The following is a 141,968-nucleotide window of genomic DNA, read 5'->3' on the forward strand; positions in this document are numbered from 1 at the left end:
GTATTTTTATAATTATTTTGTCATTTAATAGCCAAGTTTTGTATTCATTGAAACGTCAAATTATTTTTTCCTTTTTTCTCTCTGTTTTTCCAAGACCCGTAAATGTTTTGTTTGATTTAAAATTTTATGAAATACTCTTATAACTCTTGTCTTTGAGGCGATACTTAACCCAAACCTTCAAAGAACACGTGTCTTGATTAATGAGATGCTCTATAACACTTATTTTAGATGCAATAGTTTCAAAACAATAAGTTACGCCTCGTGGGAAAGACTTGACACTACCAAATTGTGTCTTGATTTATAAGATATTCTATAACTCTTGCCTTAGAGGTAATATTTAGTCCAAAGGCTTGCAAAGAACAAGTTTACATTTCATGGTAAGAGTTACCACTACCTTATTGTGTTTTGATTTATGAAATGCTCTATATCTCTTTTCTCTAAGGCAAGAGCTAGACCAAAAACTTCAAAACAACAAGTTACACATCACGAGCAAGATTTGACAGCTTAAATTTGTTATTAATTTATTCATGTACAAATAATCAATTAGCAAACACAAGTAATTTGAAGATTGATAAATACAAGCTACTCCTAACTCGCTTATCAATGTTTCTCATGGCGTTTGGAGAGGAGACATATAGTGCATTTGCATTGCTAGCCAAAGCGATCCTAAGTTTTGTTTATATGTTGTAAAGATCATAAATTGCAATGTGTAAATGTATTATCAAATTCTCGAGATTTTCTTACGCCAAATGACATTTGTGTTGTTATAAAAATCAAGTGAAAAAGCTAAGGCTTGCGTTGGGAATCTGACTAGTGATTCAGTCAAACTTGATTGCGATGTCCTCAATTTGGTGTACACATAATTTTGTTAAACATCTAAAACATGCGGTTGATACGCCTGACAGGTGGTGTTAACAGGTGCCAGTCACGTCTGGGGGTATTTTGGAATGTGACATTTTCTTGCATTCATCATGTCATATTTTAAATCCTCCTGGATGTCAAAGCCATGCCAAGTCTGCTGATTGTTTTTCTATCTTGTAAATCTGCAGGGAAGAAGTGCAGACTCCCTATCCCTATATTTTGGCGAGGATTTAGCTCGATGCCCCTTTGAACAAGGTTAGAGATACATATGTTATAATATCTCTTGCTGTATTATCACTTATCAGTCATCTGGTAAGATCTTTGCAAAAGAAAAAGGCATAATACATTAACATGCCCTTTAACTTGGCTTCAAATCACATTTATGCCCTTCAACTTTGGATGTGCACAAGCAGACACTTAAACTTGTATAAAGTTGAAAAAATAGACACACATGTCCTACATGGCATCCTACATGTCATTTTTTGTCCTACATGGTGTCCTACGTGTATTGTGCCACGTAGGACTCAGGGGCGGCTCAATGTAATTGGAGGCCTAAAACGAATTTTAAATTTGAGGCCTAAAATATAAACAAATTTATATACATATTTATTCAAAATTTATTTTTCTTACACTATTTAGATGAAAATTATTAGTATTTAATATTGTTTTTCAGTTATTGATTTTAGGTAAGATTTTATTAACTCAACATTGAAAACATCCTTTTAGTGAGACAATTATTATATGAATTGTTAACATAATTTTATAAGTGATAAGTTGACAAATTTTAAATAAAGATAAGAGTTAGAAGCATAGAATTTGATTCAAGTAGTTGATGACTTGGTATACACCATTTTAATATGTTTGTTGTAATGCTTGAAACTATAATTTAAAAAGAAATATAAAAGAATTTGTAATTCACTTTGTTCAACACTTTTCACTATTAATTCTTATTTTTAATAAAGTATAAAAAACATTAAAGTGGGTAAAATAATATATTTTTTATCATAATTAATCAATTTTTTCTATAAAAATTTAACACATAATTTATTCTTGATAAAAATTTGGGGGCCTAAGGCATATGCCTTATTTTACAAAAAAGACATACGGCTGACCTAGGGTTTTAAGCCAGCAGCTGCGCAGCTCTCATGGCTGCTACGACCACTGGACGGCCTCCTTTCGAGGCTGTCCAGCCCGCCCCACCACCCCAAACCACCACATACGCCACTCTTTTCAATTCCAATACTATAAATCCTAAACAATCTGCCCTAATTAACTCAAAAACAATCGCAAAACCAATCGAAATAATTCATGGAGAACCTACTATCACGTTTTCAATGGAGGAAAGGCAAGACTTTATGATTGAAGAGGGATTGCATCAAGCAGTGGTGTTTAAATTATCCCATGGTGCGCCATATTTGAAGGTATTAAGGTCAATTTTACCGAAACATCTTGGTACCAAGGGCAACTGTTTAACTGGCTTACTTGCTCCGAGACAAGTTTTGTTGAGATTTGATCAATATGAAGATTATGTACTAGCATTATCTCGCTCAGTTAATTATCTTCTCTACAATGGAGAGGAGCACCAATGTAGGGTTTTTCCATGGTCCATTGGATATAATCCTAAGGAGGAAACGACGTTAGCTGTGGTTTGGATTTCTTTACCAAACTTATCTCCAGATTTGTTTGCAAAGAAGTCTTTGTTGTCTATAGCATCGGCAGTTGGGAAACCAATAGCTATAGATAAAGCTACTCAAATCAAGTCAAGACCTAGCACAGCTAGGGTCAAGGTTATACTTGATCTAATGGAAAAGCTTCCAAATCGTATAAGGTTGCAGTTTGTGGATGGAAAATCTGGTAAGTTGATCGAGGTTTTTCAGGAGATTGTATATGATAATCTACCTTTGTATTGCAATTATTGTAAGCACCAAGGTCATGATGAAGATAGTTGTCGTTTGATTTCAAAAAGAAATCAAAATAACAAACAAATTGATGATACCATTGAAGTTGCTACAAAAGGTACTATTGATAGTGAAAAGTATCAAGGTGATGCGAGAGAAATACTAAATGAAAAAAGAAAGGTTGTAGATATCAATCAAAGTAAAGCTACTTTGTTAGATCGGCAGTTGGTTGATGTCCCATCTGAGCAAAATCGTGCACACTCAATGGATGTTGTTACAAGTAATATTGGTGTTCAAAAAACGACCGAAAACAAAAGGGGAACGCCAAGAGTTGGGGTTGATGCGCCGCGAGTTGGTTCAGGCAAAAAAATAATGGATTCAGGACACAAACTAATGGATACATCTGATGTTGAAGATGCTGAAAATTCTGGGCAGCATGTTTTGCAAGTTGAAACCAAGAATGCAACTAAAAATTGGACACTGGTTGCACACAAAAATTCAACTAGTAATCGGAGCCTTTCCCCGACTAGTCAAAATAATTCTCCATGTAGTGAAAAGGGTGCGACTGGAAATTTTTATGACAGTGAGAAGAGGCAAGATATTAGTAATGCCTCAAGAGACCTATTATGTCCGAATAGCTTTGATGCTTTATCGAAGACTACTGGACAACAAGTAAAGTTAACAGAGAATGACAACGATTTGATCAAAGAAAAGCAGGTCTCACCACCTACTTTGAATAGCAAATTAAGTCCAGAAGCTCCCGTATTTGTGCCTAAATGTGTGATTGCAAAGAAAAATGAGTCAAGGGTCTTAGTGTCAAATACAATTGATTTGGGCGAGGATTTTCTTGATGAAAATGAGGAAGACAATATGCTTGATTTTGGCGAGGATTCTCTTGATGAAGATGAGGAAGATATGCTAGACATGTGCTTTGATAGAGTGGCTAGGGAAGGAGATATATCACCTAGGCAACAAAGAAGTAGAAGCAACAGAAGCAAAAAGAAGACACATGGAAGGCAACATAGTTGGGACGGTAAAATGACTGAGGAGTTTGTTCCAAGGCACCTACCGATGCGACAGGCAAAGCAGAACCATTTGACAGTATCAATAGGTTCAACAAGGTCCAATAAATCCATAAAGAAAGTATGAATTATCAAGTGTTGTTGGATAGGTTTGAAGAAGAAGACAAGAGAAAAATACTTCAAGTTACTTTTGATGGGCAATCAATCTTTTTTAATTCATGCGTTTGCAATAGAAAGTTTGAGGCTGATAACTCAACTTTCTTCTTGATTGGCATATTTTTACATTATTTAAGCATCCTCATTTGTAATATCATCATGGAGTGTATTACAAACTCTGTGGTGATCAGAAAATACTTAGTTCTCTCTAGCTCTTATTTTCTTCATGCTTGTTAGGTAGTAGACACTTCATTAGGATTAGTAAGGTAAGGCCTAGCCCCCCTTGCTTGCACTTATCCCTATTGATATTTTTTATGTTTAATAAAAGGCTACTAGACACTATCTAGTGGTAAATTTGTGGAAAAAAAAAAAAAAAAAATTATTTTACAAAGGCAAGAGCCGGCCCTGGTAGGACTCATGTGTCTACTTGTTCAAGTTTATACAAGTTTAAGTGTCTACTTGTGCATATCCAAAGTTGAAGGGCATAAATGTGAAATGAGGTCAAGTTAAAGGACACATTTATATATTATGCCAAAGAAAAAAACTACAGTAGTTTGGCTGTTTAACAAACACTCTTGGTAATATAGCTATTCCAGTAGTGTTTATCAGTGATACAATCTTTTGTGTTGTACTTAGTAGTTCAACTTTGTACATAAATAATAGTTTTGGGAATTTGTACTTTCTAGGATGAAATATTTTTTGTTTGACACTCCAGCTAAATACTAGTTTCCTTTTATCCACAATGAAGTCACTTGTACAATTTGCATCACCTGGCAGGAATGTTACCTGTGTGGGAGACTCACAAGTCACAAACAAAGAAACAATTACAAATACTAATTGTTACGAATATCCAGATACAGAATGTGAGCAATTTTGTGCTAGTCTTCTCCTATTCCCTTCTCACACCGCTTGATCAGTGTTGGACATCCCCCAACTGTTAAACTTGTGAGGGCTGTTAGGTGCTGCAATCCGTCCGGTAAACATTTTAGCATCTCACAGTCATAAACAGATAACAGAGTGAGTGAAGTTAAACCTTTAACCCCTTCCTCGGGGAGAATCTCTAGTGCGCTGCAGCTATGAATTTCCAGTCTCTCTTCAAAGCATTGAGACAAGCCAGGCTGCAAGGTAGCTCTTTGAGATAGTAAAATAAAGAGATTTTCAAGTATTTGAGATTTGGAAAGCTTTTGAAAATCTCTTCTGCGAGCGAAGTTACTTCATTGTTATGGATAATATGGAGGGAAGTAAGATCCGTAAAGTAAGAAGAAAGGGTCGCATAAACAAACATATGGCAGTCAAAAATCGTCATCTGTTCAAGCACAGGGAATTGCTCTTCTCCTTCCTTTTTCAGCAATCCTTTATGAAATTCGCCTATAAAAAGTTTTCTCAGAGATGGAAACCTTCTTCTTGTAGGGAATCCAGAATGAACATCATCACCCTCTTCAACATACTCCAAAGACCCCATTAATAACTCTAGACTTTCTAGACAAGGCAGCTCCCCAAACGGAGGTAAGCCAGAGCAGTTTGCACAACTTCTAATTGTAGTAGAGACAACATTTCTCAAAACTGAGTGATTCATCCAATCAGGGAAACGGAATCCTCTGAAGCCACTGATTGTTAAACAAGTCAGATTGGGATGTGGTTTGAGGGCTTCAGTTACTCTAACTTCCTCTGATTCATATCTATGTGGTCCTTTCCAACTCCAATTTATGATTAAAGAGTGCAGATTCCCCTTTGTAGATAAATTGGCTTCTTTTGCCTCTGTATCATTCTTCACTCTCTCAAGATGTCTGATTTCAATTGAGCCATAGAGATTTACATCTCGTAGTTTACCAAGTTGATAACCTTTCTTCTGAATCCCCACAGCAAATCCACTTAGAGTCTTAAGGCATGTCAAAGATCCTACTTGGGGGCATAGAATTCAATTCATCATCGCAACCATGAAGTAAAAGATTTCGAGGAGTACCAAGTTTACTTGTTTCTTTTGGCAAACAACAAAGTTGACGGCAATTATGTAGATCAAGAGTCTGCAGATTTTGAAGCTTGCATTCAGCAACTCCTGAAGCTTCTTTTGAAGCGGAGCCAAGTCCATCTCACCAAGTAGTGGCCTTCCTTCAAACAAGGGTTAAATTTGGAACCGCTATCCATAATACTAAAGGTATTTTGGATTATGTTCATTCAGATGTTTGGGGTGCTTCCAAAACACCTTCATTAGGTGGGAAACACTATTTTGTAACCTTTGTTGATGACTTTTCCCGAAGACTGTGGGTGTATACGATGAAAACAAAAGATGAAGTATTGGGAATTTTTCTCAAATGGAAGGCGATGATAGAAACTCAAAGTAGCAAAAGGATGAAGTGTCTTCGCACAGACAATGGTGGAGAATACAAAAATGATCTTTTTCAGAAAATTTGTGAGGAAAATGGCATCGTCAGACATTTCATTGTCAGAAATACACCACAACAGAATAAAGTGGCAGAACGCATGAACCGAACTTTGCTGGAGAAGGTTCGGTGTATGTTGTCCAATGCTGGCTTAGGCAAAGAATTTTGGGCTGAGGCAATAACATATGCATGTCACCTCATTAATCGTCTACCATCTGCTGCTATAGGTGGGAAAACACCATTAGAAAAATGGTATGGAAAACCTGCTGAAGATTATGGTTCTTTATATGTATTTGGCTCAATTGCATATTATCATGTAAGAGAATCAAAATTGGACCCAAGAGCAAAGAAAGCTTTATTCATGGGAATTACTTCTGGAGTCAAAGGATATCGTTTATGGTGTCCAGAGACAAGAAAAATCATTTTCAGCACGGATGTTACCTTTGATAAATGTGCCTTGACAAATAAGGTAACGGTTGAAGAAGTCAAACAAACTGATGGTGCTTCAAAGGAGGTGGAGTTTGAGGGAAAGATAATTTTCCCAACACATGGATCAAATGAGGAAACAACAGAAGTTTTTCCTCCGGAAGAAGAGCCAGTCGAAGGGGAGGTTCCATCTCAAGAACCTCAACCACAACTTGAATAAATAGCAACCAGCAAGCCAAAAAGGACAATAAGAAACCCTGCTCGACTCATAGATGTGGTGGCTTGTGCGGACTCAATTGCAGCAGATGACATTCCTACCACTTATAAAGATGCAGTCCAAAGTTCAGATGAAGATAAGTGGAGGTTTGCCATGGATGAAGAAATGCAGTCCCTTCATCAGAATCATACATGGAAATTGGCCAATCTCCCGGATGGCAAGAAAGTAATTTGGTGCAAATGGGTATTTGCAAAAAAAGAAGGATTTCCTAACCAAGAAGATGTTCGCTACAAAGCAAGATTGGTGGCCAAAGGATACGCTCAAAAGGAGGGAATTAACTATAATGAGGTATTTTCTCCAGTTGTGAAACACTCCTCCATTAGAGTTTTGTTGGCTTTGGTAGCACAGTTGAATTTGGAACTAGTTCAGTTGGATGTAAAAACTGCATTTTTATATGAAGACTTGGAAGAGGAAATCTACATGACTCAGCCAGAAGGATTCAAAGTTGATGGAAAAGAAAATATGGTGTGCAAACTTGAAAAATCGTTGTATGGATTGAAACAATTTTTTAGACAATGGTACAAACGATTTGACAAGTTTATGTTACAACAAAGGTACATAAGAAGCAAATACGATCATTGTGTGTATTTGCGCAAGCTTGAAGACGATTCCTTTATATATCTTCTCCTATATGTTGATGATATGTTGATAGCTTCTAAAAGTCAAGAGGAAATTGAGAAGCTCAAGATTCAACTAAAAAAAGGAGTTTGAGATGAAGGATTTGGGTGAGGCAAAGAGGATTCTTGGCATGGAGATAAAAAGATATCGACATTCAAAGAAGCTTTTTCATCTCAGAAAGAATATTTGAAGAGGGTACTAAATCGATTTGGCATGAATGAGAAAACGAAGTCGGTTAGCACTCCACTTGCTTCTCATTTTAAGCTTAGTGATGCTATGTCGCCACAGAATGAAGTTGCACGAGAATATATGTCAAGAGTACCATATGCGAATGTTGTTGGTAGCTTGATGTATGCAATGGTTTGCACAAGGCCAGATATTTCACACGATGTTAGAGTTGTAAGCATGTACATGCATAATCCTGGAAAGGATCATTGGCAGGCTGTAAAATGGATTCTACGGTATATTCATAATACTGTAGATATTGGATTGGTTTATGAGCATAAAGATAGTCAACATCTTGTTGGATATTGTGACTCAGATCATGCAGGTGATTTGGACAAACGAAGATCAACTACTGGTTATGTTTTCACTATTGCAAACGCACCAGTCAGTTGGAAGTCTACTTTGCAGTCAACAGTTGCTTTGTCTACCACTGAGGTAGAGTATATGGCAATAATAGAGGCTGCGAAGGAGGCAATTTGGCTTCAAGGATTGCTTAGAGAGCTTGGTATTGGACAAGAAGGAATCACAATATTTTGTGATAGTCAAAGTGCTATTCAATTAGCAAAGAACCAAGTTTATCATGCAAGGACGAAGCACATTGATGTCCGATATCATTTCATACGAGACATCATAGAAGAAGGTGGAGTCACAGTGTAGAAAATTCATACTACGGATAATCCTGCCGATATGCTGACAAAGGTGGTGACTGCGGTCAAGTTTCAACATTGTTTGAACTTGATCAACATTGTTGAACATTGAAGATTGAGGTTGAAGACACAATCAAAAGTTGTTGAGAGAAAGTTGAAAATGGAGAATCTTGCCAAGGTGGAGATTTGTTAAATTTGACAAGATTCAAAGATGAATTAATGTGAAGATTTGGTAGTTAGGAAGATAATTCTTCATTGGTACAAAAGTCAAGATAACATCTTTTGTAGGTGAAATTTAGGTGAACCATAAAATGGTTTCACAAGGTAAATCTTGACATTTTGACACATTGTGATGTCATGGATGACATCAATAGGAAGAATTCACTCCTATAAATAGGTAGTTCCTAATTCATTTGTAACACACCTCTCACTTGCCTTCTCATCTTCAAAGGCATTTGATCTTCTTTCTCTCTTGTAGTATTTCACTTGTACTCTTTTGGAGTGAAATAAATATTGGTTGGTTCTGTCCGAGGAGTAGGCAAAAGAAAACAAAAGTTTGCCGAACCTCGTTAATTCCTGGTGTTCCTTTTATTGTTGTCTCATCTACTACTTATTAGCTACCTTTAGATATAGCAGTTGTGATTTCATCACTTTCTATATATTCGGCTTCCGCAACAGAATCGTGTGGCCTTAGTTTTATATTCATCGAAGATGTCATCGACTTCATATGTAGCAGCGTTGAGTTTTTGCAACCAATTTTCTAGTGGCTTGTCGTTGAGTTGCTTCTCCTGAGCATCTTCAAGGACGGCTTGGATTGTAGAGAAGATGTTTGAAAGCCTTTGGAAGTCGTTTTGAAAACCAAAAAGCAATCCAAGTTCCCCTTTGAGGAAAGAAGTAAGATTGTCTATCAGAACTTTAACGAAAGCTTCAGCCATATCAGATATGTGGAGTATCTATAATTGTAAACAATGAATAGCTAGAATGGGAATTGTAAACAATGAATGTGTAATTGGTAATTGGTATGCATATTCTGGAAACTGCTAGCTAGTTTCATATCTGTCTTTTCTTGCGGGGTTGGTTTGTCAATAAAAGTAAGAAGCACACTTTGTTTTTTTCAATTCAATATTCAATCATTTAGCTTTTATCTGCAGAATTTTTTTTCAAAAGAACACCACTTTTTATCTTGCCAATTTCTCAATTAGTCCAACTTATTGAATGTGTAAATTTGGTGGTGGTACCTAAATTAATGTTTTGCTGTATAAAATGTTTACAATGCTTAAGAACGTAAAGTGTATTGAATGTGAATTAAAGTCATGATAAAGGAATTAACTCTAACACAAAGTTAAGTTGAAAGCTTGTATTAAGTTTTCGCATTAGTTTATACAAGTGTCAAATTCAAACAAGCATATCTCTTAGACTATGAAGAATTACGTGGACCATAATCTCTCAAATGAAAGCCCTTGTCAACCATCCAACTCTTATTCAATTCGAATCTAGATCAAGAAGTTATGATCATTTTAGTGAAGCACTATCAAACAGCCAAAGTCCCGATCGAATCACTTAAGTGGATTTTACGGACTGCTGAAAGTAAGAAGCACAAAGGTTAAGCTGATGGAGTTGTAATAATTACAAACTCAATTATTCCACCACGGGGCCTCCATGTTTCTCAATTATTTGATTTTGTTTTTCAATCCAATAACTAACGGTTGCTTTTGATTTCAAACATTTTTTTGGCATCTCTTTTATTCTGGCGTAATGTTTCCACAAAAACGTTTTTCAAAAAAAAGAAAACACTGCTTTTTTATCTTGTCAATCTCTCACTCAATCTTTTACCAAATAAGTATTACCAAATTTATCTTCTTCGACCTCTTGGAAGAAGGACCTCAAAAATATAAAATTCTTTCCATACTTCATTACCGACCAAATTTTCTTATGATAAAAGAAAACCGTGTTCCATCCAGAGAGTGGTGAGATATTTCTTTTTCCATTTTTTGGTCTTTTAGGAATCAAGTGGACGGTGATGATAATATACTCCGTCTCAAAAGCACACAGTTTCTCTAGTTGTCAACTTGGTGCTTCCTTTGCCATTCCTTTGAGTATATGCTTTTGAAAAATGAAACAAAAATCTTTCTTGATACGTGGTACGCCAAACAAGAAGCTAAATAGCTAAGCCAGTCACCGATGTGATTTGGCGTCTTTTCCATGTGACACAACATTTATTCAGGAAGTGATGATAATCAACAACATTACTGTTTGCCAAACATTAACAAGTATAATACAAATGGATCTTACAAATCATTGATTTGTTTTCAAAATAAAATCAGAAAATTACATACAAATAAGAAGTAATAGATTCTCAAAGCGTATAATACAAATAGATTGTTGATTTGTTTCCAAAAGGAAATTACATCCAATGAGAGAGACTCACAAACAAACATCCCTACAAACAATTACAAATAACACTTAGGAATGTGTGCAATTTTGTGCCAGTCTTGTCCTATTCCCTTCTCGCACCGCTTTTCCACTCTTGGACAACGAGTAATTGTTAAAGTTGTGAGGGCTGTTAGGTGCTGCAATCCCTCCGGTAAACATTTTAGCATCTTGCAGTACTCGACAGATAACTTTGTGAGTGAAGTTAAACCTTTCACTCCTTCTTCGGGGATACTCTCTAGTGCATCACAATGGTCAATCGTCAGACTCTGCAAAGCATTGAGACTAGCCAGGCTGGTAGGCAGCTCCGTGAGATTCTTAAAGAAAGAGATTTCCAAGTATTTGAGATTTGCAAGGCTTTTGAACATCTCTTCTGGGAGTGAAGTGGCTTCTTTGTTATCCCTAATGTTGAGGGAAGTAAGAGCCCTAAGATTAGATATGGACCTGAAACCTGTTGCATCTTCCTCGCACACAAGTTCCAATTTCTTGACAGAAGAAAGGGTAGGAATAACAAACACAGGGCACTTCTCAATCTTCATCTGTTTAAGCACAGGGAATTGCTCTTCTCCTTCCTTTTTCAGCAATCCTTTCAGATTATGAAATTCACCTATAAAAAGTTTTCTCAGAGATGGAAACCTTCTTCTTGTGGGGAATCCAGAAACTTCAGCATACTCCACCTCCACAGACCCGTCTTGTAACTCTAGACTTTCTAGACAAGGCAGCTCACCAAATGGTGGCAAGCACGAGCAGTTTTCGCAACCGTTAATTAGAATAGAGACAACATTTCTCAAAGTTGAGTGATTTATCCAGTCTGGGAGACAGAATCCTTTGAAGCCACTGATTGTTAAAGATTTCAAATTGGGGTGTGGTTTGAGGGCTTCAAGCACTTTAACTTCTTCTGATTCATACCTATGCGTTCCATTCCAAATCATGCTTAATGAATGCAGATTCAATTTTGTAGATAAGTTGGCTTCTTTTGCCTCCGTATCCCTCTTAACTCTCTCAAGATGTGTGATTGAAATTGCACCACGGAGGTTTAAATTTCTTAGTTCACCAAGTTGATAACCTTTCCTCTCGCCCACTACAAAGCAATCTAGAGTCTTAAGGCATGTCAAAGATCCTATCCTTGGTGGCGTACAAGTCCATTTATTGCAACCATTAAGTAAAAGATTTCGGAGACTACCAAGTTTACTTGTTTCTTTTGGCAAACAACAAAGTGACCTGCAGCCCTGTAGATCAAGAGTCTGCAGATTCTGAAGCTTGCATAACTGCTTTGGAAGACTACGAATTATAAGATTGCCAGACAAGTCCAGGTATCTTAAATGTCCTAGATCTCCAATGGAAGAGGGTAACGACTCAAAGTGTAATTTACTTAGATTAAGCACCCTGAACGAGACAAACTTTTTCAAGAGATAAGGAGGTTTAAAAGGCACCAATTCAGCAAAACCAATAGGCATTCTATGTGGGTATCTTTCAATTAATTCGCGGATATTGCTGCTTGATGCGCTTGCCGAAAACAGAGATGTAGCCAAATCATGGATGAGATCATGCATCTTGAAATAAGTATTACCATATCTAACATCAATCTCTTGGAAAAAAGACCTCAAGTATAATTCATTCCATACTTCATTACCCACATCCTCTAGCTCCAAGTTTCTTCTCGATAAAAGAAAGCCATGTGCCATCCAGAGAGAGATTACCTTCGTTTTTTCCATTTTGGTGTCCTTTGGGAATACTGCACAATACGCAAAGCATTGTCTCAAATCAAGTGGAAGATGATGATAACTAAGCCTTAAGATAGGCAAAATAGACGTTTCCTCTTGAGGTAAATTCCAAATATCGTTGTCTCTCACATGTTCCCATTCTCTTTCTTCTCTCTTGAAGCGCAAAATACCTCCAAGAGTCTTGGCTGCTAGAGGCACACCACCACTTTTTTTTACAATCTCCTTTCCGATAGCCACAAGGTTGGGATTTATTCCTTGGTGTCCAAATGCACGTTGCATGAACAACAACCAACAATCTGCTTGAGACAAATTTGACAATCGGAATGGTTGCAAAGTTCCCATAATTGATCCAACCTTTTCAAGACGAGTAGTGGTTAAAACAGAAGAACCACTAGCTCCAACCTTCAAGACTTGTCTTAAATTAGCCCACTTACCTTGATCTTCATTCCAAACATCATCTAAGACAAGCAAGTATCTTTTTCCATTCAGTAACTCTTGAAGCTTCATTTGAAGTGGAGCCAAGCTCATGTCACCAAGTGACATTCTTTCAATAAATTCTACAATTTCCTTTATCAACATCTTCTCATCAAAATCATCGGAGACACAAATCCATATTTTGGGATGGAAATGCTCAGTTACTCTCTTATCGTTGAAGACCATTTGTGCAAGAGTCGTCTTTCCTAGTCCCCCCATACCAACTATTGGGAGGACTGAAAGTCGTTGGGTATCACTAACATTGTTTATCAGGATTTTCACTATCACATCTTCCTCTTTTTCTCTTCCATAAACTTGTGGTTCAGTTAAAACAGAACCTGGTCAAAGGTAATTACAAGATTTTAATTTTTTATGTTGTATGTTAAAAGTAATTTACAAAATATGCACATGAGGAAATGGGGAGAAGGCGTAATGAAGATGAGCCAAGTCTGTAAAGGAATTATAAGGATAACAAAGAGTAATAAACTTTTTTTTCCCTTTCTACCATAATGTGTGAATATATGATTAATGTTTATTAAATTTTGGAAAAATGCATAAGTACCCCCAATCTATGCTTGAATCCCACAGACACACTTATACTATACTAAGGTCCTATTACCTCTCGAACTTATTTTATAAATAATTTTCTACCCCTTTTCGGCCAATGTGGAAATATCAGGCAGATAGCTTGAAAAAATTGTCAACACACGTTGGGCCTAGAAGATAGTGTCACGTAGGCCGAAAAGGGGTAGAAAATTATTTATAAAATAAGTTCGGGGGTAATAGGACCTTAGTAAGTATAAGTGTGTCTCTGGAATTTCGGGCATAGGTTGGGGGTATTTATGCATTTTCCCTTAAATTTAGGTAAAATGGTCTGATATACTCTTCAATTTTGTCATATAGAGTTGATATGCCCTCGTTATAAAGTAAATCACATATATTTCTACCGTTATAACAGTGATTCACTTATGTCTTTACCGTTATAAAAGTGGCTCACACATACCTTTTTATCTAATAGAAGTGAAAAATTAATTTAAATTTACTTTTGTGATTTTTAATTTTAAGAAAATTCATGTAGGGTGTATATGATCCTTTTCGCACAAGTTTTTTTTTTTGACTTTTTTTATTATCATGAGTTTCTTATTCTCTTTTTTTTCCTTTCATTCTTTAAGAAGTAAAAATATTAGAAATAAAAAAAAACGTGTGAATTGAAAAAAAGAAAAAAGTTGCAAAATATTGTTAAAAAATTGGGACATGTACAATAAATTTGACAAGAAAGTTTCTGAATTCAATTTCAAGTTGTATCTCAAAATTTTCAAGAATTTGAAAAACAACAAGTTCAATTTGTATTTATAGCCAAATGCAATCCCTATTTTCAAGTATTATTCCACTTTGAAAACAAAAGTTACCAACGCCTATAATACAAAGTAGGTTTTATTGTAAAATTTGAAAAAGTCATTTCAGCCATATTTCATTGTGAAGTTTGAAAAAGTTAGTTTTTATTTTTAAAGTGCAAAATGATATTCGAAAATTGGAGTTATTTTTCTACCAAGAATACAAATAGGAGTTTGACTTTTTGTGATTAGTTGGAGTGAAAACACATTTTATTACTTTCCAAATTCTTGAAAATTATGCAACTCCAAAATTTTATGACCAGACATATTTTTCAAAGTTCAACTCTCCCAAAAGTAAAAATATTTCATGAACAAACTCTCCTTAATAACATCAAGAGATGGTGAGGGTGGGGAAGTTAATTAATCTCTATTGAATATATATTTAAGGGAAAAGATTTATCCAACTCTTGGTACATTTTCTACATGTTCAATGTTGCAGGCATATATTCATTTTAAAAATTAATTCATTGTCACTCTCTGATAATCTTTATAGGATGTGAGTAGGTTATGAATATCACATCAAGTCACTAAATAATCATGACTTATCTTTTACATTTAATTTTATGTTAGGTGCTTTGATTTTTTTAATTTTCTATTGCAAAAGTATAACCTCCAAAGTAATATATCACAACTTAAATTTCTCTTCTCCCAATGTCTTCTATAAAAATATGAGATTCTTAATATTAATGGATCTTACACGACACAAATATACATTAGGTGAGTGGCAGTACGGGCACCAAATACCAAAAAAAAAAAACTCTAACTTCTATATTTCGTGCATAATTATGTTAGAATATAATTTAAGTATTTTTTCAGCCTGATTTACAACAAATATATCTTTATTTATTTATTTTTACTGCAACATTATTTATACATAAAGAAAGTCACATAGTTTATGATCAAGTAAACTTAATATTGTTGGTTGAACCAAGAGTTATTGCTATAAAAGTAATTGAATTTAGTATGAAGCTATGATAATTCGATTGTCAATTAATTGACAATATTCACATCAACTTTTATGTTCCTCCTTTTTCATTAACTGTTTTAAATTTTAATTGTAGATTGAGACCGACTCTTTAGCAATTTTTCTAAGTAGGCAATCTAAGATCGTAACTTAATTTGTGATTCTCTCTTTTATTACATTATTTATTAGAATATTTATCAAATAATATAGGGAAAAGGAACAAGTACCCCCCTAGACTATAACCGAAATCTCAGAGACACACCTTAACTAAACTAAGGTCTTATTACCCCCTGAATTTATTTATTTTGTAATTTTGTGCACCTTTTTGGCTTACGTGGCATCCAAATATCTCCCACGCGCCTCAATTGCATGGAGTCACGGAGTGTGCCACGTAAGACAAAAGGTGTACAAAATTACAAAAAAAATAAGTCCAGGGGGTAATAGGACCTTAGTTTAGTTAAAGTGTGTCTCTGGGATTTCGGTCATAGTCTAGGAGAATACTTGTGTCTTATCCCAATAATATATTAATTATTCAAAAATATATTTAATCTTCTCTTATAACCACGGGAACAAGTACACTAAGCAGGATTCCCAAGCTTTTCACATTTATGAAATTACTTAGTAATCATTGAGTAGCCCTGTATTGAATTCACAATTTTGTTTGTCATTTTTAAATGGCATAATACATAAATATGCCCTTTTAACTTGTTTTCAATTTATATTTATGTCCTCAAACTTTGAGTTTGCACAAGTAGACAATTAAACTTTTATAAAGTTGAACAAATAGACACACGCGTTCTACGTGGCATCCTACTTGACAATTTGGGTTCTATATGGTGTCCTATGTGTACTATGTCACGTAGGACTCATGTGTCTATTTGTTCAAGTTTATACAAGTTCAAGCGTTTACTTGTTCACACCCAAAGTTGAAAGTCATAATAAATATGAAATGAGGTTAAGTTAAAAGACAAGATGTCCACAGTGGATGCTTAAACATTTAGGGGAAATCTTTCAAACTCCCCCCCCCCCCCCCCCCGCCCCCAACCCAAACATACACATGAATTTGATAATTGCCAAAAAATGAATTGTAATACTAATTTAAGATGAGCACCTGTTTCCCGTATAGCTGTTTGTCTCTCTATAATCATTTCTTGCAAATGAAAATCCATTCTTTCCTTAGCAATTGCATCTAGTTTCTCCGTCATCTCTTTCATCCTTTTCCCAATCTTATGGCGGAAGGTGATAATCCCGGGATGATAACGTCCTATTCGAGACTGCCTGAATCTTGCTGCCTCATATTTACATTCGTCCAATATGTCATCAACTTTATATGCAGCAGCATTGAGTTTCTGTAACCAGTTTTTAATCGCCTTGTCCTTTAGTTGCTTCATCTGAGCATCTTCAAGCACAGCTTGGATTGTAGAAAACCTGCTCGAAAGATTTTCAAACTCATTTTCAAAACCGAAAAGCAATGAAAGTTCCCCTTCAAGAAAAGAAGTGATATTTTCAATCACAATTTGAAGGAAAGCTTCTGCCATAGGTGTAGAGTGAAATTAAATTGTAACACAAATAAACAATGAGTTCAAAATTATTGCTTTGTGTGTCATCAATAATTACTTGTTATAAATACACTAATGGAGATCAATAAATATATACTTTTCGTGTCTGCATATGGAATCTCAATATACTTTACTTTCCTTTTAATTTGTAGGAAAAAAGGATAAATATATCCCCAAACTACGTAAATGGTATGCAGATATCCTTCGTCATACTTTTGGGACATCAGTGCTTCTGTCATCCAAAAACTAGAGCATATATTGCCCTTCACTCAGACTAAATAGGGACACGTGGCTCAATCTTATCCGTCAATCTAATATTTAATAAATGTCGGGTCGGTGGATATGATTATGACACGTGTATGTCTGTTAGTATAAAAGGGTATATATGATCTAGTTTTTGGACGGCATGGGCACCAATGTCCCAAAAGTATGACGAATGGTATCTGCATACCATTTACGATAGTTGGGGGTGCATATTTGTCCTTTTTCCCTAATTTGTATGCCAAAATCTTCTACACGCAGCTTTTACTTTGTAAGTAGATACTCCCTATATTCTAATTTATATGATTTAATTTCCTTTTTAGTCAGTTCCAAAAAGAATGACACATTTTTATATTAAGTAACAATTAACTTTAAATTGTCCATTTTATCCTTAATGAAATAATGTATAGTCACACAAATTCTTATCATTCATTTTAGATCACATGTTTAAAAAGTCTTCATTTCTTTCTTAAATTGTATGTCGAATCAAACTACCTCACATAAAATGGGACAGACGGAGTATATGGAATCTATTCCTAGTGTGCATAAAAAAAAAAGGATGCCTCAGAATATTAGAAAGCAAATTTGGAAAACCTCATTGCATCTTTGGTTGGAAAGGAATATAAGTTACTTTGAGAATTGGAAGAATCATTTAGTTCGTTAAGAGTAGATCTCTTCAAAATCTTTACTTTTGGAGTAGGACAAGTATAATAATCCTTTTATAATTTTCTTGCAATATGACCCGTTTAGCCATAAGAATTATTCACTTTTTTTACAAATATAACTTGACGTTGTATTTGAAATATGAAAATCACCCAAATCCTTGTTTTTTCTTTATTGTTATTACATATTTTTAATTTGAAGCCGCCTTGTAGTGGTGGAGGTTTGGCTAACTTGGTTGATTAGATCTTAATAATTGATTTGTTTCCAAAATAATAAGTTATATATACAAATAGACTATGATCTTAACAGTAACATAGTCTATTAGATTTCACATAATAAGTTAATATACAATTAAATCTTAATAATTGATTTGTTTCCAAAATAAAATCACAAAACTACATCCAATGGGAGGAGCATAAATAGTGGTGGAACCGCAGAAAGAAAAAAAAAACAGATCAAGACTAACCAATATACACATTTGGTATGTGAGCAATTTTGTGCCAGTCCTCTCCAATTCCCCTCTCACACCGCTTTGCCACTTCTGGACAGCCAGTAACTCTTAAACTTGTGAGGTTTGTTAGGTGCTGCAATCCCTCCGGTAAACATTTTAGCATGTTACAATGTTCAACAAATAACTCCGTGAGTGAAGTTAAACCTTCCAGCCCTTCCTCGGGGAGACTCTCTAGTGCGTAACAATAACGAATATCTAGACACTTCAAATTACTGAGACTAGCCAGGCTGGTAGGCAGCTCTTTGAGATTCTCCAAGTAAGAGACACTCAAGTATTTGAGATTTTCAAGGCTTTGGAACATCCCTTCTAGGAGTGAAGTCACTGTGTGGTTACTGAAAATTTTGAGGGATATAAGAGTGCTAAGATTAGATATGGAGCTCAAACCTCTTGCATCTGCCTCCCCCCAAATTTCTAATTTCTTCACAGAAGAAAGGGTTGGAAAAACAAACATAGGGCAATCCGAAATCTTCATCTCTTCAAGCACGGGGAATTGCTCTTCTCCTTCCATTCTCTGCAATCCTTTCAGATTACAAAAGCCACCTATATGAAGTTTTCTCAGGGATGGAAACCTTCTTCTTGTGGGGAATCCAGAATCTTCAACATACTCCACCTCCACAGACCCGTCTTGTAACTCTAGACTTTCTAGACAAGGCAGCTCACCAAAGGGTCGTAAGCACGAGCAGTTTTCACAACCGTTAATTAGAATAGAGACAACATTTTTCAAAACTGAGTGATTCATCCAGTCTGGGAGACAGAATCCACAGAAGTCAATGATTTCTAAATATTTCAGATTGGAATGTGGTTTGAGGGCTTCAAGCACTTTAACTTCTTCGGATTCATATCTGTGTGGTCCATCCCAACTCATGCTTAATGAGTGCAGATTTGCTTTTGCAGATAAATTGGCTTCTTTTGCCTCCATATCGTTTTTCACTCTCTCAAGATATGTGATTGAAATTGCACCACGGAGGTTTAAATTTTGTAGTTCACCAAGTTGATAACCTTTCCTCTCGCCAACAAGAAAGTAACTTAGTGTCTTAAGGCATGTCAACAATCCTATTCTTGGTGGCATAGAAGTCAATGGACAGTGATCAAATACAAGATTCCGGAGACTACCAAGCTTGCTTATTTGTTTCGGCAAACAAGAAAGTGACTGGCAATTATGTAGATCAAGAGTCTGCAGATTTTGAAGCTTGCACAACCTCTTTGGAAGACTACAAATTTTATTACCAGACAGGTCAAGGTATCTTAAATGTACTAGATCTCCAACGGAAGATGATAACTGTTTAAATTCTGAGTTACTTAGATAAAGCACCCTTAAGGAGACAAACCTTTTAAAGAGCGAAGGAGAGTAAGAAGACACCACTTCGGAGAAACCAATGGACATCATATCTTTATAATCTGTTACAATGAACATCATATCTTCATCATCTTTTACATTTATTTGGCGGATACTTCTGCTTGATGCGCTTGCTGAAAAGATAGATGTAGCCAAATCATGGATGAGATCATGCATCTTGAAATAAGTTTTACCAGATTTAACTTCAATCTCTTGGAAAAAAGACCTCAAGTATAATTCATTCCATACTTCATTGCCCACATCCTCTAGCTCCATGTTTCCTTTTGATAAAAGAAAACTGTGTGCCATCCAGAGAGTGATGATATATTCCTTTTCTATTTTGGTGTCCTTTGGGAATACCGCGCAATATGCAAAACATTGTCTCAAATCAAGTGGAAGATGATGATAACTCAGCCTCAGGGCAGGCAAAACAGAATTTTCATCTTGAGGTAAATTCCAAATCTCACTATCTCTCACATGTTCCCATTCACTTTCTTCCCTCTTGAAGCGTAAAAGACCTCCAAGAGTCTTGGCTGCTAGAGGCACACCCCCACATTTCTTCACAATCTCCTTTCCGATTTCCATAAGTTTAGGACTTGTTTCGGTTTGGTGGCCAAATGCACGTTGCTTGAACAACAACCAACAATCTTCTTGAGACAAATTTGATAACTGATATAGTTGCAAAGTTCCCATAATTGATCCAATTTTTTCAAGACGAGTAGTAATTAGAATTGAAGCACCACTAGCTCCAATCTTCAATACTGCTCTAAGATTAGCCCACTTTTCTTGATCTTCATTCCAAACATCATCCAAAACAAGAAAGTATCTTTTTCCATTCAACAACTCCTGAAGCTTTTTCTGGAGGGGAGCCAAGTCCATGTCACCCAGTGACTTTCCTTCAATAGATTCTACAATTGCCTTAATCAACCTCTTCTCATCAAAATCATCTGAGACACAAACCCATATCTTTAGATTGAAATGCTCAGTAATTCTCTGATCATTGAAGACCATTTGGGCTAGAGTCGTCTTTCCTAGTCCCCCCATACCAAGTATTGGGAGTACTGGAACTTCTTCAGAATCACTAACATTGTTTATCAAGATTTTCACTATCTCATCCTCCTCTTTTTCCCTTCCATAAACTTTTGGCTCAGTTAAAACAAAACCTGCTCCAAACAAGAATGCTGTTACATTCAAGCTCATTAGGAGTCAACAGAAAATAGAGAAGATATTTGCACAGTAGGGGGGAGTTGAAGTAAAGGATTGAGAAAATCATGCTGAGTGAGTGAGACAAACATTAAGATTAGAGTAAATCTTTGAAACTTCCCCTCAGCTTAAAAACACACATGACTTTGATGATTGCCAAAAATAAAAATGAATATAAATTCCTTCATTTCTCTGCAATTTGTAATACTTATTTGTTTTAAAATAAAATTAAGATGAGCACCTGTTTGCCGTCTAGCAGCTTGTCTCTCTATAATCCTTTCATCCAAATGAAAATCCCTCCGTTCCTCTGCAATTGCATCTAGTTTTTCCATCATTTCTTTCATTCTTCTTCCCACCTTGTAACAGAAAGTGATGGTCCGTGGATGATAACGCCCCAATACAGCCTGCTTGAATCTTGCTGCCTCAGTTTTACAGTCATCCAAGATGTCATCAACTTCATATGCAGCAATGTTGAGTTTCTGTAACCAGTTCTTTATTGCCTTGTACTTCAGTTGCTTCTCTTGAGCATCTTCTAGCACAGCTTGGATCATTGAAAACATACTTGAAAGTTTTTTAAACTCCTTCTCGAAACCAAAAACCAATCCAAGTTCCCCTTGGATGAAAAGAGTGAGATTATCTAGCAGAACTTGAAGGAAAGCTTCAGCCATATGTTGAATTCACTATAAAATATACTAGATTACTGGAACTGTAACACAAAATTATGCGAGTAAACAATGAATCTATATTCTTGAAACAAAGTAAGATGTTGGAATGAAATATGGACAGTTCAAAGTTGACTTGAGCAGGGCATGGACTTGTAATAATTAATATATTATCTTTTCTTGTGGTTGGTGATCAACTTTGTGCATTTTGATTAATCTACCAATAACTTAATGCCTTCAACTAGTTATTTTGGACCCATTCAAATAGTCATCCATTCAACTACTTGTACCAAAAAGGACTCAAGTCCCTTCATATACACAAGGACAGTAGCCTTCTCTGATTAGCTATTTTCCTGGAGGATCAAGAACCGTTTGAACGGCGTTGGAATTCCTTATATACAGACAGCTTTCCGACGGAAAGGGACATCAGAAATTGGTAAGTTTCTGATAGTAAGGTGTTCAACAACTTGATTTTGAAGGTTAATATACATATGTATTACAAGTGTAACGAAATCAACATATTCACACTGTTAAAGGGAGCATGAATTAAGAATTCTGCAATAACATAGGTCACAAAAGAACACAGATATGAAAAGTTTTTCTTCCTTCAAATTACAGGAGAAAGAAGGCAAACTGAACAATTTCACCGTGTAATTTATAAACAAAACAATCAAGCTGATGGAAGGATGTCCAAAGCAACTTCTTTCAAGGATGGCATTGATTCCTGCTGATGCAAGCAGATGTAGGTACTTCCTACTCTTCGGAAAACTTTCCAAGGACCAGGGTAACACCTAGTTTTCAAAAGACAGTCAAAGTAAAAAAGAAAACGAGCAACATTCAAGTGATAACGAAACAATCTAACAAATAGTTCAGTCATTTGAAGCTTTGGTAAAAGAGATTACCTAAACAGGACTCCTCCATTTCGTCCTTTAAAATTGTGAATATAATATACCGTCTCCATCTTAGGAAAAAGAGTCTTGGATAGTGCAGCCAGCTTCGGATAGAAGAATGGTGGATAATCTTATTTTTGTCAAAGATAGCAGGGAATACAGTAACTTAACATGGAACAATTGTTAAGAAGATCTCATTTCTTCTCTGTAATTCTTAAAAGGCAGAAATATATATATATAGTACGATGTCCATCCTATTTCCGGTGCAACAAGTTACTCATTGCCACAATATGCAGACAATCATGCAGAGCAATAAGGAATATTTATTCGTTGATCAGATTAAAGGAAAAAAAATTGGTGGTAAGAAAGGATACAACCAGATCTTATTCGATCAAGCTCTCCGTTGAATATAATCAGTTTCCTGGAAGTGTTCGACACTTCTTCTTTGTATAGCTCTTCCACGACAAGCATCTCTACATTGCAGAAATAAATTATGCCATCATAACATTTCTATGAAATTAATCACTTGATGTACTCTAAGTTGCAAGAGTTAGATGTTACCATTGACATTAAAATATGGATAGGCAACTATAAAGAGTTCATCTTCTGGCTTGACACGGTCAGCCATCTTGACCTTTTCGGTGAAACCGAAATCCTCGAAAAAAGAAGGCTTTGTCAAATAGTCCAATTTAAAAGATGCTCCTCCAAAAATTGATTGTCTTGCAAATTTCACTTCATTAGCCTCCGGGAAAAACTGAAAGGTTTAATGCAAGTTTGATACATCGCACCTGGTAGAGTAAAAGAGCTTAATGGGAAAAGAGGTGATCACAAACATTAACAGGGAACACTAATTTTGAAGAACAACAAGATGAAACTATTACGGAGCAATATGATAAGAGGAAAAAGCACCACCGCTAGTTTTGTAGCACCATTCGTTTAACATAAACATGAAACATCTTCAGCTTCTTGTCTTAGTTGTAATGACAGCTTACATGCGAAACAAGAAATCAAGGTAGATTGATGCTGCGATATAGAGAAATAATTAACAACGGCAAAACTCATGCATGGACACAACAGAGATGGACTCTGCAAATAGCCGAAATTTGGTTTATTTTGTATAATGTGGCAAATAGAAGAATTAAGCCCACACTCTATGCAGTACAGTACAACAGTTAAAGATTAAGTAACAGCTTTTCCCCGCTAATTTTCTGAGTACTTCTTTTATGGTTAAAATTTTCCTTATTTATTTTCCGAACTGCCAGATGATTGTTTCCTCCAATAGAATGTATATTTGTCTCTAAGTGGAGTAAGCCAAATGAAAAGAGCAATAACCAGCAAGAGAGCCTTTTCGAGACTCACAGTGCATATTATAAAATTCATTCGGAAACAGAGACTTACAATTCTGGTTTTTGTGGCTTTCTCCGGTATAACCAAGAGATCACAGAACTCACGTATTAGTTGTATACTTCCAGTCATTTCTATTCCACCCTCACCGTCACCTGTTGATAGTTAACACGAGATTAAAATCACCTGACATGAATGGGAAATCAGTGAGCTAGTGTAGATTATACCGATCTTCACATGCCCAAATCAGGAGAAACTGCCAAGTAAGGAGGACAATTAGGCATAACCTGGTACAGAACCTAACCCAGCAGTTGGAAATTCAATTTCCTGGTACAAGAAAGTTTTAGCCCTTTAAGTCCACGGAATGTATGGATACTGTATTATTTCTTTTAAGTGTTGTTATCACTTGAAGACATACAGGGAAATTTGACTGACCATCAGTTGTCTGTTGTCCTTCAATGCCAATTCAGTTGCTTCTTTAGCCTGTTAATCATGAAATTCCGGAATTATGATTGAAGAACTGCAGCACAGACTTAAGAAAGTGAAGTGAATAAAATGAGTATGCAATGAGCAACAAGATAAGCATTATTCATAAAATGGACATTTGAAATAGAAAAAGTTTAGAGTGGTAGTGTACATACATTTCAAGAATTTTAGAACCAAAAAAATATCATATAATGGACATGAACTGTTATGTTTTTTAGTGAGTGTTTAATCATGTTTTCACTTATTGTCTACATTCCGATTTTAAGCCCCAAAAGTGGACAGATTTGGCAGTTGATAAGAGCCGCATAAAAGTTTCAGCTGCACATTTACAAACATAAATCTTGATGTGCATAAAAAGGTACAAACGGTAGCTTGACATTTCCAGATGTAATATATGAATTTGCAGTAAGAGGGATAAGAGCCTTCAATTATGAGAAATTTACAGTTAGTAAGAACCAGTTAGGTCAAGAAGACTAAGTACATCAGCTTATATTCAGGAATTCAAGCAAGTATTGGTTTGTCAGTCTTGTAGGCGCACAACAACGCCTGTTCATAAGGGCTTTGAGATAAGAATCCACACAAAAAATAGTCTTCTCAAGGCAGCATGAGAGTTGCATGGTATGGATAGACACACTTTTTGTCAAGTCGGGATGGAATTCCCATTTCTGAAGGCAATCAAAGTGATATAGCAGAAACCACGGCAAACATTCGAAAGACAAAAAGTAGTTTATACTTTTATCTAGAGAAAGATAGCAACAACTAAAACAGGTGGAGCCAAGATTTGAATTTTACGGGCTCATAACTTGCCACCAAATTCATAGCCTGTCTTAGTTACTGGGTTTGTAATTAAGTATGTATCCATATTAAATGGACCTCCCAATACAAATATAGAGTCTAAGCAAAAGCTATTGGGTTTGTCCGAACCCATAAGTAATACTCTATCTCCGCCCTTGGCAAATAATTACCTTAATCTCCCTGCAATAGTTAAGGAAATATGAAATGGTAACCTAGTATGGTTAACAGTAACTTGGTGGAAAAGGGGGTTTTTTTATAATAAAAAACTTTTCGTTGTAATGTGAGTGTAAAAAGTGGAGAATCTTAGTAGCTCAGTCAGTCCGAGGGTTCAATTCCCCCACCTTGTAATCCCTTCTCCCATTTCCCCTACCCACAATTTTAAGGGGAGAAAAAGCAAATAGAATGAATACTTGTTGAAGTAATTCAGTGTAGTCCTTAGGGAATGGCACATCAAACCCAATTGAAACAGCTTTATCACCAGAACAACTGATAGCAAATTCAAAATTTCTTGAAATCTTCACATTTCTCTTCAATTTAAACTTTCTCCAGCTGAAATCCTACAACATAATCCACAAAAATCAATAGAAATCGAAATCGAAAAAACAAAAAGTTGTGTAGAAAGCATAATTGTGATTTTCTTTTTAACAGTAAAACAACATATACAAAGTAATCAACTTATCAAATGAAAATATTCTAAATTCCCAACAAAATTAGAGAAAAGTTACCTGTGGAGTAAGAGAGGAAGGAACTGAAACAGCAACTGTCAATGCAGTTGGGGAAGTGGATAACCACATTTTGAATTCTAACCACAAGGTGAGAGAAAAAAAGGACCCAAAAGATTTAACAATAAAGTTTTATTCCCCTCTTTATAAGCCATGAAAAAAAGTTTATATCCATTAGCTAATATACATAATTATTGTATTTTTTTTAGAAATTTTAGTAGCTTAGTTAGTTGGTCGGTTTAAATTTTCACTTTATCGATTAGGTTTGATTGTCCACCTTATAATCTCCTTTCCTATTTTGAAAGATATATATTTGATTTTTTAGTACATTACAAAAAAAAATGTTTGTTTCACTTTTTTTTTAAGCTTTTTGATTTAAATTTTCACATGAAATATTTAAGACCGCAATAACAATAACATACTCAGTAAAATCTCATAAGTATGGTCTGAGAAGGTAAAGTGTACGCAGATCTTACCACTAGGGGTGTACAAGCCAAACCGTAAAGTCATACCGAACCGACGAACCAAATCAAACGGAAAAAAAATGATTTGTGGTTTGGTTTGGTTGGTTTGGCATTGGAAAAAAAACCGATCACTCTTGGTTTGGTTTGGTATTCAAAGAAAAAAGTCAAATTGAACCAAAACCAAACCGACATAATATAAATATATAATTTTATTTTATTTATCGATAAAAAATATTATTTATAATCTACTTTGTTAATATATTTTTAGTTAGTTTATAGTTTTCAATATTTATATATATTATTTCAAATTTGGGCTTGTAAAACTTTGTAAATATTTTATTTTGTACTAAGATCAGAAATTACAATAATATTATTATAGTTTTTTAAATTCGTAGTTAACAATTTACTTTGTAAATATTTCTTTTTGTATTCAGTTTGATTGTAGCCTTTGATCTTATTAATTTAACATATTGAACTTTGATATTTCAAAAAGAAAAATTGTACTCATGTGAATTTTATCGTCTTTTCAAAGATTTCTATTTGTTTAACATTTTTTAAGTTTAACTTATCACACAAGTAAGTGAAAATATATTTGATCTCTTTTTCAAACACCGTATAGTTGGAAAAAACCAAAAAAATGAAAGAACCGACTAAAGCCGAAACCGAAAAACGTAACTTTATGTGGTTTGATATGGTTATTAGATTTAATAAACCAACATAATTGATTTAAGTTTTTTTTAATAAAAAAACAAACTAAACCGACCTATGTACACCCCTTCTTACCTCTATCTCATGGAGGTAAAGATGTTGTTTCTGAAAGACACTCATGTACAAAGAAGAAAACAGTTTAGAAAACATAGCAACTAACATCATGAACTAACAAAATAGTACGATAATCAAAATAAAGTATACAATTGATGATGTGCGAGATATCAAAAGTAAAAACTACAATAACATTCGATTTATATCAAGTACCAAAAGTCAATGACTACATGACATGCTAATACGAAAAAATCTTGATATATTCTTTTTATATATATAAAAAAAAACATTGATTTTTTCAAAGGAAGAGGAGACCTAGTAAAAAAAGAAAAAGAAAAAAACATGGCCGACAAGTTCAGCCAGTCAACCAGAGGTACGGAGAATTGTTGGTATGTGCAGTTATCATGAAATATATAAAGTCCACACACTGCTCAGCTGAGCAAACCAGACACTTTGAATTGGTCAATATTTCTTTACTGGATTCAATACATGGCGGAAGCTTTTCTTCAAGTTCTGCTAAAAAATCTCAATTCTTTCATAGGAGGGAAACTTGTATTGCTTTTCGGTTTCGAAAAGGAATTTGAAAAGCTGTCGAGTGTGTTTTCCACAATTCAAGCTGTGCTTCAAGATGCTCAAGAGAAGCAATTGAAGGACAAGGCAATTGAGAATTGGTTGCAGAAACTCAATTCTGCTGCCTATGAAGTTGATGACTTATTGGGCGAATGTAAAAATGAGGCAATAAGATTCAAGCAGTCTCGATTAGGGTTTTATCATCCAGGAATTATCAATTTCCGTCACAAAATTGGGAAAAAGATGAAAGAGATAATGGAGAAACTAGATGCAATTGCTGAGGAAAGAAGGAAGTTTCATTTCCTTGAAAAAATTACAGAGAGACAAGCTGCCGCTGCTACGCGTGAAACAGGTGTGAGTACTGAGTAATAGTAACTTAGTTTATGTTCAATTTGTTGCCACATCGTGTGCTCATCCTGATATCTACAGTAGGATGGCAATGGGGCGGGGTTGGAGGTGTGCAGGTGACAGGTGTGGGGCGCAACTTCAACTTTGAGTCTGCACAAGTAGGTACTTAAATTTGTATAGAGTTGAACAGGTACACACGCGTCCTACTTGGTGTTCTACATGGCTATGTCGTGCAGGACACATATGTCTACTTGCTCAACTTTATACGAGTTTAAGTATTTACGTGTGCACAATTAGAGGGAATAGATGTCAGCTGATGTCAATTTAAAAGGCATATTTATGAACTATGCCCTTTAAATTATGATCCAATTCTATATCAGTCTGTCCAAAAAATGTTCTAGTGAAAGTTTAAAACTTGGTCTGGATCTGCTTTTGCAAGTTTGAATTTGTGTGGCACTAAACAATGTAAGGGGTCTGGATTCATTTTTGCATTAATATTTGTTTAAACTATTTTCTTTATCAAATTTTACAGTCTAAAAAGGAAAAAGCAAAGAAATAAGAAGTATACTGAGGCTGACTTCTTCATAGTATTTCTCATATGAGGAAAAAAAAAGTTTGTTTTTTAGGATATGGGTCTATTTTAGATTACCATTTGTGAGTTATGAAACTTCAGTCTAAACTGTAAAAACAATTGTTATGAAGAAAGTAGGGGAAAATAGTTCTGCTGGGAAGGATTTCAATATGCGTGGATAGTATCCAGGATTTTTTCCATTAAAAAAAAAAGCAAATTATGTGTGTTGGGGTGGGTTTGTGTGGGTTTGCCCTGCACCACCCCATCTGTCATTCCTGTCTAAATGTTTGTTTTGTCTATAATTCTTGCTGACTCATTCTAATGAGCTCAATTGTAACAAATTCTTTGTATCCACACTACTTGGAACAGGTTTTGTTTTAACTGAACCAAAAGTTTACGGAAGGGACAAAGAGGAGGATGAGATAGTGAAAATCCTGATAAACAATATTAATATTGCCGAAGAACTTCCAGTCTTCCCTATAATTGGTATGGGGGGACTAGGAAAGACAACATTTGCCCAAATGATCTTCAATGATGAGAGAGTGACTAAGCATTTCAATCCAAAAATATGGGTTTGTGTCTCAGATAATTTTGATGAGAAGAGGTTAATTAAGACAATTGTAGGAAATATTGAAAGAAGTTCTCCTGATGTCGAGGACTTGGCTTCATATCAGAAGAAGCTCCAGGAGTTATTGAATGGAAAACGATACTTGCTTGTCTTAGATGATGTTTGGAATGATGATCTAGAGAAGTGGGCTAAGTTAAGAGCAGTCTTAAATGTTGGAGCAAGAGGTGCTTCTATTCTAGCTACTACTCGTCTTGAAAAGGTTGGATCAATTATGGGAACATTGCAACCATATCATTTGTCAAATTTGTCTCCACATGATAGTTTACTGTTATTTATGCAACGCGCATTTGGGCAACAAAGAGAAGCAAATCCTAATCTAGTGGCCATTGGAAAGGAGATTGTGAAGAAATGTGGTGGTGTGCCTTTAGCGGCCAAGACTCTTGGTGGTCTTTTACGCTTCAAGAGAGAAGAGAGTGAATGGGAACATGTGAGAGATAATGAGATTTGGAGTCTGCCTCAAGATGAAAGTTCTATTTTGCCTGCTCTAAGACTGAGTTATCATCACCTTCCACTTGATTTGAGGCAATGCTTTGCGTATTGTGCAGTATTCCCAAAGGACACCAAAATGATAAAGGAAAATCTCATCACTCTCTGGATGGCCCATGGTTTTCTTTTATCAAAGGGAAACTTGGAGCTAGAGTATGTGGGTAATGAAGTATGGAATGAATTATACTTGAGGTCTTTCTTCCAAGAGATTGAAGTTAAATCCGGTAATACTTATTTCAAGATACATGATCTCATCCATGATTTGGCTACATCTCTGTTTTTGGCAAGCACATCAAGCAGCAATATCCGCGAAATAAATGTCAAAGATTATAAGCAAACAATGTCCATTGGTTTCGCTGAAGTGGTGTCTTCTTACTCTCCTTCGCTCTTGAAAAAGTTTGTCTCGTTAAGGGTGCTTAATCTAAGCTACTCAAAACTTGAGCAATTACCCTCTTCCATTGGAGATTTATTACATTTAAGATACCTGGACCTGTCTCGCAATAATTTCCGAAGTCTTCCAGAGAGGTTGTGCGAGCTTCAAAATCTTCAGACTCTTGATGTACATAATTGCTACTCACTTAATTGTTTGCCAAAACAAACAAGTAAACTTAGTAGTCTCCGAAATCTTGTTCTTGATGGCTGTCCATTGACTTCTACTCCACCAAGGATAGGATTGTTGACATGCCTTAAGACTCTAGGTTTCTTTATTGTGGGAAGCAAGAAAGGTTATCAACTTGGTGAACTAAAAAAACTAAATCTCTGCGGCTCAATTTCAATCACACACCTTGAGAGAGCGAAGAACGATACGGATGCAGAAGCCAATTTATCTGCAAAAGCAAATCTGCAATCTTTAAGCATGAGTTGGGATAACGATGGACCAAACAGATATGAATCCGAAGAAGTTAAAGTGCTTGAAGCCCTCAAACCACACCCCAATCTGAAATATTTAGAGATCATTGCCTTCGGAGGATTCCGTTTTCCAAGCTGGATAAATCACTCAGTTTTGGAGAAGGTCATCTCTATTAGAATTAAAAGCTGCAAAAACTGCTTGTGCTTACCACCCTTTGGGGAGCTGCCTTGTCTAGAAAGTCTAGAGTTACAAAACGGGTCTGCGGAGGTGGAGTATGTTGACGAGGATGATGTCCATTCTAGATTCTCCACAAGAAGAAGGTTTCCATCCCTGAAAAAACTTCGTATATGGTTCTTCCGTAATCTGAAAGGATTGGTGAAAGAGGAAGGAGAAAACAAATTCCCCATGCTCGAAGAGATGGCGATTTTACATTGCCCTCTGTTTGTTTTTCCAACCCTTTCTTCTGTCAAGAAATTAGAAGTTCACGGCAACACAAAAGCAAGAGGTTTGAGATCCATATCTAATCTTAGCACTCTTACTTCCCTCCGCATTGGTGCTAACTACAGAGCGACTTCACTCCCAGAAGAGATGTTCACAAGTCTTACAAATCTCGAATACTTGAGCCTCTTTGACTTCAAGAATCTCAAAGAGCTGCCTACCAGCCTGACTAGTCTCAATGCTTTGAAGCGTCTCCAAATTGAAAGTTGTGACTCACTAGAGAGCCTCCCTGAACAAGGGCTCGAAGGTTTAACTTCACTCACACAGTTATTCGTTAAATACTGTAAGATGCTAGAATGTTTACCCGAGGGATTGCAGCACCTAACAGCCCTCACAAATTTTGGAGTAACCGGTTGTCCAGAAGTGGAAAAGCGCTGTGATAAGGAAATAGGAGAAGACTGGCACAAAATTGCTCACATTCCTAATTTGAGTATATATTAGTGAGTTATTTGTAATTGTTTCTTGGGTTATTTTTTTGTCAGTCTCCCACACAGGTTACAATTCCTGCCATTGGATTATTATAGCAAAGTTTGACTGTGTGAGGAAACATTTTTAAAAAAAAAAAAGGTAAATCCGTTTAACATGACTTTTTTTTACTGTTTAATTTAATATAAAAGGATTGTACTAATTTTCTATTTGAAAACTCTAATTTTAACCGTCCTAAATTGAAAGACTCTAGAATGTGTTGTTGGTACTTAATTTATGTGTTAAATGTCCTTATCTTAAACTTTATTTTGAGTCTAAATGTTTAATTTTAGCAAATGAAATGGAGGGACCTACCCACACGCAAATAGGTAGTAACTGTAGTATGATAAAAAGTCACAACAATATGAAACTGATGGTCCAAGTGTGTGACGTGACGGAACTATAGGCCACCACTTTGACACCATATTTATGTCCTATGGGGTGTGTTCGGTAGGAGGGTAGGACGGTATGACGGTCATGAATAAGCTTAGAAAATTAGGAGGTAGTTGAGAGTTGTCCTTTTACTAATCTAATCATGTATTTGGCATGGTGAATGGTGATAGTATTTAGAATCGTATCGGTCGTAGTAGTATTTAGATTTTGGTATCTGATACTATATGTGGTGCTCTTTGTTTAGGTGATCACACTTTCTTCTTATTGTTGTTATGGTTCCTTGTATAATGCTCTGTATTGTTTTACTATTAGTTGTCATGTTTTTTTTCACTGTCTTTTTTTTTTTAATTACTGTTGTGATTTATTTGAGCCGGAGGTCTTTAGGAAATAATCTCTCTACTTCGGAGAGGTAATAGTAAGGCATATTTTATGGGATTTTACTGGTATGTTGTTATTGTTGTGTACGGGAGGGAGGAAAATATTTTTCACGAAAAATATTTTATAAGAAGATTACTATAAAATAAATTATCATCCTAAAAGCATTTATATATAATTTAGATAACTGATATAGGAGGTGGGAGTAGTAGGGAGGTAGGGGTGTGGGATGATGGGGATGAAGGCCATTGAGTTGGGGTTGAAGATGAGGTATGTTGGAGGGTGGGCAAGACAGACAATCAATGTGAAATATTATCACTAGTAGAACTTATATTGTCTACTTTTATTAGAAAAATCACTTTTTATTTTCAAAATATTTAACCAACCGAACATGAGAAATAGAAATTCTTACCGAACACACCCTATTAGTTTTATGTTGTAGTTAGACATACTTTTATCCAAATATTATTTCCGTTTTAAATATGACTATTTTTTAGTTAGATTTCAAACGGTGGCTAATAAATATTAATTAACAAGCAATAAAAAAAATTGGTGTCAAATTAAAACCAGACAAATAAATTGAAACAAGGGATAGAAGTAATTAAAAAAGATGTTATAGACAAACATCTTTACTAAAACATTTCTTCAATAAGAGCTTCACCAATTCCATGTACTACAAATTATCCCTTCCTTGCAACAAATGAAATAATTACATAGATAGAGAGAGGGAAATAAAATCTAGAACAAGAGCTTCATGTAACAAGTTAAACTCTGGGTTCCTAGTACACTTAAGAGTAAAATACATAATCTTGACCTTGTATGATTATATTTCCAATCTTCCATTTGAAAATTGTTTGGCTTCCAATGCAGCTGAGTTCATGCCAATAAAGTCATAGCTACTTCTGGAGTTCAAATCGAAGTTAACGGAAGTTTCTTCAAGCTTAATATTCATAATCTTCTTTTGTTCTCCCTCCGTTAAGTATGTAGACCTTTGTAGATCCTTGTTAGTATCATCTTGTGTCCTTTTACCTGCAGAAGTTTCATCCCCGTTGTTTCCGTGCATGTAGTCCATTAAATTTGAGAGAGCTATATTGAAATCTGTAAGCTGAGCTCTTGTTTCGTCTACAGCACTAGGAGAGTTCATATCAGTGGACAGGCTCTTCTGAGCTTTATCTAGTATTGCTTGCAAGTACTTTCCCTGTGCCTCTATTCTCATTTGCAGCTTCTGTTGAACCTTTTAGAACAAGAAACAAAATAAACGAGGTCTAATAAATACGATATCAAGGAACTAAAGTTGAATGATATGGTGGTGTAAGACCAAGTTTGGACAATTACTTCACAAATCATTGCGGTTTTGCTCGTTAGGACTAGGAATTCTTCTAGAGAAAAGGTTTAATGTGTACCTCAAGCTGCTCATGTAATCTTTTCTGGACGTCAATCTGACGCCTCAGCGCCTCACTAATTGGAGCTTCTCTGTTAAGAGATAAGCATCTATTAGCAACAACACAATGCGTTTTAATGTAATACCAGTGTAGGCAACTGCACTTGAACCAATTTTCAAGATTCAACAGAGAAAATGCAGCTCAAATATAAATCTATAAACTACTGAAGTTCGAGACACTATTGCTCTCACGGAAATTTTTAGAGGCAAGTAATTAAGATAGTTTCAACGCTCATGGAGAGATACTAGATAACTGGAAAGACGGTATAAGTATAACCAACAGTTGAATTTCCTGGCACCTACCCTTGCATACCATCCATGCTTGATGAAGTGATACTCCGTCCTGAGGAAAGCAAACTGAATTGTCCGAAGGACTCCCCTGCTACAGTGAAAAACATAAGGAGTAATACAAGATCTACAAAATAAAATGTAAGGATCATGAAAAACTCTAGTTACCTATGGGAGAAGCATTACAAAATTTACTATTTTTGGGGCTCTGATAGATCATTTATATGTTAAATATAGCACTTAATACAACTATCAAGCATTACAATACAAATTTAAGAAAGAAGGTCAATGTCCACTTTGTTTTCCAGTTAAGCATTCAATTATCTTTCAAAATCATCCAGAACTTACCTATATTCTCTCTGTTTCGATCTGCTGCATTTTGTTTCTTGGTCTGCTGTCCAAGTCTATACTTCTGCAGGATGAAAAAGGGAGAAAACCGCCTAATGAGTTTTCGACAGGGCAAAAACATCAATGAATAGAGATGCAGAAGCGTGACTCTACCTGCAAATGACTCTTCAAATGATACAATGTCAAGCCCTTCAATCCCATTAACCTTAGTACTGACTTGGGAGTTGCTTCTGCAAATTCAAGGCCTTTAATAAACATCGCAGACTCTTAAACAGAAACCACAAATCCAACACATTGTTAACTCATCAGTACAAGCGAGAAAGTACACCAAAAAGCCCTGTTCCCGTGAGAATCATGGGGAGGACGTAATCTAACCTCTTCGCTTTAGCATTGACCTCATTTCTAAGTTGTATTTAGTTACCAGATTACTAATTCTATGGCAAAAATATGCATAATAAATCCATGCCTATTGACAACCACATACAACTAAATCTTATAATGACACTCCACAATGTAAAAAGTTTATCACCCATTAAAAGAAACAATTACATTACATCAATCCCAAGTCAGCTTGCGCACAACTTGACTAATTCCACATGTACATGCTACCCCACCACCACCACCACATATACCGAACAACTTTCTTTATTAACCACTACGCTACACCCTTAGGTGCCATTACTGATTTAACACTATAACAAATGTAAGAAAACAGAACAAAAGAAAAACAGCAACTCACTATCAGGTCCACCAAGCTTAGCTACAGCATCAACAAAACGATCATGTAAATCAGCAGTCCACCTCAATCTTGGCTTTGGGTCCCTTGTCATCACCACCCCATTTTCATACCCATACCCCATATCTCCTCCACCATTATACATCCTATCCATGAACCACCACCACCCCCAAAATCCTCAAAACTCCTACACAAGTCACTAAAAACACTAAATTTAAACACCCAAAAAGCTTATCAAGTAAAATAAACAGTTTCAACAACTCCAAAGTGGAAAAAGAACCAAATGATCAACTAAAAATTGAATCTTTTTTCTTTGGTTTGGGGGTCGATAAAAAGAGTCAAAGAAACCAAATACAGAAGAATTTGCTTTAAAACTTTGTATAATAGTAATCCGTACATGCAGACGTGATTAAAAATTAATTAAATTTTGCAGAGAAAAGGGAATCTATAATTTTTGATAAAATAAAAAGAACACGGAGAGGAAAGATCGGCGTGGAATCTGAAGAAACATATGAGCGCCGAAACTATATTTATTTTTTATTTTTATTAATAAAGCAAATGTCGGAACTCGATTCCATGTTGCTCAGCTATATGTATTTTTATTTTCCTTTCACATTCATGTTAGAGTCCAATTAAATTTGGATAATGTCAAAAAATTCTATATTGGACTGAAGTATCCCTACAAAAGACAACTTCACATTCAATTCTATATTGGACTAAAGCGTCCTAAACAAAAGATGATTTCGTATTCAAGATACTCAATTTCAAGATCCTAAAATAAATGAAGAAAGAAGAAATATTTATAACTCCGCCACAAAATATTAGGTAACTAAATGAATTTATTACTCAACAGTGGTAGTCGGTGATGGGAATTTTGGGAGGTGTGGGCCCGATGGGAGCGAATGGAGAAGTGACACGTAGGTGACAGCGTGGAATATTCGGCGAAGAATGAGGAAAAGAGAATATTAGTACAATCACGTGCCACGTACTCCCAAATACTACTAACCAATAGTTGGTGATAGTCCTCTAGACGTGGAAATAATAGGGATTTTAATAAATTTTTATCAGGGTGGACATTCAGTTCTTCGGTTAAATTTTTTCAATTTTCAATTTTAAAAATGTGTGCAGCGAATACCAAATCAAACTAATTCAATGTGGTTGGATTCCATTTTTTAACTTCGGACAGTTTAATTTGGTGTTTTACAATGATTTTTCGACATAGATGAAAAATAAAATGAGAAAAAAATCGAAGTATAAGATACAAAAAAAATTAAAATCATGCAAAGTGATGATGTGTCTCACCATAGAATACTTAATTGTACTTAAAAGACCATATTTGTTTTGTCAAGTCAAGACAAGAACATTGTGCATTCAACTACTGCTCGAGGAAAACAAGGATAAGACGATTTCCTTTACATAATGTATGTCGACAAAAACCCGTTTGAATTCCTTCTTGGAAATTAATAGCTGAAGTTAGCAATCTAAATTATAAATATGTTGCTACTTTAATTTGTTCATGAATGATTTATTTACTAGTTGACTTTTGTTTTTCTAGTTAAGAAAATGTCCATATATATATTATTTTTATTTTTGTTATGAATTCACCTGAATTTAGTAACCTTAGTTTACTAACAAATGAAATGTTGATAAATATTTATCGTAAACTCAATTATTGTTATTATATATTGATTTAAAGTCATCGTACAAATTTGTAGACTTAGAATTCTAAATTCATCTTTCGTAAAAAAAAAATTCCGATATTCTCATTTTCAAAGTCATTTGGTGTAGTTTCGTAGTAGGATTTACCCTTAATAAAACTATATTACATTAAATCATATATATATAAAAGAGAACTTTACGCCCGCCTACGTGGCGCCACCACAAACAAGAATTCACTTTTAATTTATTTATTTCCAAAACTAGCTTTCCTTTTTCATGAAAAATTGTGACATTTATGAAAAGTTGCGACTTTTATGAAGAGTTGCGACTTTTATGAAGAGTTGCGACTTTTATGAAAACTTGTGCCTTTTATGAAAAGTTGTGACTTTTATGAAGAGTTGCGACTTTAATGAAGAGTTGTGACCTTTTCGAAGGGTTGCAACTTTTCCAAATAGTTATAACATTTCCGATAAGGCACAATAAACAGTTGTTCACACTACCCTTTGTTGTCTATAAATAGAGGGATTTCCTCTCATTTAAAAACAACGAAAATTCTGAACCTACTCTTCTTCTTCTTCTTCTTCTTCTTCTTCACAATTAAATATTTGTGTACAGATCCTAGTATGTATTTTTACAGTCATTAATTTATGCTTATGTTATTAAGGATAAATGATAAGATGTAATAATTTTTATTTTCCTTTACAGTATTAATGTTTGTTACTACATAATCTTGTATGTAAGACAATATAGTGTTTTAATTTTAATGACGGGTAGGTTTTAAGTATTATTTTATAAATTCCGTGATATTAAATTCCCACACGAAAGTGCGGGTAATTTTACTAGTGTTAAAAATAAAAAGAAACCACGTACGTTTATTCAACAACCTATACTCTATTGTATTTAATTAATAATCAGATCATCTTTAAATGAGTCCGAAATCAAAAGGGCAACAAACTTTTTCGAAAATTCTAAAAGGGCAACTCAATTAATTATGAAACCAAAAGGGTAACAATTTTTAACACCATTTAAAGTAGGTTTTTTAAAACGAGGCTCAAATTTCAATGAGCCTTACAAGGCTCAAATTCCAATGAGCCTTGTAAGGCTCAGCCGCCAATGAGCCTTGCAGGGTTTTTTTAAAAAAATATTCTCATTTTATTTTCTTGTTTGTTAAAAGTCTAATAATAATAATAATAATAATACATAGTTGTTGATATGATGCATAAAGATAGTTTAGACCTTATTGCTAGCCATTACTTTGTGGCTTTTCAAACGAACTAAATCCAATAGTTTAGACCTTATTTACTACTTAGTTGATATTTTTTTTCTTCAACTTTTTTTATGTGAAATTATAATTTGGTTTATTCACTTGCAGAATGATAAAATTCAGCCTTCTTTAGTCATACTTTATTTTGAAGTTTTCGAACTCCAACATATATGCACGGTTCATGTTTACTATAAATTGTTTAAAGAGTATATTGTATTTTTACCTTGCTATGAAGTATAATTTTTCTCATGTTTTCAACATATTCATCAATAGGGCATTTCCACCAAAATAAAGTATGACTAAAGAAGGCTGAATTTTATTATTCTGCAAGTGAATAAACCAAATTATAATTTCACATAAAAAAAAGTTGAAGAGAAAAAATATCAACTAAGTAGTAAATAAGGTCTAAACTATTGGACTTAGTTCGTTTGAAAAGCCACAAAGTAATGGCTAGCAATAAGGTCTAAACTATCTTTATACATCATATCAACAACTACGTATTATTATTATTATTATTATTAGACTTTTAACAAACAAGAAAATAAAACGAAAATATTTTTATATAAAAAAAAACCCTGCAAGGCTCATTGGCGGCTGAGCCTTACAAGGCTCATTGAAATTTGAGCCTCGTTTTAAAAAATCTAATTTAAACAGTGTTAAAAATTGTTACCCTTTTGATTTCATAATTAATTGAGTTGCCCTTTTGAAATTTTCAAAAAAGTTTGTTGCCCTTTTGATTTCAGACTCATCTTTAAATCTACCTACTCCACGTTAGATTTCTCTATTTACATATAAATATAAATTTGTCTTATGTATCTTTTGGCTTTTTATGAGTTAAAGGCTAAGAAACAAACACAATTACATATTCTCTTTTGTATAAATTTCAGCCAGCTTGCCCATGTTCTCCCTAAAAACAAATTGTACTAGTTCTCTTTTTTCTTTTTAATAATTGTGATATTTGAGCTAGTTTTTTTTTTTCACCTCAACTAATTCTACTGAATACTAATTTTTAGTGAATGTAAGATTTATTGGAACTTCTGAAATGAGAAAAAATGTGTGCAGTCTATAATCATGATTTAAAAATAATACTTCATTCATTTCAATATAAGTGTCACTTCAATAGAAAAACGTTTGATAGTGTCGCTTTAATGATTCAAGATAAAAATAGTAGTAATTGTTTTGAATTCTCAAAAAATACCTAATAAATAGGGTTAACTTAGTAAACTACACCTGACATTTATTATTTTTCTTGGTAAACATGAATGAGCTAAAGCAATACTTATTTTGGGACGGGGGAGATTGAATGTCAACACCTTTTTCAAGAAGAATGGAGTATCTAATTCTATGAAAAGTAAATTTTTATCAAACAATAGATATTAGAGTAGCATACTGTTCTCTTTATTTTACTCTATAAAGAATCTCAATATTATTATCTTTCTATGGAAGAACAAAAATGCAAAGCTCAGAAATCAGACTGAAAATGGCACTTTTAATAAGAATATTGCAGCTAAAAGAGAAGGGAACAGGAACAAAAGGGGAAGGATGACAGAAGAATATTCTTGCAAGAAAAAAATACACAAGACAACTAGAAGAAAATGCCTTGTTAGAATATTATTGACAGCAATGAGACCAATTACAATGTTTCTTTGACCTGAATAGGAATGCGAGAATTCATGGTTCTTAACCTACTTTATTGACCACCCGACCTTTACCCTTTGATCTTCCCATATCCTTTATTGCTACTAGTACCTTCTCTCTCTTTCTTTTTACTGCATTGATCACATCAGTGTCATCCAAATAGGATTTTTATCTATGTTACAAAGACAGTCTAACACACGAAGCATCCCGAGTTCCTATAGAGTGCAGGAATAGGATTTTTATCTATGCTATGAAGACTAAATCCAGGTAATCTAAAGATGACATTTGTATGACTTACAGCAAAAAGCACTATGCAGGCTCAAAATAACACCTTTTTTACTTGCTAACAAATGTTGAACTATTTGAGGGGGAAAGCATGTATAGCACAAACTGAACACAAACAGAGAATGATGGAGAAAACATGAAGGAAGAATAAATTAACTTGAATGTACATTTCAAACGAGACAGTACATGATTCATCGCAACCGTTTTTTTACATGATACAGGACCCCGAAAGAGGAAAATGGAGATGGGGCGAGGCAGAAATTGGCAAACGGAACCAAGATACAAGAGGACAGTATCACATGAGATCATATTCTATATCGATCACAGAATGAACTCTCACAGTTTCATAGGGTTCGTGTTATGGCTATCAGTATGCATTTATGCTCAATCTGAACTATAGCTTGCCGGTGGATAACATGCGTCCATCATCTATTCCTCACATAAGCAGCCTTTGAAACCTTTTCTTAGTGCAGTTTCATCTAGGTTTCTGCCTATGAATACTAACTTGTTTATTCTCTTCTCATTTGGTTCCCATGTCTTGCCTGGGCATCCATCTAAAATGGAATGTACCCCCTTTCCAAAAGTTCAAAGAAAGAAAAGCAAGAAAAAGGATCAAAATCAGAATCAAGAATGACCGAGCATCAAGATCAAGAATACCACAAAGACGAAATTGATGAGAACCTGGAAAACATAGCGTTGTTCAGAATCGCTCACAGATAAAACCCCTTTCATCCTGTACAGGTCATCCCCATTCTCTTCAATCAGTCTTTCAAGCCAATCATCAACCTGGATCGCATACCCAGTAAAATGTTGTTCATACAAAATATTAAAAAAATTGGGCAAAACATAGACAAGGAAGTATTTTCAACTATAAAGTGAAAGTAGAGCAAGCCTTGTTAAAATATCAACAAGTGTTGCATTAGGCCAGAGCCGCAGGACTTTAACCTTGCGGTGGCCGGTTAAATTGGTAACTCAACAATAATCAGATAATGATACGAAAAAATAAGAAGCTAACTAGAAAGAAAGAAAGAGCACATACCTCATCTAAATCTAAGGTTCCCTCAGACACAATACTAACACTGGATACAGCAGAATCATGTACATGATCATGATGGTGGCCCTTGTGATGTTCTGCAAACAATGAGGCATGTTATCAAAAACCTGAAGGAGCTTATGTTTATGTTCTGATAAGATGAAAAGTCAGAGCAGTAATAAAAAAGAATCGAACAACTCATGCACATAAAAATCTTTCTTTTAAAAAAAAAAGAAAGGAAAACAGAGAGAGTCGGGGAGACGTTGGAAAGAACAGGGAGAACAAAGAAGAAATGTTACGAAAAGTTAATCACTATTCACTACCATGCCCATCTTCATGTTTGTGCCCACAGTGGGAGCCCTCTGATTGAACTTCAGAATCAACTCTGCAAAGCAAGCATACTTGTAATCTCAGAAACAATAACTCAAAATAGCATTCTGAGCCAAGGAAAGGGAACAGTTTAAGGAAAAGTTCTTTAAGCAGAATCACCTGTCAAGATCATAGCCACCAACTCCCAAAACAAAGTCCATATCAACCACCCCATGCTTTGCTCTCTTTATTTGTGCCATTCCATTGATATGCTGGAAGGTCACGGCAATCAAGACTTTGTATTCAAAAATGGAGTCATAAATATAATCGAAAAAAGGGGAAAATATAACTAGCTACAGGGTCAAGGAGTAGACATTGCATATCCACCAGAAATGGCTATACAGATGTTTACCTAGCTGACAAAACTATTAGAAACAATAAACAGATGCCACATAAATTATTATTTTTAAAAAAAAGTTTGAGGTTGCAGCAGCTCAAAATGCATTACCAAGTCATATTGGAACAAACATAACGGAAGAAATTAAGGCAATACAATAAGAATGCAGTGGGAAGAGCCTAACAAAGAAATTCTTCCTTCACATTAAGTAAATTAGTTCTTAAAACACCATAAGCAAGAGGGCAATTTCCAAGCTTAACAACAACAACAAACCCAGTGTAATCCCACAAGTGGTCTGGGAGGATAGGGTGTACGCAGACCTTACCCCTACCTTGGAAGGTAATTCCAAGCTTAATATCATTGAATCATTCATACATAAACATATTGCAACAATGTAAGTCATGTTTATATTAGAGCAACTACCTGCACTGCGATTGTAGAAGAAAGACAACTAAGACCAAAAAAGAAGAGACTCTACCTTGATTCTCTTTGTTAACACTTCGAGCTCAGATTCTGTAGCCAAGTCTATCTGTCAACATAATCAGAAGAACATAAGCTGACATATAGGCTTCCAAAGATTGGTTAAACCTACAGCAGGCAAGGAAAAGAGTAACCAAGTAAAAGCTAGAAGCTTCCTTACCTTGTTCAAGATAATACGATCTGCATAAGCCACTTGTTCAACAGCCTCATTCGACACAAATCTGGGTTTTACCTTATTTAAATGTTGCAAGGCGTGCTTGCAATCAACCAATGTAACGACTCCATCAAGTTTGACATGTCTTGAAACCAATTCATCAGAACAAAATGTTTCAATAACTGGACCAGGCTTTGCAAGACCTGGAAAACAAGTAGCAACTCAAAGGAGCAGTTAGGAAGATGATTAACACTCACTAAAGATGAGTTATGAATTTCAATTTCTAAAGAAAAACATGCTGCCATGATTTAGTCAGACCAAGATGCATAATTAGTATTTAGTCTGCATTTTACAGGGGCCTCATGATGGGCTAAACTACAGAAACCCACCTTTCGTGGTTCTGTTTTTTCTTTGCCCTGCTTCTCTCCGTGAGGAAGAGGGTCTACAAAGGATTGTTCATTTCGGAAAGCTAGTAAGCAACATTTGGCAAAATTGAAAAACTTTTCTGTCAGGAATGCTAGCGGACATTAACTTTCCCAGACCACTTAGAGTGCTATTGAAGTTATCCATGAAGTTACAACAAACCTAATAAGGCTTCATGCAATACAGTGAAAGACCAGAGGGATAATAGAAATAAACGAAATTGCAGTAGTCATTGCAAATTAAATGAAGTTACATGCTTCCAAGTCCCAGGCATCTGAATTTCATTTGAATCACCATCAGGAACAGACAATATATCAAAACATAAGACCAACACTACATATGCATATGTTTCCCTCTTTTTTCCCACTCTTATCACTGCATCAACATTGTTTGAAGGAGAAGGAAGCAATTCAGTACAAGCTACCAGTTGGATTAATGCAAATCTACTTCTACGTGGATTTGCTTAAGGCACATAAATTTAATCCATCCAAGTCAATAAAAGAGATTAAGAAAGAACCCTCCATTAAAATGCTTTGAGAAAGGTAACATAACCCTCTATTAAAATGTTTTCACATACTTTATAGAAGAACCTTAGCTATTTCTCATAAGATGACCTGCTTATACCAGGCAAAGTTATCTATTTAAGTATTGAAGTGACTTGCAAGTGCTAAACTACATAATCAGATTTTTTCCCCTTTTGATAAGTACTTTGTAATCAGATGTTCTTGAAGTTTTATTAACAAAATTGAGCCCACAAGTACACTTGAGAACATTTGAGAACAAAGTTAATTACATTTTATTAAATAGTTTCACATACCTGTTGTCTCTATAACTATGTGATCAAATTTGTCTCTCCTATTCTTAACGAGTTCCAAAAGCATCTTAACAAGGTCACCACGTACAGTACAGCATAGACAACCATTATTAACCATGAGAATTTCCTCGTTAGATGAAGAATGACTAGCAACCAATGAGCCATCAATGTCCACCTCACCAAACTGCATTGGATCAGCCATAAAAAAATCTGAGTGAATGCAGATAATCCAAAATTTACTAGTCATAACATAATTAAATGCAAAATGGGAAGTCAAAGGGCATGGGCATCCATTAAATGCTAAAAGAACCATCTTAGGTTATAAAAGTTTTAACAATAATAACTGGATAAGACAAGACCCCGGAATACCTCATTTTCAATCACAGCAATCCGCTTTCCATGCTGAGATGTCAGTATATGATTCAACAAAGTAGTCTGCCAGGGTATCCATAAAAGGAAAAGAAAGAGACATTTCTCATAAGTAAACTAATCACGACATCTTCTATATCCAAAGTAATTCAGATATCTCAATTCAACATAGAGATTCACTACGTTCCTGGTAATTATAAGTTCAAAAAGAAACCGGAAAGGAAAAACAGGGTGTGATATTAACAAAACAAATCATTTAGTTCTAATTTTGCGTTGGGCATAATTTCATTAACCTTTGACTTTTCACTTAATGTATTTCATTATCTGAAACTTATAGCAAACATGGGATTGAAGACACATCTGTGGTAACTGGATTACAATGTCTACTCATACATGATAAACTTTTCCAGCATTTGTAGTCAGCAAAGTGCCATAATTTCTTCAAACCATAACACAACAACCACTAGCACAAACAAAGAAAAGGAGGAAAACATTTCCATAACTGACCATTGAATACAATTAGTTTTAAAAGCAAGTTCAGATGAGAATGTGAAAACCTCAAGAGCATGAGAGATTTTACTTCCTGAACCGAAATGAACTACCCTCCTTCGCCAAATTCACAAAATGACGGATTCAGAGCACGAATCAACTTATATAATTCTCGCTGTGAATAAAATTTACATGTTTTGAAAACTATATAAAAACATACTACAAAAGAACCTTTTTAGATAAACTATTTCATTCTAATATTCAATAATTTGCTAAACAATAAACTACGCCCCAATTCCGAGCTACCTGAGCTCAGCTACATGAATCCTCCTCCCTATCCATATTCCTTCATTTAATCTGTTTCATTCTACTATTCAATAACTTAAGTCACCATAACTAAAGTTAAAAAAATGTGAGAAAAATGTAGTCTTGATTCCCCGAACCTTTCCAGAGCCAAGAAAACCAGTAATAACAGTCGCCGGAACCCGACTATCAAGACTCAAAGCGGCTGCAATGGAAGAATCAGAGTCTTGGGCGACGTACTCAGGAGAAGTGGAGAAACTTCTAGAATTAGGTGAATGGCAATGGAATTCTCTAGAAACAAAAGAGTTAAGAGCTCTTAGGAATTGGGAAATGTGAGGGAAGTTGTTAGAACGATGAAGATGGAAAGGATTGCTGAGTTCTAGAGGCATTGATGATTTGGAGAGCAAGTATCTGAGAGTAGCCATTGTTGAGTAACTGTGAAAATTTTGGAACCAAACAAAGCTTTAACCCTTAAACCCTAGCTGGGGTTTTTGGTGAATTTTTTGAGTTGAAAGTTTATTTATACCAACTTTGGAGCTGAAAAGAGAAACGGGTAGTTTGGATTATGGAAATTTTAAGTACGGAAAAGGATTAAAATTATCTTTAAATTATTCGAAATAGCTTAAACATACCCTTAAATTATATTTCGGCTCAAAAATATCATTTCCGTCAACGTATTGGGCCACACCTACCCTTATTTAACAGAAGCATCCATGTGTGTGTTAAATGTCATATGGATGCCACATGGACACGCCAAACACACTCCACTGTCACATAGATGAATTAAATCCCTAATTTCACTTTTTCCCCCTCATTTCATCCTTTCCCTTAGAAACAATTTCACTCTTTCCCCCAAATTTCAAAATCCTCTATCAATTCACTTGAAACATCGTATGCAAGAAGATGTCAGATGTCATTGGAGTGAAATTGTTTCCAAGGGAAAGAATGAGATGAGGGGGGAAGTGAAATTGTTTCTAAGGGAAAGGATGAAATGAGGGGGGGAAGAGTGAAATTAGGGATTTAATTTGTCTATGTGGCAGTGGGGTGTGTTTGGCGTGTCCATGTGGCATTTTACACACACATGGATACTTCTGTTAAATAGAAGGGTAGGTGTGGCCCAATAGTTTGATGGGAAGGGTATTTTTGAGTCGAAATATAGTTTAAGGATATATTTAAGCTATTTCGAATAGTTTAAGGGTAGTTTTGACTCTTTTCCGTTTTAAGTATTCCCACTCCTCACCATAGTTGTTGTGCTTTTTATTTACATGTCTTTTAAGAAAAATATTTTACATTTGAAGATATAATCTCTTTTCATTGAATATTTAATCTATTTCATGAATAACATGACTTTTTCCAATCTATCAATTAAGTAGGCGATCAAGGGAATAACATAGCTACGAGTGAATGTGTTCTGTTCAAACCCATGTAACTATCATGAAAAAAAATGAGTATTTAGGGGGTGAAGGAATTTTTTTTTTTTAAAAAAGTAAGTTATTTCTTATTTATAACCTAGTATTTTAACGAACATTATATGGAATGAGATAGGGTAGGGGGTGTGGATGATGAGGGGCTATGGGGAGTGGGGTGAGGGGTGGATGTGTTGGAGAGCGGCTAGAGGCAATTAATGTGAAATGTGGAATTTGTTTTTCCTACTAAATCCCAACCTCAAATTCTATTCAAGTCCATATCATTCCAATACTGAATTAAACATTCAAAAGATACATCAGAAATTAAATTATTTCTACACTAACCACTATGCTATCACAACTCTCTTTCCTTTATCCAAATTTAAAAATGATTAAGACTATGCAAAAGGAACATAAACAAAGTTAACTGTAAAGTAATTAAAGTACTTGAAGAAATATACTAGTAAAAGGCAACTCAATCTTACTACAACAGGACTATTAGATAGGTTTCATATTGGAAGAACAAAAGACTGAGCAATCATCTTGCTAATTTTTTGTAAGTTAAAGGATACTTACAGAGGAGACATTAACCTACTTAAGTATGTCAATATACAGTTCTCAAAATGTCAGCAGTTAGAACGAAAAAACTAAGCAAACTGTAATATCTATAGAAAGCTTCTCCTACTTAAAAAGTCATAAAGGGTAATAAATACACCATATATATGAACACCTCTTGCTTAAGATCATACATTTCCAAGTGCCCCTATTAACTTGATGAATATGTCTTTCACAGGGACACATGTATCTTTTACAGTATTCTTGATTCTGGAATCAGCAAGGTAGAGTGATCTTGGTTTATTCTTTGACATGTTTGGCTTCTTCGATAACTTCCCACGAGACTTAGTATTAAAGGGACTATTTTTCCTAGCTTGGGAACTTAAATCTCCAAGTTTCTTGCTGCTGTGCTGAAGGTTCTCATACTTAGTTGCAGAAGAGGTAGAACTTGTGTAACAGACGGGAGTTCTCTTTGAAGTTCTCCAAACAAGTTGAGGCATTCTGCATTTGTTTTGCAGTTGATCAGAGCTCTCCTTTTCAACAGGAAGCATTGAGCTATCATACAATACTTCTATGTTGATGGGGTGCCCGACGATTGCCTTTCCATTTAATCTACTCATTAAGGAAACAAGGGGAGTATGCTCTCCTCTATAAGTGCTTTGAACTGTCATATGCACATCTATTAATGTCTTGGTACTATTCTTCTGCGTGGTGAACTTTGAACTAAGGCTTTGGATGCTGGTGTCCTCTGTGAAACTGTTTCCTGGACTAAGCTGAGACTTCTGATTGACATCCCTTGACATGATTTCAAATGATTCAGTCTTAGATCCAAATTCAGTACTTCTTTCATTAGTTGAAACAACTGATCTGCTCTTAAAATGTTGATTATGCACTTTCCCATTGTGCTTCCATTTGTTGACTGCTGGACGACTGATGACTTTGAAGTTCATCTTCGTTGGTTGCAATGCATTGTTACCTGAATTTTCAGAACAGATCAAAACAGCACAGCAAACAGTATCCAATCAATTGCTTGGTCCTGAAACTACTCTAGACATTTGCAGTGCTCTTTCTATTAAGCAGCATCATTCTGAGGGAAAGAAAAGGAAAAAATTTCCATCTTTCATCAAGTGATTTACTCCTATGATTGGTAAACTTAAATCATATGATGTAAGGTATATTCTTTGATGTAAATTTTCTAAAGTTGAAGTCACTGGCAATGCCGTTTCTATGACATTACAGTAGCACACTGATGTAATAACTCGAAGAAACTGAAAGCAATGAAGAAAAGTGTGCTACAGTGCTAGTGCTTTAGGTATCATTGCTCATAAATATAAGGCGGAGATCATTATGTAACATCTGCTCAAATATGAGAAAGGCAACACTTGAAAAAACAACCAGTTCGAATTATGCTAATTAAGGAAAGATGAGGATTTAATTCGCAAACACACGACTTTCTCAAAGAAGATGGAATCGAAAGGAGATGTACATGTATCAAAACAATTAACAAAAGGATTAAAAAAAGAAGCAGAGGATAAACATTAACCTGCAGTTGTCTCTCTCTTTTTATGGGAGCTCTGTGATTCACTCTTCAAGGAACTCATCGACTTGGAAGAAGAAATTTCTGTAGCATGAATAGAGGTGGCAACCATATTTGATGATTGAGAATGAACTGATTTCTCCAAGAAAGATATCGAGTCGATAGGGGAGTAAAAACATCTGCTTCTCTTTGCTCTTTGATTACTTTCTCCATGAGTCTCACCCTCTTTGAATCCAGAAAAAAATACTGTAATGTACAAACAAAATTTACGAACAGATTCCTTAGTTGATTTTATTTAAGAAGCTTTCAAGATTACAATGATGAGACACTTTTTTCCTTAATGTGGAATCATGAACATTATATTTAGCAGTCATCTTGATTGAGGTCAAATTCCCTCCTAATCACTTTTCTATGAGCTAAAACATCATTTTATGCTCGAATAAGCATCGATATCCTCATCAATTTTCAGTCTAATACAACAAAGATGCAACAGCTAATCTGAGTCTAACAGCTAAAATACCTGGCCTTTCCAGTTTCTCTTGGTCTTGCTTCTCAAGTTCAAGAGCATGAAGAATTGCATCTTCTCTATGTGCATATTTCAGGCTTTTAGTATAGGTAAAATTCTTGGATGATTCAGCTTTTTTGATACAACCATCGAACTCACCACATCGAAATGCCTTTACGCGGCTAGACTTCTCCAAATTGTACCAATACCTGATAATTTCGTTATACAATTGCACACAAACATGATTTCACATCGTCATTTACTGATCTTAAGAACCACAAAAGCTATCAAGAAACACACTAAAGGAACAAGGCAGCAACATATATGACACAGTTTTATCCTGCTTCACTGTTTCCTCTGTGATCAAGAAGCTCTCTAGAGGTACACAGGTTAAACTTACCAACAGCATCAAGAGAAAAAAACACAAATGAAACTGAGAAAAACAAACTATAGTGCTCAACCTAAGCTGTGAAACCAGCAAAAGAGACAGCTCCTATGGTAATGACAGAAAGGGTCTTAAGTCAAAAGTTTGATTTTAAAACATATTTAACTTCTTTTCTCACATGCAAAACAAAATAAACAATAACCAACCTTCATTTCTATGAGTATAACAACATTCAACAAAATTCTGCTATATTTTGTTCTTACTACTTGGCAGCAAAAGACGGTAGAAAAAAACCCATCTTTTCTTGTTCTTACCAAAAAAAATCCACCAAATCTTAACTCCCTACCAAGAAAAAACAAAAGGGGTCCTCAAGAATCCCATGTTCTAACTCCTAACAACACAAAAACCACAAAATAAGCATAAAAAAAGAAGAGCTAAGAAGCATACACAGAAGCATCATCTCTCCCAAGAAGCTTAATTGGAAATCTTGAACTGAAATCAGTACGAGAAAGAATCCCAGAAGTTGGGATTTCATTGCTACACAATATTCTCCCAGGCCACCATGTTCCATTTTGTCTCAGCACCCAAACTACACTACCTCCTCTTCTTTCTATAACAGGTCCTCCCATTTTTTTCTTACTGAAAACAAAGAAAATCTTCAGATTCAGCTCCTTAGAGAAGAAATTTAAAAAGGGGTTTTAGCAAAGTTTAGTACTTTCATCATTATCATCATCCAGCACACGCTAAAACTATAAAAAAAAAGTTGCAGAGCCAAGAATAAAGCATCCAATGGCACTCTGCTACCTGTTCTTTTTTTTTTTTCTCTTTTTGAATGTACGATTAGCGTACGTTGGCTCTCTTTTTTGTTTGTCTTTTTGTTAGGATTTAGGAGCATGGAGGGAAGCTGTTTGTGTGATTATTATCATAGTGTCCAAAATTAAGTTCAAAATATTTGTGCTCCTAATTATCTACCCTATGGGTCAAGTTGAAGATACTTCTATTATAAAAGTAATTTTTTCTAGAGAAAATGTTTTTCATATCTTTTGACCAATCGAACATGAAAAAAATTAGAAAATATTTGTTGGAAATTATTTTTCTCCTACTTAACATACCCTTAGTCTTTTTCAAAATAGATGTCACATTTTTTAATTTGGAAACAAATTACTACTATACAATTTTCATTTACCTTACCTGAGAAAGCTTTTGTAATCACATAAAAATTATGACATGTTTGAGGTTACAAGTTTGGTATGTTTTAGTTGCAGAACCTACAAGTTTCAAAATTATTTCTTTTTTCCCACTTTATGTGTTGTAATTACTCTTTGGAGAGCCAAAGATGTTTTTCATTGATCAAAACTTTTTTATGTCTTGTAATTGTGACTTGAAGTATTTTATTATGTAAAATTATGTGATCTCAATTTAAAAAAATTAGAAAATTCTATGTTCAAATTCTCACAGAAAATTAGATAATTTAACACTAATAAAATAATACATTATTTATATAACTCACAAAACTATGTTCATTATATACATTATAATAATTGTTTTTTTTTCTGGTCACTTTGACATGATTATGGTAAAAAAAGTTTACATGTTGAAGTTAACTCCTCTATAATAAGTGTAAATAGAAGAAACTTTTTCGGTTGGTGAATTGGTGATCACACTAACAAATGAAAAAATTGGATCATTTAAATTGAATTTTATATTAACAAAATTATTTCTGGTGCCATTTGCTTCTACATCTGCAATTATGGGTTTACATTTCTCATTAATAAATGATTTCAAAGGGGATGAGAATGTGGATTAATTAACTATGTCCAACGACAACAGCATGTTTGAAGACATCATGTATTCATCGACTTGACTTGATATAAACATCAAATACAGGTAAGAAAACAGAAAGACACTGCAGATGCATAAAAACAAGTTATCAAATGATTCAGAACTTAGCAGAAGAAAACAAGATGGAAGAAATCAATGAAACATTTGAGAAACAGAATTTTTTTTTAAAAATGGCTTGGCTACAAATGCTGCTGATCAAAGATGTACAATGACTTCTATCCAAAAGAATAGTCAAAATAGATAGAAAAGAATAAGCTATTTTTAGAACTTTACAATATTAGGATCTAAAAAGAACAGTGTGAGCACCATAATCTTTCTATCATGTTGAATGTATCATCACCTTGAAGGTGTTTCTGATGGCTGACTATTCAATGCAGAACTTGAGGGAATAGAAGGCATAGCTCCATTATCTTGAGACGATGAACCACCCCACTTGGGCTCTGCATCTGATGGCTCGATCACATGCACTGTGCCATCACTCATACCAAGAGCGAATTGATGGGAATCAGATGGATGTGCTGCTATCACTACAGGAAATGCAGCGCCGCTGCTTAAACAAGTGAAATTCAGATTAGTTGGCAACAGTTACGAAACGTTAACTCTGAATTCAGATAGCGTAATGAGCATGTCATTATTTCATGTCACTATGTAGAGAGGCTCGTGCCCCTCTTCACCAAATATAAGCAGAAATCCAAGTGCCAACTTTGTGCAACGTATTGTGTATTCAGTCAAGAACTTTCTTGCAAGTTTATTTCCCTCAAAATTGTCCTCCAGATAATGCAAAGTTTTACGGGGAAAATGATCATTTTTTCTTTTAGAATTTCATTTTCCTTTTGAACAAACACATGTATGCAAGAAAATCACTTTCCTTAACACTCACATACCACTCTAGAGTAATATATTTTCCAGCAGCTAAGTTGGTGTCCAAACAAAGGCAAGTTTCCAAGAGATCACTTAAGATCTGGCATCAGCATATAGCATCATAAAGTATAGTACTTTGTTTGCTTGGAATAGTTCAGGTACTATTCAGGGTCTGTTTTACACGTTTGATTAATCTTGCTATAGGAAACTATCCAAGGACTATAGTTATCTGTTGATCTCTTTGCTCCTCTATTGAACTTTTGTGTTCTTCAGATATTCTGTTTTCAGGGAGGGAATGGTTAAGATTGGACCTAGGCTTGGCAAAAGTCAAACTCAGGATCTCCGAGCTGGGTTACAGTTAGAATGGGTGACCTAGCGGCCTTTTAAATTTGTCCTTCCATTTACGCAAATTCATTTCAATCCACTAATGGAAGCCTGCAGTACTACTGTGGAAGAGGAGAGAGGTATAGTCACCACAGCCCATGAACTCTCTAGGACATGGCAACACATCAAGCTTCATTTTGAAGCATTTTGAGCAAATCAAAGCCCACTAGACAGACACTCCAACTCCCATATTTGGCACAATTGCACAAAACATGTGCAATACATCATTTATATGCATCAAAACAATGAATCTATCCAAGGAAAGCATGACTACCTGCCAATTGAAGATAAGTAAGCTGAGGGTGCAATTCTACATCGAAGTCTGAGACTGTCTGCATCAAATATTCCGATTGCACCATCACAGAATCCAGTAAAGATCAGCAGACCATCACATGAGTATATAGCACTTGAAATGGGAGCAGAAAGTGAATCTCTTGGATACCACTGCAACATATTAATGCTTAAATCATTTAATATTTGGACTGGGAAAAGTAAGGAATTAAAGAGTCGAACTTTGGAGCCATGATAATGAATGTAGCGTGTTCATAATAAAATATGCAACATGAAAGTTCTCTATTGTTGGGCCATGCCAAGCAATATATATGCAGCTACACTACCAAAGTATGCAAATCAAGTAAGGAAAGTAGAAACTAGGAAGAGCAAAGAATGTCAACACGGTAAAAGAATTAACTAATTTTTATAATGGGAACACAAAGAACAGAGACAATTGCATTGGTTCCCAGCAATTCTGGTTTAGCATTGCCATAATGTTGCTTGGACTCTTCAAAAATGTCAATAGGTGCGTGTCGGATTCGCCAAAAGTAGTGTATTTATGGAGAATCTGACAGGGGTGTGGCATCAAAGTGAAGTATCTGTGCAACTAAGCATAATAGATCCTAAGTACTTAATGATTATTTTCTATCGTATCTTGAAATACAGCATACCTTTGTAACACAGGAAACTTACCCCAAACAAACAAGAAACGTGCAATCAGTACAATCACAATTGAAGAGATGAGAATGTTATATACTGATAAGTGGAGTAAACCTAAATCACCTGCTTTCTGTGCAATCGATACAAATTCTATGTGCGCATCTAACAATAAACTAGTGTGAAGACTTACTGAACGTTGACATTCAAGCTGGGTATCATAGATTCCAATTTGGCTTTCATGAACTACTAGTATATGAGATTGGTCATTATGGAATTGGACTCTAGTTTCTCCAACTAAGGGAGCTTGGTGACCTGGCGGCACTTGTATAGGCCTTGCTTTTTTCTTTTCCCAGCCATCAACACTCCAGATACATAGCTGCATCACAGAACAAGCACCAAATATTCTGTTATTAGCATGTCATTAAAATTATACAACATTACTACTACAGCATCGACATGGCTAAATTGCGAAGGAAGCACAATTTCCCTCCGTATAAAGATGACAACTAAGATTCATGCATAAATGCAATCCACAAAATCCACAGGTACCAACAGTGCTGTCCCTTGAAAAAGGAAATAAATACAAGAGACGCAAAATTCAAAGAGGAGAAAAAACATCAACTTGCCTGTGCATCTGCACCTGAAGATACCAGTACATTCAAGCTCTGTGAAAATGCAAGGCCTGTGATTCGTTTCTGGTGACCCTTGAGCTTGATTTTGACCTATGACAGTGAAATCATAAAGAAGAAAACAGAAAAGATCCATCACCACAAAATTCTAAAGGACAGGCGGGAATAAGGAAAATAAAAAACAAAACTGATAAGCATAAGGCTTGGAAGAAATGTATTTAAATAAGCCTCTTGCGCTTGATATCGATGGTTCTATATATTCCTGACCTTAAAAGTATGTTTACTTTGAGGCAAGGAGTAAAAGCATGGTTGGTTACTGTGAAATGTTATGATTAACATCCATTTGTCTAAGAATAAAGGATAAGTAAAGGTTTTATATTTTCACGCTTCCGTCCAGTTTTAATTAATTGATAATGCTAGACAAGCATGCATGATCATATTCCCAACACACATGGCTAATGAGCAATGTAAACGAACAGGAGGATAAAGAGGAGAACATAGAAGCTACAAAATTAAGTTTCAGTACCAGAATAAACAGTGACAATCCAAATAAGCAATAGTGCAATACTGTTCCTTCGGAATGTCATGTACAATCTAGGACCAACACATAAAATAGGAAAAAGTACCTCATCAACCCTAACATTATATATCTGGATAGTGGAGTCCTCCATTCCTACAGCGATAACATTGTTATCTTGAGGATGAAATGCCAAATAGGTGGCTGCAGGGGGTGGTGGCATGAAAGTTGTCATCACCTAACCAGAGTTCATGTGTCAGTTTAGATGCACCAATTTATCATTGTCAAAGAAGGGACAAGTCAACTTTGTACATAATGATAAAAATGTTGACAAACTTCAAGATTAAGAACTAGACGAGATCATTGTCCACTCCTTTTTCCCGGAGAGGGTCAACAAACCTTGAAGGTCATCATGTTAAACAAGGAGACCTTCCCACCAGAAGCAGACATGACATAAGAATCATTTTTAGATAAAGCAATACATGCAGCTGCATCTTCAGCTGATTTCGCATCACCGACATCATTAGACATGAGTGCTCCATTTGTCGGTTGCCACAGTTGTGGAACAACTGCAGCGGAGGACTGAAAGAAAGAATTAAGTAAAGCAAACCAGTCAGAATTTTCTGACAAGAAAAACTAGTGAGAATTTGATGTGAGCCATATCGATACTCCAACTTAACCTTTCCAGATGGATTTCGCTCATTTCTCTGCCATTTCCAGAGCTTATGAATGGCATTAGAGCCCAGTGCCAGCACAGAAAGACCAGAATTAGTATAGAGCAGCCGCAGTACCTGCCATCATTACAATTCAGATGTCTTTAGGTTGCTGACAAAGACTATCAATCGAAGAAGCATTTTGTGCCTCAATGATACTAATAGCAACAATTCATATCCAACAAAGAAAGACACAAACATGCAGAAGGGGATTCTACACTAGTCTCCAGGAATAATTAAGAGTTGTTAAAGATCTAATCAAGCAAATAAAGAGTTTCCAAGGTTTCCTGTCACCCTTCATCAAAAACAGAGTTTCCGCATACTTGGCCACAAAAAAGAATCAAAGCCCCACATGAGAGAGTGGATTCGAGATATAATCAAGCAAATAGAATCGTCTTTTCTAAACCTTTTATATGATGTAGTCACACAATTCAATTCAACAAGGATTATAACAAAAGATGCCACCAACTTTAGTCTTCAAAAGAGAACCTTCCACAAGCAAGTGAATCTAAAAATGTAGATGAAGTTTTATAACAACCTTGCTGGCTGACAGAGGGTCTGGCAACTTTAGCGTTTTAAGTTGAGATGAGTCAGCAATGTCGGAGAATTTCCAGCTTTTAATCTTGTCCATATTTTCTGCAATTCTAGGTTTTACATCGGGAACTCTGCTGCTTTCCATGGCGGCCTATTGATATGACAAGCATGATAATTCAAATATAATAGTATCATACTTCAAACGACAAGATCAAGAAGCACCATGCATTTCCCTGTCAAAGGTAATAAAGAGGGGGAGGGGGAGATCATGGCAGATAATTACCAGATTGCCAATAGACATTGATTGCTGAGTTCTATCACTACGTTCAATGATTTGAGGTGCCGACCCAGATATATTAGGAATTGGACCTAAGGAACCAGCAATTGGTGGCTGCAAAGTGCATCAAGATTAAAGACAGCCATTATACTGGTAGTATGAATATGACAATTTACAAGTTAAGGGCCCTTTTTTTTCTTTTTTTTAATGACGAGGGAACCTGCAGCCGCTACCCATTGGGTGCGCACTGGGTAAAACCCCCGCTTCTATGCAATAGCTCGCAAACCACACAAGAGAGGTAACCCGCACTAGGCAATCCCGGTGCAACGAGCTCGACCTAGAAGGCAAACCCCTTGCTTTTGCTAGCAAGGGGTTTCGAACTTGAGACCCTCCAACATGGAAGTCCCAAGCCCAAACCACTGGGCAACCCCGAAGGGTATTCGTTAAGGGCCTTGTATAGCAATGAAACCATAACTCACCAAATGAGGATCAATATTACCTTAACATTGACATCAGAAAGCGCACGAGAACCCTCAAATGCCCTGCTCTCCAGCATCCTCAGCATTCGCTGTCCATCAGTGTTTGCCAGAACCTTGATTCCGTTATCACTCGTCGTGACAGCCAGCAATGAGCCTTCCTTATTGAATCTTAGTCTAGGACTGGCCTGAAAAGAAAAAATGGCGTTCAAGAATTCTCAGTTTCAATAATGTCAATCAAACAAATGAATTCAAGTAACAGCAATACTAACAGGCAATCCACCATCGCCATCAGTAGCTGTAAGCATGTTGGTATTATCCATTTCCCAAAACTTTATCTGGAACTCATCACCCGCAGCTAAGAAACGATTTCTCGTTGTGTCAAACTGCACAACACCTAATGAACGCTTTCTAAAGCCAGAGAATGTCCTCTTGATTGCTCCTTCACTCTCATTCCACTCTACGAGGTGGGATTCACCTTCTTTACTTGTCCCACAAGAGAAAAGTCTGAAAGAAGGTGGAAAAGTTAAGAGTGACTATAAAATATCAAACGCAAACAAGTTTCTCTTGTTTCAGAGATCTTTCTCAAAAAAGTGTCTCATTTCAGACATTTATCATAAAATCATGAAGGCCTCTTTACAATTCATTTTTCTAACTTCAATAAGCATCATTCACTCATTCACTGTTGCAGTCATATCTTCTACCATGACACCTTTGAGTATAAAACTCACCCTAATGAGTCCTCCAATGGCTTCATGTTTTGCCTTGGGGGTGCCCATAACTTTAGCCCTGCTTCATTTTTTGCGCAGTGGAATGTTTGATAAGAGTACTGAAGAAGGGACTTCTTAAAATTCTTAGGAATTTGAAAAAACCTCTGGAAAATCTACTACACGGAGCACTCTACCAGGAGTATGTATGAATTCAGAAAATAATATGATATTGAAGTGTGTGACCATCTCATTCAAAAGCTTAAATTATTAGAGAAAGCACACTTAATTTATTGAATAATGTCTTTCAACGCACCATCTTAAGTGCGGCTTATTCTTTTTCACGAGTCAAGCACGTGGAGATTCTCTTTGATAATGAGTGGCATGAGATCTCTACTACCATGTTGAAGTGTGTGACCATATCCACCAACTTAAGCTAGAGAGATACTTTTATATATTTAATCATGTCTTTCAATAAAGAAACCAAAATTATAGATAAAAGGAGGAAAACCAATGAAATCACAAACAGCAAAGGAATCAAAGATGATTGAGTTCAATACGAATTATGGCAGGTAAAGGCAATTTTTTGTTAACATCTGCCAAAAGAAGCTATGTTTTATTAGTTGGAGTGCACGCAGACGGCAGACTTAACAGCTCTAAAAAAAAATGGACAAGTGTTGAACTATTGACTCAAACATAGAGAGCTGACATTTACTGTTTGCAAAAGACTAAGATAGACTGCTGGGACATATCCTCAGTTCAAAAAATCTGGGCAAGATGGTTAGATTATGCCGACTTTTTGGACACAAAATGAATTGAACTTGACCAACAAGGCAGGTCACAGCCAGTAGTAAGGTCTGGATAAACAATACTATATATGGCTTAGCTGGATCGAAGGACTTTCAGCCGGCACTGATAGCAACAAGTCTCTACATATTTTTCTCATGCTTTATGCTGATGACTCATATTTTCTGATGTTTTTCTTGATGAAGTCAACCTAGAGTAGGCATTAGGCAATTAAGCATCTAAGCATTGTACTATTGGTTTATTTGAGGAAAATTCTAGGTAGACTATAAATCTCACATGAGCTATCTTTATCCCCATAAATGACGAACAGAACAGTTTTTTTGTAAAGGTGGTGTCCAGGCCAGCTTGTGCACACCTCGACTATTCAACGGGTACCTATTACCTCCCACCAAGTCTAAGTAGGTAGGGAGAAATCACCTAATGTTTTTTGTCTATGCCAGGTGCAAAACATTCATTAGTTAGCAGCAATTAAAGGTTGCGCAGTTGGTTCCTTCCCTACCACTTATCATGGCATCCCCTTTGGCTAAACACAAGGATGGGATTATATGGCAGGGGGGACTTGATAGGGTGGAAAAATATTTTCAAGGCGAACGAGACAATATCACTCATTTTGGGGAAGAATTGTCCACATTGGGTTCTAGATAGCAACCAACATATGTCATGTCTCTTTGCCCATTACTTGTTGAATTTAAGAGGAGACGTAAAAAGTTTAGAAGGAACAGGGACAAAGATACATTTCCATTAAACAAGAGAGTCCAGCAATACTACCAAAGAAAGTGGGAGGTTTTGGTATACAAATGTCAAAAACAGGATAATAAGATCCTTTTATTTACGTGACACCAGATATTTGGTGGAGTCTAAAAATATCACACTGCTGATTATTGGAATTCTTAAACCTTGGTGCTGTGGTTTGGAAGAGTATTAGGAACCTATGGAAGGATGTTCTTAAACTTCCAATTCTCAGCACGAAAAGTAGATGAAATTGAGATTTTGGCATGATGCTTGGGTTGGTCATACCTTGCTAAACTGTTCAGTTTTGCTCTAGTACTGAAGGGAAAGTGGCCAATTCAGTCTCAATCTGGATGAAACCTATCTTTCAGTGGGAACTTTGAAAATTGAGATATACACAGATCAGCCCAATTGTTAAAATAGCTAGCAGCTCTGCATATCAAATGGGAAATGAAAGACTAGATAAGATGGAATCACCTGGAGGATGGAAAATATTATTGTAAACTGGTTGTAAATTGTTGTCCTCCTCTATTTAACAACCTATATAATGACCTTATAAGTTGGAAATCTATCTAGGATAGTAGATCACCTTCTACAGTTGTTGGTCTTGGTCGATTGGGTCTCATAAAATCCCAATTGACACAAGTTAATCAACAGAAAAGAGGCACCAGCATATTCTAAGGTGATTTATGTGTGAAACGGAATGGGAAGACTTAAACCATCAATTAATTCAGCATCAAATTTCTGGACGATCCAGAGTATGTAACTCAACTCAAGGAGTTCATTGAGTTGGACTAGACGCAAGCTGAGCACACAAGACGGGAGGATATTGTTCACTACTCCAGCAAGTATTTTTTGGGTGACTGGCTAAAAAGAATCATAGGTGCTCCAATGGCAGGAGAAACCTGTCCATAGACCTTTTTTATAAGATGGGGTAGAAAACTTGTCCAGACTAGTTAATATTTTTGTGCTTTTGGGTTTTTGGAATGACATGCTGAATGCATATGATATACACAATCCGCTTGAAAGAAAGTGCAGAAAGATAACACAAAAAAACAAGAATAGAATGCGTTGTCTGAAATTTGAAGATAAAGAAGCTAGTAGATTTAGAATCATTATACTACTTTAGCTTGATATAAGGATGGAGAAAAAATGTAGAACCAAATTTGCATCACAAGGATAAGATCTTATTGAAGAAAGAAAAGTAAGATTACACGCATTGCATAAAAATAGTCAACGCTTCCTTGTTTGAAACAAATAAGGTCACTTACTAAACAAAGATCGAATTGTATGGACTTTTGGACCAACCTGGTTCCATCAGCACTATATGCCATTGTTGTGCACCAAAGACCAGGAGCATCATAATCTACTCTTGATCCCATGCCATCATACAGCCAAGCTTTAATTTTACCATCAATGGCCGTAGAGAAAATAAACTGCAAAATACAAATTCAGAAAATATTCTTCTTTTTCAAACACAAAATAATAAAATTAGAAGATGGTTTTCTTGCCCCTCAAAGAAGCCCCGTGAAAAAAGTTCAGCAGCCCAAGAGTCGATATTGTGAGAAAAGTAACCACAGAATGCAATTGGTTTACCTGGATACTCTCTTTGTAGTGAGGGCAGACAGAATATACAGGAGCTTCATGCCCCTCAAACATATGTTGCCTACGACCACTTACTGCATCCCAGACCTGTTACAAGAAAGCAAATAATGAAGAAAATAAATCCTACCATACGCCCATACCAACAGCTTTCTTCTGTTTTTTAACTAAAGGAAAGCATTACACCAATATTATGTTATCATGTCAAAGAGATTACCTTGATTGTCTTGTCATCCCCACACGTCACTATGCAGAGTTGCTTATTAGGGTGGGAAAATGCAATATCATTAACACCACCAGCATGAGCATCAATCTATAACATGAAAGAATATGAAGAGTTAATAAGTTATGTAATTATTGATATGAGGGTGTGAGATACAGAGAGAGTTTCTTTGCATGGCTTACTTCTAGATGCTGTCTCAATTCTCCCGCTGGGCTGTATGTGTAGATTTGAACAATGTGCTTCGAAAAGGCAACACCTACAAAAAGCAAAATGACAAAATCATGGGTACAATTGAGTTCCTAAAGCTGCAAAAACTTATCACAGAAAATAAAAAGTGAACCAATAAAAGACCATCTTACCAAGTATAGAACCATCTGGACCCCACACGCATCGATTGACTGATATAGTGGCATCTTTGACCAAAGCTGACTGAATGATAAGCAACCAAAGCATGTTAATTAGGGAGGCAAAAGTGAATCTTACAGGTTACAACCCAAAGAAGAAAAGGGAGAAATTAGAAATATGCTAAATTGAGGAAATATGTCTTACTCCCACCGTTCACTTTTACTTGTCACTTATTCCTAAAATAGATATTCATTTTTACTTGCCACTTTTGACATAACAAGAAAAGGCAATTCTTTTTTTTCCATGTTTTACCCTCAACATTAAATACTTGTTCTTCAAATCATTTTTCAAGACTTAATACAAAACATCATTTAATAGGGATATGTACCAATAATTGTTTTCTCAATGGTTGTGCCAAAACAGTGACAAGTAAAAAATGAACGGAGGGAGTAATATAGACACACTCTTTCCAATCCTGAATATAGTGAAACCTATTAACAAACTGAAAAAAATAAGAAAAAAGAGTTTTTGGAGCTTGTTTATTGGGGTTGGGGTGTATTCTGATTTGTGCTAAAAAGATGTTAATATGTGAACTGTGAAGTAAGGTGGTTCACACTTCACTGAACGATAGTATGCCAAGATCAAATAATATGCAGTACAATACTGAATTGTTTGGCATCTCATTATGGGACAAGATTCACACTTAAGTGCCCATTTGGCCATGACTATTTTCCACTTTTTTTCCAGAAAACTGTTTGGACATAGAATAGTTACAATTTTTCTGAATTCGAAAATCTCCCAAATGTTGTTTTCACAATTTTCACTCCAAATCACTCACATAAATTCAAAAACAATTCCGATTAGTATTCATGTTGAAACAACTCCAATTTCCAACTTCCAAATTCCATTTTCAACTTATTCCAAATTTCACAATTTTTATGTCCAAACGTCCACTTAATGATGGACTGGAAACAAAAGTTGTTTCACTAATTGGGGGGATCAAAGAAGCAATATTAGAATTCAAAAACCGGAAGAAATTCTCACCTGGAATGGCATTGAGCATGCAGATATATCCCAAACCTTGAAGGACTTGTGCGCTAACCGTTCTCGAGATCCAACTTCCCAAATGCTAATGTCACCAACATTGGTACCCACTACATGGTGATACAAGGAAAAGGTGGAAATTAGGACCAACAGAAATTCAAAACCACACAATGCCCCCTTCCCGTCCATGGGTCTATCTTACAAAATACTCAAATGATATATCTCAATTTTGAATAGGAATATGCACATAAACACCCAATCATAATTAACTAACTATAGAGGGGCCAATCAGAATCAACCTAGAAGAACAGTCTGTTGTTGTGGATGGAAATCCATGCTCATAACGTTAGATCCTTGGCTAAGATTCCGCACAACAGTTTTGGGAAGGTCATCCGGTGAATACATATTGGGAGGATGAGTTGAACCAGAAAAGGATACCTGGAGAATTAAAAAAAAAATGTGTTTGCTTGTCTTGTTAATCAATTCGGTTAAGTAATCTCGCAAACTTGCTATTTCCATCTTACTTCAATCTCACCTCATCAGATTGACCAGCACGCATTCGTTTCATCAAATGCTCTGATTCGGCCATTTGAAAGTCCATTCCAGGACCGCCTGGGTTAGCTCTTGGATGTTTTAGAAAGCCAGCTGATGACATTACAGTAGACAACTTTAGTTCAAGAAAAATGCTAACTTTCTGGAAATGCAACCACAATTTCCTCCAAACCAATAATAATATAACAGACCAGCGCCAGGAGCCTGCACGAGTCCAGGGGGACCAGGAGCAACAGCAGTGTGAGACATAGAAGGGTTTGCACTTGACATCCACCCTGCGATGGCACTTGGTGAAGGTGAAACAACTGGTTGGAATGGCTGTAATAAGAAAACTAAAATAACTGAGATACCACATGGAACATAGCAAATGGTTTAGCAGATAAGTAAGAGGTATCGTTCTTAAGGGAAAAAAATGTTTAATGAACTCTACTCACACTGTGTGCTCCAAGTGGAGGAAATGCCCCAGGCTTTGGAACTGGTCCAGCAAGAGGCGTATTTACAGGAGGAGGAGGCCGAGTTCCATTGCTAGAAGCACAAGTATGATCAGTAAAAAGTGTTTTAATATCAGGATTTGGACGTGGATTCTTGCATAGCTGATGCTGCCAGTTAAGACTGAAATCCAAATGACACAAAACTTAACAATGTAGTCTCAACAAGAAAATCAGATTATCACAGAAGGGGGTTGATCTCATCATTAAAAATATCAACAGCTAACAGCAATAAATATTATCATTAGTAGTAGCGGAATAATAGGCCCCCCAGGCATTGCTTCGCTAGGAATTGAAACAAACTTGATCGGCACTTCTAATTGAGGTAATCTTTAAATGGTTGATGGTAGATAATATCATGCCGAATCTCTTTTGCATATTATGGAAGTATAAGACGCATCAAACATCCCCAGATAGATAACCTCAGTGGATTAAATACAAGATATGAAGCACGCTTTAGCATAGAACCTTTGATTAATCAATGTCCGCAGTCGTGAAGCTTTGAAAGAGGGAAAAGCTAACTTGTCACGGAACAGAGGGTTTGCCTCGATAAGCTTTTTTAGTTCTACCAGCATAATATTTCTTGCCGACTTTGTATCCCCATATTTGGAGAGCTGCTCGTTCTGCCTAGGGATACAACAAAAGATTTTCATTTAATCATCACAAAAGGAAAGAGAGTACACATCACACTTCAAGCCAAAATTTAATACCTAAAATTGTCAAGAGTCAATAACTGGGTGATCTCCTTGAAGAGATCTTCATTAAAAGAAGCAAAAACCTTAAGGTCCTTCACAAGAATCTCAACTGCTTTTACTCGATCATGCCTGGCAGATATATTTCAGAAACCAACCAAATAATTAGAGGTGCTGCTGAAACTTATGGAACGATTTAATGGCGAATGACATTTGAACTCACTTGTCAAGAGCTTCAAGATATTTTTGCTTTCTTATTTCAAAGAAGATCTTCATTGAATAGCGGTTGTCTTCAACCTTTGTGAACCCACTAAGGTATCGCTCAACTTCATCCCATTCACCAGCTTGCACTTGTTCCTCAAAGTATTTCATGTTGAAGAAGAAACCAGATTCTTGCTCCAACCTAAAGTTAATATTCATGCAATTTTATGGTATAATGAACATGAGAAGAGAACTAGAGAATTAACATTACACCACCTTAAGAGTTAAAGAGTCATATCATCTAATTTGCTCTCTAGACTCTAGTTGAATGATGAAATAAGAGAGAGAACAATCAAAAAACCCAAAAGGAAACAATCATAAGATTTCAGCATTATGCTGAAAATTCCTTAAACAAAGAAAATCTAAATCTGACTCAAGGTGATCAGTTTGCTACATCACTCATCGAGTCTAATCGAAATGAGATAGGAAAGGAAAAAATCAATTTAGAATACTAAATCACATTTCATTCACTAAATTATATTGGCATTTGATTTTAATGATAAAAAGCTTAATAGAGAGAAACTTACTTATGAACTGTTTCTTTGAACTTCTCCTCATCCAAAAACTGGAGGATTAAGAAAACCAGTTCCCTACTCAAGGAAGACATGGTGACAGCTCCAGGAACTCCTAGCCACTCCAGTGCAAATATTTGGATGTTAATTAGCAAAAGCAGAGAAAAAGTGACCAAATTTTCCACCAATGGAGCTCCTTTGCTCCAAGTAATCAACTACTTAATCTAGATCACTTCCCCAACAACTAAGAAAATGCTCAAACTTTTCACAATGTTCCAGAAACAATAACTGTTATTAGCTGAAAACACAATGTAACAACACCAGGGATTCCAACAAAAATCACTTCAATCCTTGCTCTTTCAACTTCCAGACCATACACATCAAACAGAAAAGCCAGTACTTCCTGCCTTCACCACCAAAATGCAATGCAAAAAAAAAGAACCTCCCAAATCAATGCATCCAATTCAAATCCCAAGAAGATGCCACCCCCAAACCCCAATCAAACCACCACAAAAACAAACCCCCAAAACTTTCTTGGAAAATGAGCTCCTCCAAATAACCCCCAAAACCTCAAATTCCTAACACAAAGTCATAAAAATCCAATCTTTAAGCTACACAAACATTAAAAAACAACCCCACTTCAGTTTTCCTTTAAAGAACTCATTTTTTCTCAAAATCCAACAATAATGAGAGCAAAAAGGGACTCTTTTCAGATCTGGGAACATAAAATATCTTAACAAGAATGCATATGTTGAAGAGTTAGAAGCTACTTTACTTGTTTATGACAACCCCCACATGATGTTTAAGCAAAAGCTAGGGTTTTTTTTTCCTTTTTTTTTGTTTCCTCTGTAGAAGAGAGGACTAAATACTGAAAGGGACTTCCTTTTTTACTCTTTTTTCTTCTGCAGACAACCACCCACTACTCCTACTTCTCTTTCTTTCCCTTCTTTGTATTCACTCTTTTTCTTTCTCTTTCTATATATATTTATAGCATGTGTTCCATTTTTTTGTGCTCATTCTTGCTTTTTATACAAGGGGTGGGTGGGTTTTTGTTGGGTTTATGACTTTTTTTTTTTCTGAAAAAACACATGAGTGATCTCAAATTCTTTGCAGATTGATAAAATGACAGTATGGTGAGTATAAGAGAATGTGACAGTATGTTGTGTTGAAGTTTTTGCTATATATTTGTCTGATTTTAATTGGTTAGTGGTTGGATATAATTGAAAAAGTTGGTAAACTAAGCATGGTTTATTTCATTCGTCTTAATTTATATGATGTAATTTGACTTGATACGTAGTTTAAGAAAAAAATAAAATTAAGCATTGTTTCTATCCCAATTTCTATATGATTGTGATTCAACTGAAACTAAGGACCTGAATGGAATGAAATTTTAGAGCTCCCGCGCGGCAATCTAAAGAACGAAGAATCGCTATTAAATGAGAACGAGTGAAGTGAGTAAGTACGGAATAAGTTAAATAAAAGTTATAGCAACAAGCTACTATGAAATGATTGTGTTGAAGTTTCAAACGTTGAGCTCGCTAGTTTTTTTTCCAAATGAATTGCTTAATTCTACTTCTTTCACTTTCTTTAGTTATTGATCACTAATCTAAATAAATAATAGTTATATATATTTGTATGGTTATAAATTATTTTAAAATTCTAAAATTGATTTAAAAAATTAATCTAAGTTGGGATTGAGTATTATTTTTTTCTCTGGACAGCTAAAGCAAACACCACAAAAAATAATAATATTGTTTTAACTTTTTCAATCAAACTGCCCTCATAATTAAGTCATGTCCTTTTGATGTGATAATTGTTTAATCCTTTCATTTTACGATGATTATACATTTATCAATAATTGAAAAATAATGTTTTATATATATTTTTCATAAATTTGTTTTAGTGAAAATCTTATTAAATTCTCCATGAAGTAATCTACTTATAGAATGATATGAAAAAAAAGAAGTGGTTGCACTTTTCAAAGTATAGAGTCAGAATTAAACCTTTAACATGTCATTTAGGGTTAGTGATTGATGAATAAGTTATATCAAAATTTATAATGGTAAATTATAATACAAAATTAAAAATGAGATATTTGTGGATAACTAGATATATTTTATTAGTAGACGTTTGATTCAATTTAAAACTTATAGAGTATAGTAAGTAGACGTTTGATTCAATTTAAAATTTATAGAGTATAGTATATATAAAATATGTGAATGATTTTACTAGATAAATTGAGATACACTTTAAATTTTATTTTTATTTCTATTTAAAGAAAATTAGAGAAGGACAATTTTATTATTATAATATTTTATTTTTTAATTTATCTGATATTTTTATAATCCTATTAAATTTGAATATGCAATTTAATATAATCACTCGTTATTTCTTAGGGATCCAATATTGCACTTTCATCTAGGGTGTGTTTGGTATGAAGGAAAACATTTTCCGGAAAATGTTTTTCCAATTTTCTCATGTTTGGTTGGGCTAAATCTTTTGGAAAATGTTTTCCAAATCAACTTATTTTCCTCAAATTTGAGGAAAATGACTTTCCTTCTAAACTTAAGGAAAACATTTTCCAAAACTCTCTTCCAACTTCAAATTACAATTATTTTTTTGTTGAAAAAATCAATTTATTTTGTCCCAACCCTCAAACCACGCCCAACCAACCCCCCCCCCCCCAAAAAAAATAATAAAAATTTAAAGCTTGTTTTTAAATTCAATTTTTTTTACCCCACCCTCACTCCTACCCCCACCCCCTCCCAAAAAAATATTAAAAATTGTTTTTAAAAGATATTTCTAATTTCAATTTTTTAATATTTTATCCCCCACCCCATCAACCCCCCTATCAGCCCCCAACCCCCTTCAAAAAGAAAAAAAATTTAAGTTTGTTTTTAAAAAATCTTTTCAACTTCAAATTTTTATTTTTTCATCCCGATCCTCAATCACTCACCCCCCTCTCCGATCACCCCCCCACCCCCAAAAAAAATTGAGTTTATATTTAAAAAATATTTACAAATTCAAAATTTCATTTTTTCATCCTACCCTTGACCCCCCCCCCCCCCCACAAAAAATTTAAGTTTGTTTTTAAAAAATATTTTTAATTTCAAAATTTCATTTTTTTCACCCCTAGAACCCCCACCCACCCACCCCCTACCAGCCCCCCACCCCCCCTCCCCAAAAGAAAAATAAAAAATTTCAAGTTTGTTTTTAAAAAATATTTTCAATTTCAAAATTTCATTTTTTCACCCCTACCTTCAACCCCCACCCACCCCCTACCAGCCCCCCCCCCCACCCCCAAAAAATAATTTTAAGTTTGTTTTTCAAAAATATTTTCAACTTCAAAATTTCAATTTTTCAGCCCTACCCTCGACCCCCCCCCCTTCACCCACCCCCTACCACCCCCCACCCCCCCACCCCCCACCCCCCAAAAAAAAATTAATTTTGTTTTTTAAAAACTATTTTCAATTTCAAAAATTATTTTCTACTCTAGTAAAAATAAAAGATATTTCTCAAAAATATTTTTCATTCATAAATCAAACACTAAAAATCTTTTCTATTCACCAACCAAACATGAGAAAATAAGTCAAAAATCAACTTGTTTTCCAGGAAAACATTTTCTAGGAAAACATTTTACATGGAAAACATTTTCCTTCATACCAAACACACCCCTAATGATTCATTATTTCTTAGGGATCCAATATTGCACTTCTATAGTTCTATAGTAAATATGAATTTAATTCCTTTCACCACTATAGTAATTTTATATTTATATTAGATATAAATTTTGTTGAAGTTAAACTAGGAAGAAAAATCAAAAGTGGAAAGTGGCAAAATTTATCTCCTTTTTGCACTTTCCTTGCCTTTTCCTTATTCCAACTTTTTCATTAAGTGGGAATCAAAGGATAAAAAATAAAAAATAAAAAGTTTTTCCTAGTGGAGTAACAAAATTAAATGGCGTCTCAACAATGCACCTGGCCCTATATTTATGTTGCTTACTCAAAAAAATTAGATTTTTTTTTTTTTTGCTTTTTACCCATGCTAGGGATTTGTATTGATCATCCATTAAATTTGAATTTGTATATTGCATGACCTAATTCTGAGGTCAACGCTTTAAACAAAAACATGTTCATTCATATATATGAGTAGATAAACTAGAATTTTCACTAAAAAAATTCAAAATATAAAAAAGTAAACACATAAACTAGTCGAAGAAAATTTCAACATCTATTATATACATATATAAACAAAAAAAAATTGTATAATAGTGTATTTCCGCAGAAGGAATGAATTTCCTAGTCCCAAGATAGCTCCATCCCTATTCACATATATTTAAATGTGAAATCTCTGATTGAGAGAGAAAATATTTCAATCATTTTACAACAATTTTTGTTATTCTCAAAATTTTATAATTAAGATTCAAGTAGAACTCTTCTAGTTTTGAGGCATTAACTTGTTTGAGATTAATCACTTATTTACATAATTAAAACAGAATAGCTGTTGCTTAGAAGAAAAATTAAAGTAATTTGTTCTTGTCCTATATCCTCCTCTTGAAGCTTTTTATTATTCTTTGAGCTTTTTCTTTTAGCAAAAGATTGTTTGAAAAGAAGAAACATAAGTACAAGATATTTCTTTTATACTAGATATAGGACCCCGTGCCAGCACGGGGCCCAATATATATTATTTTTTTATTTTAATTTATGTCATATTATGGAATTTGAGAAGTTATTAAAATTTTTATATGATTTTAAAAATATTTTAAATTTTTAGCTATTGTGATTTGTAGTACTTTTTTTTAACATAATTTTGAAAATATTATTTATTACTCTGTTTGTTCTAATTTATGTGGCACAGGCAGAATTTCAAATATTAACCATTTTTATATGTCTCTTTAATATATTAAGTTGTTAATTATTGTATTTTTTAGTACATTTTGAACCTAATGTTTTAATAATATATGTTATTTGCCATGTCCCAATTTATGTGGCATTAATTGATAGATTTGTTGGAGTCGAGAGATTTATTTTGTTAATTATTGTAATTTATTGTTTTTTTTTTTGTCAATTTCAAACAATATATGTTGTTAATTAATAGAATATTTTTAATGTAATTTAAAAAAAATATATATGTGTGACTCTCCATGTCCCAATTTATGTGGCACATGTAAAGTTTTGACAATTAACCAAAATTATAATACATTTTAAAAAATATTTTTAAGTCGTTAAATTTTAAGTAATTTAAATTGTTGTATTATTTATTACAATTTATAATACTTTTAAAGTAGTTGAAAGATTGTACTATTTATTATGATTTATAACACTTTTTTTTAATTTATGTCATATTATGGAATTTGAGAAGTTATTGAAATTTTTATATGATTTTAAAAATATTTTAAATTGTTAGCTATTGTGATTTGTAGTACTTTTTTTTAACATAATTTTGAAAATAATATTTATTACTCTATTTATTCTAATTTATGTGGCAGATGCAGAATTTCAAATATTAACCCTTTTTTATATGTCTCTTTAATATATTAAGTTGTTAATTATTGTATTTATAGTACATTTTGAACTATATGTTATTTGTCATGTCCCAATTTATGTGGCATTAATTGATAGATTTGTTGGAGTCGAGAGATTTATTTTGTTAATTATTGTAATTTATAATTTGTTTTTCATCAATTTCGTCGACTATTTTCTTATTAATTATTGTAATTTATTGTTTCTTTTTTGTCAATTTCAAACAATATTTGTTTATCATATAATCCATTTTATGTGGTACCAATAGAATTTAGAGAGTCAATTAAATTTTTTATATAAGTTTTAAATAATTAAGTTGCTAATTATTGTAATGTATAGTATTACTTATATTGTTTTTAAATATGTTTAAATATTATATGTTAGGTTTTTTATCCTAATTTATATGGCATTGATAGAATTTAAAGTGTCAAATAATTGTCAATTATTGTAATAGATAATATGGAGTATTTAAATCATTTATAGTATAGTAATTAATATATAATATGTAGTATTTAAGTGTTATATTATGGAATTTGAGAAGTTATTGAAATTTTTATATGATTTTAAAAATATTTTAAATTTTTAGCTATTGTGATTTGTAGTACTTTTTTTTACATAATTTTGAAAATAATATTTATTACTCTGTTTGTTCTAATTTATGTGGCACAGGCAGAATTTCAAATATTAACCATTTTTTATATGTCTCTTTAATATATTAAGTTGTTAATTATTGTATTTTATAGTACATTTGAACCTAATTTTTTAATAATATATGTTATTTTCCATGTCCCAATTTATGTGGCATTAATTGATAGATTTGTTGGAGTCGAGAGATTTATTTTGTTAATTATTGTAATTTATAGTTTCTTTTTCGTCAATTTCAAACAATATATTTTGTTAATTGATAGAATACTTTTAATGTAATTTTTTTAAAAAAATATGTGTGACTGTCCATGTCCCAATTTATGTGGCACATGTAAAGTTTTGACAATTAACCAAAATTTTAATACATTTTAAAAAAAAAATTTAAGTCGTTAAATTTTAAGTAATTTAAATTGTTGTATTATTTATTACAATTTATAATGCTTTTAAAGTAGTTTAAATATTGTACTATTTATTATGATTTATAACACTTTTTTTTAAATTTATGTCATATTATGGAATTTGAGAAGTTATTGAAATTTTTATATGATTTTAAAAATATTTTAATTGTTAGCTATTGTGATTTGTAGTACTTTTTTTTAACATAATTTTGAAAATAGTATTTATTACTCTCTTTGTTCTAATTTATGTGGCAGATGCAGAATTTCAAATATTAACCCTTTTTTATATGTCTCTTTAATATATTAAGTTGTTAATTATTGTATTTTTTAGTACATTTTGAACCTAATTTTTTAATAATATATGTTATTTGCCATGTCTCAATTTATGTGGCATTAATTGATAGATTTGTTGGAGTCGAGAGATTTATTTTGTTAATTATTGTAATTTATAGTTTCTTTTCGTCAATTTCAAACAATATATGTTGTTAATTGATAGATTTTTTGGAGTGGACTATTTTTTATTATTAATTATTGTAATTTATTGTTTCTTTTTCGTCAATTTCAAACAATATATGTTTATTATATAATCCATTTTATGTGGTACCAATAGAATTTAGAGAGTCAATTAAATTTTTTATATAAGTTTTAAATAATTAAGCTATTAATTATTGTAATGTATAGTATTACTTATATTATTTTTAAATATATTTAAATATTATATGTTAGGTTTTTTATCCTAATTTATATGGCATTGATAGAATTTAAAGTGTCAAATAATTGTTAATTATTGTAATAGATAATATGGAGTATTTAAGTCATTTATAGTATAGTAATTAATATATAATATGTAGTATTTAAGTGGAAGGTGGTGGGGCCCACTTATATAGTTTGATAAATATATTGGATATTAATTGTGATTTATAGTATAGTAATTAATAATATGTAGTATTTAAGTGGAAGGTGGTGGGGCCCACTTATATATTTTATAAATATATTGGACATTAGTAGTGATCTTATTGAACCATTGGTAGTCATTCCTAGACTCTTCTATAATATAGTAATATATATATGAGATAACATATTTTATTATTATAATATAACTAATAGAATAAATAAGTTTGAAACTAACTAATATTTTTAATAGACAACCAGATAAAATAATTATGCATTTTATTTGTAATTAATGATATAAAACTTATTAAAACGTAGAGTGCTCAAATTACACTTAAATATATATTTCCATTTCCATTTTTGAAACTTAATTTAATTTGCTGCTTCCTATTGACTTTAAGCTAGTGTTTGCTATAGTTTAGAATTTTGAATCAGATTTTTAAATTTTATGTTAAAATGTTTATTTGATATAAAATTAGATCTTCAAATATTTTTTAGTTCAAAATAGTTGTTTTGAATCAATTTTTGATAGAAATTTTTCTACGTAAAATTTGCATGTCCAACACAATATCATGTTTCAAAAACTCAGTTTTATAAGTTTTGGCTTCAAAATCTATATATGGCCAAATGGGGTCTAAATATTTTCCATTTTAATTGAATTTTTAAGAATTAGAGTTAAAATTGAAGTTATGTTTGATTATACTTGTTGCAAATAATTACTATAAAAATGGAGTTGTTTTAATAATAATTTTAAAAATTAGGGAAACATTTGAGGATAAAAATTAATTCTAAAAATAAAAAATAAATTGGAAAACATGATACTCCATATTATGTTTTAATTTGAGATACAATTTTAAATTGAATTTGGAATTTTTATAGCTAAAAATTTGTTTTCAAATAAAATGAATTATTTTAAAATACATAAATATTTCTTTAATGGCAAACGGTCTTTAATTTGTCCTGCTGGTATGTGGTATTAATTAAGTGGTACTTCTTGATTATGACTTTGGACCAAACATTACTCGTGCTTCCAAAAATGTAGACCAATTAATTATTGTCTCTATTTTTTATTTATTTTTTATTTTGCATGGTGGAAAAAATAATAATTTTATTCTCCAGGGACCAATGTCATTTCTTATATGACTTATATCAAGGAGAATACTTTTAGGTATGGTTCAATCATTGATTTTTATATCTTTTAAATAATATTTATATATTTAAAAATTACATAAAAATCAACTCACAAAACCTTGCTTTCATAGTGAGAGCGACTTGTTCAACTGGCTAGATAATAATAGTATCATTCTTCTGAATTAAATATAATAACATTAGACTTTCAAGTTTCAACAACGATAAGATAAGTATTCCTTTCGTCCTAAATTAGTTACCATATTTTATTTTTCAAAAATTAATTGGACAAATTTTTGAGTTAAGGGTAAAAATAAATATTTTTTCCCTCCTTTTCTTTTCCCTTTTCAGATTTGCATGGCTAATAAAAATTCTAACAAAACAAATATGATGCTCACATAATTAATTTAGTTTTATATTGAATGGTAAACAATAGTTTAATAGGCTCTTATAATGTTTCTATTATTTATCTTTAATATACACTTCAAAAACATGAGACAAAAAATAATTTTGATTTTCTTTTATATGATTGAAAGATAACTACTTTAGCAGATCATTAATATTAATGATTTTGCGTGAATAAATACTTGATGATAGAAAAATAAAAAAACTATACCTAAGAGTGTTGATTAAATTACCCTTGTATTTTGAGAAAGTAGTCAAAATTATCTTTATATTTTGTTTGTATCCTTATTTTCGTTGGGGCAAATGGTATATTATTTTGAATAAAATATAACTATAAGGGGATATATGACCTAAAAACATAACAAGTGTTAATATAACTAAAAAAATATTCCCTCTCCAACAGTAGTTGTCCAGACTTGACACACCCTTTAAGAAATAATAAAATAATAAGAGTAATATTACTATGTTATCCTTTGACTTTATTAAATTTAATATTTAATAGCAAGGGTAAAATAGACATAAAAGGTAAATTATCGCTTAATTTTTTAAACTGAACAAATATTAGACAATTATTTTTAATATAATGGACAACTATTGTTGGACAGAGAGTAGTATAACAAAGGAATTCAAAGTAGAAAGCACTTACGACTTTTTTTCGTAATTTAAATGCTAACAAAAAAAATTGATTAAAAAAAAGAGACGATAGCTACCCCTAAAACACAGGACACAGATTTAAGTGACTTATTAATTGAAGAAAAACAAAGCAATATGATTTCACAAAGTAATTTTCTTAACTCGAAAGTTCTTAATTTGACAAAATAAACTAAAATGACTTTACTGCATAATTTCCTCAACTTTGATTGAGGAATTTACTCCTTAATAATGACACGTCCTATTAATAGACAAAAAACAGGTCAACTTCATAAAGCTCTTTTTTAAAATAAATAAAAAGTGGGCCAAAGATGGCTATTTATTAAAATTTAGTGTCAGAAGTTAGAAGTAAAACAAAAACATATTTTGAGTGAAATCCAAAAAAAAAAAAGTGTATGCAGAATTTTATTCTTATATATATGAGGTAAAAAAAGTTATTTCACATAAACTCTCGAATCAAGAATATTATTTTTTAGAACATGCTTAAAAGAAATGTTAGAATAAAAAATTATGAAAATATTGAAGAAAGGAAAGTACTCACACTAAAAATAATAAAGATGATCAAAGTAAATGACACAACAACCACAAAAAATGTGAAAAAAATATTTTTTATTTTCAAAGTGAAAAATGACAATTGAAAATTAGAGTTGTTTTTGGTAATGAATATTGAATACAACTTGTAGTTGTTTTTAATTATTTGCGAGTGATTTGGGATGGAGAAAGTAAAAACTTGTTCGTATTTTTCAAAGGCATATTACATAAATATGCTCTTTAACGTGACATTAGTTTATATTTATACCCTCTAACTTTGGGTGCAGCACAAATAGACACTTAAACTTGTACTCCCTCTGTCCCTAATTACTTGTACACACACTTTTGAATTGACACACCTATTAAGAAATCAATTATTGGCATAGTGAATTTATCATTTTACCACTATTAATTATGAAGTGGATGAATTAAAAACTTAAGATTTTCAAGAAATTTTACCTTTTTCAAAGTAATTCATTGAGGGTATAATAGGTAAAAATATTTTATCCTTTCTTGATTTGTCAAAATAGACAAGTAATTAGGGACAGAGAGAGTATAAAGTTGAATAAGTAGACACAAACGTTCTACGTGGCATCCTACACGACAATTTGAGTCCTATGTTGTGTCACGCAAGACTCATGTGTCTACTTGTTCAACTTTATACAAGTTTAAGTATCTACTTGCAGTGGCGGAGCCACCTTACGATGAACCCCCCTTCGACGGAAAATTATATGAATTTACATGGTTAAAATAATTTTTTAGGTATATATAGTAGATTCGAACCCCCCTTCGGCTACTTCGTGTGTCTATTTTTTCAGATTTTGAACCCCTTTATTGAAAATCCTGGCTTCGCCACTGTCTACTTGTGCACATCCAAAGTTGAAGGACATAAATGTGAAACGAGGCTAAATTAAACGGCATATTTATGTATTATGTCTTTTTCAAATTCCCAAATTCAAGTTGACCATACATGATTTCCGGAATTCAACAGATTGCCAGATAAAATCAACGATACATACATTAAGAAGATATTACATACACTTTGTTCATGCACCAATGTAAGTAAAAATATTCTTTTGAAGCAACCATGAAAACAGATCAAGCCAAAAGACAAAAAAAATGGCAAAACAACACACAAAAAAATATTAGTAGTAACATTAAAATACATCACTAGATTTGAACTTTTACTTCTTCTTGAACTTCTGTTGACACTGTCTCCTTGATTTCAGCACCAATATCTAAGCCAGTAGGCACTGGTGAACCTCTTTCACTATCTTTAACATGTCCTGCAGCTTTTGCACCTCCAAAGTTACTAATATTCCCAAAGATTAGAATGATTTTTCCAAGAATTGCAGCACAAAATGCAACACCAAATGACATTTCAATGTTTTGAGGTGAAGTTGATGCAAGTGCAAAACCAGCACAAGCCCCTAAGGCTCTTATCCAAGAGAACCAAACTGAGAAAGCACCTTCTTTACCTGATGGTGAGCAATCTAGCCAAAGGACTCTACCAAATGCATGTAAAATCCCTGTGGCAGTTGTTTGTATTGCAGTAAAGATGAATATGTGAACTTTGTTCCAGTTGTCGTGGCGATAGTAGAATCCGAATCCTGAGACTATTGCTGATAGTATGAATCCAAGAAGTTGCATTTTCACTGCATCAGCTCTTATAAGTTGTTGGAATGGATGAGTAAGTGGAAGGGAGACTAATGGGAAGATGAAATAGGTGAGCCATAGGTATAATATGTTTACTGGTGGTATGCAAAGGTCTCCGATCGAATAAAGAACCCCTGCTGTGAAAATGCACATTGTTGTGAAAGATGAAAGGAAAACACCAGCAAGACTTCCAGCTGCATGAGGGTACTTGAAAATCGAAACGACATGAGTTTTTGGAGCAGAATTGGTATGCAAGTCTGCATTTTGACCAGGTCGATTCGAGGTAGCAATGTGAACCATTCCAATAAACCAAATTAGGCCACTAAAGATAGACACAACCCACAAGCTAGTAAAGCTATCAGATTTCCTGAGCATATGGTAAGTAAAAGCAGACATAAGAGCAGCACCTAAGCAGCCTGCTGCAGTGGAATGAAGGGAAAGCCAACTAGCAACAGCTTTTCTATCCCGGAATTGGCTTTTTCGGATAGGTGAACCAACGAGGCCTCGTACCATTAGGCCAAGGTGGCGGGCATGACAGGATGAAACAATGGTATTGGCAGCAACAATAGCAGCAATATAAGGTGGAAAAATCCATCTAGTCTTGAAAAATCCTGCTGGAAGACAGAACAAACCTCCTATGGCTGTCGATGCAGCTGCAATGAGCTGTTGATTCCTGCCATAGTCGAGGTGGATCGAAAGAAATCCCAGAACTGGTGCTGCTAGAATTAGGCCAATTATCCAAGATATTGAAGTCCACTCTAGTGCTGAATACTCAGTACCAGCGAGATTCATTCTGTGTTTTGTTAACATTTCATACCTGGAAGTAGATATAAGCTAAACTAATCACTGTCTGTTTCATGTTTCTTTTATTTTTTTTACCTCCAATGCAATATGTAAATAATAGATAATATTAAATTGGTTATACACAATACTGATTAGATGTAATTTACATCAAAAAATGGAAAACGAAACGGAATACTGCTTACTAGAGGATAGCTGGTCATATTCACTGTTTACTTTTCCTAGTTGGTAGACATAGATTATACACAATTATACACATATTATACATGGATTGTAAGTATATTATATACTATTAGGTTAGTTCTTCAAGGTAAATTATGTCAGAAAGTCAGGAAAAAGTATTCTTCTGTTCTAATGATGCAAACATAAAAGAAGTATCACCAGTGCTTCACCAACTATGTTTCCTTATCATTTATCTTTCCTTCCTTTTTAAGAAACAAAACATATGTATAGGTGTTTTTATCCTATATAACATGACCTTTACCATAAGAGTATTTGTATAAATTATCGCGTACTTAGTTAATATTTCACTATTTGAAAAAGTATGGACAAATCTGAAAAACAGTAGTTCTGTTTCCCCTCTAAAACATCAAATTTTTTCAAACAGGTTCAGTTTGTCAAAACGACTAATAGTTTATGGACTTACAGTTCTAACTCCCTTTGTCTGCACTCCAATCCCTTGGCATTCTTCACAATGCCAAGCTGAGGTTGCTGTGGCCAATACAAAGTCTGGCTAATTATGAGGGGAAACACAATTGGAATCAATACAGTGTGAATGAAGTAGGAGCACATCCCATACAAATGCCATCCAAAAACTTCAATTTTTGTTGGCTTCGTTTCTTGATCATCTCCTCCATATGATCCTCTATAATCTTCCTCGTAATCATCCCTATGGAGTTCCATCCCTACTTTATGAACATAATGTTTAGATATGTCCTCTTCATCTTCCACTGATCTTGGTCTACGAGTTGAAGCGCTTTCCATCTCATAAGTATTTTCTTCCATTTCCACAAGTAAAAGAGAAGAAAAAACAATGATTTTTTGCTTTGTTTTGTCTAGTAGGTTGTAAGGAGTATTTGTAGGACACTAAGGGATTTTACATGATGAAATATGTATGTGCAAGAAACAGCTAGTTTTGTGAAACTTCCAAGGATATATACAAGGGGGGAATACATTGTTTTCATCACTTTTAAAAAATATATTCAAAAAACAAAAGGAGCTTTTGGCATTATGCTGCTTTTTTGTTGTTCATCTCTGGTTATTCTTTCTATTTTGTGTGTGTGAGAGTCATCAAGTGATGTTATATCGGAATAAGTTAGAATCGGAGGCTTGATGGCTTCGTGAAAATATGGGAGAATTAATATTTTTAAAAAGAAAATGTTTAAAAAAAGATAAACAAACATAGGAAGTTTAATAGGATCTGTATGGAAACAAAACAGAACTCTTGTTATAATCAATGAAAAAATAACTGCGAGGCAATCATCTGAAGGTAAGTTCAATGCTAGTTTATGATCAGAGACATATCTGTACATGATCATATGTGAAACAACAAATAACAAAACATACATATACAATGTTCCAAAGCAAATTTGTGGACTATTATCTGTGATGAAACAACAGATAATGTAAAACACTCGGTGCAGCATTTCATTAATTTATCTAAGAAAAATGAATTTTTAGGATATTAGAGAATTCAAGAAACACCATCAGAAGCCAATGAATAAAGAAGTATAAGCTGTCACTTTGTGTGTTACTCTTTCTCAATCAATATTATAGCCCCTCCCTTGTAGTTAAAACGGTTAGAGTGAGTTATAGTCCCACATAGGTTGGGGAATGGACCGGTGGTCTACTTATATAAAATTGTGCCCCAACTCATGTATTTTATTGCTGAAGCACCTCTCCAGAATGTGGAATAATCCAAATCAACTAAAGAAACAAAATTTTCCAAATCTTCAATTAACTAGCTATTTCCTTGATTGAATTAATGGAAGACCTATCGATGGATGTTGAAATTCACCACTATTCATACAGTGAGTCATAGGTCTTGATAGGTTACAGTTGAAGCATTCAAGTAGCCAATACAAGTTGTGGCTACAAGTTACATACTAAATAGACTAAGATATGTGTTTTACAGTAAAGAGAATTAATATATATAGAGAGTGATTGTAAGAAGATTTTAGTAATTAGTGTTAAGTGCAAGTCCATATATCTATTTGAAGTGAATTAATATGTGATTCCTGGGATTTTACATATTTTGGCTCTTCTGAGTTTGTACCAAAAGATGGTACTTTTAGTTTAGTTACATTTCTATTATGTGAATGTAAGACAAAGTACATTTCTTTTGCTTGACTTATTGATAAGAGCTTATGCCTTTTGGTGTTTTGATGATCTCCTCACAAGTGCAGGGACCTGGTCCTCTGCAGAGTATGCTCGTCCAGTGTCAAAGTGCGGTACAACTGTAAAAGCTGTCTGTGTCAGAAGCTGCAGAGTACTTCACCAATCAGAAGCAAGGAGGTTGCTTGTACGTTTGGTAATAACTTTTTGTGGTATATACTAAACAAAAGACAACAATATCATCAATTCATTCAAAGAGAGAGTCTTTCAAGCTTCAAGAACAGCAAGGGACTTGATCAATTACTTCAAGAGCTTCAAGAACAACAAGGGATCTGATCGATTACTTCAAGAGCTTCGTGTACCAGCTGTTACTTTGTTTGCTTGTAATAGTGCTTACATTGTAGGATTCGTTTTGTGAAAGAAACGTTTCAAACTTGTTTGAATCATTGTAAGAACTAGGTTAAGGGTAACTTAGGTTCTTACTCTAAAAGTCTATATTAATCGGTTAGGATTAGTATAGTGGGCGGTGTTGTATCCGCTTTGGCTCATCTAAGTAATAGGAGGTATTGCTTAGAGTTGGGATTAGTAGGCTAATCTCGGTTTGTAAACTTGCTTTTACTTTTGTTTGGAGAAGATTAGTGAAAGAAGTTTGAAAAGTCCTGGCAGGCCAGGTCGTGGTTTTACTCCCTTGAGCAAGGAGGTTTCCACGTAAAGTTGTTGTGCAATCTTTACTTTCAGCACTTTGTTTATTTTCTGTTATTGTAACTGTGCTGAGGACCTGGTCCCATCTAGACAAGTGGACGCATACATTCCAACAAGTGGTATCAGAGCAAGTCTTTTCTCTCTGGTTAACACCAAGAAAAGGAAAGATCCTGACGGAATGGCCGCTCCACCTAACATGGAGGAAGGACATTCCTCGATCAGACCACCTCGATTCAATGGTCAATATTATGGATGGTGAAAAAATCGTATGCATGATTATATCAATGCAGAGGACACTGAGTTGTGGGATATCATTCTTGATGGTCCTTACATTCCAGTCAAGGAAGTGAAGGATGGAGAGACCACCACTTCTATGGTCAAGACAAGAAAAGAATACAATGAAGCTGATAGGAAGAAGATTGAAAAAAATTACAAAGCCAAGAAGATCCTAGTGTGTGGGATTGGAGCGGAGGAGTACAACAGAATTTCTGCCTGTGAATCTGCCAAAGAGATATGGGACTGTCTCCAAACAGCCCATGAGGGAACACAACGAGTAAAAGAGTCTAAGGTCGATATGCTTACGACTCAATACGAGAATTTTTGTATGAAGGAAGGTGAAACTATCTTTGAAATGAACTCAAGATTCACTTCCATCACCAATGAACTAAGATGCTTAGGTGAGCCCATTCCCTTAAGCAAACAAGTTCGCAAGATTCTCAAGGTTCTTCCCAAGTCATGGAAAAGCAAAATTGATGTTATAACAGAGGCAAAAGATCTGAAGACACTTTCCATGGATGAGCTGATTGGAAATCTCTAGACCTACGAGCTGAACAAAAAACAGGGGACAAACATGAAGGAGGGAAAGAAGGAGAAATTTATTGCTCTAAAAAACTCACAAAATGATACGACTGAGGAGGAAGATCAAATGGCCTATGTTACGAAAAGGTTTCAAAAAATCATCAAGAAACATGACGTCTTTCAAAAGAAGGATTCGACCAGCAGACCAGCAAACGCAAATGACCTTTGTCATAAATGTGGCAAACCTGGTCATTTTATGAGGGACTGTCCCAGCCAGAAGCAGGAAACTCAGAACTTCAAACCTCGTAAGAGGGATCTGGTCCCAGACAGTGCTCGGAGAAAGGCTCATGCTGATCAGTTGGTGAGAAAAGCCTTTGCTGTATGGGGAAATGATTCAAGTGAGTCAGAAGAAAGTGCAGAAAGCTATGAATATGTTTCAATGATGGCTATTAAAGATGATGAAAATATCTTCAATTCCATCTTCTCATTAATGGCAAATTCTGATGATGAAGAGGATTCAGATGAGGTAACTCTTTTTTATCTTAAAGATGATCTAGATAATCTGCCTATTGAAAATTTGAGGAAACTTGTTGCTCTGCTTATTGATTGTGTTGATGAACGAACCACTGAAAACTTAATGTTGAATAAAAAATTAAGTTTGTGTGAAGATAAGAATTCTACTCTCATGTCTAAACTGAGTATCAGGATAGGTATCCTCGAGAATGATAGTCTGGAACCCAGTGAGGGACCTGGTACCTCAGTAGGTGGAAAAAGAAAACTTAGCATCCTTGAGGAAGAACTGGAAGAAAAGCTCAAAATCCTTGAGTCCAAGTTAGTTGCTTCTCTTGAAACAAATTCTCAACTGAGAAAGGATCTGAGTAAGGTCAAGGAAGAGTTAAGTCACTCTCTAAAATGGACTGACTCTTCTAAGATACTCTCTAATCTGTCTAATCAGAGTTTCAATGGAAAGAAAGGGTTGGGACGTAGACTAATAGAACCTCCTTGCAAATATGTGTCTGTATTTGACAATCTGTTGTGCACTCACTGTGGGTGTAATGGTCATCTAAAAGAAAAGTGTAAGACTCTGAGAAAAACAAAAGAAAAGCATGAGAAATTTGTCAGATCTGAAAACAATGATAAAAGGGAACTCAAGGGACCTGGTCCCCGTTATCGTTTCTGTAAGAACACTTTTCCCCCCTGGACAGGAAGGTTTCTTATTAAGCCTTTTGATAGTTATTGGGAACTCCGTCTGAAGTGGGTTCCCAAGTCTAATAAGTGATTCTTGTGTAGAAGAGAGGGGGCAGTCAATGTTGGTACATGAATAGTGGATGCTCAAAGCATATGACTGGAAATACTCTTAACTTCCTCTCTTTGGAAGCACACCAAGGTGGTGGTGTGTCTTTTGGCAGCGGAAAGAAAAGTTCTATTCTTGGAATTGGCAAAATAGGAAGAACTGTAGATCATTCCATAGAAAGTGTACACTATGTGGATGGTCTGTAGTTTAATCTCTTAAGTGTGTTTCATATTTGCAATAAGGGAAATGAAGTCAAGTTCATGTCTGAAGGGAAACAACTTGTCATGTCTGAGTGCTCAAACTGATGATGCAAATCTTTGGCATAAACGACTGGGTCATGTAAGTACCTCTTTTCTTAACAAGCTTGTTGTAGGGGACCTGGTCCGCGGACTACCAAAGTTGAAGTTCTCAAATGACAAAGTCTGTGATGCCTGTGCAAAAGGCAAACAAACAAAATTTTCTTTCAAGGCAAAGAAGGGTGTGAGCACTACCAGACCTTTGGAACTTCTCCACATGAATCTGTGTGAACCTGTTAGAATTCAAAGTAGAGGAGGAGTGATGAAGGGAGACCATGAGATGAAGGAGCTGATCAAGGAAAGGGAAGACAAGGATATCCTAAATCCTGGAAACAAACAGGCTGCGAAGGAAATTGCTGCAGATCTCACAGGAGCACCTGGTCCCTCTGATACTACCCAGAAGGTTCCATCTCAAAATCATGAAGCTGATGATGTTGAATCTGATGCTGAAATCGAAGAAGAGTTGATCATAAAGTCCGGATGGAAACATCAATTCTCACATCCATTGGACAATCTCATCTCTTCACTTGACTCTGGAATTCAAACTAGATCCAAGACAAGAAATCTAGTTGCATATTCAGCCTTTATGTCAAGAGAAATACATCAAGGAACTGCTTTGAAAGTTCAATTCGATTGAGGCAAAAGTTCTTGACACTTCCATAAGCACAAGTGTGAAGCTTGACTTAAATGAAGATGGAGTTGAGGAATGAGTGCAAGATTTCAAGCAGCACCAAAGGAATCCCATCTAAAGGCAGCTAAACGAATCCTGAGATACTTGAAGGGAACTCAGGACCTGGTCCTCCTCTACCTAACAGGTGACTCACTTGATCTAATTGGTTTTGCAGATGCTGACTATGCAGGCTTTCTTGTAGATCGAAAGAGTACATCAGGCATGACACATTTTCTTGTATCATCACTGATTTCCTGAGGGACAATGTTGAGAAGCAAAATGTGGTGATGAAGTTCTGTAAGACTGATGACCAGCTGACTGATATCTTTACAAAGTCATTGAGTAAAAAATGTTTCATTAAAAGTAAGATGAGGCTGAGGATGCACAAGATTACCTGATTTCGTGACAAGTTTGCACAAAAATCTTCTATTTTGATTATGTTACGGAGGGCAGGTATCTATACTTGTTTTAATGCTTGTCACTTAAGAATTCACTTCTGGTACCTTAATGTAGGTATACACTCATGGTGTGTCTAGCTGAAGGGAAGATTAAATCATACGGACAGGGTTGCAAACTGAAAAGGGGACCTGGTCCTGCTGAGGTTAGTATCACTTACACTACACTGTCTGTATGTCAACATCACTGCCACATGTCCCTCGCCCATTCATCGCGTCAGTTTCAGATGTCTTTTCGCTTTTAAACCAAAGGTTGCTACTATTGAAGACTCGAAGTCTTTTTGGTTTTATATACTACTTCTCTTAGTGAATCAAATTACAAAATCTCATCAAACAATTCTTGTTGAAATTCACTAATCCCCTTTCCAAAAGCTTTTCTCTCTTTCTCAAAATGTCTAACTCTAATTCTTCTTCAAAGATCCCTATCTCCCAAGAAGTTGAAAATCTTAGTTCATTCAACTTCTCCTTTTTTACTCCAGAAGGCAGTAAAGAAATCTCATGTGAAAAGGGAGACAGTTAGAAAACAGGTGGCTGAAAATTATAACTCATAAAGGGACCAGGTTCTAGGGTGCAAAATCAAAGTGAAGAAAAGAAAATGACAAGGGAGGAGAGGATAACGGCAATGGAGAATCAAAAGGTTTTGAATGGCAGAGTCTTTGACCCTGACATTCTAACCAAATTTAGAATGTCAAATCTTTTTTTTTGCTATCTCCATCAGTTGCTTTTTGAGTTCATCAACAAGGTGTTAGTGCCCAGAACTGAAAAAGAGAACAGTGGCATCTACTGCTGATCTTTTTCTCATGGAGAAGCTTGATGAACTTGAAGAGATCAACCTCCCTGCCATTATGCTGGAATGTGATTGTGTTGAAGGAAAAGCTAGGGCAGATCTTAAGTGGCAGATGTTCTAGCGCAGCAGGCTGCTCTTAAACAGGAAGTGACTGATCTTACTGAGATTCTGAATAACAACGAGATTTAAATCACTTCACTAAGGTCTGAATTACAGAATGCGGTTTCGAGGGGACCTGGTACCAACGATGGAAATGAGCAGGTGTTGAAAAAGTTGAGGGATGAAAATGAAAGGTTGTTGAAGACAAATACATCACCCAGTGAGGAAGTTAAGGCTCTTAACATGCAGCTTATCAAGGCTCATGAGGATGCAAATGAGCATCTGTCTCTGTTTCTACGCACCATCAATCCATTTCCCCTTCCGTCCTAAAAGTGTCTTGTTTCCTTAGTTTCCCTTTTTGTTCTTCAATCCTGATTAAAACTCTTGTGGCTTTGTGTTTGTTTTGCTTGACTACAGTGGTCAGTATTTGTGATCTAATGCTATTTATGTTTCTCCCCTGTTCATGTGTGGCTTAATATTCTCTTTATGCTTACATACACATGTTCTGTGTGGCCCAAGGCCCTGAATTCTTTATTGCCTTGCATTTAACTTGAATATGTTTACTGCTTCACCTTTTTAATGATGTCAAAAGGGGGAAGTTTTGTTGTAAAGTTGGTTGTGGAATAGGGGGCACTGAACTAAGGGGGAACGAACTATGGTTGTTAGGGGCATTGAACTAAGGGGGAATGAACTGTGGTTGTTACTGGTGCACTAACAAAGGGGGAATTTGTTATGTATTTGAATGAATGTCTGTTCACTCACGTGAGGAGTTATGCAGGTTGTTTGTCATCATCAAGCAGGTTGTTTGTCATTATCAAAAAGGGGGAAATTGATAAGAGCTTATGCCTTTTGGTGTTTTGATGATCTCCTCACAAGTGCAGGGACCTGGTCCTCTGCAGAGTATGCTCGTCCAGTGTCAAAGTGCGGTACAGCTGTAAAAGCTGTCTGCGTCAGAAGCTGCAGAGTACTTCACCAATCAGAAGCAATGAGGTTGCTTGTACGTTTGGTAATAACTTTTTGTGGTATATACTAAACAAAAGACAACAATATCATCAATTCATTCAAAGAGAGAGTCTTTCAAGCTTCAAGAACAGCAAGGGACTTGATCAATTACTTCAAGAGCTTCAAGAACAACAAGGGATCTGATCGATTACTTCAAGAGCTTTGTGTACCAGCTGTTACTTTGTTTGCTTGTAATAGTGCTTACATTGTAGGATTCGTTTTGTGAAAGAAACGTTTCAAACTTGTTTGAATCATTGTAAGAACTAGGTTAAGGGTAACTTAGGTTCTTACTCTAAAAGTCTATATTAATCGGTTAGGATTAGTATAGTGGGCGGTGTTGTATCCGCTTTGGCTCATCTAAGTAATAGGAGGTATTGCTTAGAGTTGGGATTAGTAGGCTAATCTCAGTTTGTAAACTTGCTTTTACTTTTGCTTGGAGAAGATTAGTGAAAGAAGTTTGAAAAGTCCTGGCAGGCTAGGTCGTGGTTTTACTCCCTTGAGCAAGGAGGTTTCCACGTAAAGTTATTGTGCAATCTTTACTTTCAGCACTTTGTTTATTTTCTGTTATTGTAACTGTGCTGAGGACCTGGTCCCATCTAGACAAGTGGACGCATACATTCTAACACTTATTAACTTTAAAAAGCATGGCAAGAAGTAGAACATAGAAGAAGTGTTTATCCTGTTGTATGACTTTGCTTCAAAGTTGCAGCATTCATCATATTAAAATTTGAGTAAATTTTCTTGCATTTCTTCTCTAAAGTATAATTATATTCATTACTAAACAACCTTAAGGTTTTAAAATTTGACCTTTTGCATGATCATGTTACTATAGCTTAGGAGGCTTTGATCTAGTCCCCCTCCGCAAATTGTTTGTTCACATTTTAGTTTTCAATAAAAATCGACCACTTCGTGCTGGTTTTGTTTAAAACAAGAGGAAGGAAAGAAAGAAATAGAAAAGTCAAATAAACCAAATATAAATTGGTTGCTAGGAAAAGACAAGATTCTCTCTTTCCACAAGCTTTCCTCCAAGTAACATGTCCAAATATCATTTGCACTCAGAAAATGATTGAAAATTTCTGGCTGAAAAATGTTTCAAAGCATTGACTATTCTCAGGTTCATGACTTCTTGCTTTGAACAACAGACAACTATATCAAGAGATGATCATATTATTATCTGCAGCAACTTTTTACTTTTTTTGTTTCTAGCTTCCAAAAATGAAATCTTTAGCCAATTCCATCTTCATCTTAATATTGACCTTATTCTGCAGCCATACAGGTATCATTAACCTTCCATCTGTGGCTGCAATAACCTCAATGAAGCCTGGTGATGAACTCAATCACACTCAGGTTCTTGATTCTGAAGATGGAAAATTCAAGTTAGGATTTTTTTCTATCTCACAAACAAATAACTCTTATCTTGGTATATGGTATGCAGGTGATCCACAAGATAAGAAACTATGGATAGCCAATCCAAATACGCCTTTATTGAACAATTCAGGATTGCTCACTATAGATACTACAGGAACATTGAAAATCACTAATGGAGGGAAAACAGTTGTGAATATTACCCCTCCTTTATTGACAGGAAGTTTAATAGCTAGGCTTCAAGATTCTGGAAATCTTGTGCTTCAGGATGAAACTGAGAACAGGACTTTATGGCAAAGCTTTGATCATCCTACCGATACGCTTTTTCCAGGTATGAAGCTTGGTTATAACCTTACAACAAAGCAGAATTGGACTTTAACTTCTTGGTTGAGTAGTTATATTCCGGCTTCGGGGGCTTTTACTTTAAGTTTGGAGTCCATTCAAGATGCATTTCAGCTGGTTATACGTCGAAGGGGCGAGGTTTATTGGACTAGTGGCGCTTGGAGGAATCAAAGTTTTCCATTCTTATCTGCATTGCATGATTCTTCTAACAGATATCAGTATAATCTCAATTTGGTGTCTGAAAAAGATGGTGTGTTCTTCCAATTTGATGCTCCAGATGGAAGTTTCCCAAGTCTTGTGTTGACTTTTAATGGGGCTATTCTTGGTGGTGGTGAAGACAGTCGTGTATACGCCCTTTATAATGAGTTCTGTTATGGTTATGAAAGTCACGATGGTTGTGTCTCTAATCAGTTGCCTGAGTGCCGAAAGGATGGGGATAAATTTGAGCTAAAGAGTGCATACTTCACTACTGGTAGTGCTACTTCTAATTATGATGATAATGCAAACATTAGTCTTGGTGATTGTATGAAGAATTGCTGGGAGCACTGCAGTTGTGTTGGCTTCATCACCAGCAGCAATGGAATAGGTTGCATAATTTGGAATGGAAATGGGGAGTTTCGAGTTGATGAGAGTGGTAAAACAGTGCAAAAATATGTTCTGGTTTCATCAAAAGGTAAATCCTTATATTAGGAATACACCTTGTTTATGAACTAATCTATTTTGAATAGATCAAGAGTCACCTGTATAACACTCAGCAACCTATGTGTGCAGGACAACAAAAGAATTGGATATGGATAGTAATTGTTGTAGCTATTGTTGTCCCTTTGCTGATATTTGGTTTCATCTGCTACATTATAGTGAGAAGGCGCAAACTACAAGGTAACTCTCTGAAAAGTGAAAAATGATTAACTAGTACGTTATTTTATCAATTATGTTAAGCATGTATAAATATCTACAAACTTCTCTTGCACAGCTGAGAAAAGAAGGGAGGAAGAGTATATACGTGAGTTGACAGCATCCGATAGCTTCAACAACACTAATTTGAAAGAAGAAGATGGAAGGGAAGTCCAAGATTTGAAGATATTTAGCTTAGGATTTGTATTGGCAGCCACAAACAACTTCTCAAGTGAAAACAAGCTTGGAGAGGGTGGTTTTGGACCTGTTTATAAGGTATAATTACATTATATGCCTTCGAAAAACTTCAGTGCCATCATTGCATTAACTGAATTACCTGTAAAATTTTATGACAGGGAAAATTTCCAGATGGGAGAGAGGTGGCAGTCAAGAGACTTTCGCGAACATCAGGTCAAGGGCTTGTAGAGTTCAAGAATGAGCTTATACTCATTGCAAAAGTTCAGCACACAAATCTAGTTCGAGTTCTAGGATGCTGTATTCACGAAGATGAGAAAATGTTGATATATGAGTATATGCCTAACAAGAGCTTGGACTTCTTCCTATTCGGTTCGTTACCATTTCAAAACAAAGAATTAATAGTTCAAGTAAGTTCTGAAAATTTTGACCTGAAATGCTTTCTGTCTTTTACAGATCCTGAAAGAAAGAAGCTGCTGGATTGGCAGAAACGTTATGAAATTATCGAAGGAATTGCTCAAGGATTGCTCTATCTTCACAAATACTCAAGAATGAGAGTGATACATAGAGATCTTAAAACCAGTAATGTGCTATTGGATGAGAACATGAATCCTAAGATAGCTGATTTTGGTATGGCACGAATTTTCAAACAGAATGAGACGGAGGCAGTGACTGCCAGGGTTGTAGGAACATAGTGAGTAGAGCTTATTTCTTGATATAGGTTTACTTCATTTAGACATTTTCATATTGACTAAATCGGTAATGTTTCCTGTCCCCTATACAGTGGTTACATGGCTCCCGAGTTCGCAATGGAAGGAGCATTCTCAATCAAGTCTGATGTCTTCAGCTTTGGAATCTTAATGCTGGAAATTGTGAGTGGTAGGAGAACTACTAGCTTACAACAATTAGATCGTCCACTCAACTTAATAGGCTATGTAAGTTTTCCTTGACACCCCTTTTTCCGTTTAAGTACTAAAATACTTGAAGTTCGAAGAATACTGATCATTTTGGTTTAGGCATGGGAACTATGGAAAGAAGGGTGTGCACTGGAATTGAAGGATCCAGCTCTTGGAGATTTATGTGACACTAAACTGTTGTTACGAGTTATTCATGTAGGGCTATTATGTGTACAAGAAGGAGCAACAGATAGGCCAACAATGTCTGATGTTATCTCAATGCTTGGTAATGAAAGTATGCCACTGCCTACGCCAAAACAACCAGCATTTTTCACAGGAAGAAATGAAGCAGAATCAAATTCATCGGGTATCAAAGCAGAACAATGTTCGGTTAATGATTGTTCCATCACTGTCATTGAAGCAAGGTAGCTTAGAGACATTATCTTGCTGTATTCTGTTGTGCAACACTCAGTAGCTATACATGAAAAGCATGTTTCCTTACGGTATAGATTAGTCAATTTGTACTGTTAACACTTGTATAGCTGTCTTTAGCTGACTTTGTAACAATATATTAAATCTCTCTCCTACAAAGACTACAATTATCATTAACTTTTCTTTTTTTTTGCATTTTCTCACTTAAATGTAATAACATTTATTAGTATAACAACCTTAAGATTGTTAGATTCTCTTTATTTATTAGCTCCTCTATATTTTTAAAATTAGGAGACTCATCAATGATGATATTTTTTTGTGGTCCACATAAATGGATAACTTATCTGAGGATCATAATTCATAAGGATGACTGTAAACTAATCTAATCCAAACAACTTACTCGACAAGTTAAGGACATTCTTAATCTTGATTCAACAATGCATCAATGAAGTTCACAATGTATTTCAACAAGTAGATATGATATCTTTTTGAATTATATCAGCAAGCAGCAAAATGAACTAGAGAAATATGAGGAAGAAAAAAGAAATTAGAAAAGTCAAAGAAAGAACAGAAACAAAATGCAAATTGATTTCACATTTCAACAAGAAAATTAAAGATTGTCTCTTTCAACAAATTTTCCTACAAGTAAGGTAATATTTCTACTTAGAAAAATCTTCAAAATTTCTGGCTGGAAAATGTTTAATATAATTGTCTATTCTCTAATGCATTATTGGCTTTGAACAGTAAACAACCTAAAAAGGAATAATCTATTATTATCTGCAGCAACATTTCTTTCTTTCTGGCTACCAAAATGAAATCTTTAGCAAATTACATTTTCTTCCTCATCTTGACCTTATTCTGTAGCCAAACATGTATCATTAACATTCCATCTGTAGCTGCAATAACCTCAATGAAGCCTGGTGATGTACTCAACCATTCACAGGTACTTGATTCAGAAGGTGGAAGATTCAAGTTGGGATTTTTCTCTATCCCACAAACAAATAAAACTTATCTTGGAATATGGTATGCAGGTGATCCAGTAGAGAAGAAATTATGGATTGCCAATCCAAATACACCTATATTGAACAACGCAGGATTGCTCACATTAGATTCTACAGGAGCATTGAGAATCACCAGTGGAGGAAAGACAGTTGTGAATATTACCACTCCTTTATTGACAGGAAGTTTAATAGCTAGGCTTCAAGATTCAGGAAATTTTGTGGTTCAGGATGAGACTCGGAACCGGACTTTATGGCAAAGCTTCGATCATCCTACTAGTTGTCTTTTGCCTGGTATGAAGCTTGGCTATAACCTTACCACAAGGCAGAATTGGACTCTAACTTCTTGGTTGGTTAGTAGTACAATTCCGGCCTCAGGGGCTTTTACTTTAAGTTTGGAGGCAATTCAAGATGCATTTCAGTTGGTTGTTAGTCGAAGGGGCGAGGTTTACTGGACTAGTGGGGCTTGGAACGATCAAGGTTTTCCATTCTTACCTTCATTCCGTGATTCTGCTACTACTTATCAGTACAATCTCAACTTGGTATCCGGTACTGATGGGATGTTCTTCCAATTTGAGGCTACAAAGGGAAGTTTCCCAAGTCTTGAGTTGTTTTCAGATGGAGCTATTGCTGCTGGAGACGGAAGTATATACACCCGTTTTAATAAGTTCTGTTATGGTTATGGAGGTGATGATGGTTGTGTCTCTAGTCAGTTGCCTGAGTGTCGAAAGGACAGTGATAAGTTTGAGCAAAAGAAAGGAGACTTTATAGATTTATCTGGTACTACTACTAGTTATTATGACAATGCAAGCATTAGTCTTGGTGATTGTATGCAGAAGTGCTGGGAGCACTGCAGTTGTGTTGGATTCACCACTCATAACAACAATGGGACAGGCTGCCTGATTTGGAACGGCAAGAGGGATTTCCGAGTCGATGAGAGTGGTAATGCAGTGCAAAGATATGTTCTGGTTTCACAAAAATCATCTAAAGGTTAGTATTTATGTCATAAATGCACATTGTTTATGAACTAATTTTTTGGTCGAACGAACACATTTTGTTGCAAACATCCAAAAACAGAATACAGTATATCCTAAGTAAAAAGCTACAACTGACCACAGCTAAACAAATTTAAAAACAGCCCCTACTCTTCCTCCCTTCTATACAGTTTTTCTGATTGTAAAGTTCTTCTATCCATTCTCCGTCTTTACAGTTTTTCATTTTCAATATATAGACTGTATTAGTGAAGAATCAACTGTATAATTCTCAACGTGTTACGTGTGCAGGAAAAGCTTGGATATGGATAGTATTATCTATAGTTATCACAATGCTAATATGTGGTTTGATTTGCTTGATCAAAACAAGAATACAAAAACTACAACGTAAGTCTCTGAAAAGTGATTTACTAACTAGTATGTTGTTTATCAGTTATTTTAAGCATGTATGTAAATCTACATACTTCTCTTGCATAGGTGAGAAAAGAAAGAAGGAAGAGCATATACGTGAGATGAACGCAGCAGACAGCTTCAACAACACAAATCTGAAAGAAGATGAAAGGGAAGTACAAGATTTGAAGATATTTAGCTTTGGATTGATATTGGCAGCCACAAACAACTTCTCGAGTGATAACAAGCTCGGAGAGGGTGGTTTTGGACCTGTTTATAAGGTACATTTTCAGTGTGTCATATATGTCCCTCAAAAATTTCTGTAGTAGTAATAACCTGTAAAAAAATGTATGACAGGGACAATTTCCTGATGGGAGAGAGGTGGCAGTCAAGAGACTTTCAAGAACATCAGGTCAAGGGCTTGCGGAGTTCAAGAATGAGCTTATACTAATTGCCAAAGTTCAGCACAGAAATCTAGTTCGAGTTCTAGGATGCTGTATTCACGGAGATGAGAAAATGTTGATATACGAGTACATGCCTAACAAGAGCTTGGACTTCTTCCTTTTTGGTATGTAACCATTTCAAAATAAGACATAATCATTCAAGTAGTCATTGAAAATTTTGATGAAATGCTTTTATTCATTGACAGATCCTGAAACAAAGAAGCTACTGGATTGGCAGAAGCGCTTTGAGATTATAGAAGGAATTGCTCAAGGATTGCTCTATCTTCACAAATACTCAAGAATGAGAGTGATACATAGAGATCTAAAAGCCAGTAATGTGCTCTTGGATGAAAACATGAATCCTAAGATAGCTGATTTTGGTCTGGCAAGAATTTTTAAACAGAATGAGACGGAGGCAGTGACTCGAAGGGTAGTTGGAACATAGTGAGTTGAGCTTATTTCTTGATATTGACCTAGAGAACATGTATACATATTCATACTGACATAGGTGGAAAATGTTTTCTATCCTCTGCACAGTGGTTACATGGCTCCCGAGTTCGCCATGGAAGGAGCTTTCTCAATCAAGTCTGATGTCTTCAGCTTTGGAGTCTTAATGCTGGAAATTTTGAGTGGTAGAAGAAATGCTAGCTTACAACAATTCAATCGTCCGCTCAACTTAATAGGTCATGTAAGTGTTCCTTGACATACTTTTTATATTTTAAGTACTAAATGTACAAAGTTTGAGATAATTGATCATTCTGGTTTAGGCATGGGAACTATGGAAAGAAGGGTGTGGACTAGAACTGAAGGATCCAGCTCTTGAAGATCTTTATGACACTGAACATTTTTTACGAGTTATTCATGTCGGACTATTATGTGTACAAGAAGGAGCAACAGATAGGCCAACAATGTCTGATGTTATCTCAATGCTTGGTAATGGAAGTATGTCATTGCCAATTGCAAAACAACCTGCATTTTTCACAGGAAGAGATGAAGCTGAATCATATTCGTCATCAAACAAAACAGAACAATGTTCAATTAATGATTGTTCCATTACTATCATTGAGGCAAGATAAGATTAGAGATGTTATTTTGTTGTAATAAAGATTGCAGTAGATTACCAATGTTTTAATGACCTCTAAAGTAACTTTAAGGCTCTTTTTTGTTAAGGTTTAAAAGCTAATTTTTTCTGCTTCATACATACTAGAACTCGGGAATAATCTATGGTTGGTTTCAATTTTCAAACAAGTCTATCTTATAGTGGACAAGCTTGTTGAATCGTGGTTCGTAGGCTGTTTTGATTTTGCTAGTCCTTGGGAACAACATATAACAACAGATATTTCATAATCATTTTAGGTCCAGTCCAGGAGGTATAGTGTTCTGGACCACCTCAAATTAAATCCTGTTTTCCATAAATTTCTAACAACAACTGGATGCAAGATAGATGTAGACTTTATGTTATGAGTTCATACGTAATTTAGACGTAATCTGGCATAGGGCCCGGCTTTAGATATTGCGTTGAATTATCAATTTATGTATTAAAAGGAAGGTGTTGCTGAAGTTGACACTAATTTTTCGCTTAGACATCTCAGACCTCATTCATTTTTAAATGATCTTAAGTAGGACCCGCTCTATCATTTTGACACTTACTTTTACAATAAGCAAAAATATATGTGTGTGTTACCTCCGAAATGACATGTGAAGTGTTGAATAAGCAAGACATTTTGACATTTGTCATTTGTCCCCAGAATAATGCTTAAACAATGAATTTTGAGTAAAAACAAAAAGTAGTCAATGAATTAATGACACATGGCATTTTTGCTCAAATAATCACAAAAAGAGAATTTAGCCACTTTTAAAAAATCTATTTTGCAGAACTCCCCCACCCAACCGATCGTCTTTTCCAGCGGAATCAAACCCCAATCCTATAGAAATATTTTAAAGAAAGAAGTATTAATAATACTCTTAATCTTCACATAAATTATTCGTTTCATTCCTAAATTATTGACGGTCTTAAAAACACTCTCCTACTTGACAAATTGAGCTTATACACACTTGATCTTGCTAGGTGAAATATACTCCTAAATTCTCGTCAAGTTTGAGAGTGTTTTAAATACTTCTTTCGATTTTTTATTAAGAGTCATACATTCATAGTTTTGAAACCACTTGTTATATCATGTGATTGATCAGATGTATATTTAAGTTCAGTTAATCAAGTAGAGGGTTGATTTTTAAGATGTCAACTACTTTTAAATAAAGAAAGAAAAAAATAATATATGCGTGAAAGTAAAAAAGAATAAAAAAAAGACACCAAATCTGTATTGGGTTAACATTTCTGCTTTCTAAATTCAAGATTGTCTCTTTCTGCCAACTTTCCTCCAACGTTTGTACTCATAAAAGTCTTCAAATACTGTGGCAGAAAAATGTTTCAAAGTGTTGATAATTCTCCACCACATTTATTAGCTTTGAACAACAAACAATCTAAAAAGGAATGACTATACTATTATCTGCAGCAATTTTTTATATTTTCTTTCTGTAGCAAATATGATATCTTTAGCCAATTCCATTTTCTTCCTCATCTTGACCTTATTGTGCTGCCAAACATGTATCATTAACCTTCCTTCTGTAGCTGCAATAACCTCATTGAAACCTGGTGATAAACTTAATCATTCACAAGTACTTGATTCAGAAGGTGGAAAATTCAAGTTAGGATTTTTCTCAATCCCACAAACAAATAAAACTTATCTTGGAATATGGTATGCAGGCGATCGACGAGAGAGGAAAGTATGGATAGCCAATCCAAATATACCTATATTGAACAACTCAGGGTTGCTCACCATAGATGGGACATTGAAAATAACTAGTGGAGGGAAGACAATTGTGAATATTGCCCCTCCTTTATTGACAGGAAGTTTAGTAGCTAGGCTTCAAGATTCAGGAAATTTTGTGGTTCAGGATGAAACTCGAAACACGACTTTATGGCAAAGCTTTGATTATCCTACCAATTGTCTTTTACCTGGTATGAAGCTTGGTTATAACCTCACCACAAAGCAGAATTGGACTTTAACTTCTTGGTTGAGTTTTAGTGTTCCTGCCTCAGGGGCATTTACTTTAAGTTTGGAGGTTTTTGGAAATGCATTTCAGTTGGTTATTCGTCGAAGGGGTAAGGTTTATTGGACTAGTGGGGCTTGGAACAATCAAGGTTTTCCATTCTTACCTTTATTCCATGATTCTGCTACTATTTATCAGTACAATCTCAATTTGGTATCCGATAAAGATGGGATGTTCCTCCAATTTGATGCAACAGAGGGAAGTTTTCCAAGTCTTGCATTGAATTCAGACGGGGATATTCTTGGTGGATACCGGTTTACATACACCCTTTTTAAAGACTTCTGTTATGGTTATGAAAGCGAGGACGGTTGTTTCTCTAGTCAATTGCCTGAGTGTCGAAAGGATGGGGATAAATTTGAGCAAAAGAGTGGAGACTATATACATACATCTAGTATTACTACTGAGTTTTATGACAATGCAAGCATTAGTATTGTTGATTGTATGCAGAAGTGCTGGGAGAACTGCAGTTGTGTTGGGTTCACCACCGCCAGTGGCAATGGGACAGGCTGCCGTATTTGGAATGGAAATGGAGATTTTCGAGTCTATGAGAGTGGTAATGCAATGCAAAGATATGTTCTAGTTTCACCAAAATCATCTAAAGGTAAGTCTTCATATCAGGAATACTCATTTTTATGTACTCAATTGTCAACTGTATAACTCTCAGCATGCTATGGGTGCAGGAAAAACTTGGATATGGATAGTAATTAGTGTAGCTATTTTTATCGCGTTGCTAGTATCTGGTTTCATCTGCTACATTATAATGAGAAGACGCAAACTACAAGGTAAATCATCAAACTGTGGATTTAGAAGCTAGTAGGTTGTTTAGTCAGTTATTTTAAGCATGAATGTATATCTACATACTCTTCTTACATAGATGAGAAAAGAAAGGAGGAAGCATATATACGCGAGTTGACAGCAATAGACAGCTTCAACACCGCAAATCTGAAAGAAGAAGATGGAAGGGAAGTACAAGATTTGAAGATATTTAGCTTTGGATTCATATTGGAAGCCACAAACAACTTCTCAAGTGAAAAGATGCTCGGAGAGGGTGGTTTTGGGCCTGTTTATAAGGTATATTTGCAATATGTTTAAGCTCAGAGATTTGCTTAGTACTCTCACTACATAACGAATCAACTGTAAAAATGGACGGCAGGGAAAATTTCCAGATGGACGAGAGGTGGCAGTCAAGAGACTTTCAAGAACCTCGGGACAAGGGCTTGTGGAGTTCAAGAATGAACTCATACTAATTGCCAAAGTTCAGCATACAAATCTAGTTCGAGTTCTAGGATGTTGTATTCACAGAGATGAGAGAATGTTGATATATGAGTACATGCCTAACAAGAGCTTGAACTTCTTCCTCTTTGGTCTGTTACCATTCCACAAAAAAAAGACAGTAATTTTTCCAGTATTTAAAAAAAAAATTGATGTGAAATGCTTTCTCTTTAACAGATCCTGCAAGAAAGGAGCTACTGGATTGGCAGAAGCGATTTGCAATTATCGAAGGAATTGCTCAAGGATTGCTCTATCTTCACAAATACTCAAGAATGAGAGTGATACATAGAGATCTAAAAGCCAGTAATGTGCTTTTGGATGAAAACATGAATCCTAAGATAGCTGATTTTGGTCTGGCAAGAATTTTCAAACAGAACGAGACGGAGGCAGTGACTGGCAGGGTTGTTGGAACATAGTGAGTTGAGCCTAATCATTTTTTCGATATAAACCTATGGAACATGTGTGTATTCCTACTTACTGAGTGGAAAATGTTTTCTATCCTCTGCACAGTGGTTACATGGCTCCTGAGTTCGCCATGGAAGGAACCTTCTCAATCAAGTCTGACGTCTTCAGCTTTGGAGTCATAATACTGGAAATTGTGAGTGGTAGGAGAAATACTAGCTTACAACAAATTGATCGTCCACTTAACTTAATAGGTTATGTAAGTTTCTTGAAACCCTTCTTTCTTTAATGTACTAAAGTTTATAAAGTTCAATAATACTGATCATTTTAGTTCAGGCATGGGACCTATGGAAAGAAGGGCGTGCACTAGAACTGAAGGATCCAGCTCTTGAAGATCTTTGTGACACTGAACAATTATTACGAGTTATTCATGTCGGACTATTATGTGTACAAGAAGGTGCAGCAGATAGGCCAACAATGTCTGATGTTATCTCAATGCTTGGTAATGGAAGTATGTCACTGCCAATTGCAAAACAACCTGCATTTTTCACAGGAAGAGATGAAGCTGAATCATATTCGTCCACAATCAATACAAAAGAGTGTTCGGTTAATGATTGTTCCATCACTGCCGTTGAAGCAAGATAACATTAGAGATGTTCCTTCACTACTTATTAGGCTTTTTTCTCATGAAGGTCTCAAAGCTAATTTCTACAGCTTCATACATATTAGGACTTTGGCATAATCAACAGCTGGTTTCAACTTTCAAGCAAGTCTATTTCTTTGCAAATATAATAAAAGCGCGTAGTATAGGAAGAAGAAGTACGAAGAGATAGGAAAAATGACTGGACTGTATTGATCAGACTCATTAGTTCTACAGCTCGGGGTGAAAGTGACAAATAGCTGCCAAAACCATGCAACCATTCATCATAACATCGCTTGGATGAATATGAAGTGCCAATATACATAGTGAAGAAACCAAGAAAACCATTGCTCATAAAAATTAATGGATATGGTTTTTACTCTTCACCCAGCCACCACATTGATATTTATACCACTAATGTGTATGCATACTAATCTCTTTGGTACATCACCAACTATAGGAGTGTAATATATTTTTTACAAACCATAATATTCACCTTGTATACCTTAATTAGACAACTTATCACATTGCAGCAGCAGCAGAACCTCGTCGGCCAGATTTTGATGCACCACCAGCCACCTTATTCCGCCGCCTAGAGCTCCGTCCAGGGCGGTGTTTCCGGTGGCTTTGACTATGGCTGTCACTCCCACCAAACTTCTTCTTCTGCCTAAGCCTTCCACTATCCCTAAACAAGTCTCTTTCAGACTGAACAATCACACATTCTGGTGGTGGCACAGGGTACCTAAGGTTATCATAACAATAAGAATAGTACATGTATCTTTCTCTAAAAAATTTCATGGATTTTCGCCTTTCTGTCGTGATGTTAGAGTAATCTTGAGCAAGTAATTTAGCACTCCTGTCAGTGCAATTTGTTGACGGAATTTGCTCAGTGGGATCTACTATGCATCCTTCAAGAACTAAGTCTTTAAGCTCTGTTGCAAAAGGTTCAAATTTATAGTCCACTTTAGCTTTGCCACCATTTGTAGCCCAAGAAGATGCATCCCAAATTGTGGCATATAAAGACATTGGTTTTGATGGAAAGTCACCTCCCATTGCTGGATGGCGATTTATTTCTCTAAGTGGTGTTTCATCAATGTAAAATCTGTAAAGAAAGGAAAAAAAATCAAGACTTCTATAACTAAAGTCCTATGTTGCTCAAACTCTTAAAAAATGCTAACGGGATGTGAGACTCTCTAAAGTTAGTGCATTTTTAAGGATCCGATACGAATGCCGAACAAAGAGTTAAGAGCAACATAAAGCATTGGTAACTGCTTATAATAAGTGTAACTAGTTACTTGAAAATATATAGAGCATACAATATTATGTTGCAACAGGTAAAATTACACTCTTGAGTGTAATATCTTCACACTGTCAGTATATATAAGTATAATCCTATGGTAATCACGTAATTTCAATCATTAAATAATTATTGTGCGACTATTTCAAAATATCTTATGGGCCTAAACTAGAAATACTATCTTCAAGTTTTTGGGAAAATGTCCACAAATTTATGTTGTGAACTTTAGTATGATCACTTTAAGAAATCATTTCCTCGTAGAAAGCCAAGAAGACATTGATATTTACTATTATGTGGTCCTATGTTTACTGTACTCGTTAATTTATAGAGTACAAACAAAAAATTTGTTAAATAAGCTTGATGGTATATGTACATATATTAATAAGCTTGATGGTAAATATTGTGATTTGTGGCAATGTAAACAAAAAACTTGTTGATAAGAACAAAACATGATGGTCCGATACACAAAGTATTTCGTGCCCACATAGGATTCGAGGAAGTGCCTCACCCAAGGGATAAGGGATGCTTCCATGATTCGAATTCGTGACTTGTAGGTCACTTTAAGACAATTTATCTGTTGCCTTCAAAAATACTCCCTCCGTTCCATTCGAATTCGTGACTTGTAGGTCACTTTAAGACACTTTAATGCATAAATTACTATATTCTTCCTTTTTTATCCTTGTGAGTTATTAGCCTTGAAATAAATTATATATTTGATCAACTTAGAAAAGCTAAGTAAATGATTCATGTTCATTGGTTAAATTAATTAATCAAAATAAATTAATTCATATTCATTGATTGAAAACTTGAGTTCCAAAAAAATAAAATAAGGGTAAAAGGGTAAAGTTACATCATTTCTTAATGCAAATGCAAAGTAAAAATGTGGCATATAAAATGGGACGGATGAAGTATTTACTAAGAAAATTTTGTGCAAGCCAATGATATTAAAAAGGAGTAATAATTAAGTTCAAAGTCATGATTATTGACCTTTCTTTTCAAGTTTAGACAATTTTTTAAGTGTGTACGTATTCAATTAGTGCAAATGTCATTTGGAGAACAGCCAATCACGCCAGTTTTTCAGCTTTAAGAATTTTCTAGAAAAAGGAAAAAGTAACAGTTGCATTACATAAATCAAGCAATTAGAACTTTATATCACTTTAATAAAGGTTAGCTATTCAGATTAATTAATTAATGAGCTAATCAACATTTTCTGCACTTAATTATTTGCATCAGCTGGCCCAATCATTAATGCTCCCATGAACTGGACCATACCAACTTTGACATGGTAAATACTTATCCGTATAAGATGTTTTTACGCTAAATTAAATGATTAAAGCAAAAATACATACCATCTGACCATAGTTAAATATTTGAAAAGAGTTTATGCAAAACATGTATTTACATTTATTGACATAATATAATGTATGAAAAGAAAACTCCAGAGAAAAAAATTGTTTACTTCATTTATTTTTAGATTTCTCTATATATACACATCATAAAATTAAAAATATGATGGAAAATATGTCCCCGTTCAATCAGTGACAAATATATAGACATCATAAAATTAAAAATGTGATGAAAAATATGTCCCCGTTCAATCAGTGACAAAACTATGTAATTAACCTCGTCCAAAGGTGTTATTGAGACTTTTTTTATTTTGGTTTCCCACCCGTGTCCAGAGCCCACATTGGACCTCCGACTAAATCAGATCGTGCACTACAGGGCCCATTCAGGGATGACCCTCCCAACATGATTTTTTCCATACTCAGGGCTCGAACCCGAGACTTTCTGGTTAAGGATGAAACACTCTATTTGAAACTCTTTGTTTGAGCATTTTTCATTAGTTAGATAGTTGAAACAATTTTTATATGAATGAATGTTATAAAAGTGTTTGACTGGTAGATATAAATTATCTCTATTTTTTGTTTTGTTTTCACGTTTGGAGTTTGCATTGAAGACCTGACTAAATTTGAATACTATAGGATCCATTCGGGAGTGACACTCTCAACAAGGCTTTCTCCATACTCATAACTCAAACTTGAGACGTTTAATTAATGGTGAAACAGCTCCATCACCACGCCATATTTGGTAACCATTATCTTATTCAACAAAAGCAACAGCTGACCAAATAAATATGTATTTTAACTTTTTCGAAAACGAGTCGAAACCTTAATACGTAAATTTCTCTCTCCGCGTTTGGCCAAAAAGTAGGCATAATATACTTACTATTTCCAACAATTTTCTTGCTGCCTAATGTTTTTCATAACTAAGAGATTATTCTATTAAAACTTAAAAGGAATAAGAGGACCATTAAGATGTTCTATTCCGTTCACTTTTAATTAAAGAATTCGGGTTCAAATTTTGAAAATAGGGAAAGTTTTGATAGAAAGTGTCTCCACCAAATTAGTCGACCAAAATTCAAGATACCAAATAGTATTACCAGAAAATAATAAGAGTTGGTCAAACCAACTCTTATTAAGGAACACTTTTAAGTATTAAAGTAATCGATTCTATGAATAATTAATCAGCGATAGAAGTACTGAAACTGATAATAAACGGAGAGAAGAAGGAATATAATTAGGAAGCTTACATGATATGTTTTGGTGTCCAAAGAATGCTGTATTGATGAAAGTCCTTGCTTGGATCAAACCACATTCTATACCTCTCTTCTCTACCACGGCTAACACTGCCATTTCCATACATGTTAGTCTGAAACCTCCATGGCTGACCATTCACATTCCCCAAAAACTCAATATCTAACTCGTCATGATTCTTCTCAAATGTGTCCGCATTTGATGTCTACATATCCATATATGAACTCATTAAATGAAAAATACAACATCTTCCAACAAACAAACATAGTCAACGATCTCAAATGTTAGTAACTGAGTTCTGAATTTGTACATATTTAATGAATTTCTTAACAAAGATACGAAGTTTTAAGTTATGTCTAACTCATATATTATACATCCATACCTAGTTGGATCATTTATACTTTTGCAGTGCATGAAACATTCTGCATTACGTACATAAGACTAGCTCGTTATAAGTATTAGTGATTGCTTCAACGAATTGTATACTATGTACATCACTTATTTTAAATTTCAACGAACAATGATGCAATGTAGTAATAATCAAACTACATGCATTTTCATATAACTCTTCCCCATGCAAAATACACAGGTACAATTGTACATGCATATAATATTATGACAAAAATAGTAGTCAAAAGCCTCTCTTAAACAATATTTTATGCATATACATTAAAAAAAAATCAATACAATACGATTTTTTTTTTGCATATATTAATAATTTGTTAGATACTTACATAAAATGCGACAACGATGCCGGCAGTATATATGGCCGGCAACTTTATACTAGCACTAAAAAATCCATAGTTGTAATATTCTGTTGAAATTACACCCGATCCTGCAAAACAAGTATAAATTGACGATTCAGGCATATCCAGTGAAATTTCACAGCTAAAATGTACGCATATGAAAATAAATTAAAAAAAGTTGAATTAATTAACTAATAAATGAATTACCTGAGAATTTATTAAGGAGGAGACGAAAACTTCGATCATCAGGAGATCGTTCAATATTGAAATCACTAAAAAGAGGGGAATATCCTTCTTCGAAAGTAATCGTCGATAGATTAAACGCCTTATACGTCGTGTTCGCCGCCGTCGTCTCAGCCGCCGGAAAAATGTACAACAATAAAAGGAGAGAGAAAGGTGCTATTGATTTTGATACAGATGAAAGAACTCGATAATCCATGATTTTTTTGTAATTCTGTATATAAATTTTTACTATATATACATACATACGTTGGGTTTTTTTTTCTCTCTTCTTCCTAAATCATACAAAGTTTTGTAATCTTCTCATTTTCTTCTTCTTTTGGATTCTTCGATTCGTAAAAATGGTAACAAAATATGCTGCCATGAAGAAAGAGAGAGGAAACCAGAGAGATTTGGCAGGTTACGGTTTTGAGGAGTGGAATATAATAGTCCTCGTAGTTGGGGTTATTTACTAGATTGCCATGTGATTTAATTTTTATGAAAAGGAAAAAAGAAACTAAAGCAAAAATCAACATGTTTTTCTAACTATATCCTTATTGGTAATTTAATAAACTACACCAATTCATGTATTATTAATTTATTTTAATAGACATAATTTTTGATATATTCGTGCTTTTTTGGGATGGTGGAGTAGTATGAAAGAAAGTTGTATTTGACCAAAACATAATTGAATCTGATTGTAATATTGCGAGTTTGATGAAAATGATCTATTAACTTAAATAGAAAAAATATTTTCTTTTTAAATTTCTTTATGTGTAAAAGAATTATAAAATTAAATCTTTTGCGAGTTTGGGTCCCAATTAGGCGAGCTATATTATGTCCATTATATTGAGGATGTAATAAGATAGTGTTATTATTAGGTTAAATTAATTTAAGATAATAGATAACTCCTCCATATATATCAAACAAAATATCAAATCTAATCTGGACTTGAAAATTAGAGTGTAATCTCATTTATACTACATAAGAAGTCAAATATATTGATATTTAATTACTACTTATTTTAATATGCTTAGCATAATATAACTGAAATTCGAACTATCGCATGTAGGTGATGTAATTAGCTTTCCTAATAGGAAAAATAGATATACAGCTCAAACGGTTATAATGATAGAGATTAATTCACCTTAAATTAAAAAATTTAAATTTGAACTTTCATAAATGAAATAAATCTTATTGGAAGTATCGCACTAAAAATGAATTTTACAATGTATAAATTTAATCTAATCTTAATATATGAATACCTATCACCACATTATTTAAGTATTTTAGTCATTCCTCCTACATTTTATTCAATCTCGTTTCGTCACTGTTCATGATTAAATAGTACATAGCTAGATTGTTTTTCTTTAAAGGGTAAAGGGTCAAATATGCCCCTAAACTATTCGAAAAGGTCTAGATATACCCTCCGTTTAAAGTTTGGCTCACTCGTGCCCTCGCTGTCCAACTTTTCGTCTAGATATGCCCTTATGGGCGTTTGTTAGCCTGCTGGACATATCCGGCTCATTTTCCATTTCTTTAAATGTCACATGGAATTGTCATGTCATTTTGACTTTACCACATGACATTTATATAAAAATGGAAAGGGATCAATTATTCCCCTAAAAAATTCTAACCCATAAACACCTCTAATCTGACCCATAAATCAACCCCCCTTTTAAATAAACTACCCGACCCATTTTCAACAATTTAGTTTAAATTTTTATTTTTTTCGGTAAATCCCAAAAATGAGTAATTGATTAATAAAAAATATGAAAAATATAAAATTAACGCCAAAAATTCACAAATAAATATTATAACCTTAAATTCAAGAATTTCAAAATAAAATTAATTTTTTTTTCCGTAAATCCCGAAAATGAGTGATTGATTAATAAAAAATATGAAAAAAATATAAAATTAACGCCAAAAAATCACAAATAAATATAGTAACCTTTAATTCAAAATTTTCAACAATTTTTTAATTTTTATTTTTTTCGGCAAATGGGTAATTTATTAATAAAAAATAGGAAAAATATAAAAAATATATATAAAATTTAAGCCAAAAATTCACAAATAAATAGAGTAACATTAAGTTCAACAATTTCAAAAAAAAATTATTTTTATTTTTTTTGGTAAATCCCGAAAATGAGTAATTGATTAATAAAAAATAAAAAAAATATGAAAAAAATATAAAATTAAAAAAAATTGTTGAAATTGTTGAATTTAAGGTTACTCTATTTATTTGTGAATTTTTGGCGTAAATTGTATATATTTTTTCCTATTTTGTATTAATAAATTAGTCATTTTCGGGATTTGCCAAAAAGAATAAAATTTTAAAAAATTGTTGAAATTTTTGAATTTAAGGTTACTATATTTATTTGTGATTTTTTTGCGTTAATTTTATATTTTTTTTCATATTTTTTATTAATTAATTACTCATTTTCGAAATTTACCGAAAAAAAATTTAAAAAATTGTTGAATTTAAGGTTACAATATTTATTTGTGAATTTTTGGCATTAATTTTATATTTTTTTTCATATTTTTCCTATTTTTTATTAATCAATTACTCATTTTCAAGATTTACTGAAAAAAATAAAAATTTATACAAAATTGTTGAAAACGAGTCGGGTAGTTTATTTAAAAGGGGGGTTGATCTATGGGTCGAATTAGGTGTTTATGGGTTCGAATTTTTTAGGGGCATAATTGATCCCTTTCCATTTTCATATAAATGTCATGTGGTAAAGTCAAAATGACATACAATTTCGTGTGACATTTAACTAAATGGTAAATGAGCTGGATATGTCCAGCAAGCCAACTAACGCCCATAAGGGCATATCTAGACGAAAAGTTGAACGGCGAGGACACGAGTGAGCCAAACTTTAAACGGAGGGTATCTAGACCTTTTCAAATAGCTTAGGGGCAAAATTTGACCCTTTACCCTTCTTTAAATGATCGCAATCCATATGGAACTGAAAGGATGAAAGTGATTTGACCAATCTTATTAATGCCATAAAAATTTACTCGCATCCGATATTTATAATATTATGAGAAAATCCTTGTCATGACCTCAAGTAACTTATGAACTAAATCAAAAGTCAATATATATATACGAGTAAATGTTTTTGTTCTACTTGGACAGTACAATTTTTCCACAACACCTCAGATTTTACTCTTGCACCTAGTGATCAGTAGAGTGAGTTGAAAACCATGATATCTCACGTTAAAAATTTAATGAAAACAAAAACACTTAGTGATATCTTCTCATCTGTTCAAACTTTGGTGGACAAAATAATTACCTGGTACTTGTGCTAGTTAGAGATAGCAGGTACCTCATGAAACTAGTCGAGCAGGCAAGCTGACCCGAATACCACTTTTATCAAAAGAAGAAAAAGAACTAGGATAAGTCTTGAGTCATCATTAGGCATGTCTGTCTAAACCAAGTTCAAGATGGCCAATTTAAGTAAAATACAATATACAACAATGATATCTTCCCTTTACTGTCTTCATGTAGGCCCAGAAAATCATTTCACTAAAGCTTTTGGCTTTTCTAGTTTTCAAGGTAGGCATAGATGAACATGGCACCCCACTTCTAATTCTGGAATCATGAGAACTCCCAAAACAAAAGAAGAAGTTACAGAACTAGCTCAAAGAAAGATAACTGACCTGGCAACTCTTTATAGAAAGGTTTCATTAGCTGGTTGCAATCATGCATGAGATGAGTATGAAAGAAACTCCCACTTCACTGCAGTGATGATTACCTGCAAATATCAGCATGCGTGCTTTGTGTAAAGTTAAGACACAAACTATATATGCACAATTTAGAAGCTTCCACTAGAATTGTAATGATGGCTCCATGGGATCACCAATATACATATATATAACAATTAACAACAATAATATAACCCGGGGTGATCCTACAAATGGGGTCTGGGGAGGGGAGTGTACACTGTACACAGCCAGACAACCTTACCCCTACGTTGTGAAGGTAGAGAGACTGTTTACGATAAATCCTTGGCTCAAATAAAGCATATCAAATAGGCATATATATAAGGATCACCAATGTCACGAGGACTCCACAGCTCCACTGTTCAACAGGATATAAGAAGCTGAAGAAAGAAATACCCTTACTGGATGATAATAAAACAATAATGTTTTTCTGAATTTTTCAAATTTGGCTGTTCGACAACCAGGGAGGCCCTTTTGGAGGAGCCATTCCCTGCTGTCCCTTGGTCAGCAATCGAACAGCCACTGACAACCAACGAGTTCGGGATTGGGACCCATGCCTAACCTGCATAGCCAGTTTTCAGAAGTTATGGAGCCATTTTACCTAGGTTTCCTCGACTGGCCGTGAATGACACTCAGACTGCATTTTCACAGATTGCCAGGACCACACTGGAAACCAGCATTTTCTGGAATTGAAAGCTTAGAAATTTGGATTTGTATCATACAGCAAGCAGTATATGTGTAAAACATGTTATATGAGTCTGATGATTATCAGATACAAAATTCATGCTTCGTGGGTTCGAACGAGTAAACAATATACAGAACTAGAAGATGAAAAAATATTTCTTGTTGAAGTACAAAAGAATATCTCTAGCTATTAATAATATGGTATTTAGACTCCACATAGCTTTCTGTCTCCCATAAAAATGATCCAAAAGCAACTGCCTCCAGCACCAGCATTGTCAAACCAGAGTATGTAACAGACAGAACTTCATCATTAGATACATCTAGGGTACCATCACCAGAAACTTTAATATCAGGCCTTCCAAACAATGCTTGCGTCTGCTTTTCAATCACAGTAACTGCTTCCTTTGATCTTAAGGTTGCATATCTCTGTAATGTGTCCGCATCCAAATACATCACATAGGATCTCAGCCTCTCTGGTTTACCCTCAATATCAGAAACTGCAAAACCTTCTCTGTCACCATCTTCAGGGTAAATTTCTATCAATGAATCTGGATCCCATAGTTGTCTCGGTGCTGCTGGCTCATCAGGATTTGTTGAGATCTGGAAACTCTCAGGAGGCTTACTCACCGATCTCTCAAGTTGATAACGTTCGTCAACCCTTTTGAGGAAATATCCATACATAATAGAAGCAGCATAGAGCTTACCAAGTTTGATTTTGCTCATTTGAACAATGCTATCCAGAGGGCCCACAGCACGCTCACCGAGAACTATAGATATGTGACTGATGATCATTTCAAATGCATCAGGGGAGTGTACGGATTCTAGCTTCTGCTCTTGATTTGGCCAATAACCCACATTTCCAGTAGGATCTGATGTTTCAGATATTTTTGGGATCATTGAAATGTCATTGTCTACAAATTTATGTACAATTAAGCAGTACAGAATCTCCTCTAATATTTTCCGCCTTTCTTTCTCTCTGACTTCAGCTATTCTCCTGAAATTCAAAATGTATTTATATGAGTCATATCATAAATAGACTTGGCTGTTTTGTTTTCTTTTGGGCAGGAAAACAATAGCTGAATATGTCACCCTAAGCAAACATAAAGAAGCAAGGTCAAGTAAATTACTTTTGGAGGACATCTTTGGTTGAAGACTGGTCTTCCTTTAACTGGGCATCTCTTTCATTCTGAAGGTTCTCCAGCTGCTGTTCAATAGCTGCAGGGAGCAGATGGGGATGGGTTTGCAACATCTGTGCTAAAAATTGACCAACAGCTGACTCCAACTGAACAGGAGCAACTGGGACCAAATCACCTCCTGAACTTCCTGACGCTGTTGCTCTTATCGTCCAGCTTCTGGTTTGGGCCTTTCCTAGTCCAATTCCTAGCCTCGGGACAGAAAAAGATGGAGAGCTCTGCAGAAGGAAGTAAGATTACTATAGGCAATAAATGTAAGATAGCTAAGGTACTTAGGAAATTTCTCCTGTGAGATACTGGAAGCAAGAAAGTACTACACCTTCGTGACCCTCCATCAAGAACATCAACATACAATTGTATAAACAGCTAAATGGTCAAATTGAGCTGTTCTTTTTTACTGCTTGAGGAAAAATGTATCACATGAAGCTGCAGAGAATACAATGACACACATACTATTAACCACACGAGCCTCCCACCCCAAAAAGGAAGGGGTAAACAAGGAAACAGCCCTTAAATCAGTCATCAGATTAAATGTTCCCAAATTCCATCACTCAAGCATACAAAACGGCACAAATAAAGTCCAAATTTTTGAATTCAAAATAAAACTTAACTTTTAGTCATAGATATATTTACAGGAGAAAATGCAAATTTTATATCTTTTCAGCTAATGAAATAAGTTTTCAACACAAACAAGATGATTCATGCACTTATTAGCCAATCTTTCTAAAGTGCAAAGCTAAACAAACAATCCCGAGAAGTTATCTTTACACAATTTAAGTTTATCAAACCACACGATGTTCAAGAACAAGTGATATAGCTTGAAATGTTAGTGATAGGTTACCTCTGTATCAGTCACTTTCATGCTCCTAAAAGACTATTTTTATTATTTTACGAATTCAATGTCAGTTACATGAAACAAATGCAACTTTAAATCGCTGACTCAGAGAGATATTTATAATCTGGCACCGTGAAATAGATCTACCTTAAGGATTTCCAAATTGAAAATATACCAATTCAGCCTACTTGACGTAAGCCCTTTTATTTTTTTAATAATGGTAACAGTGTATTCATCAGCTTAGGGAATGCTGGCCAGTGCCACCATATTTACAAGTTGTAAGCAAAGACAAAAAGTTGTTCATCTTACAAAAATTAATCGCAGATCTTCCCAAGGAACATATGAAATCTACCAAGGATTCATCATCATCTACAAAGCTTTCTTTACACCAAAAATATAACAACAAAATACATTTTGACTTCAATCTGTCTATACCTCTGTGCACCATATGGACAATGTGGACGAAGAGGAACTCCAGATATTTCGAAGGTAAACAACTGCACTTCATTATATAAAATCTACATGTCTATAATTTCTATCATTTTGGCGTAAAATGAACGATGTGTATCATTATGACAATCTTTTGGACTTCATTGACTCCTTGTATCATAGATAGAGGAGCTTACATCCTTTACCATGTTTATATTTGCACAGGGCCAAACAAAGGACTGAACATGCCGATTCCAATTAGGGATCATGCATCCTATTTTCATGTTTAACTTTAAGAATTGATAATCACCATATGGTTCATTACAAAGAGATACATGCAATGTCCAAGTGCTCTGAAAGCCTTTTTCCTGAAACACTTCCAAAGGTTCAAAGTACTTAAGACTATTTCCCAACTTATTTCCTCAACAACTGTAAGTATCATCATGCTAGACTATTTTAATTCAACATTTTCTTGCAAAATTGAAGAGTAAGCAAGTATTCTTTCTCAAATCTAAGAACTGATGAAGTTTGTATTCAAGCCAAGTGAGGCTACCAAACTGCTCTACCCCGCGCCAAAGATAAGAACTGAAAACTAATAGAACAAGGATTAAATGCGCCCCTCCACCCTATCGTGGATACCATATTAAGCTTGGGGCATTCTGAGTACATTCCAATCTGCATTATGTTCGTCATGAAGCTTTTATATATAGCTAGTCATGAAGCTTTAATCAAGGAAGTAGTGCACACCATATTTCTACATCACCTTTGCAATAATTCTGGTAATCCAAATGGTTATTACGCACATTCTCTCTTACGCCATAGTGTTCATTAACATTCCTATAAAGGAGGATGTATTCTGGTTCAATTAATTTTATAATCTAACAAAATAATTATCTAAACCGCAGCCACTGGAATCTCTTTCTTCTATTGTGTATTTCTCTAATGAATACTCAATCAAATTATGTTGTGAGCTTACGTAATCCACACTAATTAGCATATGTGGATGCCCAATCAATTGTTTGAATTGGACCTTGTAGGCTCACTCTTCAACCAAAGTTCTATTTTCAACTAAAATAGCAATAGTAAACAAATACTATCAATTTCTAACTTCATCAAATAATGTTCATAAACTCGTAGTTTCTATTAGCACTGCGAATCTACGATTGTTTTTCCATACCGAAAGCATATTTCTTCTTCTCTTTGTTTTTTCTTTTATACTTGCATTAGAAAGCCAAAATAGACATACATGAAACTATTAACAGCAAAAAATAAGAATCTCATCTTACTTTGGAGAAAGAAGGAGAGAGAAGGGATTTGGAGTCGGAAAATGCATAGGAGTGTTTCAAACCGCCGGCAGCTGACGGAAGAACAACGGACACGTCAGCGAACATTACAGACACTTGCGTTAACTATTCCGGCGGCTGAGGGACCGGTGGTTTCCCGGGGAACGGAGGTGGAGATTCGGAGAAGTACGGAATCTTCTAGTGGCTACTGCGTCTGTTGCTAATTCAACGGTGGAGCCGCAATTTTGCTGATTTTATGAAGAAGGCATTGGTTGGTTACGTGGCATTAAAACTATAAAAGTATCTAATCTTCTTTCTAACTTCTTTCTCTTTAATTTTTTGAGAAAATACATCATTACCCTTTTTAACTATAACATTTTTAAAAAAAAGACACTCAAACTTTACAAAGGTCCTAGCCCCCTTAAACAATTTAAAAGTGGTAAAAATATCTCATTTTTCGGTCAACCCCAAGTATAAGAAAGGAAGTACATACACACACCAATCAATACTTACCACGTGTCAATTAGGTTAATTTTAAAATTTTATTTTCATATATGTTATTTCTTATTCATTTTTAAAAAATAAATAAATAATTTATCTTTTCTTCTTCAAAAATAATTCAACACCAATAGTCGTTCTTTACCCGGCGGCGACAATTCTCTCGCAAAGCCGCCACTGCTATAACATCAATAACACGTCTCAACAAATGGCTAGGCAAATCTATACGAGCAAAATTTCTTCTATTTTCTCCCATGGTTAATCTTCTTTTTGTGTAATTTTTGCTCGAAATCAAGATGTGTTGTATCTGCAAAAATTGGAAGTCTCTCTCTAATTCAGATAGGGTATTTTCTACTTCGTTTGAACATGACCCCTGGCGATTCCCTCTCCGTCTTTCGTCATCGCTGTCGCGCTTCTTTCCGATCTTCCTCCACCACCTCACTCCGCTTTCATCTCTTTCTCTTTCAACAATCTCATCAATTTTCTTTGAAGTTTTGGAGTGGAAATTTTCTATGACCGCTAATTTATTTTTCAGTGCAAGCATTGCAACTTGTTCGTCGAAGTGCCAATAGGTCCCAATTGCAATAATACAATAAAACTTTTTTTTTCATCAAGTAACTGGAATTGATCAATCGAAAGATTCAGTCTTTCTCCTACCAAAAGGAAAGAAAAAAGAAATAAGGATTTCCCCTTTGCTTTGACAATGGAATTCTTCCCCCGGTCCCATTCATTTTGCATTATTTTCAGAAAGTGATCCTACCAGTTTTGAAGAAGCTGTTAAAGATGAAAAATGGCAAAAGACAATGGATGAAGAAATGGCAGCAATTGATAGAAATGACACTTGGGAGATGACTTAGCTTTCAAAAGGGCATAAGACAATTGGTATCTAGTAGATATACAAGAAAAAGATGAACAAGGAAGGTAAAGTCGAGCGGCACAAAGCACGCTTAGTAGCTAAAGGCTATAAGCAAGAGTTCGGTGTGGACTAAAAAGAAGTTTTTGCTCCGGTGGCACGACTTGGCACTATCAGATTAGTGATAGTTTTGGCTGCTCAACACTCATGGCCCATTTTTCAAATGGACGTCAAATCGGCCTTCTTACATAGGGACTTGGATAAACAGGTATTTGTTGATCAACCTCCTGGTTATGTCAAGGTTGGAGAAGAACATAAGGTGTGTAAATTAAAGAAGGCATTGTATGGACTAAAACAAGCTCCACGAGCTTGGTATAGTCGTATAAATACTTATTTTTCGAAGGAGGAATTTAAGAAGTATCAATATGAGCACACACTCTTTACAAAGAATGATGATAAAGGAAAAATGCTCATTGTTTGTTTATATGCGGATGATTTAATTTATACCGAAAATGACATCTCCATGGTTGAAAGTTTTAAGAAGTCCATGATGGTTGAATTTGATATGACGGATATTGGAATGATGCATTATTTTCTTTGCATTGAAGTCGTTCAATCTGCTGATGGAATTTTCATCACACAAAAAAAGTATGCTCAAGAGATTTTAGACAGGTTTCAGATGAAAAGTTGCAACTCTGCCAGCAGTCCCACTGAGTTCGGATCAAAGCTCACTAAAGAACCTGGAGGAAGAAGAGTTGACAACACTCTTTACAAACAAATAGTGGGAAGTTTGATGTATTTAACGGCCACAAGGCCTGATATTATGCATGATGTAAGTCTTATTAGCATATACATGGAAAGTCCCAAAGAGATGCATCTTCTAGCCGCAAAGAGAATTTTTCGATACTTGCAAAGAACTACTAATTATGGTCTGTTCTACACAAAAGGAGAAAAAGCAGACTTAGTTGGCTTTACTGATAGTGATTTTGCTGGAGCTTCAGATGATCGAAAGAGTTTCATGGTCTTCGAGAAAGCAATCAATTGTGACTTTATCAACTACAGAAGCTTACAATAAAACAAACAGAGTAAAAAGAAAATCATATTTCTAATTAAATAAATGCTAAAATAAATAAACTAATAATTTTTTGTTTATCTCACTCGCTAGTGGTGAGTGAAATACACTTTGTGTGCCACGTAGGATTATTAGGGGATAATTAATCCACTCTGAAAAAAGAATAAAGGGGTATTGGGACCCTTTTAAAGTTCAAGTGTCTTTTTAAAAAAAGCGTTATAGTTGAATAGGGTAATGATGTATTTCCTCTTCTTCTTTTTTGACGTAATACATAAATATGCCCTTTAACTTTGCCTCATTTTATATTTATGTCCTTCAAATGTGTATTGTGCTACATAGGATTAATGTGTCTACTTGTTTAACTTTATACAAGTTTAAGTATCTATTTGTGCATACCCAAAGTTTGAAGGTATAAATGTGAAATGAGGCCAAGTTAAAAGGCATATATATGTATTATGCCTTTTTTTTTTTTCCTATGTTAATATCAAATCATATGCTATATTTAATTATACAATTATAATTTATAATAGGTATAATTTTTATGTAATGAACGGAATTGATTAAAGTATTTTTCTCTTTAAGAGCTCTCGTGTCAATCACTTCTATTTCTCTCGTTAGATTGTCTGTAGCACAATCCCAATTCAATTATTTTCTAATAATCTTATTCATCACCAATCACATTAATTGGTTGACCAACACTATAAGTGTTATTGAAAAATCATAGAAATGAAATGGATGTAGTACTAGCTATGGATTAAAGCATGTCCCTCTTTTGAGAACTCTCGTGTCAATCACTTCTATTTCTCTCGTTACATTGTCTGTAGCACAATCCTAATTCGATTATTTTTCTAATAATCTTATACATCATCAATCACATTAATTAATTGACTAACACTGTAAGCATTGTTGAAAAATCATAGAAATTAAATGAATGTAGCAGTAGCTTCTTGGAACCCCAAAGTTAATTTTCTGCTAAACTAGCACTAACTCTTCAATATATTATGTTCAAATTACTAGAGTTTTGTACCTACCAAAATCAATTACTAATATTTTTTGCTACCAGAGTAGATTCATTTTTCTTTCGTAGTTTGGTGTGGCTACTTCACTTTCATATTTCTTTTCTCGAGCTACTTGATATGTTTTTCCTTGAATTAAGAGTCTAGCTAGAGATGACAGTAGGGTGGTGCGGGTTAAACTTAACCCGCAAAATTTTTAATCCACCCTGCCCCGCATAAAAAAAAAAATTCATTTTCAACCCGCCTCACCAAGCCCCGCATAGACCCTCACCTCATGAATCCACCCGCCCACATAATTTTTTTTTAATATTTTCTTTTTCTAGTTAAGTTTGATACTAAAAATAATATTAATTAAAATAAATTCATTTTTTCAAGTTGTATTGATTTGATAGAATAATGACTTCGAAATTTATTTATTAGAGGGAAATTGAAAAACATGTAAAAAATTGTATTATTCATTTAATATCTTGAATATTTTAGTAGCTTTAAAGAAATTATCTTAATAAATAATGTTCTATCACTCTTATTAATGTAAAAAATTAAAATTAAATTTGAACTCACATAGAATCACATATACCCGCCATCCGCCCCGCCCCATATTAGTTTTTAAAAAAACCCAATTCAACCCGCCCCGCATCCCATCTGCCCCACACAACATATCCTTAAACCCGCCCCGCCCCCATCCCTAGGTCTAGCAGAAACATCTCTACCTTCCAATGTAGGGAATAAGATCTTCGTACATCCTCTCAAACCCCACTTGTGAGATCACAAAAGGTATGTGGTTATTGTAAAAATTATTGTTGGATCAAGTTTCCCAGTAAGAGCACCATTCACTTTTTCAAAAGAACAGAACATCTTTAAAAGTTGAAATTGAGAAATGCCACTAACAGTAATCTGAGGGAAGCACAAAGGAAAACAGAGACACCACCTATTAGGCACAAAACTATCACGCGCCACCGGTCACATACTCTACATATTATCCAGTTGAAAATGAGAAATGCCATCAACTATTTCATCAGTACATACAAATTTGAGCAAAACAAAGACACCACCTATTAGGCACAAAACTATCACGCGCCACCCGTCACATACTCTACATATTATCCAGGTTTCTCGACCATAAAAGATCGGTCCAAACTGAGAAACAATGGAAAATATTGGACAATGAATCCTGATACTAAAAAGCCTCACATTTCATAGATTTTTAAACTACATAAATATGCAAATTAAAGACTGTTGCTACTAAGTTTGTTAGGTTAAGCCTATTTTTCAATCCATGATAATCTAGCCAGAACTTCACTGACCACCCTGTTTGGGTTCTGTTTGTGATGAATGCTGGGTATCTTTGTTTAGAGGTATGTCATTTCTACTAGGTCTTGGATCATCTCGGCCTGGAACTTCACCAAGTCTCTCCTGCAAAGTCAAATCCAGTGACTATGACACACAAGTGTCTAAAAGTAGATACAGGTAAAAGAGAAGTAGCAATTCAACTCACTTCCGCAATTAGAAGGTATTAAATAAAGTGAGCCAAAAATTGAAATTAGTGTTAAACCATGACACAGTCCACTTCATGTAATTATTGCAGGCTGATTGGTTCTGCAACTAGGAAACATTATTCCTTTGACCTTTCTGCTCTCAGTTTCTTTGTTGGGCTATTAGTAATTGGGTGACAATTATTGAATTTATCTTTCTTTTTTTTTTCATTTGAGAGAACTAAAGAAAGGAAATGAGAAAATACCTTAAGAGAAGCATTCTGAGAAGCAAGTTGGTCATGCTCACTCCTTAGACGACTCAGTTCTGTTCTAAGAGAGGCATTTTCTTCCTTTAGAACTTCAGCACGCTGTGCTAGTTCATCACACTCTGCCTGGCCCCGAAAGGCAAAGTGGAGTCAGGGGTCAATCCAGAGAGACAAAGAAACAAGAGAGGAATTATCTGTACCTGCTTCCGTAGCCTAGACCTACGTGCAGATTCCCTGTTGGACTGCTTTCTTCTCTGCCTCTTGAGCTCCCTTTCATCCTAAATTCAAGGAAAAGAAATATCATCAGTTAATATGGACTAAATTACAAACAAAAAGGAAAATCAAAGGAGACATGTCCACAGTAAGAAACGGCAGAAAGGGACATCCAAGGGGAATGCATTTAGGATGTTCCACCCTGAGTACCCAGAAAAGCTGCACTACCCAGGCAAAACATCTGTGACTTTTACAAAATCTCTATGTGTGAACAAATTAAATGGGTTCTACCAATAATCCTATGAGGCTATGACAGGCCATATTGTACACTATTCATATTCCTCCCATGTAACTGAAGTACATGCTCTTAAAGTGGGTGTTTAGCATGATGATGAACATTAAGAGCACCTGCATATATTCAAATCTAGAACCAGAGTCTTGTTTTATAATGCAAAATGCAAATACAGAATTAATCCGCCACATGCTAAGTTAAAGTTGGCAAAGAGGGAGAATGTTAAGAAGAGAAAAAGGGATACCTGAATCCACATTTGTGATTGGACAATATCCCTTGATCCAGCATTAACTACTCCTCCAGCAACTGAAGCAGACGGTACCTTCCCATGGATTGCAGGAATATTCGGTGAAGCAGCGGCATTCCAGTAGTCCATACCAATATTCAAGTTGGTTGTGGGGCCAGGAACACTGCCAGCACCCACAGCAGACATTGGCATAATTGACATAGTTTGGTTGACCAATGAATGAGGAGCACTAGTTCCTCCATTCTGAGAACTATGAGCAGAATTGCCATTTTGAGATGCTTCTTCCGCTGTTGAAGAGATGTCATACTTCTCATCAGATAATGCAATTCAAAACTTATCATAAAACGTTTAAAGCAAAGTCATACCACCAGACCTGAATCTTGCCTGCCTGCTGACTTCATTGGTGACTCCTACACACAAGTAACAAGAAAAATCAAAGATGGTACCAACTAAGTAGTAAATAGGACAACACTGTTTGCATGCATACCGACTGCAATGGTAATGAACGGACCAAAAATCTATGCTCAAAAGACTGAAATTGATGCATTAAGATGGAAAGCCTATTTAATAGTATGCCTAAACAAGATTTTAAGTAACAGTAATCCACCATAAAAACTGCCAAGGATGAAATGACATAAATCAAAATATCCACCATACGGTACCCACATTTTGAGAATTTGCATCACTTCCTTCGCTTGAGCCTTCGCTTCCACTCTCGGCACTGCAAGCCCAAAATTGGCAAATTGAAGGTCAAACTTCTCAATAACTGACAGTACTTTCATTTTAACTTTAACGACCTACAGAATCATGCAGAAAATGCAGAAACAAATAGCCATCTCTTCCTACATTGTGAAGTGACCACACGTTATTGGACATCTTTCTAATTATGGCAGGATTGAGTTGGCAATGCCAGGAAAAGCCCTGGACTGTTGTCAAGTTACACAGAAGAGGATCAATAGATCAAAAAAGATGGAGCGAACTACCAGATTGCATATGGTGCACTATACGGAGGTGGAGGAATTCAAGATGTTTTGAATATAAGGGCAATCAATCAAAAAAATAAAATAGAATTGTATCATATTGTTCCTTTTTTTATATAAGGTAAATAATTTGTTACCAATTTGTGAAACCCCGTATACAAGAAATATACCAAAAGAAAGAGAACCCACACCGAAATATGGTTTCTCAACTAAAGAGATATCTTCTATACAAATAGGGACCTCATGAGAACACCAAAAGAAAACTAGAAACAAAAAACTAGTTTTCAATTTTACAAAATCTTATTCCACCCCTTCAAATGTCCTCATATTTCTCCCTTTTCAAATAACTCACATGATTGCTAAGGGGGCAGTACTCCATGCCCTTGGACTTCTCTTCCCCCTCCTCTGAGTCCCAATTTCGCAATGGCCCATTGACTTTGCCCAGCATCACACATTGCATCCCAAGAAAATTAAAGGCCATCCTCCATAATTGATTAGTCCTTACAACGCAAAACAAGATGATTTACATCTTCACCTAAACTGTTGCACATGAAACACCAACATAGGTGATCCTCCGCTATTTCAATTTTTTTTGTTGTCAAAAGCACACTCCTTTTCGCCAACCATGCAAAGAAACATACCTTTCTCAGTGCTCTGTGGATCCAAATAGAACCATGAGGCGAAGTATGTTCCTCTCTCACCTATAACCTCTCTTTTTTTTGAGATAACCTATTGTAATAGGATTTGGCAGTGAATAATCTATTTACACTTTCCCGCCAACTCCATACATCCGATGTATTGTTTAGTGTGTCCAGCCATACAATATCTTGATGAAATTCATCCATCTCCCAATCTTATATAATATCTCTGTGAAATTCTTCGATCTCCCAATCCTATACGTTCCTTCAGAATCTTAAATCCCACCCGCTTGTGAGACTTAAAAAATTGGTTTGATTAGCATCTTTCTTTGGCAAGACACTCTATATATGCTGAGGAATTCCTCAACCCATTCTCCCAGCACCACTTAAGCACCAAAAAACTAATCTTGTTTCCATCCCTATGTAGGTAGAAAGGGTGCTTTTGATCATACTTCCCTTCACCCTTTTGACAAGTACCTGATCCTGCTAGTCATTTCTTTACTCTCTCTCTATAACTGAATTCCACACTGGAAAATCTTTGCTAGACTCAACCAATGTTAACTCCAGATAGGTAGTAGATACAGTACTCACCTTGCAATTCAGCACCTGCGCGGTCTCTTTGGTGTTATCCACTTATCCCACCGGTGTGATCTCACATTTTTTAAGATTGATTTTAAGGCCTAACACAACCTGGAACTGACAAAAATCTGTCTCAAGAGATCTAGCTAGGATACCTCTGCATCACAAAAGACCAATGTTTCATTTGCAAATAAGAGGTGCAACTGTCGCATTACTATACCCATTAAAAGAAGCGTCAAAGCCCTTCTAGACCTCCAAATGACTGTCCTATCCATCATTTTGCTCGAAACTTTCATCACCAAGACAGAGAACCTGGCATTAAAAATGCAAAACGTAATCCATCTCATCTGCTTGTCCAAAAAATCCATCTCAAAGCTTTCATCATGTTGTTCCATTTCTGGAGCAAACAGGAATATATAGATGGCACAGAGTCTCTGTTGAAAGTACTAGAGTCTCTGTAAGGAAGAAGATAGTTTACTAGTTTCAATATACCGCAAATATGGCCAGCACAACCCTTTGCGCTTTTGAAGTTATAAAAATTGTTAACATCTCACAAAACAATCATGCAGATTAAGCAGAAGCACCTTTTCACGTCAATAGCAAAGATGTCCATGGGCTGAACCAATTCACCAAATAAATTCTGCACTTTGACACAAAAAGAAGAGAAAAAAAACAAGGGTGGGGTTGTGTAGACAGACTACTAGTGGCTTCTTCCACAGCTCGAACTTATGACCTAAAGGCCACACAAAGACAACTTAACCGTTGCTCCAAGACTCCCTTTCCAAAGAAAAAAAAAGAGTATATGACATTATTACATTCTTTTGGTAGTAAATTCCCAGCCTGGCTAAGGTTATGACAAGATAGTTTTGGTTTTTTTTAAAACCGATAACCTTACTCTATATATCCACAGGAATACTACAACCAAACATTGTAGTTCCCCTTCAAAAGTATTACAATCTATCAAAAGTTCAAAACTAAATTTGTCGCCTACAAACAATCTAGAACATCAAATATGTCTTCTGTTTGAGCTAATAAATTATGTTTACCCCAAAAGTAAAATAGAGCTAGACACTTCATACATCCTGAAGACTGTTTTGTACATTTTCAAAGCTCCTATTGTTTCTCCCTTTCCAGATTGACCACCAAATGCATGCTGGGACAATCTTCCATCTCTCCTCATTTGTAACATTTCCATCCCTGTTCCAGCTACCAAGTACTCCTCTAATACATCCTGGTTTCACCCACGTGATCCCCTTCAGGCTAGTGAACATTCTCCATAGTTATTCTGTCCATTTACAATGTCAGAAGAGATGGTTGACTGTCTCAGCTTGCTCCCCACGCAGATAACACCTAGAGGCCAACAGATAACCTCTCTTGTTCAGATTCTCATGTGTTAGAACAACTTCTTTTGCCAGGAGCCAAGTAAAGCAGTTCACTTCATAAGGCACCTTTGGCTTCCATATCATCTTCCATGGCCAATCTTTCTCATGTCCCCCTGTCCTGTTAAGGTCCTTATAGGCAGACTTGACTGAGAAGTCACCTTTGCTAGCCTCCTGCCATAATAACGCACCAATTTCCTCAGCAAGACTTGTGTGAACTACTAAATGGCTGAGCAGTTCTGTCACATTTTCAATCTCCCAGTCATTTAGTTGTCTTCTTAGGCCTATGTTCCAACCCTGTTCAGTCCACATATTAGCTATAGTTGCATGTTGCCATTGGAATAGTGTAAATAAAACAGGCCGTGCTTGTCTCAAAACTATTGTCCCATTCCACTTGTCTTCCAAGAAGGAGGTCTTCCTACCATTTCCTACATTCACTCTAGTTCTTGCTTGTATCAATGGCCATAGAATCCTGGTGTCCCTCCATACAGTGTAATTATATGGAGTAGTTACTTGTGTAGTTGTGTTGTAATCCACTTGTCCTCCATCCCATATTTAGCAGTAATCACATCCTTCCATAGCATGCCATCTTCATTTGCAAACTTCCATAACCATTTCAACATCAAGCTTTCGTTTTGTTTCTTCAAGTTCTTGATACTCAGACCCCTGTTTCCTTGCTCACTATTAATTCCTCCCACTTGACTAAGTGAAACTTTCTCTTGTCTTTACTACCTTGCCATAGGAATTGCCTGCTCAGAGCATCAATACATTTGAATACACTAGCTGGCATAGGAAAGACAGATGTCACATAGGAGGGAAAAGCATTAAGTACACTATTAACTAGTGTCAGTCTTGCCTCCTAATGACAAGTATTGACATTTCCAATTGGTAAGCCTCTTCTCACACTTCTCTAATACTCCATTCCAGATCCCTTTTAATTTGCTTTTGGCCCCCAAAGGCATGCCTAGATAAGTAGTTGGAAGATCACCAACCTTTCCACCTAAAGTATTAGCTAGGCCTTCAATTGCATTCACTGTGTTGATAGGGTAGACAAGACTCTTCCCCCAATTAATATGCAACCCTGACACTGCTTCAAATATCACAAAGATTACCCTCAACATCCTGATTTGGTCATGTACATCCTCACAAAATACTAAGGTGTCATCTACATATTGGAGGTGTGTGATTTCCATATTGTTTAAGTCACCTACTTGGAAGCCCCTGATTCAGTTCTTCTCTTTTGTTGTGTTAATTAAGTTGCTCATACCTTCCATAGCAATAATGAATAGAAATGGAGATAGAGGATCTCCCTGCCTGAGGCCAGTGTTATTAAAGGCGAAAAGCGCAAAAAAGCTCTAAGGTCTATGGGGGCTTTAAGCGCAAAGCGCAAATAAAGTGTGGATTTGAATGAAAAAAGGTGCAAAGGGAGAGAAGAATACAAATATATATGTTTAGTCCAAGACTAATAATTATAAACATGAATGACAAATATATGACCACAGAAATTGAAAAAAAAAATTATGAGAAAGTGAAATATCAATTATTTAGTTTCACTTCTTCATAAGAGGCTCATTGGCAAGGAAACATTTGCCTTAGAACCTTAATGACAACACTAAAGCGCACATAAAGCGAGGCAAAGCTCTCAACACGAACACTGCCTGAGGCCTCTTTGAGAGGAAAAAAAGGCCATTGGGAGCTCTATGAATGCAGTCCCAATAAACCCTACTTCCAAGTTTTAACTAAATATTTTTTATGGCATAAATTATCCAAAAACGAATCTAGGAAAATCATAATACACAAGCAGCTAGAAAAATAAATGAATAATTAAAGGGAGCATGAAGGCTTTGGTCCAGTAGAAAGAGTGCAGCACGTGATGCGTACAATAAGCATTTGTCACAAGTTTGAACCCTACTATAGACGAACTCTGGTACTTATGGAGAAAGGTAGAGGTCCGAGGCCATCATTTGTCGAGTTCCGAACTATGCCCCAAATAACCAATGCAGATCTCTTGGTAATAAAAAGAGAAAAAAAATAAAAAATTAAACCAAGCATGAACTGGAGACATGATGATGGAACAACCTCAAAAGATTTCAACAAAGCATGCATTCTAGAATCTTGATAGATCCCATGAGACCAATTACCAACTAAGGTGAATACTTTATTCATCTACTAACCGTCTCAGTCAAGCTACTTATGTTTAGCAGAAAGAAATAATCAAGGCAACTTGCATGAAATGCTCAAGTAATGTAAACCAATTCAAATACAACCTATCCTCCGTGTTTATACATGTTCTTCAGTCTGAACGACTTTCATATCAGAGCAATATTTAAGTACATTTTAAGTTCAAGGGTAATGCCCCCAAGGCCTAGATCGAGTGGCAAAAGGGTGGAGGATTTGTGGCTTAGATCGCAAGTTCAACCCCACACCATGCAAAGCAAAGCCTGGTATTTAAGTGGAGAAGGGTAGAGGGGCGGGTCCATTATCCACCGAGTTTAGAAAGTTGTGATTGGTCCAAAGGGCGGGTCCCAGATGGATTTCTCGATTATCAAAAAAAAAAGTTAAGAAGATGGGAAAAGCTAAAGGATGAGGAGACGGGTGTTAATCCTCATCTCCATGTGGTACTATCGTTCTGCATGTCTTTATTTTACATGAATTCTTCCTTCCGAATGATTTATTCAGTTGAGTATCGCCATACCTTTTAGAGTAGACTCCATTTGCAGATGCTCCAGACGTTTTACCAAGTTCGTTGTTCTTGCCTGTAATCATATTCAAACTACCCAAGCTTCCTTTAGATCTTTTAATGGGCAATTTCTCCTTTACCTCAGATGATTTACCATCTAATTCAGCATTGCCAGAGGTGTTAATCTACAAAATTCATAAATCAGAAGCAGCATGAAAAATTAGAAATTTAAACCATTGGTGTTAATCTACAAAATTCATAAATCAGAAGCAGCATGAAAAATTAGAAATTTAAACCGTTGGTGTCATTGCATAGATTCAGTGAACATATCTAGCTTTGGACTTACTGCAACTTCAGCAATGCCGTTTGGAGATGGCATCGCAAAGGGGCTGAAGGGGTATGATCCCTGATTAATAAGGAAAATATTGCATGTAAGCAAAATAAAATGTGAGCAATGTGTAGCAAACTGAAAACTACTAGGGAAGAAGAAGATACCGGAGGAATGGATGGATGAGCATATATTCCACCATGGGGATACATTGCGACATAAGGATGTGGTGGAGTACCATAGGGTGGCATAAGATGCTGAAAAGGGGGAAAACACAAAATTGGTAAGAAAAAAAACAGAAACTTGTATGAGTTACATCCTCAAAATAATTGCACATCTTTTTCCAAATAAATTCAAATAAAAAACAGATTTAGTAACTTTTCGCATATGGCTCCAGATGGTTGAATCTAGCAAAATTTACCAGAAACTCTCTATTTTTCAGAACCATGGAGATGCAGGAAACAAGAAACCAGCACAATATTTGAGCAGAAAAATAATCAGACATCCTTGTAAACAACTTCATATTTGTGAGCTTTGCATAGCCGATCTGAACTCAGATAAAGGAGGAGGATTGTGGAAGATTTATACAACATCAAATAGTCAAAACATGACTGATCCCCTAAATAGAATGGATATAGAGTAACCAGTGAATAATTAGTGCCAGGACATGAGGATGCTTAAGAGCAAAGCTCATCAGCGATTATAAAACAAGCTTCCTGAAATTCTGTAAAGTACAGGCCCAACTTGCTCCTAATTCAAATCCAGAATTGGTGATTGCAAGCACCTTTACATTGCCTATCACAGACTAATACCACATATATCCATCATTATCATAACATTGAACTCTATACAGCATTATGAACCCCAAGCAGGTGATCCTAAAATATCCAACAAACATGCTTGTTAATGAAGATGTGATGACTAAACTCCCTCATGCACAGCCAGCAGATCTAACTTATGAAGGAAACACTAAACATACCATGATTCATAATCCACCATACCTGAACTCCCCACATGTAAGGGTGTGCTTGAGGACTTGAAGCCATGAACCCATGTGGAGGCATCGGTGAATATCCCTGCATGAGGATAATCCATGTCCTTTGACTATCAACAATAAAATTTCAACAGATGAAGTAAAAGACTGAGTAACAATGCTACAGAGAAACTCAACCTGAAATCCGGGCCAGTCTGGATTTACTGTACCAGTAGCAGTAGATGAAGCTTGCTCCTAAATGATGCAAAATAGAAAAATGATGCTATGGATTAAGGCTAGCTCATATGTTATATAAATAACTCTGGTTATTAAAAGAAGAACGAAAGAAAATAGTTACCTGTGAATTAGGAGTCTTCGCCTCCTTTGACTCCTTTGACTCCTTTGCCTCCTTAGAGGATTTGTCAATATCACTGCTCCCCATGGCTAAACTGCACCACTACCTCAAAAAATTCCTCAAACCATCCTGTCATGCAGACTAAAAACACATAAATGAAGTTCCTCATGAAAATTAGCTGAAGTTCTCTTTTTCTACACGCACACAAATACAAGGCATGAATCTACATGTCTCTTAAAGTAAAGCACAAACTAGACCAAAATTTCATCTTTTTCAACACACACAAATCCAAGGCATGAATTTACATGACTGAAAGTAAAACACAAATTTGACCAAAATTTTATATTTTTTCAACATACCCAAATCCAAGTCATGAGTTTACATATGTCTCAAAGTAAAACACAAATTAGACCAAAAATTTATCCTTTATCACCACACACAAATCCAATGCATTTATTTACACATGTCTCAAAGCAAAACACAAATTAGACCAAAATTTATCGTTTATCAATACACACAAATCCAAGGCATGAATTTACATGTGTCTCAAAGTAAAACACAAATTAGACCAAAATTTTCATTTTTTCAACACACAAATCCGAGTCACGAATTTACATATTTCTCAAAGTAAAGCACAAACTAGACCAAATCCAAGTCATGAATTTACATATTTCTGAAAATAAAACACAAAATACAACAAAATTACCACAAACTAACACATGAGCAAAGACGGACACGACCTCTACCAAATTTGCAAAACTACACCAAACAATAAATATAAATCAGCATTACTCGTTCATCCCAAGTGTCCGTTCACACAGATTTGCTATCTACCTAACTGTAATCTCCAAAATCCGAACTGAAAAATTGAAAACTGTCTACAGAAAACCATAAAAGCTCAAAGTCTACGTCCAGTTTATGCAAACAAGAAAAACGACTAAACCCACAAAAAAGACCTCTAAAAACAAATAGGTGTAGCTCGGTTGCTGAGCTGCCCACACCCTCACCCTAGTGGTGGGGGGTCGAACATCCCCTCCCCCGCCCTCCAACCCCCAAAAAGTGACCTTTAAACATGTAAAGCTTCGTAAAATCAATTACCGGGAAGATAAACAGAGACACCAGTGAATCTGAAAATTTGGGTCTGCTTCAGCTGTAGTATAACTCCGAGAAGGACTGGTTTTAACTTGAACAGCGTACCCAACGATAATCAAATGGAGTGAAATTGAGGGAAAATTCCGAAAAAATGGAAGATTAAGAGAGAAATAGGGGAGAATTTTTAGAGAGAGAAAGTTAGGAAGTTAGGGCTTTGTTTTGGGGGAAAATTGGCCAGACGGAGCGTCACTGTCCCGTCGATTTGCGGAGGAGTTGTAATTTCGATCGATCGTTGAATTGATTAGTGACGTGGCGCAATTGACCGTGAGGTGGACTAATTTCAACGGCTCAGATTCGTTTATGTATTATTATGTTTTTTTTTTTTTTTCAGTAAATAAACTTTGTACAACGTTTATTTGGACAACAAGATCGAAACAAAATAAACCTGGAAAACGGGTCGGGTTGGCTACTTGGCCTATGATTCTTTGGTTTGATTTTATCATACTTTAGTTTGATCTTTCGGATTTTAATTTTGATTCAGTTCAATTATTTTCAACTTCATTTTGTTTTGATTCAATGTTTTCAAAATGATTTTTCGGTGTGAATGGAAAAATAAAATGAGGATCAAATCAAAGTATAAGACACTTAAAAATTAAAATCATGTTAAGTAATGATGTGTCGCACCATGAAACACTTGTGCTGAAAAGACCATATTTAGAACATTGTGTCTCATACTATTGCTCGAGAAAAACAAGGACAAAGATATGTTCTTTTACATGATGTACATCGACAAAAATACATATGAATTCCTCAGGAAAATTAATATTTGGAGTTAACTATCTGAATTGTAAATATGTTGCTACTTTGATTTGTTTTTGGATGATCTAAATGTTGCGTGACTTTTGTTTTTTATTAAAGAAATGCCCTTATATATATATAATTTAATAAAAAATAAATATTTAATAAAAATTCGATTTTTTGGTGCACCGCAGTACCGAGACCCTTATATTAAACACCAAATTAAAGAATCAAACTTTTGATTTAAAAAAAAAATCCAAATCTAATCAAAAAATCTAAATTAATTCAATTCAATATGATTTTTCGATATCTATGTTTATCCTTACTTAATAAAGAAAAAAATCAACACATGCCCTTATTAAGAAGGGATGGTGTAAAGCTTTTGGCTCTGTGGAAAATATAATTTCTATTAGTGTGCATTTGGCTAAGAAGATAAGAAAATAAAGATTTTTTTTCTCTTAAATACAAACAAATGATTTTTTTTCCTATTACGTTGATTTAATTATAATATAAGGGACCAATTTACATGAAAGAAAAAAGAAGTGTATTGTTATGTAATTTTAATAACCTCATGCCCCATAAAAGGAAACTTCCCACAAATTTGCTTCCTGTTGCAATAGAAAGAAAAAAGATAAAATTTTACTACTTGGATGTTTTTAGGTCCCAAAGATTTGGGAGTTGTTATTACCCGCCAACATCCTCTTGGCTTAGCTCATTCTTAATTCTCTCCTACAACAGGTACTGTTTTTTACAGATTGGAAATTGAGCCCGTAAGTAAAAACATATACTTTCTTGAAAAGTTGTGATTTTTAACTTGACCCCATGTGCCTATTATTGTTTCTTGAAAAATTCCCCTGACCCTAGTGAAAATTTGTGATTTTGTATGTTTATTCATGTGGGTATAGACTATAAAGTAATCGTCTTGTTCTAGTTTATGTAGGGTAGGTCTGTTAATTTGATTCTTTTGGCAACTGAGCATATGTTAATTCATTGTTTGCTTCAGTTTTGATAATGGTGGGAAGTGTATTTTTTTATTTTGTTTTTGTGAAAGAAAAGATGCAATTTTTAGTTGATGACCTTTTAGGCTTGTTTATTTATTTATTTATCTTAGAATTTGGCTTTGTGTATACTTCTTTACAGATATCAGTATTGGAGGGTGAATCTTATACAAGCCAGCACTGAAAATGGTTTCTGAATTAATAAATGCCAACCCTGTTGTGTATGAAAAGAAGGAGCGGCGAGATAGAGGTGCCAGAGCTGTTCTGGATGAATATGCAGCTGAACCTATCGACCAGCTAGAAATTTTTGATATCCTTCTGAATGATTGCATTCTATGGTTCTTGTGCTAACTATGATTGAAATTGGATGTTGTTCTTAATTTGTTATGCCAGGCTTGAAATTAATCTTTATATGTTAAGGGAATATCTATGAGGCTAGAACTCATCCACTTCAGAATATGATCATTCAGATTCAAAGGGCAGTACATATTACCCATACAACCAGCACACTAAGTTTCTGTGTAGCATTAACATATTACACTGCAAAATACCTAGAGGAGGTGTTTAAATTTGCAAACTAGAGTTGATTCCTTATTCCCTTATACTAGTTGTTTGTGATATTTATTGTTGTGCCATGTAGTTCAGTGTGAAAGATGAAGTGAAAAATCCTTTTGTACCTTGGTGCACGAAATATGTTTATAAGATTTCTCTTCTTTTTTTTTGATGAAGGCTTATAAACTTAAGCTTTCTCTTTTCTGGTATGATAAGATTGATTATTATTTTGTCACTCTATTATTTTGGCTAAATCCCAGAGAATGAAGTTGGATTGAAGTAGCCAGTACTGAAAGAGGGGAAATATAGTGGGATAAGTGTACATGTCAGTCACGAAGCTCCATTTCTGTAGAAACATGATGATAGCTATCTTTATTTTGATTTTTCTGAAAGCCTTTCACTAAAGAGGTTGACATATGATTTTCTTGTCCTTATTTTGCTTTTCCCTGGATTTGTGTGTGGGGTGGGTGGGTGAGGGTGGGATGGGGTGAGGAGGGCATGCATTATTTGCACCTTCGATATTTGTTTTACATTTTTGGAATCGAAGTACACATTGTTTTGCTATTCCTAGAAAATGGTAGAATATATTAGGAACAGATGTCATGAAAAGCGTTAGGGTCATGCTGCCTTCAGTTCTGATTTGAGGTGATACTGTACAATCAGTGACCAACTATTTTGTATACTTCCTATTCAATTAAAACATGGATCAGTCCAACCAATTCCTTCCACATAATTCCAATATTCACTTTACCCTGCTTGATGAACCTTTGCATAGTTTCATACTTTTCCCTTGCTTCAGAAATGCCAGCGTTATTCAGCGATTAATATGAGTATAATACCTTTGATTTTGTATTTTATAGGATTCCTTCTAACTATTTTCCAGCCTGTTTGTTCATTGTATCATTTCGAAGAGAACTAAGCAAGTATTAAGTTTCATTTGTCAGGGAAACTTCATAGTAATGAAAATTTAATCATTCCTTAACATTCTTACACCATATTAGAGATATAAAAGATCCAGAGCATCCCTATTCTCTGGAAGAGCTGAAAGTTATAACAGAAGATGCGGTTGACGTAGATGACCAGCGAAGCTATGTAAGGTGAGAAAATGAATCCACTTCATATGTTTCTATTTTGATTCCTAATAGGTGGCATTTTTGCATTGTCTAAGAAGAGGAAGTTCTTGATTCAGGGTCACATTCACGCCTACCGTGGAACATTGCAGCATGGCGACTGTTATTGGATTATGCTTGCGTGTGAAGCTTATGCGAAGTTTGCCTTCCCGTTATAAGGTGCTTTATCACCCTTCTGTTCTGATTCAACACACTCATAATGTTACACATCTTATCCTGTAAAACTGATATTACAATTGATAGAGGGTGCCTGCTGAGAAGTCCTCGTGTTGCATCCCTCCTTTCAGCTTTTAAAAAAAGATATTACAATTGATAGAATGTTATGCTAAAAATTGATGTGATATTATGACATTATTATAGAAGTCAATAATTCCCAAAAGCCATGGAAAAGAGGCTATACCTGTAGAGCTGGGCGAAGCATTGATGTCACAGGCTGCTATGTTTGTGTGTTTTCTTAGAACTATTAAAGACTTCAACCTGAAAGTTTTTTCTTCGGCACCAGTTGAGTGAATCTTCAGGCGCATATCATACACTTGGGATTTCATTTTCAAAATATTGAGCGATTTGCAAATGTGGTTACCTTTTTGTTGAACCTGTTATTACTGGGCATGGGTAGATTCTATTCAACATGACAAGTGTCATCAGTAGCTTATATCTGGCTTTTATTTGGTTCTACCAAGCCACCACTAAAAAAATTAATTCAACCAAGCTGTTACTTCAATTCCGGTACGTTGAGTATATAAATGGATAGGCTTTCTTTCACAGCCTAAATGATACACAGAGTAAAGGAAAACACACACACACACCTCCTTCTGGTTCTTGGCTTCTTACTACTCTTAACTTAAACATCCCTCAGCTGTGTGGCATTTTGTAGCTTCACTGTAGATGCCTGGTAAGATCGTAATCAAATCATTATATCAGAAATAGTTGAGAAACTTTGAGCCGCGTTGTGCTGGTTTTCAAAATCACAGCTGACTTTGTATTCTGGATTCTTCTATCCCCAGTCCCTTCCAAGTTCTTATGAGTAGTTGATGACAACTGCACTTAGTTCTGGTTTAACTCCATTATTGTTAGGCCATATATGTTTCTTTCTAGATGCTCTAATGATATTCGATCTTATCACCTGTGGCTGCGGGTTTGTTTCAATTGAGAGGGACGTGGAAAGAATAAAAGCCATAGGGAAAAATGTTGATAACAGTAACTAAATCAGTGAATTTGTGTTATGTCAAGTTATGTTAAGTTGTTTATCACGATCTTCTAAAAAAAAAGTACTAGTGAAGGAAGACTTACTCCTTTGCATATTGTAGCGAACAGTGTCGTTTTTTCCTTACTTCTTTCAAGCAGATCATAATCACTTAGAAGTGTGTGTTAAAGTGATTTCATTTACACCTCTCACAGAAAATGTGGTTTTCAAAGTATTTAACCACTTTCTAGCATTGAGAAAAACAGTCCAACTGTTTGTAACTAGTTTACTATAATTATTGTCTGAAACTTTAATTTCAAACCACCAAGTGGTCACAGTTTTTGACAAATTTTGATTCACCTTGCTACTCTTCTAAACGGTGGTGTTTGGGCCAGCTTGCAAGCACATCAGCTAATCTTTTCTTCTTGTGTCTTAATGTTTGTATACCCCTAAATGTTTTTAGCCATTCTATTTGGTTGTAACTTCTCCCAGCACTCTATTTATCTTGATATATTAATGAAAGTTACACTTTACCAATCAAAAGAGAAAAAAAGCTTTAGCCATTCTAAGGGAATTTTCAGATTTCTAGTTAGTGAAAAGAACAGACTTTTGAAGACTACTAGTTATTCTTTTTTATTTTTTAACAGTTCTCCTGATATGAAAATTTGCGTTGTGCTTCCTATAATTTGGGGTTAACATGGCAGCCTAACCTTTAACCCGTTAGCCAATTGAAAACTAGGTATCTAGTATTCAAATATTGAACTCTGAAGTTCTAAATTTGATACTGGAGTCGCTATCTTCCTGTCTCCCATTTATTAAACGAGTGTTTTGAGTTTGATCAGTATATTACGAAAATTCTTCTCCATTGCATACATTAAAACTATGGTTTAATATTTAGATTCTTCAAACCAATGCCAGTTCTGAATGACGCATTTTACCAAAAGATTATGAAATATAAAGACAGTACGACCTGAGTTTGACCCCCTCTTTCAGACTAACATATAAGCTAAAATCTTCTAATAAAACGTGTAGTTTCTAGGTAGTCATCATAGGCTAGGCATTCATCTTAAGGCAAAGTAATCAGTTAAATGTTTGTTTTCTTCTTATAATTCTTTAGTCTGGTTAGAGACTTGTATGTAAATGTAGAGGTAAACATGATAAATGTGTGTTTAGAGAACCTTTAGTATTAGAAAACTTCCAATTTTTCCTTACAAGACAAATTATTTAGTATTGGAATAAATGGATCTGCTGTAGATAAATGTGTGACTTAGAGCATCTTTAGTTTTAGTTAGAGAAACTCTCAGTTTTTCTTGCAATACAGATTATTTAGTTTCAGAATAAATGCAGCTGATAGAGTTGAATAAATATAGGTGATTCATATAGATGATCTCAGCTAGTATGAGATTGCAGCTTAATTGATTGAGTTGGTTGAGCAAGAGTGATTTGTAGTGGAGCTTTCAACGATTGGATTTGTTAGGAAGGGAAGCGTAGTCTATAGTAGGCTGCTTATATGTCCTATGTTGGAGCTTTATACCCTTTGTACCATCTTGATACCCTTATAATTTTCACCTTATCAAAAGAAAAAAATCTCAATAATCGTGGATGGAGAAAAAATTCCTACCCCTTTCACTCTGTACTTAAGGATAAGTTACAGATTGGATTCTCATTCTCGTTTTTGCTCTACAGTAAAGTCGTCATGATATTTGCAAAGTTCTTCTGTATAGCATCTTCCTATTCCTGAGCAAAGTAGGATCTTTTTGTCATCATAACTGCTAAGTTTTTCCTGTCCATAGCAGCTTCTCCTTTTCTTACACAAGGTAGGATGAACTTACTCTCATTTATACTAGTCTTAAATTTGGTGCTGTTTTAATTTCGGCTTGTTTGTCCTGCTAAATCTTTGAAGGTTTAGTGGTTTATTCTGTTGGCCGAGGAACAGCTAAATGAGCTCAGCAATCCAGAAAACGTAGAATTTGTTTATCTTCCTTGAGAAGTAAAAAGTTGGGCTTGGTATGGGTTGTGATATAGCTTGGAAGGTACAAAAGGAATCAGGTAGCTTCTTTTGGTTGCCAGAGATATCAATGGACTTCTGAAATTTTCTTGTGCTTAACTATTTGTGGGTTGTTCCTGCATGATATGCGTAAACACGTATCAGGCCTTTAACCCGGTCTCTTTGCAGTTTCAACTAGTTGCATTCTTAAGTACAAGAATGAAATAATGATGCAAAGACTTCTGTTGAAAGTCATATATCTTGTTGAACAATTATGCAAATATTTCAATATTGAAGTGTTTTGTTGGTAGCTAGCTATTTCCTTAAATTGTTTTCCCTGTCCACAAGTATTCGGTCTGCTTGTTTTAAACAACATATCCTTGTTGTCTTGCCAGGTTGATATTAGAGTAGCACCTGGGAGTCATGCTACAGAAGCTGCAGGTAATCTACCCATCTCTCTGTAACTGTCATACAACATCCAATTCTTTAGCTGTCACTCTGCTGGACTTCCTCCTAATTGAACCCACACAGGCCTGTATTTCTCACTTCCCTTTTTTGCGTTCACAAAAGGGCGCGTTCCTTTTAACATAGCACACGGTTTTGGCTATTATTTCCATACAAAATGTTCACCCTTTTTGTTGATATAAGTTACTACTATAACATACCCCAGTCAAAAAGAGATGGAAAGAAAGAAAACCATACAACCTTTTTGTTTATTAGTATCATAAAGCATTAGCTCTTTTCAAGAGTTGTCCGCGCTTGCTTTATATCCAGCAATTGATAATTTGTTATCTGATTGCAGTAAATAAGCAGTTGAATGATAAAGAACGCGTAGCTGCAGCATTGGAGAACCCTAACCTCGTTGACATGGTTGACGAATGCCTCGCTCCATCGTATGCATGATGAAGCTTTTGTTTAGGTGTATGGAGATCCAACCTGATTAAAGGCTTTTCCTTGAGCATGTTATATTGCCTGTTGTGACTTGTGAATGTTTTTTAGAATTCTTTTCGATTGGTTTTGTTTTATTCAATGATTTAATTTCATAGATACATTTGGGCCAACTTCACTCTCACGCCTCGTAAGAAAAAAAAAAACACTTTCTCTATCAACTTTTACTTGTCCACTGTCCATTAGTACTATCTTGTTTAGAGAATCAAGAGATAATTTGTCATTTTGTTCCTAATTTACCCTTTATTAATACAATCGTTTTTCAGAAACTCTTAATTTATTGTTTCTTAAGGTGATATAATTGTCATTATATTTATTGTTTCTTAAGGGATATGTCAAGTTAATACTATATAAGTAAAAATATCTAACTCCTCTCCATTTCTCTTCTCTCCATTTTCTCCAAGTTCCTATTTGGATTAATGACACATGGCATAGGTTAAAATAAATGGCTAAGATTTAATTTCCTAAAGTAAATCTCTAACCATGATTTAACTGATAGATATATTATATATTTAATTTTAAAAATTACTGTAACCCCCACAATCTTAACAACATATTATCTTGTTCATAAATTTAGGGGGGAAAAGTTTTCTTCCTAATTTTTTTTTACTTAGGATGTTTATTTTATTTTATTTTTAAGTTAACATTTTTATTGCACTCTTTCCTCGAATTTTTCTTTTTAACCATTAGCTATTGAAGAGTATTATTTTTCCTATTTTATTTCACCTTTTTTTTTTCTATTTTCTCCAAAATTAACATTAGCTATATTTGGCAACAGTTCAATATTTAAAAGAAAATTAAAAAGAATCCCACGTAAAAAAAGTAATTAGGAAGAACTTTTTTTCCCCTATATTTATGGACAAGATAATATGTTGCTAAGATTGTGAGATTACAATAATTTTTAATATTAAACATATATTGTATTTATTAGTTAAATCATGATTAAAATTTTACTTTGGGAAATTAAATCTTAGACATTTATTTTAACCTATGCCATGTGTCACTAATCCAAATAGGAACTTGGAGAAAATGGAGAAAACAAAAATGAAGAGGAGCCAGATCTGTAAAAATGAACGGAGGGAACATTAATTAAGAGATTTCTTTTTGACTATTTTATCCTCGTTTGTGTCTTGATATATAATTTTTTTCATTAAATATTTATTCTATTGAGTTGTTTATAGTCTTCAAGAATAATTATTTAAGGATAAAATTAAATAAAAAATATTCTACCTAATGTATTCATAGGCTATATTTTTTTTTATAAACTAGCTTTTAAGGGTATTACTAGGTAATGTTGTCCGTGCTATGCACGGGCACGGGCCCAATAATATAAATGGTATGTTTTGGGGCTAATAACGTAGATTTTGAAGCGATTGTTTGTGTGGATAAAGAAATAAGTTTTTTTATCACAAACTTGTACTTTATTTGACGTTATTCAAGGCACAATAAGACTATCCACATACAACATTTTTGAAATATTTTATGTTGTCAATTATCATGATTTATAGTATTTTTACGATAGATTCACTTAAAGAATGAGTGGAATTTTTTGTATTTTTTTTCAAAACATATTTTATGTTGTCAATTATCATGATTTATAATATTTTTACGCATTTTTAAAATATAAAAAAACCAAAAAAAAATAAGACAAATAAATTAAAATGGACCCAATATATGTTATTTTTGTTGTCTCAATTTATGTCACACAAATAAAATTTGGAGAGTCATCCAAATTTTAATTTTTTTTAAAAAAATGTTTAAGTTATTAATTATTGTGATTTATAATATTTTGATGTAACTTTCAAATAACCAACATTACTGGTCACTTTGTCCTAATTTATGTGATATGGATAAAATTGCAAAATTAACCCTTTTAAAATGTCTTTCAGATATTTTAAGTTGTTAATTATTATTATTTATAATACTTTTTTGGTAATTTTAAAATGATATGTGTTATTTTTTCTGTCCTAATATATGTGAGCGTGAAAGAATTCTGAGAGTGAACCTATTTTATTATATAGCTTTTAACTATTTTAAATTGGTAATTATTGTAATTTTTAATGCTTTTTAAGTCATTTGTAAATGATATATGTTGCTTCCTTTGTCCCATTTTATATAGTATAAATAAAATTCCCGAAACCAACTAAATTTTTAATATATTTTTTAAAATATTTTAAATTATTAATTATTGCGATTTATAATATTAAAAAAAAGTACAAAACTTGTATCAGCCAAAAAAATGACCACGATAATTCGAAGCCTACAGAAAGCAATATGGCTGTACGTAATTTTTAAATACTTAATATATATTACTCCACTTGTCTCAATGTATGTAGCATTGATAAAATTTTAAGATTCAATCAAATGTTGTTAATTGTTAACATTTATAATACATTTTACGTAGTTTTCAATAATTTCACATTAAACAATACATATTACTACTTTTGTCTCATTTTATGTGACATTGATAGATTAATTTTAAGAATCAGTCAATTTATTTTTTCTATTTTTTTAATAAATATTTTAGGCGGTCAAAATCACGATTTATTGTATTTTATACATAATTTTTAACGATAGATTAATTTCAAGAATTAATCGAATTTTTTTATATGTATTTAATTTTGAAATATTTTATGTTGTCAATTATCATGATTTATAGTATTTTTACGCAATTTTTAAATATATAAAAAAATTAAGACAAATAAATTAAAATGGACACAATATATGTTATTTTTGTTGTCTCAATTTATGTGACACAAATGAAATTTGAAGAGTCATCCAAATTTGCATTTTAAAAAAAAATGTTCTAAGTTATTAATTATTGTGATTTATAATATTTTTATGTAACTTTCAAATAACTTACATTGCTGGTCACTTACAAAATTAACCCTTTTAAAATGTCTTTCAGATATTTGAAGTTGTTAATTATTATTATTTATAATACTTTTTTGGTAATTTTGAAATGATATATGTTATTTTTTCTGTCCCAATATATGTGACCCGGATAGAATTTTGAGAGTCAACCTATTTTATTATATATCTTTTAAATATTAAATATTTTAAGTCATTTGTAAATGATTTATTATATTATATTATTATATATTATATTATATTATATATATATATATATATATATATATATATATTATATTTATTTCTACTATATAATAAAAGGGGTTTTTATGATATTATATAATAGTAGAATATATATTATATAAACTCCCTTTTATTATATAGTAGAAATTACAATTACAAAATTAACCCTTTTAAAATGTCTTTAAGATATTTTAAGTTGTTAATTATTATTATTTATAATACTTTTTTGGTAATTTTAAAATGATATATGTTATTTTTTCTGTCCCAATATATGTGACCCGGATAGAATTTTGAGAGTGAACCTATTTTATTATATATCCTTTAACTATGAAATATTTTAAGTTATTTGTAAATAATTTATTATATTATATTATTATATATTATATAAACTCCCTTATAGTAGAAAAATAAATATATATTATATAGTAGAAAAAATGATTTATTATATTATATATTATATATTATATAGGGAGTTTATGATTGGACATTACAATGTCCCATCATAAACTCCCTCTTATATAATAAGAGAATATTAAAAAAAATAAAAAATATTTTGACTTTTTAAAATGACAAAAATAATTTGAGATAATTAATTTTACAATGGAGCAAAAAAAGTGAGAGTTCCTAAGGAGGGGCAAAAAATAAAATAAAATAAAATGGAAAGTCGTAATTAAGGCCCTTTTTTTTGCACTTAATGGAGTCTTAATTATTCAGGTTTTCGTCATTAAGAGAATGTTTGACATTACTGCTATAAACTAAAAGCATTTTTTTAAAAATTGCTTTTCAAAATAGTGATTTAAAAAAAAAAAACAATTGGTGTTTGGCAAATTTATTTAATAGTGTTTTTGATAAGCAATTTGTGTTTGACTAATTTTCTTTAAAAAGTGTTTTTTAGAGTCAAATTACGAAAAAGGACAAGTATCAATGTGCTTTTAATATTAAAATTATTTTATAGAGAGACATTTTAAACATCTAATACAAAAACTTTAATTACATTTTAAATTTAATTATTTAAAATGTACATATTCAAATTTTCATACATATTGTACATAGATAAATATTGTTGAAAAATATTGAAAAGAAGAATCTTTCTATTATTTCTTACCTATTTTTTTGGATTCAATCTTAGATATTATCCTTTTTTTTGTTACAATACTCTAAAGTTTTAAAAAAATTAAATTAAAACAAAATAATACATAAATTAAGAAAAGAAAATTTTGTTATTTGTTACTTTTTTGGGTGGAGGATCTAAATCTTTAATTGTTATTTTTTCTTTTTTTTAAAAAAAATATTGTTGTAACTTTTATTTCTAATTCAGTAAAATAATACATAAAGTAATATATACAATATAATATATAAATAGTAATATAAAACATAAATAAAATAAAAAAATTTATTATATGAAATAAAAAACAAAATTATTGAATAAAAAATCAACCAAACTTATGAGGTATGTTAATTAATTAATAAGAGATATATTGATAACTATGTATATATGTAAGAGATATTTTAGTCTTAAAAAAAATTAATTTTCTATTTCTCCTTCTGTTTGTTTTTTTAAAAAATATAGCGGAATTTTTTTAACTTCTTCCCAACAACACAAAACTACTTATGCTTTCATTTAAAAGGAGTTCCGAATTTGCCAAACACTTAATTTCTCAACAAAAAAGAACACTTCTGGCCTCCAACAATAATGTCAAACATGCTCTAAGTCTATTTGTTTTCAATGTTTGAATCTTAATCATTAAGCGTGTTTGTTTTCTTATTTTACAAGCATCTAAAAGATCTGAATGATCAACATTTATAATTAAGTCTTAATATCATTAAGATGTCTAATTAAAAGTTTCTACAAAGATGACAATCCATAGCTACTTCATCTACTTTCACAAACCATCCACAATCATCATTAAGCACTATTGTTAATTGTCAAAATCAATCAATATCATCCTTAACAATTATTTACAATGCCAACAATTAATATCGTATCCACTAATTACTATCTTCAATTACCACCATTAGTCAACATCTAACCTCCATCATCATTTGTTTCTATCATTAACTATTAGTATTATTGCACTATTAATTATCAGTCACCACCAACAATCATAATTAATCACTATTGTTAATCATTATATCATAAGATACCCTCCACAATCACCATCAGTGAATATTCAACAACATCCCAAATTGACACACACAATCACCATCTTTAGTCATCACCACCCACCATCTTCATGTAAAATTTAAAAACAATCTATTAATATAATACCATATCAATTTAGTATTTTATTAAATTTTATATTTATAATTTTTTAAACAAAGACAATTTTTGTACATCAAATATTGAGAAGAAAACAATTTTAACTAATTGATATTCTGATCTTAATGCAATATTTTAAGATCTATAAGGGAGTCAGCAACAATTTTGATGGAGTCAACCTATTGATTTTGCTGATGGAAAAATACATTGAAAAGGGTTGTGGCTTAGGCAATAAAAATCCTTATATTCATTCATATAACTTCACGTATAGATAAGTCAATTATTTTATCTTCATAAATAATTTAATTTTAAGTTGCCTCCAATTATTTTCTTTTGATATGTTTGGGAGACATTCTTAGCAGAATCAAATTCGTCTAATTAAATTTATTTTAAAAAAAAAAGAAAAAATACAAAATAAAAGTAAAAAGAAAAGAATAAATAAGATATAAGATATTTTTATAAAAGGAGTTGAGTGTATCGATTTAATAGATTTTATAGTGACACAAAGTAGAGCAGATACCAATTATACTTTTCATCTATACTTAAGTGAATTTGGGAATCGATTTAAGTGATTTTTTTAATAGTTATTTAATGTAGTGTTTTTACAAAATATAAAGTCTTTAATTTTACATAATATACTATAATTTTTATAGATAGTAGATAATTCAAGTTACGAATAAGATGTTATCCATTCGTTTATAATATATTGCGTTGGATTTTGTTGTAATTGTTTTTTTTACGAGTTTAAAGATTTGAATAATTTAATTTAAAGTTTTAAAATATTTATTTTATTGAAAAGTAATCAATAATTCATTCTTTCTCTCTCTCTTTTTTTTTATAAAATATTTGAAGATTTTTCATTTCATTTACTAAGTTTAACATTGTCTAATAAAAAATCATAAAATTCATTATTAGATGCATTATTTTAAATATTGTGCATTTGTGTGTTAGATTATGGGATGGATCTAATCACAAGCATAACAATAGTGACTTGATAATTGCAAGAAATAGAATTTGAACAAACAACATAAATTTCATTAATTTAGGTCTTAGTTACGTGCACTCACATTAGTTTAGAAAATTATCTCTCATACCACTTTTTCTTCACCAAATATATGTATCTGGCGCACCCAAATACATGTATCTATGATACATGCAGGTCAAATTAGTGTAATTTGTTCCAGATGCACTGCATTCAAGCGTAATTTACATGTATCAGGGATATACTGACTCTCTCGCTCGCCTCTCTTCTATCTAGCTTGCCTCTCTCTTCTTTTCCTTGCCTCTTCCTCTCTTGCTTGTCTCTTATGTATCTGTATTTCAGAAATGTATCTGGTATCTGGTATCAAAAATATATGTATCTAATATCAAAGATACATGTTGACTCTCTCGCTCGCTTCTCTCCCATCTTGCTCGCTCGTCTCTCTCTTATCTCGCTCATAATAATATACTAATTCTTTCTGACACTACCTTAATCGTCAGTTACTATTTCTTGTATAAGCAAAAGTGAAAAAAGAAACAAAAAAAAAAGGTCAAATAATATATTTTTTTAAAAGGGAAAAAGGACAAATATATTCCGAACTATCGTAAATGATATCTAAATACCCTTCATTATACTTTTGGGACATTGATTTCCTTACCGTTCAAATTTTGGGACGTATATAACCTTTCTACTAACGGCAGAACACGTGTCGTAATCTAAAAACGCCTACCCAAAAACCACCCGAATTTATTAAAACCCACAAACAAATTATAACCCATAACCATGTACTCTTTTATCCACCCATTTTAGTTCTCAATTCCATTATAAACAGACACACATGATTTTTTGTTAGCAAATGCAATTTCATAAACCCATTTTGATCCTCAATAGATTATAAACAGACCTAAAAGAATTTTTGTTAGCAAATGTCAAATGAATTTTTGTTATATTTAGATTATAAAAATAATTTATAATACTCCACTATAAACATTTTTTTCTCCTAAAACTTTGGCAGCAATGAAGCACGTCAAATTCTTTGACCTCCAAGTTATGGTTGTGGTCGAGGAGAAGAAAGAATTCTTTGACCTCCATTATAAATTTTTTTAAATTATTTTTTATAAGCTAAATATAATAGTCACATTTTTAGCATTACGAGGAATTTCATTGAATACTACATCAAATTATGTCTTCTCCTCAACCACAACTGGTGCATCTGTTGCTGCTCGACCTGGGGCGTTGATAACGGCAACAAATCTGAAGATGCGGCTGAAACTTCAAGCTTGACCATCTTCTTTGGTGCTTCAATGGTGGTAAGAGGGCAGACGAAAGTTGCTCGATAGTGATGGAGTTGGGGAGTGCGAATGGGGAGTTCTAGGGTTTTGATGGGGAAGAAAATTGAAGCCTTTTAATTGGACAAATTACAGAAATACACACATTTTGTTTCACTTATTTCCATTACTCCCTATTACTTTTAAAAATCTCCAAAATTCCTTATTTCTTTAATGTATCTGAGCAGCATATTAATGTATCCGAGCCAGTATTTAATGTATCTGAGCTGCATATTAATGTATTCGAGCCAGTATTTAATGTATCTGAGCTACATATTGTGTATTCGAGCTAGTTTTTAATATATCCGAGCTACATATTAATGTCCGAGCTAGTTTTTAATGTATCCGAGACAGTATTTAATATATCCAAGCTACATATTAATGTATCCGAACTTCAATTATTGTATCCAATTTTTTTTATTTTTAAGGGATTAATGTAATTAGAAACTTATTAGGGATAAATTGTAATTTCACATAAAAACTATGAAATTTATGTAATTTACACTAAAAAAGTTATATATCCGCGGAGGTTGTTCCCACCAATCACCTTTTTCTCCACAAACAAAAATCAAAACTCAAAATTAGGAGGAAGGGTGAAATTCGTTGTTAAACTATGCAAAAGGTTCAAACTTATCCTTCGTTTAAAAATAGGAAAAATTGTATATAATAGCAAACTATTAATTCAAATTAAATGTTATAAATATAGTTTGATTTAATTGTACCCTATAACAAACTATTGTTATTTTCGCCTCTCCCTGGTGGAATCTCGCTCGCCACTCTCGTTTTGGTGGCAGTCTCGCTCGCCTCTCTCGCTTTTATACAAACACAAGTGTATAAAATATGTTTGTGTTTGTATAAAGCGAGAGAAAATTGTATATATACATATATTTTCGTTCCTCTTCCCCAGATCTCGCTCGCCACTCTCACTCGCCTATCTCACTTTATACAAACACAAATGTTTACATTGCGTTTGTGTTTGTATAAAGCGAGAGAAAATTGTATATAAAAATACAAATGCATATATTTTCATCATATACACTTATGA

General features: G+C 34.3%; 14 protein-coding genes and 1 pseudogene across 19 annotated transcripts; 5 read left to right on the plus strand and 10 right to left on the minus strand.

Annotated features, from left to right (window-relative positions):
* Positions 1–4,770: 4,770 nt before the first annotated feature.
* On the minus strand, positions 4,771–6,082 carry LOC125826662 (disease resistance protein RGA2-like; annotated as a pseudogene).
* A 4,879-nt stretch (positions 6,083–10,961) lies between these two features.
* LOC125826986 (putative disease resistance protein RGA1) lies at positions 10,962–17,038 on the minus strand. Its single transcript, XM_049506342.1, has 2 exons — positions 16,609–17,038; positions 10,962–13,477 (listed from the first exon to the last, which is right to left on the minus strand). Exons 1-2 carry the CDS (start codon positions 17,033–17,035, stop codon positions 10,962–10,964), a joined length of 2,943 nt encoding a protein of 980 aa, XP_049362299.1. The 5' UTR covers positions 17,036–17,038.
* Positions 17,039–18,441: 1,403 nt separating this feature from the next.
* On the minus strand, positions 18,442–21,860 carry LOC125826983 (putative disease resistance protein RGA3). The gene is made up of 2 exons (XM_049506339.1): positions 21,272–21,860; positions 18,442–20,990 (listed from the first exon to the last, which is right to left on the minus strand). The coding sequence occupies exons 1-2, from the start codon at positions 21,696–21,698 to the stop codon at positions 18,442–18,444; spliced, it is 2,976 nt and encodes a 991-aa protein (XP_049362296.1). The 5' UTR covers positions 21,699–21,860.
* A 480-nt stretch (positions 21,861–22,340) lies between these two features.
* On the minus strand, positions 22,341–26,043 carry LOC125826996 (uncharacterized). The gene is made up of 9 exons (XM_049506352.1): positions 25,933–26,043; positions 25,618–25,764; positions 24,362–24,409; positions 24,214–24,253; positions 23,981–24,081; positions 23,144–23,336; positions 22,957–23,055; positions 22,595–22,712; positions 22,341–22,483 (listed from the first exon to the last, which is right to left on the minus strand). The coding sequence occupies exons 1-9, from the start codon at positions 25,999–26,001 to the stop codon at positions 22,363–22,365; spliced, it is 936 nt and encodes a 311-aa protein (XP_049362309.1). The 5' UTR covers positions 26,002–26,043; the 3' UTR covers positions 22,341–22,362.
* A 1,600-nt stretch (positions 26,044–27,643) lies between these two features.
* Positions 27,644–31,547, plus strand: LOC125826984 (putative disease resistance protein RGA4). Its single transcript, XM_049506340.1, has 2 exons — positions 27,644–28,077; positions 29,014–31,547. The coding sequence occupies exons 1-2, from the start codon at positions 27,645–27,647 to the stop codon at positions 31,545–31,547; spliced, it is 2,967 nt and encodes a 988-aa protein (XP_049362297.1). The 5' UTR covers position 27,644.
* Positions 31,548–33,079: 1,532 nt separating this feature from the next.
* Positions 33,080–35,528, minus strand: LOC125826997 (myb family transcription factor PHL11-like). Of its 2 annotated transcripts, none has more exons than XM_049506353.1 (6): positions 35,156–35,528; positions 34,570–34,646; positions 34,417–34,480; positions 34,084–34,162; positions 33,743–33,812; positions 33,080–33,573 (listed from the first exon to the last, which is right to left on the minus strand). In XM_049506353.1, the coding sequence occupies exons 1-6, from the start codon at positions 35,304–35,306 to the stop codon at positions 33,163–33,165; spliced, it is 852 nt and encodes a 283-aa protein (XP_049362310.1). In that variant the 5' UTR covers positions 35,307–35,528; the 3' UTR covers positions 33,080–33,162. The 2 variants fall into 2 exon arrangements, with proteins under 2 accessions (XP_049362310.1, XP_049362311.1); XM_049506354.1 differs by having other exon boundaries at positions 34,084–34,159; positions 35,156–35,321.
* Positions 35,529–40,333: 4,805 nt separating this feature from the next.
* On the minus strand, positions 40,334–45,233 carry LOC125826995 (uncharacterized). The gene is made up of 10 exons (XM_049506351.1): positions 44,910–45,233; positions 43,978–44,043; positions 43,612–43,792; positions 42,378–42,574; positions 42,216–42,266; positions 41,521–41,612; positions 41,355–41,416; positions 41,038–41,129; positions 40,680–40,784; positions 40,334–40,571 (listed from the first exon to the last, which is right to left on the minus strand). Exons 1-10 carry the CDS (start codon positions 45,192–45,194, stop codon positions 40,428–40,430), a joined length of 1,275 nt encoding a protein of 424 aa, XP_049362308.1. The 5' UTR covers positions 45,195–45,233; the 3' UTR covers positions 40,334–40,427.
* Positions 45,234–46,668: 1,435 nt separating this feature from the next.
* On the minus strand, positions 46,669–50,053 carry LOC125826994 (uncharacterized). The gene is made up of 4 exons (XM_049506350.1): positions 49,605–50,053; positions 48,788–48,981; positions 48,274–48,513; positions 46,669–47,706 (listed from the first exon to the last, which is right to left on the minus strand). Exons 1-4 carry the CDS (start codon positions 49,784–49,786, stop codon positions 46,919–46,921), a joined length of 1,404 nt encoding a protein of 467 aa, XP_049362307.1. The 5' UTR covers positions 49,787–50,053; the 3' UTR covers positions 46,669–46,918.
* Positions 50,054–51,081: 1,028 nt separating this feature from the next.
* LOC125826982 (protein TOPLESS-RELATED PROTEIN 2-like) lies at positions 51,082–65,260 on the minus strand. Of its 3 annotated transcripts, none has more exons than XM_049506337.1 (25): positions 64,301–65,260; positions 63,736–63,915; positions 63,531–63,644; positions 63,289–63,447; positions 62,767–62,944; positions 62,524–62,650; positions 62,316–62,425; positions 62,080–62,218; positions 61,781–61,890; positions 60,751–60,820; positions 60,574–60,647; positions 60,386–60,481; positions 60,163–60,258; positions 59,875–60,002; positions 56,596–56,830; positions 56,347–56,511; positions 55,854–55,961; positions 55,575–55,721; positions 55,004–55,114; positions 54,723–54,905; positions 54,433–54,561; positions 53,804–53,899; positions 53,368–53,553; positions 52,519–52,688; positions 51,082–51,549 (listed from the first exon to the last, which is right to left on the minus strand). In XM_049506337.1, the coding sequence occupies exons 1-25, from the start codon at positions 64,378–64,380 to the stop codon at positions 51,336–51,338; spliced, it is 3,405 nt and encodes a 1,134-aa protein (XP_049362294.1). In that variant the 5' UTR covers positions 64,381–65,260; the 3' UTR covers positions 51,082–51,335. The 3 variants fall into 3 exon arrangements, with proteins under 3 accessions (XP_049362294.1, XP_049362295.1, XP_049362293.1); XM_049506338.1 differs by having other exon boundaries at positions 52,516–52,688; positions 62,530–62,650; positions 64,301–65,259; XM_049506336.1 differs by having other exon boundaries at positions 52,516–52,688; positions 64,301–65,259.
* A 14,957-nt stretch (positions 65,261–80,217) lies between these two features.
* On the plus strand, positions 80,218–80,766 carry LOC125826663 (uncharacterized). Its single transcript, XM_049506021.1, has one exon. It carries the CDS (start codon positions 80,218–80,220, stop codon positions 80,764–80,766), a length of 549 nt encoding a protein of 182 aa, XP_049361978.1.
* A 5,783-nt stretch (positions 80,767–86,549) lies between these two features.
* LOC125826081 (G-type lectin S-receptor-like serine/threonine-protein kinase At1g67520) lies at positions 86,550–93,416 on the plus strand. Its single transcript, XM_049505382.1, has 14 exons — positions 86,550–87,730; positions 87,829–87,936; positions 88,031–88,227; positions 88,308–88,518; positions 88,603–88,840; positions 88,931–89,081; positions 89,163–89,409; positions 90,506–91,462; positions 91,756–91,851; positions 91,942–92,135; positions 92,212–92,422; positions 92,504–92,741; positions 92,835–92,985; positions 93,065–93,416. The coding sequence occupies exons 1-14, from the start codon at positions 86,566–86,568 to the stop codon at positions 93,371–93,373; spliced, it is 4,473 nt and encodes a 1,490-aa protein (XP_049361339.1). The 5' UTR covers positions 86,550–86,565; the 3' UTR covers positions 93,374–93,416.
* A 1,422-nt stretch (positions 93,417–94,838) lies between these two features.
* LOC125826664 (G-type lectin S-receptor-like serine/threonine-protein kinase CES101) lies at positions 94,839–97,727 on the plus strand. Its single transcript, XM_049506022.1, has 7 exons — positions 94,839–96,009; positions 96,089–96,190; positions 96,283–96,479; positions 96,562–96,772; positions 96,858–97,095; positions 97,191–97,278; positions 97,419–97,727. Exons 1-7 carry the CDS (start codon positions 94,842–94,844, stop codon positions 97,725–97,727), a joined length of 2,313 nt encoding a protein of 770 aa, XP_049361979.1. The 5' UTR covers positions 94,839–94,841.
* A 185-nt stretch (positions 97,728–97,912) lies between these two features.
* On the minus strand, positions 97,913–102,938 carry LOC125826080 (probable xyloglucan endotransglucosylase/hydrolase protein 30). The gene is made up of 4 exons (XM_049505381.1): positions 102,567–102,938; positions 102,348–102,448; positions 101,610–101,818; positions 97,913–98,824 (listed from the first exon to the last, which is right to left on the minus strand). Exons 1-4 carry the CDS (start codon positions 102,844–102,846, stop codon positions 98,245–98,247), a joined length of 1,170 nt encoding a protein of 389 aa, XP_049361338.1. The 5' UTR covers positions 102,847–102,938; the 3' UTR covers positions 97,913–98,244.
* A 4,131-nt stretch (positions 102,939–107,069) lies between these two features.
* On the minus strand, positions 107,070–125,910 carry LOC125826299 (bZIP transcription factor 16-like). Of its 2 annotated transcripts, XM_049505620.1 has the most exons (14): positions 125,668–125,910; positions 124,573–124,698; positions 124,413–124,469; positions 124,243–124,317; positions 123,409–123,498; positions 123,260–123,319; positions 122,929–123,098; positions 117,324–117,378; positions 117,031–117,067; positions 116,655–116,944; positions 116,106–116,183; positions 115,906–116,031; positions 108,116–108,399; positions 107,070–107,982 (listed from the first exon to the last, which is right to left on the minus strand). In XM_049505620.1, the coding sequence occupies exons 2-14, from the start codon at positions 124,654–124,656 to the stop codon at positions 107,172–107,174; spliced, it is 2,217 nt and encodes a 738-aa protein (XP_049361577.1). In that variant the 5' UTR covers positions 124,657–124,698; positions 125,668–125,910; the 3' UTR covers positions 107,070–107,171. The 2 variants fall into 2 exon arrangements, with proteins under 2 accessions (XP_049361577.1, XP_049361576.1); XM_049505619.1 differs by lacking the exons at positions 107,070–107,982; positions 108,116–108,399 and adding an exon at positions 115,169–115,580.
* A 1,183-nt stretch (positions 125,911–127,093) lies between these two features.
* On the plus strand, positions 127,094–133,309 carry LOC125826976 (protein AE7-like). Of its 2 annotated transcripts, none has more exons than XM_049506331.1 (6): positions 127,094–127,197; positions 127,600–127,767; positions 129,001–129,106; positions 129,199–129,298; positions 132,705–132,750; positions 133,112–133,309. In XM_049506331.1, the coding sequence occupies exons 2-6, from the start codon at positions 127,644–127,646 to the stop codon at positions 133,210–133,212; spliced, it is 477 nt and encodes a 158-aa protein (XP_049362288.1). In that variant the 5' UTR covers positions 127,094–127,197; positions 127,600–127,643; the 3' UTR covers positions 133,213–133,309. The 2 variants fall into 2 exon arrangements, with proteins under 2 accessions (XP_049362288.1, XP_049362287.1); XM_049506330.1 differs by having other exon boundaries at positions 127,126–127,229.
* The last annotated feature ends 8,659 nt before the right edge of the window (positions 133,310–141,968 follow it).

The sequence above is a fragment of the Solanum verrucosum genome, unplaced genomic scaffold (genome assembly GCF_900185275.1).
Source record: "Solanum verrucosum unplaced genomic scaffold, falcon-dt-bn FXZP01000060.1, whole genome shotgun sequence".
Taxonomy (NCBI): Eukaryota; Viridiplantae; Streptophyta; class Magnoliopsida; order Solanales; family Solanaceae; genus Solanum; species Solanum verrucosum.

Coding starts and splice junctions, on each gene's coding strand:
- LOC125826986 (XM_049506342.1), bottom strand. CDS start 17,035: ATGGCAGAAGCTTTCCTTCAAATTGTGATTGAAAATATCACTTCTTTT. Junction 13,478..16,608: donor AACAGCTATACGGGAAACAG/GTGCTCATCTTA, acceptor ACCTTTGACCAG/GTTCTGTTTTAACTGAACCA.
- LOC125826983 (XM_049506339.1), bottom strand. CDS start 21,698: ATGGCTGAAGCTTTCCTTCAAGTTCTGCTAGATAATCTCACTCTTTTC. Junction 20,991..21,271: donor AGCTGCTAGACGGCAAACAG/GTGCTCATCTTA, acceptor TGTTTGGAGCAG/GTTTTGTTTTAACTGAGCCA.
- LOC125826996 (XM_049506352.1), bottom strand. CDS start 26,001: ATGTGGTTATCCACTTCCCCAACTGCATTGACAGTTGCTGTTTCAGTT. Junction 23,337..23,980: donor AAGCCACAAAAACCAGAATT/GTAAGTCTCTGT, acceptor TAAACCTTTCAG/TTTTTCCCGGAGGCTAATGA. Junction 22,484..22,594: donor AATGGAGGAGTCCTGTTTAG/GTAATCTCTTTT, acceptor TTTGAAAACTAG/GTGTTACCCTGGTCCTTGGA.
- LOC125826984 (XM_049506340.1), top strand. CDS start 27,645: ATGGCGGAAGCTTTTCTTCAAGTTCTGCTAAAAAATCTCAATTCTTTC. Junction 28,078..29,013: donor CGCTGCTACGCGTGAAACAG/GTGTGAGTACTG, acceptor TACTTGGAACAG/GTTTTGTTTTAACTGAACCA.
- LOC125826997 (XM_049506353.1), bottom strand. CDS start 35,306: ATGGATAGGATGTATAATGGTGGAGGAGATATGGGGTATGGGTATGAA. Junction 34,163..34,416: donor TCGAAACAGAGAGAATATAG/GTAAGTTCTGGA, acceptor TTTTCACTGTAG/CAGGGGAGTCCTTCGGACAA. Junction 33,813..34,083: donor AGCATGGATGGTATGCAAGG/GTAGGTGCCAGG, acceptor ATCTCTTAACAG/AGAAGCTCCAATTAGTGAGG.
- LOC125826995 (XM_049506351.1), bottom strand. CDS start 45,194: ATGGCTACTCTCAGATACTTGCTCTCCAAATCATCAATGCCTCTAGAA. Junction 41,417..41,520: donor GGTGGCTATGATCTTGACAG/GTGATTCTGCTT, acceptor CTTGCTTTGCAG/AGTTGATTCTGAAGTTCAAT. Junction 40,785..41,037: donor GAACCTTAGATTTAGATGAG/GTATGTGCTCTT, acceptor TATGCGATCCAG/GTTGATGATTGGCTTGAAAG.
- LOC125826994 (XM_049506350.1), bottom strand. CDS start 49,786: ATGGGAGGACCTGTTATAGAAAGAAGAGGAGGTAGTGTAGTTTGGGTG. Junction 48,982..49,604: donor GGGAGAGATGATGCTTCTGT/GTATGCTTCTTA, acceptor CGAAATTATCAG/GTATTGGTACAATTTGGAGA. Junction 48,514..48,787: donor AGAGAAACTGGAAAGGCCAG/GTATTTTAGCTG, acceptor TGTACATTACAG/TATTTTTTTCTGGATTCAAA.
- LOC125826982 (XM_049506336.1), bottom strand. CDS start 64,380: ATGTCTTCCTTGAGTAGGGAACTGGTTTTCTTAATCCTCCAGTTTTTG. Junction 62,219..62,315: donor GTGCTGGTCAATCTGATGAG/GTGAGATTGAAG, acceptor TTAATTCTCCAG/GTATCCTTTTCTGGTTCAAC. Junction 52,689..53,367: donor AGCTTGAATGTCAACGTTCA/GTAAGTCTTCAC, acceptor AATATGTTGCAG/TGGTATCCAAGAGATTCACT.
- LOC125826663 (XM_049506021.1), top strand. CDS start 80,218: ATGCATGATTATATCAATGCAGAGGACACTGAGTTGTGGGATATCATT.
- LOC125826081 (XM_049505382.1), top strand. CDS start 86,566: ATGAAATCTTTAGCCAATTCCATCTTCATCTTAATATTGACCTTATTC. Junction 88,228..88,307: donor GTTTTGGACCTGTTTATAAG/GTATAATTACAT, acceptor ATTTTATGACAG/GGAAAATTTCCAGATGGGAG. Junction 92,986..93,064: donor CGCTCAACTTAATAGGTCAT/GTAAGTGTTCCT, acceptor ATTCTGGTTTAG/GCATGGGAACTATGGAAAGA.
- LOC125826664 (XM_049506022.1), top strand. CDS start 94,842: ATGATATCTTTAGCCAATTCCATTTTCTTCCTCATCTTGACCTTATTG. Junction 96,480..96,561: donor GTTTTGGGCCTGTTTATAAG/GTATATTTGCAA, acceptor AATGGACGGCAG/GGAAAATTTCCAGATGGACG. Junction 96,773..96,857: donor CTTGAACTTCTTCCTCTTTG/GTCTGTTACCAT, acceptor TCTCTTTAACAG/ATCCTGCAAGAAAGGAGCTA.
- LOC125826080 (XM_049505381.1), bottom strand. CDS start 102,846: ATGTATGTATATATAGTAAAAATTTATATACAGAATTACAAAAAAATC. Junction 101,819..102,347: donor GCATCGTTGTCGCATTTTAT/GTAAGTATCTAA, acceptor ATGGATATGTAG/ACATCAAATGCGGACACATT. Junction 98,825..101,609: donor TGGACACCAAAACATATCAT/GTAAGCTTCCTA, acceptor CTTTCTTTACAG/ATTTTACATTGATGAAACAC.
- LOC125826299 (XM_049505620.1), bottom strand. CDS start 124,656: ATGGGGAGCAGTGATATTGACAAATCCTCTAAGGAGGCAAAGGAGTCA. Junction 123,320..123,408: donor CTCATCCATCCATTCCTCCG/GTATCTTCTTCT, acceptor CTTATTAATCAG/GGATCATACCCCTTCAGCCC. Junction 117,068..117,323: donor GTGATGCAAATTCTCAAAAT/GTGGGTACCGTA, acceptor ACTTGTGTGTAG/GAGTCACCAATGAAGTCAGC.
- LOC125826976 (XM_049506331.1), top strand. CDS start 127,644: ATGGTTTCTGAATTAATAAATGCCAACCCTGTTGTGTATGAAAAGAAG. Junction 127,768..129,000: donor CGACCAGCTAGAAATTTTTG/ATATCCTTCTGA, acceptor TAACATTCTTAC/ACCATATTAGAGATATAAAA. Junction 132,751..133,111: donor TCATGCTACAGAAGCTGCAG/GTAATCTACCCA, acceptor ATCTGATTGCAG/TAAATAAGCAGTTGAATGAT.